The sequence below is a fragment of the Brachyhypopomus gauderio genome, chromosome 3 (assembly GCF_052324685.1).
Source record: "Brachyhypopomus gauderio isolate BG-103 chromosome 3, BGAUD_0.2, whole genome shotgun sequence".
Taxonomy (NCBI): Eukaryota; Metazoa; Chordata; class Actinopteri; order Gymnotiformes; family Hypopomidae; genus Brachyhypopomus; species Brachyhypopomus gauderio.
Genome location: NC_135213.1, coordinates 14,574,307 through 14,697,390, shown reverse-complemented (window position 1 = coordinate 14,697,390; position 123,084 = coordinate 14,574,307). Strand labels below are relative to the sequence as shown.

Sequence of the window (123,084 nt, the reverse complement as noted above, 5' to 3'; positions counted from 1 at the left end):
ATACACACACCTCACACACACACATCTCATACACAAACCTCACAGACATGCCTCACATACACACACCTCACACACACATCTCATACACAAACCTCACAGACACCCAAACAAACACCCCTCACAGACACACCTTACACACACACACACACACACACACACACACACACACACACACCACAGACAACCCCGACGGACATACCTCACACACACATCACAGACACCCCTAACACACACACCTCACATACACACCTCACAGACACACACCTCACAGACATACCTCACACCTCACAGACACACACCTCAAACACACACCTCACACACACACCTCACAGGCATAGACAATTAGATCCTGCCTTGCGATATGGGACTTTGCTACCTGCACCCCTCCAGTGGAAAGCAAGTTGAAGCATATCTACTGCATCCCAGACAGATTACATGCTAGCAATAAAACTATTTATGCTGTGGGTGATATTCCCTCATAAAAATCTCTCATGGGCAATAAACATTTATGGTTCATTTATTCAAACAGTAATTCTGTGATGAATTGTTGGACTTATATAGTATGTGGTTATATAGTATGTGGTTATATAGTGGAAAATGGATGTTTGTTTCAGCTGTATGTCCATGGTGGAAGGACTGCATGTCCAGTGTTTTTAAGGTGTCTTCTCCACATCACCTGTAGAGTAGCCTGGGGTGCCTCTGTCCTGTCTGCAGAAGTGATGGTGGGAAGTTAAAGGTTCAGGATTATTTCATTAGGTGTGGGGTGAGTCACAGGGGGCCTGGTTAAGGGTTAGTTGGAGGGTTAGGGTTAGGGTTTGTTGGAGGGTTAGGGTTAGGGTTAGTTGGAGGGTTAGGGTTAGGGTTTGTTGGAAGGTTAGGGTTAGTGTCAGGCATCTCAGCATTCAAAACTAAAATATCCATGTGTTCTCATTTACACAGAGCTCCGTCCAGCATTCTCACACAAACACACCAAACATTAGAATGTTGCTGTTTATTAGACAGTGCTGGATCATGTGATTTGGGCTTCAAACCAAAGCCCTAAATAACCAAAGAGAGATCTTCAAGAAATTGAAGAGTGCCTCACTTTTCTTAGTTTTGGTTCTGTGCTACAGCACACTGGGTTTGGAATGAAAGTATAATTATTTACTTCACTATCAGTAGACACTTTATACACAAATCAGCTATTTCAGGGGACCAAAACTAACGGGAGAGATTCCAATCTTTAAGGAAACCAAGTGTACATTTAGTTACACGTGTTACATGCATGACCGTATTACCAGAGTAGAGGAAACCAGAAAGTGTGGAGAATGTCCTCATCATCTAAAGCATACCACCTCACTGTGAAACATCATTGCATAAGTATGGTGTGGAACTGGTTAATTTGTGTTTATTGTGGATGTGACTGAGGATAGCATTTAAGTTTAACAGAAGTTTCAGTTTAACAATCATACCTTTATCATCCGACCAAATGTCTCAAAAGGTGCAGCAGAAAATGACCCTAAGCCTAATATTTAAGCAACGTCCTTGCTGAAAAGCAGTGTGTTCTTGATGGCAGAAGTCAGAGTTACACTGACCCCCTAATGAAGGAGTCCTTACTGAAGCCCTTACTGAAGCCCTTACAACACCATAAGGCAAAAGAGCCACAAAACAAGTTTTTAAAAGGTTGTGTGTTTCAGGCCTAGCAGGGAGACACTGGCGTAGTTACCCTGTATCTCGTGAGGTCTGTGGGTGTTTTTATGGTAGTCTTTGATATATTTCTGCTGAAATCCTGAATAGTGGTTTTGGTTCTTTAGGGCAGTAATCCTGCACAGATATGGAATGTATGAATACAATAGTGATACAGACGCCTTGCATGGTCAATCCTTTTAGGACCTATTTCTTAGCTGTTTCTAAGTTGTTGTTGGCAGTCAGGTCAGGATAATATTCAACAACAAACAATAACAGGATGTCAGGATCTCTGTAAATCATTAATGAGGTGAACTATTTCTAGATCCTGAAGAAGGAGGGGGAAGGGGAGAGAGTCAGCAGGATAAGGCAGATACATCTCCAGGGCTCTCTGAAGGCTATCAGTTAATCAAAAGAAGGTCCGCCCTCACTGCAGATGAGACATGTACTCACAGCACCTCATTCCTGAAGGTGTGTGTGTGTGTGTGTGTGTGTGTGTGTGTGTGTGTGTGTGTGTGTGTGTGTGTGTGTGTGTGTGTGTGTGTGTGTGTGTGTGTGTGTGTGTGTGTGTGTGTGAACATTGAAAAGTGTTGGAGCAGATTTTTTCATAACAAAGAATGTTAGAATCAGATTTCCAAAGATCCTATGATTTTCTCACTATAGTAGAGTGTAATATACATCATATATTGTTTTCATGTATGGTGTCTACAACTGTCTTCTCAGGGAAGACCTCTGAAATAAAACCACACCCCCTGACTATTCTACCCCATGTCTTCACAGTCCTTGGTCTGGAGTGGAGGTTTAGCAAGAGAAAGTTCTTCAAGCTTCTTTTGCAATGGCAAAATATCTGCTTCCCTTTCTCAGGTCAAGGAAACACGGTTGCAGTGTATAGAACCCCATGAGTGCCCAGCACAGGCGTTCCCCAGACAGGAGCATGTTCACGTACATGAGGATACATGGTTCAGGAAGTCATGCTGCTGCTCTGCTTGTTATGACAGTGTCCCACAACTGATAACAGTGGGAGGCCAGACTGACTTCTGAAGGGGTGTCATCACAGTGCTGTAAAATACTGAACAGCTGTGAAGTGCAGCTTTCTCACTCACAGACACAAACACACACACAAACACACACACACACACACACACACACACACACTAAAGATGAGAGGAAAATTAGACCTTCTCTCACGGAGAGCGTGGAAACACCCTCTTGCACAAGTCTGAATAACTGAATACAAATATGTTAAGACACGATGGGTTTCTAAGATGAGAGATGTTATATAATACCGTCACAACTAACATTACTGTTCATTTGATTAATGATTGACTGCATGGTACTGCAAACCTTTGAAGTTCAGTGGCTCAATTGCTGTTGTAACTGTGTGAACTGTGTTCAGTCAGCCTAGATATTTTAAGTCAGGTGCAGTTAATGGCAGAGGCTTCATAATGTCTGCTGAAGATTTACTGCAGATGGGAGACACTCATTACCAACCCAATTGCACAAGATGTAAAATGTCTTTAAAGAATTTAAACACAATCAGTAACTCATGGTTATCTTGAAGTTTAGAGGGGAAATGAGAGTGTTTTAGCTGTTTCTCAAGTTTCAATTGGCAAACAGCTATAACAGTACAAAATAGAGATATGTCCTAATAGAATCATCCTCTATTAGACAGAATGCGATTACACTTTGACCGTTTGTTGGAATTAATAAAGGGAGAATTCACTTTAATGTAATGTGCTCAACGGGTTCATCTGAGCACCGCATTACAGTCGATTTCATTTTATTTAGTGAACAGACACTCTGAACCTGAACAGACACTCTGAAATCTAATGACTAATATGGTATTAATTCTATCTTGCTGGTATTCCTGTTGCATTGCTTAGCCAATCAGAGAAACATCAAACATCTGGAATTGAGATTTTAGCAGAGTCTCTTGAGTAGAGTCTCTCAATGTTCCAGTGAAATCAAACATCTGCATAGCCATATGTCAGGAGTGAGTGTGTTTTGCTCAGTTCTGAGAAAGGGATAAGGAATAAATGAAAAATATCAGACACAGACACTATTTTCAGATCTGCACCAAGCAGTGGTTTGTTAATGCATTAAATTTGGTGTATTAGAGGACTGGAATTTGTGTAGTTACCAGTCTAAGGATCGTGAGCCATTATGACAATAAAAGTGAACTATGAGCTATTCTAGTAGCTACCTAAATGTATTGGTGTACTAAATGTACTACACATACTGACAGAACCAGCTTTTGCCACTATGTTGAGCAAACAGTTCTCTCTGCCTTTCTGTGATTAATATGTATTTCACTGTCGGGTCACATGTCATTTGTCTAAGATCATTTCCTCCTGTTTACACCATTGGGCTCATTATCCAAAGTGCTGCTTGTTTTGCTGTAACAGTAGAAACCCAGCAGTAGAGCTTCAAGAGATCCTTCAGCCTCCTGCATGTGGACTATGCCGTTAAAATCTAGGTCGTTATGGTAGTTGTGCTGGTGTGGGCCCGTGAAGCAGAAGAGAGCTGTTTGACGCACACCCTACCGGCAGACGAGAGCCGTGTGCATCGGTGTGCAGGACCACGGAGGAGATCTGCGCACAGCTTCTAACCACAAGCCCCTATCTCCCCCAGCAAACGCCCTCCCAGCCTGCAAGCACAGCCTCGCTACCGCTGCACGAAAGGGAAGTCCAAACCCCACGAGTATCTGTGCGGCGGCTTTACAAAAATATTTGCATTTCACAAGCCTAGAGGCAGGCGGCTGGCTCCAGACTGATGGAGTGGAACAGTAACGGTCTCCTCCTGCTCTGCGGAGCTCTCACAGCGAGCTGCAATTACTCACCGAGCAAGCGCTGGCTCAGCCAGCCGAGACGCAGCTCGCTGGCACGTCCCCGCGCTGCTCGAGAGGAAGGACACCACGCCATTGCTCTCATCCTGCTCTCCTTCTCTGATTATGCTGAGAGCGTTTGTAGACAGACTCACGCGCAGTCCGCTAAATTACACTGATAGTATCGCTGCTCTTTCGAAATAACGTAGAGACTAGCAGCAGATGCATGAAAGCTTGAGTGGTTTTTAACTTTTCCAGAAGTTTGAACCTAGATCGTTTCAGTGCTTCACGGCTCAGGACGGAGGTAACAAGAGATGTAGAGGGATAGGTATACTCTCTAACAACTGACCCAGGCTGTCTACCGTGTCAAGCAACACTACACTGTCAGAGATCCTGAGTCAATGTTACACTACACTACCAGAGATCCTGAGTCAATGTTACACTACACTACCAGAGATCCTGAGTCAATGTTACACTACACTACCAGATATCCTGAGTCAATGTTACACTACACTACCAGAGATCCTGAGTCAATGTTACACTACACTGCCAGAGATCCTGAGTCAATGTTACACTACACTACCAGAGATCCTGAGTCAATGTTACACTACACTACCAGAGATCCTGAGTCAATGTTACACTACACTACCAGAGATCCTGAGTCAATGTTACACTACACTACCAGAGATCCTGAGTCAATGTTACACTACACTGCCAGAGATCCTGAGTCAATGTTACACTACACTACCAGAGATCCTGAGTCCACATGGCACTACACTGTCAGAAAGATCCTGAGTTGAGTCCTGTGATTAGCAACCTCATTACACATATAAGCACAACACTGTTTATTTGAAGACCTTTAACCCCAGAACCCCCCATTAGTGAGGGGAGGTCATGCTGGGGGCTCCAGTGAGGGTCATACTGTCATCATGTCAGTGAATGAGTGTGCCACATACAGCCCCATGAAACTACTCAGAATACCACGGAGTCAAACCCAGCCTAGCAGCAGCCAAAGAGGTCAAATGCAAAACTCATTCATCACTGATTAGTCACAGCAAAATGTTTTTTTTTTGCTTTGTTTTGTTTTCTTAAAAATTTTTCCTTGTTTACTTATAGTTTTCAACTAACACGTAAGGCATAATGAAAAAAAAACAATGTAAATAAAAAAAACAGCTTCTCAGCTTCAAAAGTTGTGAAAAGTTCCCCTTCAGGAAATATGCCTGCCCTGTGTTCATGTACCCATAGTGACTAAAGACAAGTCGGCTGGAGTTTTCCTCATGGGGGAGGGAATGAGGGCGGGGGTGTAGGGCGGGGGCGAAGGGCGGGGGCGGAGGGTGGGCTGTAGCAGGAGAACACCGCTCTCAAAGAGTCCAAAAGAGACATCTGCAATCTGTCGCCTCTAGCAAATTTGCCCCTTCGACCCTCTTTTCAAACCAGAGCCACTGCCAACGAGGGGATAAAAAACCTGACCATGAATTGTCAGCGCTTGGCAGCCTGTACATTCATGGTCCCCCTGTGTCTTTTGTACTTGCTCTCCAAAAGATTTCTTTTTCCTTTTCTCCCTGAGGCTTAACCGCTCTCCTTCCCCTTTCTCTGGCTCTGAGCAAGAGCCCGGAGGAGTCACGGGGCCTTTAATGAACTGCATGACAAAACTGTCATTTACATTTCCAGTGAATGCGTCCCCATTCGAATTAAGATCTCCAGTAGCTGGTTTCTAATGTCCTTTATACAGATGAAATTCACAGGCTGCAGTTGGTTTAGCTATAATGCTCTAAAAGACTGGAGGAATTTTCAACAAAACATTGTGGGCTCACTGACCTTTTATGTTGCATGGTAACAGTAAATATTAGTTACTAAAGCAATATATATGTCATTAAATGTAATAAAATTCAATTCGATTTTATTTCAGTAACACTTTTTCAATTATACATTGGTGCAAAGTTGCAGTAGTAAATAAGGATTAAAAGAGTAGACTTTAAAAGTTTAAGCCCTACAATAACAAAACTATCAGCTTTTTTGGTCAAGTTAAAGGTCAATCTTAAACAGATTACAAGGTGCCTAGTAGATGTCTGAGAGGACAGCTCCTATTTTAACCAGTCTTCCAGACGGAAGGCTTTGCCCTGTCTTCTGCCTCTGACTGGGCCAGACACACCAGTGGTCAGAAGTAACAGCAGTGTGCCAGTTGGCTATTCCAGCCCTTTGGCACTAGAACCTCATGGGATTGCCTAAGAATGCCCTGCTGGCTGTCATGACGACAGACGTGAGAGTATTTACAGCCTGTTTTCTCGTGCCTTGCGTCCCAGTTCCTGCTGCTCCTCACAGCACAGGGAGCTGCAGCGGGGGTGGAGAGGGTGGAGGGGGTGGAGAGGGTGGAGGAGGTGGAGGGGGTGGAGGGGGTGGAGAGGGTGGAGGGGGGTGGAGGGGGGTGGAGGGGGTGGAGAGGGTGGAGGGGGGTGGACGGGGGTGGAGGGGGGTGGACGGGGGTGGAGAGGGTGGAGAGGGTGGAGAGGGTGGAGGGGTGGAGAGGGTGGAGGGGGGTGGAGGGGGGTGGAGGGGTGGAGAGGGTGGAGGGGGTGGAGGGGGGTGGAGAGGGTGGAGAGGGTGGAGAGGGTGGAGAGGGTGGAGGGGGTGGAGGGGTGGAGGGGGTGGAGGGGGGTGGAGGGGGGTGGAGAGGGTGGAGAGGGTGGAGGGGGTGGAGGGGGGTGGAGGGGGGTGGAGGGGGTGGAGAGGGTGGAGGGGGTGGAGGGGGGTGGAGGGGGGTGGAGGGGGTGGAGAGGGTGGAGGGGGTGGAGGGGGGTGGAGGGGGGTGGAGAGGGTGGAGAGGGTGGAGGGGGTGGAGGGGGTGGAGGGGGTGGAGAGGGTGGAGGGGGTGGAGGGGGTGGAGGGGGGTGGAGGGGGGTGGAGGGGGTGGAGAGGGTGGAGGGGGTGGAGGGGGGTGGAGGGGGGTGGAGAGGGTGGAGAGGGTGGAGGGGGTGGAGAGGGGTGGAGGGGGGTGCTCTGTGGTTTTGTGGAGGCCTTATTGTGGTCAGTATTCCGGCTTCGTTTTTCCTCTCGGCTGCTCTGTCTACGTCGTGAATCTCAATGGTAGTTTATGGGGACTGGGCAGGCAGGAGGTGCATGTGTGGGTTTGTTTGAGTCTTTACAGGGCCCATCTGGCCAGGTCCGCCACCCAATACAGCACCAGAGCAACCTAAAATAAATTCAGCACGAGGGCATTAAATCTGAAACAGGTCTGTGCCTGACATAGCATTGCTATGAACGAACAAACACCGAAGGCTGTCGTGTTTGTCTAGCCAATCTTACTACTTACAGAGGTTCCCAGTGCCTGGGTACACGTAACAATATCTCAAACCTCTAAGCCATGCTCTTGTAAACCTTAAAACCAGTTTCCCAGGTTAGCGTGCCCTAACATGCAATTGATGTGCGTGGTTTTACCGCCCGCCCTGTCAAGGCCTCAACACCTTCAGCTGATGCACTGAGAGCACACACCTTTCAGTCTGCATGCAACTGCCTCCATGTCACACTTACATAATGGAGACCTTGTTGTGTGATGTTTGAAACATCCATCTTCTAGCAGATGTGAAGCTATAACACATTTAGAATCAGAAAAAAAGAAATGCTGACATGTGAAACCTCCAGTACCTTGTGAGGGGAAAAAATGACGGCTTTGGGCTTGTGCCGTTTCACAGAAAATTCTGATCAAGTTCATGTGGAAGTTGAAGTGTACTTTAACAATTATGGTGAAAAATATTAAAGTGTCAGTCAGACTGGCCTTTCATTGACGGCACTTAATTCAAAATATGGTCCAAAAATGACTTTTGAAGTTGACCAAACTTTCCAACTTTTGAACAGTACGCAAGGTATCTATGTGTGTGTGTGTGTGTGTGTGTGTGTGTGTGTGTATGTGTGTGTATGTGTGTCTCTGTGTGTGTGTGTGTGTGTGTGTGTGTGTGTGTGTGTTTGTGTGTGTGTCTGTCTACCTAAAAGGTTCCATAGGGGCCGTGTAAAGTGGATGAAAAGTTTGTCTGAGTAGGATCAGCTTCAAATCTCAGAGGGGAACCCCACTCACCAGAACCTTCACATGTAATGGACTTCATTAGATTATACATGGAACCAAGACAATGGATCTCAGAGCTCATTTAATGACAACGAAGCACAAGAAACCTCAGTTTCTTCTCCAGCAGGAACAAGAGGCCAACGTACAAAGACTTTGCTTGGGAATTAACTTCAATCTCAACATTGTATAACTAACTGTACTAAACGAGGTTTCAGGTGTCATCCTTGACCAGGCACTCAGTGGACTGTCGAGTTCAAGCCAGTGTCACGCTAAACAACAACACGGGGTGCAGCCTAGCAGCAGCTGAGAGCGGCTGGAATGGGGCAGGCACACGTCCCGCACGCAGACGGAGCTTCACAGCTGATTGTGGAGTAGTGGCATGCCCACGCCTGTCTGAAACAGCCACCTTCTCTTCTAACAGCTGAGACCACCTCCCCTCCAAAATAAACTCCATCCCCTACCTCTCAGGGTTAAAAGAGTGAACGTGTATGTGGGTGGAGGGGGGGGGGGGGGGGGGTTGAGAGGGGAGTTGCAATTGGTTTACTCATAAGTAATGGGTGATCTGCTCAATCAAAAGAGGCCCTGTGTGCATGTGCTTGGGTGTGTGTGTGTGTGTGTGTGTGTGTGTGTGTGTGTGTGTGTGTGTGTGTGTGTGTGTGTGTGTGTGTGTGAGTAACTTTATTTTCTCAGATAATGTGTCACTTCTGTGATTACCCTGAAATATGTGTCTGTGTGACATTCACTTGAACTTGTGTCCAGAGTAGCACACAAGCAGGGTGGGCTTGGTATTTAGTGGCAAGGCAGGGTGTGGTGTGAGGTGTCAGCTGTGATATGCTGAAATGGACACACACACAACACAACACATCATACCAACCTGGATTGAAATGGACACACACACACAACACAACACTTTATACCAGCCTGGGTTCAAATGAACACACACACAACACATTATACCAGTCTAGGTTTAGACAGACACACACACACACACACACACACAAAACACAACATATTATACCAGTCTAGGTTTAAACACACACACACACACACACACACACACACACACACACACACACACACACACACACACACACAACACAACACAACACATTATACCAGCCTGTTATACCAGCCTGGGTTCAAACAGACACACACACACATCACATTATACCAGCCTGGGTTCAAATGGACACTCGACGTAGCATTCCAGAACTCTAGCCAAGCATGTAGCAAGTGCAAGGTCAAGACCCATGTAGCAGAAGATTACAACCAATGGGAGCACTGTTCAGCTCCTCAAAGAGGCAAGTCTCAAAATGCTTCTGTCAGTACTATAATGACTCTTTGGAACTTTATGCGAAAGGTACACACAGACATGAACTTCAAATATGAAGTTGAGGCCTGTGGGGTGAATACAGTCCTTGATTAAGAACCTCTTTACTTTGGGTTCTCCCAAGTTGGAGATAAAGGTGCATTCTGGGAATAATGATCCAGAGGAATGCAGCCCTAACCCCTTCATACACCATTCACTCCTCCACTGGAGCTCCCAAAGCTCTTTTGATGTCCAGTCTAATTCAGACTTAACAGCTGCACAGCTCTGATGAAAGCCCCTTGCTTTCTTTTTGGGAGAGAGAGAAAAGAGAGTCTGATAGAAATCCTGGCAGGAAGAGTCTGAATGCAGGTCTGCCTACATTGCCTACTGAATGATTAATGCTTAATGAATGAGGGATGGATTGGCACACTTACACAATGCATGTGAGAGACTGATTTACTTTCTAAAGAGTTCTTTAGCACACTTGCGTCATTATTGTGTAGGTAGATGAAAGTAGGTGAAGCTATTTTTTGACCTCATATAACATTAGTGTGAGTGAAGTAAATGGGTGGACTTCACCCATGTGTGTGTCCGCTGGCGCTGTAAGGTTCCCTTTGAGGCAGTTATTATTTAGCATACTTTCATACTGAGCGATTTGCTCCTCCTATGACCCCGCTTACCACACCTCTGCTCTGAGCCCTGTTACATAACTAATGTCCAGTCCAGTCAAATATCGCCCCTCCCTTAACCTCATGTTAAAGCACACCCACAACAACACCACCCCCCCCCCCCCTCCCCACACACACACACACACACACACACACACAAACAATGAGCTGTAAAATATTTCTTTTGGATAACTTGGCAGGAGATTAGGCAGGCCCTGGGTCAGAACCTGCCCCCCCCCCCTCCCTAACCGCTCCACCCTTGCCTGGGTTCTCGATGTGGGTCGTTTTAAGAGGTCTGGACTTCATCCTCCACTCCCCCCATATCCGGTGCTGACGGCAGGCACGCCGTTCCAAGGCCATAAACCTTTTCCACTCTGCCTCCATTTTTGGCCTTAGCTAGTTAGATACATAACAGAGCAAGGAACTATGTCTTGGAGAGAAAAGCAAAGGTTGGCGTTTAAGGGAAAGCTGTAAACATTTAACATTGTAACATACACAGAGGGCATTACTGTAAGTTGGAGGATAATGTAATAGCAAATCCAGATGGCTAACCTTTGACATGTTGCATCACTTGCATTGTTTTAGTAGTTTTAAGTTTGCCTAGGGGGTGCGTCGCTGAGCACGGTTTTTAATTCATAATACAGAGGCACACCACTCTGCTTTCTCTGTTTATATCCCTCAGTGCTTTTTTGAAAGATACACAGTTTGTAAGAATTAGGGTCAGTAATTACGTCTCATTCCTGGGAAGGCTGGAGGCTCCGTGAGCCTGAGTGTTTGACATTTTAAAGTGCTGATACTTCTCCCTTTCGTTCCCCTGCAGCATGTATCCAGTGGCGGCTGCTAGATCTCCAGAGTGGTTTGTGCGTCATCAGCAGGTTATTAAATCCCATTCTGAAATAATATTTATGAGAGGAGGCGTTTATATGGCCTGCAGCATCAGAGACAGGGAAGGGAACTGGAGGCAGCGCAGGTCAGAGGGGAGATCTTTCTTCAGATGGAACACATCTGGAGTGAAGATTCTCCTCCACTTAGCCGACTGCCTAAACTTCAGGCTATGCTAGACAGAATAGTTTCCAGGGTGTTCATCTTAGTTTTTTTTTTTTTGACTGTTTTCTTTTACTTATTTTGCTGAATAGATTTTCACACAAGCAATGAGGACTAGACTGCACACAGTAAAAAACTTTGTGGATGTTCAAAAGTCCAAAAGGTTGTAGCCAGAATCCTAAGTACAGGAGTGTACACATGAAACAGAACGTCTAAAATGAAAGATCAGCTGTTACAGGCGCTGTTCACCGCAGCCTCCCAGATGCCCTCGCCAGATGCGCCCAAAAATAACTTAGAATTTACAAAAGCAGAAAGGGAAACAGATCGTCACAGATGGGACAAGTTATCACAGTTTACAATATTTGATTACACCTCCACAACTCCTCTCCAAACAAGTCAGGAGTGATTTTTCACAGAGGGGAATATGAGTAACACACTCAACATGTGCTTTATTTATGAGCCCAAGGGATCCATCGTGTGGAAACTATTTTCCTGCTAGAGTTTGGCCAGCTCTGGGACAGGGTCTGGGCATTTGGGAAGTTCCAGGCTAGTCTTAGAATAATCCCAGATCGGACTTGGAACTTCTATGATCATAATATCATAATAATGGTCAATATATATATATATATATATATATATATATAAATTATTAATTATTCGCGGTGGTCATGGATTAGTGTGCAATAGTAACCTATAGTAACATTTAGCTCCACAGGGATGGGCAGCTCATGTCCAAGCAGAGGGAGGTGCTGGTGAATTTGTTCACACAGAATCATCCCTGCCCACCATATTTTGATGCTTAACACCAAAGCTTTAGGGGCCAGGTTGCTCTTTTCCCATTGGCTCATGTGTTTGATATTGATCAATGGGAGCCATCTCCATGCCCTGCTGCCCAATGAGAGAGAGAAAGGGAGTTTGGTGGGTAAGAGGTGTTTCCTGGGTCAGGCTCCCGGTCGCAGGGACAGTTCATGGTCGGGTGTAACAAAGTGTGGAATCTGAAGCGGTGAGAGGGTGAGGGGGTGAGAGGGTGAGGGGGTGAGGGGGTGGGGTCAGAGTGAACTCTACCGATAGCAGCTAGTAGGTTGTCAGGGTGAGTCCTCCCGCAGTCTGAGCATGACAAACAGAGAGTTGCTGGCCCCATCTCTCTCGCCTCGGACCAGGCCAAGAAAACACGCTGTAGACTTCACCGCTGCAGCGCACAAATCAGTCCAATTTTGAAGAGAGTGCATAAACATTAAACCAGGGCAACAGAACACAACAGGAAAAGGCCAAATTCTGCAGTGATATTCCAGCACCTAATTCTAGTCTTGCAGTAAACACACCGTGGCCTTGGAGAGATGAAGGAGCTTGGACAAGAATGAAGCATAAATATAACTGTGAAAGGCTTCAGTAATGTAAGACGAATTCCTAAAACCATTTTGTGTGTGTGTGTGTGTGTGTGTATGTGTGTGTGTGTGATCAGTTTTTCCCTGTTCTGACATATATGAAGCAATTGCTTCATGAGCTAAATCAGGTACACTGTGTTTTATGTGAAAACAATACATCAACAACAACACAAGAAGACTTCCAGATCAGCTGGCCACCACTATCTGTCTCTGCCAACAGCACGTTCATGAATGACTAACAGGTTACTAGTTTATACAGAAAACACCAGTCTGTAGTGACAACAGAAAGTTCTAAAAAACATGTAAGGTTAAGCCAGGTCCCTGAAGTGCTGTATTTCAGCCATATTCAGGAGTGCTATATTCCTGTCTTATCAAGGTCTGGTCCACTTGAACCATGGGTAGTGGAAGTGATGTGTGTTACCTTCTATCAACCAGTCACCAGTGTCATTACTTGATGATGTTGTTAACATACACCATATTTTGCTGTAATACAGTTGTGCAGTTCTTTAGTGTAATACCAGTGAGATACCAAAAGTTCATTATCCCAGTAATACTTGAGTAGACGTCATACTTTTGTAGCTAGCACTGCCACAAACCTGTCCTCAAGTCTTCAGCCTCGCCCCCTACCACAAACCTGTCCCCAAGTCTCCAGCCCCGCCCCTACCATAACCTGTCCCCAAGTCTCCAGCCCCGCCCCCTACCACAAACCTGTCCCCAAGTCTCCAGCCCCGCCCCCACAAACCTGTCCCCAAGTCTTCAGCCCCGCCCCTACCACAAACCTGTCCCCAAGTCTCCAGCCCCGCCCCTACCACAAACCTGTCCCCAAGTCTTCAGCCCCGCCCCCTACCACAAACCTGTCCCCAAGTCTCCAGCCCCGCCCCCATAGACCTATCCCCAGTCCTCTGTCACTCCTCCTTTCCAGAAAAATCTCCAAACTTGTACGCTCATGATCAACAACCTTGAACCTTGTTAACATCATGCCAGTCTTACCCATTTCACTCAACTAATCAGAGGCCTTTTTCTATTGTCATGTAATGAAAGAACAGTCATTTTTATACGCCCTTTGGGTCTGCGTCTGCCAGGTAGATCGCTAGGCCGGCCATTGATGGGTTACTGGCGGTAATGATGAAGTGGGAAACAGGATCATTATAAGCATGTAGAGTAGGTCAGTGTGTTCTTTCTCAAGCACCGCTCAGGAAGATGCGAATGTTTGGTCATTCCTGCTCAGATAATCCACTACAGCTCTTACATATTCTCCTCTTCATCATTGAGACTAATAATACACACAAACAGCCCTACCACAGAGAGACACACATCATAGCTCACAGACGTCCCCATGCAGGCACACACACACACACACACACACACACACACACACACACACACAGCTGAAGCATCAATACACAAAGAAAGCCTAAGAGATGGAGGAGTGCGGCTCCCACAAAGCCCCCAGAACAGAGCTGTGATTCATCCTCTTATCGGCTTCCAGGGGCCCATGAATGGGCTGCCTTCAGAGGAGCAGGGATTCTGGGTAATCCGACTCACCACAGTTTATCTCTGGGGTTGGGGGCAATGCGGACTCAGGAGACACAGGGCTCGGAGGATGGGGTCACGCACAGTATCCGTGCTCTTTGGGGAAGCTGGCCTTGCCAGGGCTGACAGCTGTGAATGAAACTGTGTGATGTAACCCCACTGGGCTGCAGATGTTTTTAGACACAGGAAGCAGCTAAGGCAGAGGGGAGGGAGCTGACCCTTCACCCACTGCCCCATGGCCGACCAGGTGGACCAACCCAGGTCCCCGCTGAGGAATCAGGACCAGCGCAGCCATCAGCGGCAGGATCACTTCCTCTCACTGGGCTAATCTCTCAACACATGGGGGAAATATAGGAAACTGGTCACAACATTGCAGTTAAGTCAACAACTTCGCCTCCACGTGGTCCTCTACCTCCAAGAGCGAGGGCCATCTTTAGACTCTTCAACCTCCCAGAGAAAGAAGGCCTACCTCTTCCTCTAAATATGCTCCACAGCGCAGACAAGAGAGGAGAAGGAGAGATGACACGTGAGGGATGGAAAGTTGGAATGTCATGAGGTGAACCTTTCCCTTCTCTCTGAAGAGGGCAGTAACAGGTCCTGTCGGCTTTGTTGGGAAGAGCTCAGGAAAGAGGAAGGAAACCTATGGATAAATGAGACATTAGACAGAGAGAGAAACAAAGAGAGAGAGAGAGAACGAGCTTTTTCCACAAGAGCATGGACCCCTGCTCATAACATCAACTTTTTCCTTGCACTTTGATCACACTAGGGACACGACCCGTAAAAGTAGGAAGCTCAGGCCTTTGAAAACAAAAGTAGGCTCGAGTCTGAATGTATTGAGTCTAAAAGGATTGAGTCTAAAAGGACTGAGTCTGAATGGACTGAGTCTGAATGTGACTTCACAAACTTCACATTGGCTCCTGCACTGTACCTATTTTACCTGACTTCCACAGCTAATAAACAGTTTCTCCTCACAACTCTGGTGAGGTGGATGGGTTCAAACTGTCCAGTTTAAGTCAGTGCACTGTTGAGGAATGTGCCTGGTTAGTATGCATAAATCTGCAATAACTCTACTGATTTTTTTTACTTCTGAGGTATAATGGTTTGATATTCTATTTAATTTAAGTTAATATACGTGCCTCACAAGGAAGGTGTAGGGTTTTGTAAAGATTACTGATGGATTTTCACTGCCTGGTACTATAACCTCTCTTCACTCACTCTTAATGGATTTGCATCAGTCAAAATGATGGAACACACCAGCAGTCATAGGTTTCTGTATAAGTCACTTTTAAACTCAGGAATGTGTGGGTCCAGATTATTTCCAGATGTGGAAGGGCTTTTTCAAAGTGGAACTGGCATTGCTCATAAATTAGGTCTGCTTTACAGGGGTTGTAATGGGTATAGGTTATCACTTTGATTTGATCCAGTCAATGCAGACAATATGTTCTCTCAGTGCCACATGTTCTGAAATCTCACTACTGGGCTGGGCCTTGGGAAGGCTTCAGCGTGTCAGTCTCAGGTTTCCATCCTCATCACATACAGTACAGAACTCTATAGTAGCCAACTTTAATAAACTGGCTCTGTGGCATTATCTGAACTTGGTAATGAGTTACTTAGCCACTGAAGGGAGTATTTTCTATAGTAATATAAGTAATACTGAGTCCTTTGTTCTCTAGAGGTTGGGCAATGAGACAGAGGGTGGAGTTGGGTTGATGAAGATACCACACGCATGTCTGATCATCAGCCCACTGATTATTTGAATATGTTCGTGAGGGGTGGTGGATAACTGAAAGAGAGAAAGAGAGAGAGAGAGAGAGAGAGAGAGAGAGAGAGAGAGAGAGAGTAGCAGAGAATCAAAACATAAGATTTGCAAATGTCTCAAACAGAGGCAAACAGGAGTCCCTAAAATCTACATATTTTGTATATAGCCTAGACAAACATATGAACAAATGTTTATTTAGCAAAAATAAAATCAAAATATAACAAAATATTATGTATTTTTTATATTTTTAAAAGCAAACCAAGAGAAAAAATAAGAATTAGAATTATAGTCAGAACAAAATGAGGCTGTTTTTCATTTAGTCAAGTATTCCCATGAACAGAGTACATTTTGACTGTCAAACTTCACAAACTTGATCTTAGACGAACACATATGACCAATAGACCATACTGTGCTATTTCATACAGCATAATAATTTTAGGAAGCATTATTTTACTATTCCAAATTGCCATGGGATCTCTGCATGAGAGCATCTGGTAATCTCTGTGATAACCATTAGAGAAAGGCCTCTTCTCTCTCTCTCTCTCTCTCTCTCTCTCTCTCTCTCTCTCTCTCTCTCTCTCTCTCTCTCTCTCTCTCTCTCTCTCTCCCTCTCTCTCTCTCTCTCTCTCTCTCTCTCTCTCTCCCTCCCTTCGTTTCCTGTCTCAGGTGAGGCTGTGACCTCTGTGTTGGCAGTCAGTGTGCTGTATTTGGCAGAGTGGGGTGGCTGTCGAGTTCCCAGTGCTCAGATAACACACAGCTCCGGAACGTTCCATAGCGGGGCGCCTGCTTTGTCGGGGTTATAATGATTGTGGGGCTGATGGGCCGCAGCACCGAAGCCCCCGATGAGACGGGGCAGCAGCGAGAGGAGTGGGGCAGGTTCTGTGGCTACTGCCCCAATCCCCCCCCTAGCAGCAGACAGGCACTCCTCCACTCCCTCTCTGATCTGGCCGATTGTGTCGACGGCCAGGCCATGACCATGGAGAGGTATGCAGGAACAAAGCAGCCATGGGCAAGCAAACTGAAATGGCTCATGAAGATGTAGTGATTGTTGTTCTTTTTCTGTAATCAATGATATCTCCAGTGGCATGTGGAGCTGGTATACTGTTCCAAGTCCTGGGAATAAATGTCTTTTGTGCACATTTTTATGTAGAGAGCTCTTAACTATCATCATGAAATAATTAACATGGAGTTCCATGTGGTTTGGCATGATAATGACTCAAGTTTGTTTTTTAGTGTTGCACCTTGGTGACATGTGAGCACCCCCTAGTGGTCCTGAACAAAGAGTCTCGTATGTATGTATTCCAACATTAAGCAGCATTTACTGGAAGTTGGATGATTATTGTGGGTGAATAACTCATCCACATACACATCCATGGCTCTTTTCCCTATTAATCACACCACTTTCTCCAAAAATAAATGATCCTCCTTAACTTTTATTAGAGCAAGCTCTCGTAACATTTTATTTGAAGTGTGAGGAGTGCTTTCACTGCAGAACTCCTTAAATATTTGGAGAACTTACTGTACCCTAGACTTGGCCTAAGTTACCCTCCTCTTATTTCTGCTCAAATATTTATCTGTCATCCAAACAGCTTGCAAGTGTGATCAGCTCTGAAGATCAAGTGTAACGGACTTAAAGCCTGAATGTGCCAATTCCATGGCAGCATCAGCTCAATATTCCTGAGGAACTACATCACAGACTGGGGTTCAGGCTCTGATTAACCACCATACCTTAAAGCTCCAAGCCTGAGCCAGCACTTTGAGTGGGGGGGGGGCTTATTCAGGGGGCTTCACAGCTCTCTCAGAGAGGTTCTGTCCACGCTGCCACCCAGGGCCCGGCAGGTTAGACATGGCCGGCGGCGTGCGCTTTTGCTAAAACAAACGGCAGTGGGCCGGTGTTTGCACAGCCTCACGGCGCTCCCTCCCACAGCTCGCCTCCCTGACCCGCGTCTCGCATTTCTCCGGCTGCTCGCTGGGCTGCGGCTGCGTCTCAAAGCAAGGAGAACCATTCGCGATTATTTAGGCTAGTTTTCTTTCTGCAGGGGGCATGGGGTAAGCATGTGCGTCTTTGCTCAGAATCAGGTTATACTTGTTACGAAAAATGATAGGAAAAGTCACGTTAAGTTTAGGCTGAACCGTGTCCGTCTGGGCCCTGGCCATATGTGTGTATTTGTTGAAGGCTCGAAATTCGTATGTTGTATAAACTCGTTCAGACTGTGACACGACCATGCCACTGGGAACAGGGTGAGCTACAGATGTAACAGATAGCAATGAAACTAATTTAAAGAGTGTTGACTGATGTGGAAAATTCCTGTTTTTTCTTAAAGATAGCTGATTCATTTCAGTCTGTCTGGGCAATTGCCAAACTCCGCAGAGTAAATAAAGCCCTCCAGTAGATCTCACTATCAGCATAATCCCAGAAAGCATGGGAAGAAGGAACACATTTCAGCACATTTTGGGCTCAGGCCAAACCATGCAAAATAAATAAGAACCTTTTTACCACCAGCCAGATCTCCAGCGTCAGCGAGGGAAGAGAGGCAGCCTCTGCCCTTCGGAGGTTTGCGGGGGGCTGGCACGTACCTGTACAGGTACTGAGGCGATGGAGAAGAACTTGTTGCGTATAATGCCGCAGTTGCACCTGAGAATTCTTATCCAGGTCTTGTTTTTTTATTCCAATTTTATTCATGTACTTTTTACTGCAATTACTTTTTTGCCTGAGTTGAATTTACAGTAATTTCACCTACATGAAATCTTTACTGAAGTGAGTCAGTTCAATGAGGGATGCAAGTAAAATGTCAACAGCCTAAAGTAACACGTGTAAAACATTTCTCATTACTGTACATATCTTCAGGCTGTATCTGGCTGCTGTTACAATACTATCAATACAATGTGTTCTTAAAATTCTTTGAAACGTCTGGCTATGTTCATATATTTTCCAGTGTCATGCACTCACACCCATGGTGAGGTTTTAGAACAGCTTCTAATAATACTTTATGTAATATCTAATCATTATTTTTTAATATTTGCTTAATCTATGCATAATTGTTACAATGCAAATACATGACTAACAACATGACTACTATATTGGCTTCAATGTTCACTTGAAATTAACATGGATTTAGGAATATCCAATCAGAGGCACTGCAGGGCTTTAATACTAATTACAAAACATCTGGCAGTATAAACACAGCATTCAAAACCTCACAAAAAATGTGCACCTTGTTAATAAACAATCTTCGGGTAGGTGTTGGTAAATATTTGAGTTACTTGCTTTTGCGTACACCTTTACAGAAAGGTCCAGCAGTCTCTTACCCCGACCCAGAGCCAGGTTCTCGCTCTGCCACATTACACCACCTCACGCACCACTCTTCTTTCACCCCTGCCTGTTCTTTTCTACCCCTCTCCTAAAATCCTTCCTGTTGTTTTCAATCAGTACATTTGGAGACACAATGGTGCCCATATGCCTTTGAACCAAAATATTCTGGACAGACAATAGTCTCCTAATGTTGCTCACAAAAGGAGACACTCATTCCTAAGATTTCCTTTGTGTGGTAATGTTTGTAGTACAAACCATGGGCCAGGGGGCAACATCTTTTATCTTTTCTTTCTACATTTGTTCCAACACAAATGCATCATTATGGACACATCATTACATTTATTCCTTTTTTGTATTTTCATGGATTCCAATGTCATGATCTTCATAGCAATGCAATATTCATCAGTGAGAGCATGAGGTGTTTTCCATCAAGCAGGATTATACCAAAACCAGCAACCCCCCCAAAACTGGAAAACAACAACTCAGTGACAAAGGCCAAACATAAGTGAAAATCATGTGGATTATTATGAAAAAAACATGTTTTTGGGAACAATTTCAAAATATATCTTAGTTTTTACTACCCAACCAAACATACCCAACCCAAATCTTACCAAACTTTCACAGAATTCTGTATAGGAAACATCTTTTTTGATTCCAACATTTTTGAGTTTTGGATTGGGTTTGACACAACCAACCTTAAATATAAACCAGAGGGTGTGGACAACTGAAAAATCTTTAAATTAATATTTAGTCTTTATTACCTGTCATGTTACATGTACATTATAAATGGCTTTGAATCCATTAAATGTCACCTCAGTATTCAAGCTCAAGCTCTATGTATAAAGAATCAATGACAATGTGATTAAAAGCAAACACATACATAGAGCATGGCAATTTCAACAGGCAAGTTCAAATATCTAAATTCACAGATCATCTTGTAAAAAGGAGTGAGGAGGTGTAATGAGGAGGTTTGGTCATGAGTGATGCTTGATAACAGTAGTAATCCATGTTATGCCTATGGATGTACAGAGGAAAGAGTTGTCATCAGTGGTTTGACACAAAGGGAAGACATTTGGGTATGATGGGGGTCTATGTGTAGTCATGTGAAGACACAAAGCATATTCTTTTCAGAATCGAATGGGAATGTTCCCAGTAACTCAGGAGAAAGAAACAGAACCTGCTCAAGATTCATGGGGCTCCCTGGACCTGTGACAGTGGTCCATGTAACTTCCAAATATCCATCATGACTAAGCACTTTCTTTTTACCAAGCCCAGAACTCCCTACTCCAGAGAGGGAAATTTCTTCTTCTTTTTATTTTTTGAGGGAAGAGAAACGCTTACATTACTTTGTCCAAGTGGAGATATAAATTACATGTGTGAGCACGTATGGGCTCGGTGGCCTCAGGCTGACATGGGGCCCTTACTGCTCATCAGTGAATGGAAAAGGCAGGATTGGGCAAGAAGGACTCTTGGAAATAAAGCGTGTGCAGTGAGAGAGGCCATAAAAGACAAACAGAGGGTTTTAAGCTGTTTCATCACATGTTTCATACTGGAACATGTCCTCTGATATTTCCTGTTATATCATATGATGACATTACTTGTTTGTTAATATGCTGCAGCTATGGAGATGGTAGATATACAGTTCTGTGAATTTGTCGTTTGTGCTCACGATATCTGTGGGATTTCCAATGTCTCATCATTGTCTCATTCTTTTTTTTTTTTACATATAATGGATACAAAAAATAGACAGATCAGAGACAACCATCTTTATTTTCATTATGAATGTCTATTTGAGAACCAATTCTTAGAGCCAGACTTTCTAACTATGAGAACATTGCACTGCCACACCCAATAAGATGAACAATATTTACCATTGCTCTCTAACAATAAACTCGGCTAGCCCTGGGGCCCAAATCGCACCGCTTCAAGGATTCCTGACTGGGGCTTTGGATGAACATATGTTATACTATATACAGACTTTTTTCTTCTTGGCTTACATATGAGCAGCTTTACTGTGATTTTTCATTGATGTTCCCTTGTGTAAGATATATTTCATCGGTGAATGTGACAAGCACAACAGAAAGTATGTCCATTTCTGGAAATGTCATCAAGGCAGTTGTAAAATGCACAGTAATGCCTAGTGTACAGTTTTATGTTTATCTGCATGTTTGTATGGGTTTGTGCCATGCAAATAGTTATATAACTGTTTCCCATGGGAAACTCTGGACCATTAAAACTGTTAGTCTACCACTCTACCTCTACATCTAAAATATTAGTCCATCTATTTTCACTGGGTGAAACTGCACTGTTAAGACAGCAATGCATCTTCATGGTGTTGGTTTGTAATGGGATATGGTATAAGTACATGCTATAGCTTACATTTGTCTTACTCACTGTGAATTCTAAATAACAACATACACTTCTCCATATCTCCATAACCACCATCTTACACAATAGCAACTGAGAATAAATTGAGAGTAAGGGCAATCGGCAGTATATAAAGAGAAAGAATAAGGCAGTTCAACAGTCAAAAGTATGTGCATTAACTGCTAGACACTGAAGTAATTTACTGGCACATAGTCAGTGATGAGGGCGTAACAGACATCTGTAAGGCTGCTTTAGCTCAACAGAGATCCAAGATCCCTTCTTCTTCCCACTGGGATTCGACTGATCTATCCAGAGTATGGAGACCATTACACCAGCCATCTGAGGCCAGCTGTGGTGAAAAACGTTTGACATCTACCATGATGTCTGGTGTGATGTCATTAGCAGTCCTTAGAACTGTACAATATCAGCTTGAAGGCCTGTTGGCCTACAACCTCCAGCTGAGCACAAGCACTCTTAGGAGAAGATTGGAAGCTCAAGGCAGGCCATTAAAAAAGTGCAAATTCATCTTTAAAATGTTCTCAGTTTTTGGGACTGGCATTTTATGCTCTCAACACTGTACTGGGGCATGATCATAGTTGTTTCATGTCCTGAGACAGACTGTGATCTCCCTGAAAATGTAGGTAAGGAATTTTTTACATAATGTATTTGTGAGACCTTTTAGAAGATTGTAGAGTGTCCTCTGGTAAACCAATGAATAGGTGGCCAGAGGTCCTTACATGCTTGGCCGTGATCATAGCAAAGAGGGAGACGAGCGTCTCTTGGGGGGAGATATCAGCACATGATACTCCACTCCTCAAGCATCCCGTGTTTATACATCTGTGCTCCGTCTTGACGGCCTTGCACTCCTGGGCCTTTGTTGTCACGGAAGAAGGCGGCAAATATGGGATGCTTGTGTAATCTTCTCCTGGAGATTAAAAGAGAGCGAGACAAGGAGGGATGGCTCTTCCGGCCTAATCTGAAGCACCGTTCTCCCGGTGACTCATGCCAAAGTCAATATTTATGGAGCGCAGCTGATGAAAAGAAGATGCAGGGGTGTGTCCAAGTGGAAGACCAGGAGTCACTTGATCCTCATTCAGACTGTCATCCTCATACGGGGGGAGCACGGTTGTCACAGGCAAGGTATACGTGTTTATCCGTTTACGCTGAACTCTGGGCCGTGACTATACACGCTCACCGGCGTGTCTGTCCAATCCACACCAGACTTGCCTGGCTGAGTGAACGGCGATGAATGAAAAAACAAACTAAGCTAAGGGAGGGAAAGTTTTAGGACATGCAACGACAGAACAGTGCAAGAGCTCCGCATCTGGCATCTGCTCTACCTTTCCCCCCTTCCACTTGTATTTCCAAGTAGTATGTTTCCATTACTACCTATGAAAAATAAATTGCGACCTGGGAATCGTTGGTCAGCCAAGATATCTGCAGTGCAGAAGCATCACTCTTACTTTTCCGTATGCTGCTCCAGTCTTTATGTCCTAGTAGACGTTTTCAGATTTTTAAGAATGGAAACTCAGTGGTTATGAATGTTGCATGAACTTCTTTAGACAAACACTACTGTCTCCTGACTTCGTATCGGCCCGTTTTGTAAGTGACTGACGGGGTCGGAGTCAAAGGTACGTCTCCTTGGATGTGAAAGTTAAAAGAAACAGAATAGAAATAAGAATAAGTCATCTCAGAATTTGTGGTTGCTCATATGACCAACATTTAGTCACAGCTCAAAATGTGTACTATGGACATATGACCCTTGTGACTGCTCACTCATACCTCTAAAATTATCCCTAATTGCAGGCCGTACTGGGAGAAAAGACAGAAATGACGTCCAGTCATGGCCACAGCCTTGCAGCTATTCATCCTTTAGTCTACAGAGTGCCAGGAACAGCATGTCGTCCATAGGAGCTACGGGTCCGTGGCTCAGGGAGGACCCGTGTGGATCCAGTCTCCACGACCACAGAAACCACAGCCTTCAGGAACATCACCCCATTCACACGCTCTCCGTCTGGCCTCAACCGGCGGGCCCCAGAGAGCTGCGTAGCCATCAACTTACTCGGAGGAAAAATAGGACAGGGTGATCATCAGACCTCCGCAGCACAGCGGTGTTGAGGTTCGTAAATGGCTGAAATCAAGTATGCATATACATGTGCTTTCACCTACTTGAAGCGTTCGTCTCATTCGTATGTGAGGAAGAGAACAAATGTGGGCTGAGTGAGCATGGAGGCACATCTCCACATGGTGACATGGTTGATTGTGCTTTAACGAGCATGTCACGGGTCACGGCACAGAAGACATTAATGGTGTTTGAGATGAGAGTCTGCAAAGATGACAGTCAGCTGGACTGTGTTACCACTAAATATGAAGCCAGGCATCAAGTTCCACGAGCGTGAATGTGGGTGTGGTCTCCTCAGCAGTCCGCTGTGAGAGGAAAACAGAGAGAGAGAGAGAGATGACATTATTTTTCAACTGTGCTTGAAACGTGCCCCTAGAGACGCTATTCATATACACAGCACACACAATTACACACTCTTCTGAACGCCAATGATTTCATCATCTGTAATTGTGTTAAACACATATATAGAAAGCCCAAACCTTGGTTCGAGGTCATTCTGAGTCTGACCTACGAACTAACTTTCACTCCATGTGAGCCCAAATGGTAAAATATTCAGGTTTTAGGTATTCAGGTGCGTAGATCTTGTTTCAGTTCTGAAAGACACGCACATTACTTAGGGATCTGTTGGATGCAGGTCATTTTGGCTGTTTATAAGTATGTAGGAGAGAGAGCCGGTGGAAAACTGAGAGCAGGGAGTAGTGATTATGATGATTATGATACCATGTCAGTACTGTCATGCAGAAGAACTCAAACGTACAGCTGTATAATCCACTCGGCTTCACGTTTCAGCACGCAGGTCTCCAGACTATTGCATTACTGGTATAAGTTATAAGGCCATGTGAAGGAGGGCATGTGGTAAAACTGTTTTATTTATATCATGTTGTCATTTATCTTAGACAGAATTGGGGCACAGATTGAGAATTTTTGAGAAATCTTGTAAAAGGATGACGTAAAACCCTGAGAGATCCCATCATGCTTCAGTTTTCAGAATACAATCCAAAAATGTGATGATTGGAAACTTTTTGAGGATGTGTTCAAATGTGCACAAATGACGTTTGGTCATGTTCTCACCACTAACTGAAGATTATGGGACCCCACTTACAGACAAAAAGGTTAGTTATGAACACTGCCGATGTTTTAACAATCACACATCCCATAGTATTTGTTGTCATTCTATAATAAACTAAAACCAGATGTCGCCTCTGGGGTATGAGCAGAGATATTAAATATACTTTCAGTAGACACAAACACTGCTAGTACAGGCCTTCAGGATGTAAATCTACATTCATCAGTACAACCATAAATCAGTGAACAAGTCACATTATTAACTCCATCTTGCACACAAACATGCATGTGCACACACACACACACACACACACACACACACACACAAACACACACACACTTGCCAGTGAATGTTTAAGGATTGAGGAGTGTGTGGAGTGGAACATGGAACAGTCCTGAACGATGTCTCAGTGGAGAAGATGGAGAACAGAATGTCTCAGGAACGAGCTGTCCGAACAGCTGGGGGAGATTTTGTTGAAGCCAGACAAAAAGAAACTAAATGAAAAGATTGGTGTGCATTTCCAAAGTTCTGCGGCACAGAGTCAGAAAGCACAAAACAAACACAGTGTGAACAACACAACGGAACTCAAAATTCTCCGTAGTTGTAAAGCACAGGGCCAGACACTGGCGCATAAGACCTAAAGTGGTTTGCTTAAGATAATAGTTGTGTCTTTGTTCCTTTGTATGATGGTAAAGGATTGAAATTACCAAGTGGGACTAATTGTTGACAGCTCAGTGCATGTGTTTCTGAGCTCCTAATAAGTTATGCCTTAAGTCAGAGTGTGGCTGGGGTCATCTAGTCCTTTATGAGCACATTGTTGCAGTGGTTCACACATTTAGAGAGACGACAAATCCCTGTGCTCATAATAGAGACTTAACATGAACAAAAGCCCCCTCAGCCTCAGGCCGGTCATGACACAAAGGAAGGAGTGGCTGATAAGAAAGCGTAAAAATATTGGCAAAGTAAAGCACTTGGAGCGAAGGCAGAGCTCAGGACATAGAACGGCACGGAGCATGCGGATAAGAAACCCGCGCGTGAAACCTCTAGCCTCAGATCCCGGGCGAAGGTTTAACACGATCACATCTGTAGTGAGCGCGGACGCTAGCTCGTCGGCGCCTGCAGCGAGCCTCCTGGTCCCCGCGTGGCGTTAAAAGCGAGCGGCAGAGAGACGCAGCGAGGAGCCTCTTGGGTCGGATCCTGTCTGCACTTGTACACCAGATGCGCTCTGCCTCAGCTCAGGAATGTGTTTGTGAGAGCAGTTTAACCACTGACCCACCCAACCATTACCACAGAAATCTGATCCCTTCAATCCACTCAACCTCCCCCTCAATGTGCGTGTGTGTGTGTGTGTGTGTGTGTGTGTGTGTGTGTGTGTGTGTGTGTGATCCCTGCTTACTCATTTCATTTCCTCTATCTTCATTCTTCTTTATCTACTTTTTCTTTCCCTTTCCTCTAAGCTTTGTTTTGCTCTGAACGCCACTAAAAAATATGTGGTTTCAAACTTAATGTCAGACACACATTCATGCTGACTGTACTTCAGTGGTACCCATAAACTGTGTCAGAGCAATAAAATAAATCTTGACATAACTTACAGAGGATCATTCGAATCACAATAATTTTGTTGTTGCCAAACATTCTATTTTAATTTGTTCTCTCTTTATTTCTTTTATGAACCCATAGAGTTTCAGAGTATGACAGTGTCTTAGTATTCTGCCTATAAAAAAATAAAGATTACAAGATAATCAATGGCTGAAACATTTCTCAACTGAACATATGGTTTCCTCCCCCGAGGCTGCTCTGGACTTGTTGCTGTGTTGACTTAAGACAGGGTGACAATGAAAGAAAAATATTCATTAAGAGTCTTTTCTTTTCTAATGATTTTCTAATGATTATCTCAAATCAAATCTTAATGTACTCATAGCAGAAGGAAAATTCCTTAATTCTCTTTATGTGAAATTGTTGAGTTTTCCACATTTAAGAAAAATGTTCAATGTCTTCCCTTGTTTGTTTCAGAAAGTGCTAGGGGTAACATTGTTCTGTGCTTGAAGATTATCTTCATCATGTTCCAATGAATACTTTCTCATTGAAACTCAGGAGGTATTTTCATTAAACACTTAACAAGACAGTTTCTTCACTGCTAACACAGAAGACTGTATTTGAATTCAGTTCTAACATCATAGGTAGCTCCTCCCTCACCACTCCAACTACTCCAACCTCTTTTCTCCTGGCCTTTCTCATTTCCTTTAAGTGATGCTTGATGCCATAGTCCTATTTGGCTGTTGAAAACCAAACAGCTCAGGAATGTCAGCAAAAGACCCCAAACTCTCACAAACTGGGATGCCAGATTTAGGTGTTGTTGGGCAGAGGATAATGGCAAAAGCAATTAACCCAGGACTCCTAAAGTTTACAGCATACTTTGCTTATAGAGGGAGAGATATGATTGCTAGTCAATTACAAATAAGCAGGACAATTTGTATATTAAAGTGCTTAGAACATAACTGGAGCTTTTGCAAAGGAGGTTCAATGGGTGAACAGGAAGAAGAAAAACAGTTGTATTTATCTGATTCCCAGGTAGATATATTAAAATTAAAAACTTTATCACAAAGGATTCTAGCACTGTCCAACACATTGGTGTAGTCCAGTACAATCTTTACTGGTTCTGGCCTATAGGGCCTTACAAGACTGTTACTTAGAGCCACCCATGTATTTGTTGTTATTTTCAGTTGTTCTTGTTAACACTGAGAAATGGCGCAGTAACTTCTTCACTAATTCTTCTTTCCCTTTCCTTCAGCAGCAGCGTGTTAACTCTGGTGGGTGGCTTCATGGATATGTGTAGGAGTGCAAATGTTTGTGTGCATGCATGTGTGTTTATGCACATAAGGAATCTTTCAGAAGATTGTAAGTATTCCCTGAGGGTATTAGGCTGGTTGTCCAAGAGATCTGATTAAAACTGTCACTCTGATTCAAGTCATTATTATATTCTAGTGAAGTTCTATCAAAGGCAAAGGCACAATCAGGAGTCAAACGAAAAATTTAAAGTGGAAAAATCCATCCGTACTAATTATAGTTATACACCGTGGTCAAGGACATAAAACACATCCCGTATGATGCACAAGGCATGTTACTGTTCTAACAGCGGGGTTTTATGAGCACGGTCCTCTATGTCGTGGGACATTGCACCACGGTAAAAACGGACTGCTTTCGCAACCGAAAGTGATGCAATACTGACCTCAAGCGTCTACAGAATTTATGACATAGCGAAAATGTCGAAGTTATATTGCCTTATTATGAATAATGGGTTTCAGTAAATTCTGTTTGCTAAAATATTATAGCATTTTGCACGTCGTGGTGGTCAATGACCCTTCCCCTGTAAATGCTAATGAATTATATGGAAAAATATATAGATGTGTTTAACAGTATATAAAGAGAGAATATCCATGTTGAAATCATATATAGATAGATAGATAGATAGATAGATAGATAGAAGTTTATTTAATCCCGGTGGGAAATTCACATATTCACATATGAGGATACTGTCGCGGTAATGGTATAGTACAGAATAGCTGTTTTCATTTGTTGACAGATGATAGTGTAATACACTGTAAGGGTACTGTACGGATACGTGCAAAACACTGCTCCAGGTGAGGCTCGAACTCACAACCTCGGCATTGCTCTGCAACGTACTGTCATATAAGTACCGCGCGCTAACCGATTGCGCCACTGGAGCTCAGTAGCGCGCGTTCCCTAAATCAGCTTATAAATGTGAAAGCAGAACGCTTCGGTATAATTGAATGATTTAAGTGCAGTTAAAACCTAAGAAAATGAGATGAATGTAAATTTCTATTTTAGTAATTATTTTAAGATCTAAAGTGGAGGTTCCATCCATGATTTATTACCATGATGATGCATAAATACTCAGCTTTCACAAGGGAATTAGTGTGTGTATTTGAATACATTGTTTGAATAAATGAAATATATTCAAACAATATTTGGTTGGCATATATAATAATACTCGTTTGTGGTATGCTACATACCACTATATGTTACACACTTGAAGAAATCAGGCTATGAAGAAATAATTTGAAGGAATTAAAATGGGCTGCTCTTGTAAACCAGCTTCTGTGGTCATAACGAAGGTCTTGACGGTTTTAACGGTCTGTATGTTTGTGCTGCACCCTCGTAATGCAGCACCAAACACCTTCGGTGGCTAAACGTTTCTAGACGTGACGTTTGGTACTTTAAATGTTACTTTTACTAGTAAAAGTTTACAACTAAGAAGTTGTCTTGATGTCGTAAGCGAAACAATTATTTGAGTAATGAAGGCGCTGCATAGAGGCGTGGCTAGGCAACTGCCTTGGGCCTCTCCCACTGCAGCCCACTGTAGGGGCCCCCTGACTAGCTAACTTATTTCTCGCATATTAATGTTGATGGGCCCCTAGCTAAATTCGCCTTGAGCCCCCAAATTGCTAAGTCCGCCACTGCCTATAGTTTTATATCTTACTTTTATGATAGAATTTATTTATTATTATTTTTTTTTTGTTGCGTGATTAAACCTTCGCAGTTCCCCCTTGACACACCACTTTTTTCCACTAACGTAATGACAAAATGCCACAAACACTTGTCAGCATTGTTATCAACAAGTAAACAAAACTTTACTTGTTGAGATTTAGTTAGCCGACTAATTCTGCCGTTTTTGGCCAATCTTTTTTTTGTCCACTACTGTGGACCTCCTGCAAGGCTCCGTGGTAGCTGGCCAACATCTGCCCCTTGAACCTCTCGAAGGCTGGTGTCCATCTTGACCTGATCTGAGCAGCTGACTGAGCAGCAAGGAGACCTGGTCCCCAAGACCAACATGAGAAATCCTTATTTGTTTGTGAGTTGTAAACAGAAATAGTATTTGTTTTGATAATAATTAATACCACTTTTGCAAATGTTTCTTTTAATATTTCTCCACTATTGTACAATTTAGATTAGACAAAAACACACCTGAGTTGATGTTTTGTGTCTGCCAAAGCTGTTGATAACATACGTTATTGTGTGAGTCTGCGTAATCATCCCGCTCTCATTCATTAGTTGAAAACAGATGGTTAATACTGTTCATTTTACTGAACCGATTTAGCATTTTATAAGAATGACTTGATAGCTAAATTATATATTTTGCTGTCTTTTAAGAGGAGAATAGTTTTACATTTTTCTATAGAGAGCAGGTCACATGAGATGAAAACTAAATTGCGAACCAGTTTATGCGCCATGGAGCAGGTTCTTGCCAAGCTTGCCATGTTTAAAATACTTAGTATATAATCTCTGAAACACCCCGGCCACTAGGGGTCAGTATAAAAGGTATTTCATAACGTAAAGAAGAATCATTAGATAAAAGGCATCACACGAAATCACCAATATGGACTAGTAAAATGTTCCCTATTTACTGTTGTACGTTTGTTGAATAACAGTGACTGAAGAACTTGGACATTATGAGCCTAGTGTTGTACAGTAACTTACAACTTCAGTTTTTTTTAATTCAGCATATTTCACTTAACACATGTGACATACAAGGAAACACAACGTAAATGTATGAAGCATAAAAATTAAAAGTAAATAAACAGCGAATCATCATGACTGCCACATGCGGTTTCAACAGTCTTGAGTCTATATTACAGTGACTCCTTTTTTTATATTTGAGTGTTTTTGTCAGTTTGAATGCCTGGGGGAACGTAAGCATTACATTTGTGGCCAAAGTGCAAAGATTTCAGTGTCATTATTGGTTGTCATATTTTGCTAACTTACATTTTCTCTGTAAAGCGACATATATCTTGATGTACTTACATCAAAAAGTCATTTCAATTACATGAACAATTCACTGTAATTCATAATAGACTAAAAGCATTTTTGGACTACACCTGCCACTGAACAATTGTGTTATAATAATTTCTGGCCAATCAGGTCACTTCAATATTTATATGTGTAGTAGACACATACATTATATAGACCTCCACTGATCATTAGAGTCCAAAAATTTTATATTGCCAGATGTACAAAATAAGATCATAATTAACTGTATCAAATTGGTGGGGTCTTCAACAGATAAGAGTATTTCTTAAACTGGAGGGTGACCAGTACATTTTGAGGGGGCCATGCTATATATATATATATATATATATATATATATATATATATATATATATATATATATATATATATATATATATATATATATATATATATATTACTGTTATCCAGCAATTTCTGGAACAACAAGCTTTCACTTCTCTCAAACATATTTTAAAACAGTTCACAAACCTGTATTGTCATTATACTCACAGATAAGAGGAAAGGGGGCTCCAGTGCAAATAACAAAAAAGCACACAAATACTTTTCAGAAAAGTCACGCAAGAGTGGTCATTATGAGAAAGAAGAGATTTGAATACGATGCTGACATTTAACGTGGCCACGTCATTACAGGACCCTGTTAACTCAGTCCATATGGCCAGAAAGTATTAAGTTATCAAATATAACAGTGTTCAGAGCTTATACAAGTTGCCAGAGTAAAGCTTATCTGAGATTTAGTGAGCACTAAGTGTGCTCTAAGTGAGGGTGTGTGGTGGCATTGTGGGTAGTGTGATGTAACTACACATTTCTCTGTATTTTAGGATTGTTTCTGTGGCCCAACAAAGAGCAAAGACTCTAGAGGAGCTATCGGTGGTGGGAGTGGCCAACATTGTAGGGTTAGGGACAGATTTCAGAGAGAAAGACAAGGGGGCTGGCAGCTGAAACAAGATGATCCAATGTCAGTCATGAATAACGATGGGGCCTCGCATCCGTAGACTAGGGTGAGGGGTCACGAGAACGGGCCCCTGTGCAGGCCCCTGGGAAACCCTGCGCAGGTTGATCTGCTCACATGGCTGCCTACAGGCTCTTCTTAGCTGGGAGCGGGAGAGCAGCCTCCTGGCTTTCCTGTGACCAGAAGAGAAAGACCTCATGACTGCTCACTCAACCATGTGACATCTGCCTAGAACAGTGGTGAAGGCTGAAATGATAGTCAACGAACTGCAGCAGAAAGCAGAAATTGATTCAGAGATCATAGAGGTTTTGAAAGCATCATTCAACAATTGTTCCATCTCATCTAGGGAATACAGGACACATAGAAGAAGCATTCATGTCCCCAGATCACCAAATCATAACCTTAAAAACACTGTCAATGCCACTTACTGATCACTATCATAATTACCTCCTAATTAACAATATTTCCTTATGGGGTTAAGATTATTCATGTCATTGCCTTTCAAGAAGCCCATCTAATATGTTATATATTTGAATAAGGAGTATCTAGATATTTCTGGACCCTTATGGCAGCTTAGGGAAAACAAAAAACATATAAATCTTTCTTAGTGTAAATGGCATGTTGTTATTGAATTACTGCAAGCTAATGTTGGCATTATCATGACGTGAAACATTTGTGTCTGTCTAAACCACAGAAAACTTCATTATCAACTAGAAGTACCCTCCCCTGAGAGAAACCTACATCGTCTTGTAGAGTATTCAAGGACCAAAACATAGGTACATGCATGCACCCACAGAGACAGACACACACACACACACACACACGCTCTACTTGCAGAGCCAAGAAAGCGAGACCAGAAGAATCACAGATGATACAGAGGTTCATGAGCACAAGGTGAAAACATCCACTAAAATATGTCCCTGTCCAGCAAAATGTTGCACAACAATGTACTTCTCCCTCTGGTAAACATACTTCTAAAAGGGAAGAAACCAGTTCTGTGTTATCCGTTATCATGGGGGAGTGATGGGCTCTTTGTACAGTGCCTTCTTAAGTGCTTGTGAACATTAAACTTGATAATATGAGTCAGTGAGGCCAGATTATATAAATAGAATTTAATAGTGGTCCAAGTCTATAATCACAATAATCAGGCTAATGGGCAAATGCATTGGTCTTACGTTCATGTAAAATGTATGAGGCACGTAGGAGCCACTCACCTCTGATTAGATCTAATGAAGCAACCATGATCTGGGCTCCATACACCAAATCTAACAGCAGATTATAGTAGGAGCTGACTGTCTCTCTGAGCACTTACCTTGTAAAATACACTGAATAGATACAAGCACATGTATGTATATTTGAGATGCAGGAGATGTAACTGCAATTTGGTCAGGATGGGGAGTAAACTTGAGAGTTGTTGGGTGTGAAACCATGTGTGTCACATACATATGCATATGCACGCGCACACACACACACACACACACACACACACACACACACACACACACACACACACACACACACACACACACACACACACACACACACACACACACACACCACATAAACATCACCAATTACACACATCCATGACAGTTAGAAGACAGCCCACATCACTCTTCACAGTGCCTTCCTTCAAATCCCTGTTTATGTTGGAAAGGGGAGGTGGAAAGTGTGATTTCTCTACGCCAGATTATCTTAGTCTGTTTTGCCGTGTGATTATGTAAAACAGTGCCGGGCCCAGCCTCACACCCTCGTCCATCCCAGCCCCTCTGAGCCCAGTTACAGGCTAATCTGTCACAGCGGGCACTCTAAATTTATCCCTGGCATCCGCTCCAGTTTGGGGAAGGAGGGTGAGCCAAGGAGCATCAGTCATGGCTCATCTGGACGTGGCACTAATGGAGAAGCCTTTTCCTCTGACCTTCTCCCAATGCCAGCTCTCCCTGGGCTTCCGTTCCTCTTTGCTCAGCATCGAAAGAAAAGTAGCAGACATTTTTTTTTTACCAGATAACTTAAAGAATCCTATGGCATAGTATATTATTTTGAGTTTTAACAGCCATCGTTAAGAGCGCCGACAGTCTGGTGTGGCTTATGATGAGTCCAACATCTCCGTTCAATATGTAACGTCTCTGCACCGCGGACAGACTCCACAGGTAAGCTGGTGAAGTGTGTGATATATGCATGTGTGTGTTAGTGTGGAGGGAATAGTGGGACAGGGTCTTACCATGAGCAGGAGTCTAAAGACTGCAGCACTGAAATGAAACAAGCAGCCAGTCAATCATAGGAAGTCACAAACACACTGTGACTGACGATGTACCTGGGCATTAAGACGCTTCCTGCGTATAGCTGCGCATAGCCACCCCTGATCCCCACAAAGATCACTTATCTCTGTTACTTGGCAGTCTGGTTAATTTTACTTTGCTTCTGATTTCCAAATAATAACTTAGGTTTTTTTTTTTTTTAGTTCATTAATCTTCTAGAAGCCGACTACACATCTAGGCATTCTTTAGAGTACTTTAGAGCAGATGACTTCATGCTGAAAAATTACCATTCAAACGTGGAAACTGAGGCCACAGAACATATTTGGTAAGAAACGTGCCATTAAGATCTGAAGCATTTTATCCTTCCAGAATGCATCTGCGCTGACAGGGAATTAACAACAGCTGGCTAATCAGAAAACCTTATTTACATATTACAGGGAAAAACAACAAATTGGGAATTCTAAGTGAAGACTACAGAGAGAATATCACCCACCCTCCTAACCCAGGCTAATTGTGGATCTTCTAGTATTGGTCTCATTAAGGTCCCTTCAAGTCATTCCAGTATTTGTCCACTAAATTTTTTACTTTTTTTTATTAATCACTCGCAGGTTACCTGTGGAGTCTTGCACAGCACATCTCTACGGTAAAAGTACATCTCTACGGTACAACCTCTAAATGTAAGCGATCTCCTATGACATCCTGTAGTCACTTCCTGTTAAGAGATTCCAAAATAATAAACATAGTGTTCTTCTCACGCAGCCATCATGAGCCTATTCATTAACTAAGCCAACCAACATATTTATGCTGTTAATTACAGGAACTTACAGCTTGTGTAATTTGAAATTGGCTGACATTTCCCAGTTTGACCACCTTTGAGTCAGACTGCTTTGGCTGACCGCCCGGTACAGGGTGTGACCAATCTTGTAATTACACTGGTGCGGTCCGTGCCATTTGAATCTGTCACTGGCCGTAAACTGAAGGCTGAGTCAGTATGTGGGAAAATAAATTAGACATCTCATGCCAAGTGAATCAATAATCACCACCGATGCCAATCAAAGAGCAAAAGCGGATTTTGTCATTTTCTGACATGATGTGTGTTGCTTTCCTTCTGAAAGAGAAGTCAGGCTTTTAGTAAGCGTCTAATTTGCTTCTCCACGTGGGTTAGGATGCGGGGGGCGGGGGGCGGGGCTGGGGGGGGGACTCTTCGTTCCTTTGTGCATCGCTCTGAAGCAGAACTCAATCCCTCTGCAGCAGCACACGCCTGACTGCATCGGAAGGCACGCGGGGAGATGCCACCTCGGACGCTCGTTAGGCGTACCTGGTCTCCCGGGTTACAAGGAAGAAGCTGTCGTCGGGCGCATCGATCCAGTTGGGCCGCCTCTTGCGCAGCATCATGCTGCCGCTGCGTGGGGCGGGGCCGGCCACATTCCGCCCGTTGTGCTGCGGAGAGGGCGGGGCAGGGGGGAGAGGGCGGGGCAGGGGGAGAGGGGCGGGGCAGGGGGGAGAGCGGAGGCAAAGGAGCAGAGGCAAGAGGGGAGAGACTCAGCATAGACAGAGTTTCTGCTGTGCTGTTACATTTCCCCTAGGAAGACACTGTGTGGCTGCTCTGAGAGGGGAAAATGGCTGGTGTGTGTGTTCACACATCTTATTTCGGGGATGAACACCTGGGCCCTTCGGGCCGGAGAAGAAGGAAGTGGTCGCTTGGCTGGCAGCTCATTTGAATTTCATGTTATGCTGTTAAAACAGATTATCATTTCTCTCCACCTCATTAAACCTCAATCCCACTTCAAAATCTCAGGACAATAGTATGGGAAACGTTACTTACTACAATGGGCCCCACAATGTGACCTTGATTTTCTGTAATGTAAGAAAGAAAGGAATATATATATATATATATATATATATATATAAATAGTGCTTTATTATTAATTTCATGCATGCGTTTTTGCCATTTCGTGTGTCTGCATGTGTGTTTTTGCATGTTCACCTTGTCCTGATGCGTTCCCTCTCCTCTCAGTGGACTCCACCCTGCTGTGGTGGTGGTAGCTTCGTTTTCCCAGCATGCCGAGGGGCCCGTGGCTAGGCAGGGAGGAGAGGAGGCGGCGTGGGGGCTGGACCTGCAGGCCAGGCGTACGATGAGAGCGCTGCACATGGGCTGCCGGACGAGACTCTGCAACAGCACAATATGAACTATGACCTCTGGGTTCCAGCCTACCAGCCAATAGAGCAAAACATTGCAAAGTATATGTGCTAGTGGAGATGTGGCGTTTGATTGGCTCACCCAGGTACTGCAGAACACTGGTCAGCGTGCTCCTCTGACAGGGTTTTGGCTTTGCTGATCGGCCTGCCACACCTTCTGACGCTCGAATCATATCTGCACATCAACCGGCAGCATTGGACACACAGAGATAGCGCCAGATCAATATGTAGCAGCAAGCAAGAGGGGGACTCTCATGGACACACACACACACACATGCACACACACAAACACACACACACACACCCCTTCTCACTGAGTTGGTCAGCCTAAGCAATGTCCCTGGGAAACAGAACACTGTGTAAGTATTTGGCTGATAGACTGTTTACAAGTACCAGGCAGGATGTTTCTTCAGGCAGGTTTCTAGGTTTGGTATTTATTTCATCCTGAAATTCAACACATTGAACCGACAATCACACGGCTATTAAAATCCCTGTCTGGCCAATTTCAGCTCATTATAAAATTCATTAAAACATCAGGTTTGCTGAGACTGGTGCAAGATTCTCCAAGATTACTGCTTCCATTACCTTGGAGAGCACAAACTTGATTTAAGATGTTCTGAAATGGAGTTCAACATTTCCTTCTCCAACAACGCTGAAGTGACCAGACTGAAGGTGATTGGTGTGAGTACCCAAACCTAAACTTGGGAGGTAAATTCTGATTGATTCATTGACCAGCATAATAATTCTTCCAATAGCATCTATATTTAACACTTCCACAAATATAGTTTACTTTTTGGTTCAGTTGCCCTCTTTTATGTATTTTATTTATTCTTGTATGCTTTTGTTACTATATATTATGTGATTGCATATGAAATTAACATGCTTATGCATGAGAACTTAAGCACTGGGTTCTTAAAAAGAACCTTGTGCAATTATTTTAGCAGGAATGTTGTCTTTATAGGGCAACATGCCGATGGGTATGCACCAAACTAGCCGTCATGTCAAATGAGGTTGGCTGGAGGAAAGTCGAACATGAAGTTGCATTCACAGCAGCGTGTATGAGTGAGATGCGTTTGATGGGTGTGTGCACATCCACACTCACACGTCGTGAGGACGAAGGAGCGACGCAACACGCGTGATGAGAGCACAAACGCAACAGAACGCCGGGAGCCAGCCGCGCAGAGCTCATGCTGCCGGCGGAGGCGGGACTTCATACGACTCTCGCTCCACCCAGCCTATCGGTGCGAGTGTGGCACAGTGATGGACAGGTACACAAGACACATGAAACTACAAGGACTCAGATAGGATGGTTTCAGCCATGGTTTTATTTCTGCATTTGATTGCCCACAGGACATTAACACCAAGAAAACAAAGATAGGATAGAAAAGAAGAGGTCTCAGGAGCATGCCTTATAGGCCCCATGCCTTATAGTATGAAGATGCCAGAAGGTGGTCTTCTCATGGGCGGAGCATACAAACATGCGTCTGGGGAGGGTGGAGACAGGAGTGGAATGGAAGCATAGAATGGAAGTTCGCATATGACAGCACAAAGCAAGACTGGGTGGGGAAGCTTAATGCAAGGCATTGTGGGAGAGGTTTGCAAGGTCCTGCCAGCTTTTGCAATGCCTTCCCTGCTGAGGGAAATCATCCTCTAAGAGACGCCATCCGGAGCTCTAGGCTCACAGAAAGATGGAAAGTGGTTGTATCTAAAAACCCAAAGCTGATCACGTTCCCCATTTCATTTATTACCTTTTTTAAAGCAGGTTACATGACCACAAGATATTCTGAATGAGTATTGACTTATTCTATGTTCATGAAATTCCCTTATTATAAATTGAATAATCCTTCAGCATTATATGCCGTCCTCAAAAAATATTGCTTTTTCAAAGGCCAACACCTACAAATCAGTGAACTCTGGGTCTTTAGAGAGCTGTCAAAAAGTTCACTTCATTGGCCATTTGAGAGCCCCTGTTGGGAGGCGCAATATAAAATTTGATTGTTTCTCAATGGTCATTTGAACTTCAAAAAAAGTTTTAATTTGCTGGTCTAGTCAGTGTTTTACCAGAGGTCTAAATGTGCATCATTACTCTTCTATCAGAGTGCAGCTCTAACAGATCACTGCCAAAAATGTTATTACTATCACCATCAAACCTCCCTGCTTTTACGAGGCTATTTGTTAAATGAGGCTTTTAGCTCACAGTCAAAACCTCCCTAGGAACTCTAAAGACGTTAGGAGCCATCACGCTCTTACAGCAACACTACATAGAATTCTGAAGCATTCTTTGTTCACATAGTAAAAGCAAAAATTAGATCTCCAACATTTTTTTACATCTTTCGTTCAATGAGGTTTTACTTTGAAAATCATTTTGCAAACCCTTCTGATCTGTACCAGATTAGTTTAGAAGCATCACAGTCGTATTCGCACACACCTCTCACTCTTCAGCCTGAGAGAAGCAAGACACTCCAGTCAGGAGGTGATTCACAATCTAATTACAAAAGAAGCACAACAGTCTCACTGCACGACTCTCTACGTGAGTCGATTGCTGCATAAAATCAATTCAATCGGCCCAAACTTTTCAGCTGTCTCACATCTCCCTTGGAGAACCAAAGATTGGGCCGGTTTTCTGTTCACCTGCCTGCTACAAACCCATTTCCCATGGCCCGGCACCCTCGGGGAAATTCCATCATCACAGAGAACTAAAGATGTGATGCTGTTCTAACAGTCCCCATCTTTATCATGGGGTGCTAGCAGCAAAAACAGCTCCAGGAAGCTTTAGGCCTGATCCAGGTGCAGTCACTGACCATCATTTAAAGCTGTCACAAAAATAATTACATTTGTTCATGAATCATGTTGGCTTGAACCCAGTGCTATTGTTTTTGCTATGGCTTGAAGGCAAGAACCACCCGACAAGGCACCCTTTAATGTGCTGCTGTAATAAATCACTATAATTAAATATTTTTAATTTCACAAGGTTCCAAGTCCAGAGAGTTTTCTAGGTAAGTTTACATGGTCTTGGATGCAGTTTACATTTGAAGTAGATCATTCTGGACGTTTTGCAAAAAGAAAAAAAAAACTAAACAAACGACAATGCTGGTTTAAATCTAATATTCTTGTTACTCCAACAGTTTTCGAACAGTATCCATGTATGATTTACACCATCATACAGCCTAGCATGAACAGAGCCAGGCCAGTGAAACTACAGAACACTGCACTCTTCCTTTCATTGATCTTTGGGTGTAAATGCTTAGTAAGATATGAAATAATTCAGTGAGATTACAGTCAAAGCAGATTGATGGTCAACGCATCAAGTTATGTTTATCTAGTGCACACAAAAATATTGCAGCCCTGAAGGAACTGGGCTTGTTTTCTCTTCCACCTACTGTCCCAGACGCTCCTGTTGCATGCACTGATTGTATGTTTAAATGAGCTTTCTACAGGGGTTTATGTCCCTCGTCAAGAGAGGGGAAGACGGTCTCCACGCTGTTTAAAAGTCCTCACTTCTATTGCATGGACACTCACACACACTGGCACATTCACACACCACCTTTCTTTCACTCTTCCACACACCTCAGTCGAGAAAAACCCAGACACTATACATGGACAAAGTAACTTACTGATAGATGTTGATTCTAATTAGCAACAACTTAAATCTACTGGCGAGAGGCTGAATCTGTTAATGGCGCAGGACAAGGGAAAGGTCGCAAATTCAGTTCCATGTTTTCACTGTGTCTTTATCCTATGTTCTCATTATTCTAAGATATGCCTTAAGACAAATTTTAGTTAATCAGCTCGAGATTCAGCATTGATATCATGCAGAAACATGCCCTCAACAAAATGAGTCCTGGGTATGGCCTTTGTAATGAAATGAGCAAGCAACGGTGAAATGAATCCTCCACTCTAAAAGAGGGGGGTGGGGTGGGGGGGGGGGGGGGGTGAACCAACAGGAGACACAAAAATAGAAAAACTTATTACTCACAGTGAGAATTAAGTACATCATTATGGGGTGTGCAAAATATAGTTTCTTGTAGGCAAAATAGATTTAAAGGTCTATCGGTAAATGTAGCTTCAGAGTTTACTTACTGACACTATGTGCATTTCCAAGATCAACTACAATCTGTAGGTTGTAGGTCAGGCTGGGGGAGCAGAGGAGAATTGCTCTGTTCTCCCTCATGGGATCAAATAATCTCTCATTCTGTGATGCACTGAACATGTTTGTGTTTCATTTACCAAAAATGACATCACAACATTGGGGAACCAAAGAAAAGAAAGGAAAAAATTAAAAGAGAAGCTGAACTGAAAAGATAATTAAACAACCCAAAATGATGGAGGACAGGCAGTCTTTATTGGAAATGGGATTGGGGGCATACAAAAAATGAAATAATATAATAATATAATAACAATAATAAAAACAGTCAAAGACAAGATGGAAGGGAGGAATGGCAGCGAGATGTAGAGAGGTGGGTATGGGGGGCGGAGCAGACAGGGTGCCGTGTGTGTGTGTGTGTGTGTGTGTGTGTGTGTGTGTGTGTACGTGCAAGGGAGAGAAACAGAGAGGCTGAAGTTAGGAATTTAAAGAGCTCTTACACTCCGCCTTTATGGCGCCACAGTTAATGGGCACAAAGGGCCGGCGCGCGGCCCGGCGCAGCCTGATGAGGTCACGGCACATGTGACGCGCCAGCTTGGTGAGGCGTGTGGCCTGCAGCAGGAAGGCCTGCTTGGTCTTCATGGAGGACTTGGGGCTTCCGCTGTTCCTCATGGGCACCATGTGGGAGGACTGGCGCAGGCTGTGGGCGCGCGAGTGGAGCTCCTGCACCGCAACCAGGAGGATGGAGGCCACGCCAGGTGGGGAGCAGACGGAAGAGCAGAAAACAGAGGTGACGGAGGGTGGATAGAGGGAGAGAGAGAGAGAGAGAGAGAGAGGGAGAGAACAAAGAAAATGCAGTCAGGAGCATAGCAGCTGGTGTGATTCGCAAAGTCTGCATAAGTACGCCTACCGTTTGTAACTTGCCTACCTAAGTAGATCATCATCTAAAAAGATCATCATCAGCACTTTGAACAGTCACTACAATGAGAAGAGTGCGTTTATTCTGAGGTGCTCTTCTTCATGCCCCTAATGTCATCCCACCACACAGGAATGGTACGACACCTCGGGTCAGCCAGTTCAGTGACTCTTTTAAGGTTTAAGATGTACGGTTACCTCGTGGACAAGATTTCAGAATGCAGATGAAACTGCAATTCCACCTACTACTGGGTGCTACTTCTAATTTTGTTTTTGTTCCTTACAACAGTGGCTGTCAGCAATTTTGTGTTCAGAAACTTAACACAAACACAGGATGGAGTTCATGACCCCCTCCAACTGCAATGCCCTAAATTACAAGAGTTTATTTATAGTGTGTGTGTGTGTGTGTGTGTGTGTGTGTGTGTGTGTGTGGTGGGGGACTATGGAGTGGGGCTCAAAGGAGGAGCTTACATTTGGAGTAGGGCTCAAAGGAGGAGCTTACGTTTGGAGTGGGACTCAGGGGAGGAGCTTACATTTGGAATGGGGCTCGGGGGAGGAGCTTACATTTGGAGTGGGGCTCAGGGGAGGAGCTTACATTTGGAATGGGGCTCGGGGGAGGAGCTTACGTTTGGAGTGGGGCTCAGGGGAGGAGCTTACGTTTGGAGTGGGGCTCAGGGGAGGAGCTTACATTTGGAATGGGGCTCGGGGGAGGAGCTTACGTTTGGAGTGGGGCTCGGGGGAGGAGCTTACGCTTGGAGTGGGGCTCGGGGGAGGAGCTTACGCTTGGAGTGGGGCTCGGGGGAGGAGCTTATGCTTGGAGTGGGGCTCGGGGGAGGAGCTTATGCTTGGAGTGGGGCTCGGGGGAGGAGCTTACGTTTGGAGTGGGGCTCGGGGAGGAGCTTACGTTTGGAGTGGGGCTCAGGGGAGGAGCTTACTTTTGGAGTGGGGCTCAGGGGAGGAGCTTACTTTTGGAGTGGATCTCGAGGGAGGAGCTTACATTTGGAGTGGGGCTCGGGGGAGGAGCTTATGTTTGGAGTGGATCTCGAGGGAGGAGCTTACATTTGGAGTGGGGCTCAGGGGAGGAGCTTATGTTTGGAGTGGGGCTCAGGGGAGGAGCTTACATTTAGAGTGGGGCTCGGGGGAGGAGCTTACGTTTGGAGTGGATCTCGAGGGAGGAGCTTACATTTGGAGTGGGGCTCGGGGGCGTCTTCTCCTCCGCTCCCTCAGCTCTGCTCGGCATCTTCAGGCCGCCATATTTCTTCCAGTACATCCAGCAGGAGACGCACAAACGGCACTGCATGTTGGGGGGACCCCACGAGTACCACTGGGGAGACTGTATGGCTGCCAAGGCATAAGGGACAAGGAGAGTGTCACCCTCACAGCTCCAACAATTTGCTTAAACTTCACATCATTGAAAACCTAGAAGCGTCTGTAAAATAACAGCCTAAGGTTACAAAAACTAGCACACCCTTCATTACTGTTACTTTTACACTGCAACAAGTGATTAATGAAGAATTTTTAAAAACAGACACACACATTCACATATGACTACACCAAGACATGGCCCGAATCAGCCGGGGACTCTTTGAGACCCTCTGAAGGATAATCAAAGGTGTAAGAGTGATGGATTCAATTTTGAAACTGTTGAAATCCCTCTGCTGCTGAACCCGGGGTTCATCCCTAATGGTCATTATTGATCCGTTCAAATGCTGAGTGGCTGTATGGATCACCCTGCGCTGGCTCAGCTGGGAAACGAATGAGCGGCTCTCTCCACTGACTGAAGGACACAACTGGCAAATGCACAAAGAGCAGACGTGTTGGAAGAGAACTGTCTGCAGTTCTGCTGCCTGTAATTAACACAAGGAGTCTCCCCACGTGGGATAACAGCATCCTCTGCCAGATTCTGGAGGGACATGCCCACAATCCTTTTGACTTTTTGCATCAAATGGTGAAGTACTCACCGAAACAGCTCTCGCACGCGCGGCCCCCACCGGCGGTGTGGAAGGCCCCCGGGCCGGCCGCGCCGTTCACCGTGGCCATCTTCCCGTTGCTGACGGAGATCTGGTTAGGGTTGGGCTTGTTACTGCCGAGTAAAAACACACGGAAGGAACGGCATCAGGCCCGATGAGGCTTTGGGGTTGAAGCGGTTAAGGAAGCAGGAGGAAAGAGGCGGTGGCACTCACTAGGTGGGGATGTACACCTGCTTCAGCTTGCTCTCCGCTTCAGCTGCCTTCAGACGCTTCTGAATCACACAAACGCAGCATTCAGCGGCCGGGCGGGCGACCGGACAGGGAGGCAAAAATCACCACGCGCAACACCGTCGATCCCTCTCCACACACCCACGCTCACCTGCTGGACGTATCTGTCCGTGGTTTTCCACATGTAGTAATACTCGATAATGCTAGTCAGGGACTTCCACGGGAGCTGAAACAGAGCAGGGAGAAGGCATGTGGGGTGAGCGCCGTGGCCGGCAGCCGGACGGTGACCTCCGCGCGACCTTGACCTGGCTAGCATCTTCCCGCGCTCTCCTGCAGTGCTGCGTAGTAACCGAGGCGTGCTGGAAAACAGCCTTTCTTTGAGCTGTGTTTATTCCAAGCAGGGCGCAGTGGGCCTTGCAGACAGACATGCATGTTTATTCATGAACACCTGCTTTCCACAGACGCCCGGTTGAGGAGCGCTAAAAACGGTCACAAACGCCCTAATGTATTGTGCTTGGAGCCCACACAAATGACACCCAGCTCCAGGCCAGAGAGGAGAGGGCAGGACAGTACCAAGTGCCCACTGAAGACAGATGGGGCGGCACTGAACATCACTGCCCATTTGGCTTCGTAAAAGTTCTGCGTGTCAGCACCATGGCTTTGAGGGGAAAATGAGGGGAAGATAAGAAAAAAAAAGAGCTCAGAGCGGTCAGAACCGCGTGGTTCTCCACCTGAGGGTGTCAGAGAGCAGGACCCCTCTGCCCCTTAAAGAACACCCACCACAACTTCCTCTTCTGACCTTCTGACCACATATCCACCTCTGTGTTCCACTGCAGTGATGCTACAGGTTCCCTCTAGAAGTTTTATCCATGCAGGTTAAGCTACACTCACAGCTGTTCTTCAGAGGCATAAAGCAAAGACAGAAAGAGGGGGGAGGGGGGGGGGGGGGTTTAAAAGGTTGTCTCACGCTCCTCTCATGTCTCATGCACGCAGAAGGTCAGCCTCACTGGATTTTCCTTTGAACAACACACATCCTTCTGATCCGCACTACTCCAGAGGACCAGGACTAGTGCGTGTGCCTACATAATCATTCACTCATCAACACGCACCAGACCCTGTCACTTGTACTCACCCGCACGTGACTAAGTGCTTTTCTCTCTGGGTTCCTCTGGTTGCAGATCAGACATGTATTCTCACCCACAGCTCTAACAGCAAGACAGAGTTGCCCCTCACGCTCCCACCTTGTCTCCTCTTCACCTCCCTGCTGGCTCACAACTCCCCCATCTCACTCCTCTCCTCCCCGTTCCCCCTCCACAGTCCTCCATCATCGTAGCTTTCTCTTGGTCCTGCTGGCGTTTCAGTGATTGTGAGTGAGGCCGGCTCTCGCCCATATGCACGAGCGCGAGACTCGTACTCACAAAGTCTTGCCGGATGTCGTTGAAGTCCTTCCCGTATTTCTCCAGCGCCTCCTCGAAGAGGTTGGCCTCCGAGGAGCTCCACTCCTCCATCTCATCCCTGCAGAGCACGGGGCCCCCCTGTGGCACCAAGACGCTCAGCGCACTCGACAGGTCGTAGCCGTGCCGGTGCAGTGTGTCCATGGCGTGGAACTGAACAGGCATGGGGGGGGAGAGAGGGAGAGAGAGAGAGTTAACAGGGTTTGGGGGAGCGGCCGTGCTGCCGTGGGGGGGGTGGGGGGTGATGATGAGTCTCATACCAGCGTGATGTCCCGCGATGCTGCTGCTGCGCTCATGTGGAGGCTGGGCTGCCTGACGGAGCTGCTGCAGTCCAGGGCCCGAGCGAAGGTGCCTACCGCCCTGCACACATCACCACCAGAGGTGGGTAGAGTATTCAACAATTTTACTCAAGTAAAAGTACAGTTATTGAACCAAATGTTACTCAGGTAAAAGTATGCATCCCAAAAATTTACTTGAGTAAAAGTAAAAAAGTACTTTGATTAAAAGCTACTCAAGTAGTGAGTAAATGCATGAGTACTGTCTCGTGTCAGTAAATTACAAAAAAATAAAATAATTTATTATAAATAAATATTATATATATAAATTATTTATTATAAATAATGTATTTTAGTTTGTTCCTAATTATTAGGCCTGTGTAACTTTAATGTGTTCCGTAAAGGCACTAACTGATGAGACTGTCAGCCAATACGTGTAGCTACAACTTGACCCCAACTGAATCAATTTGTAGCAGACTTAATCATCATATATTGCTAGTGTGTACACTCACAAAGTTTGAACTGGTTTTAAGTATTGCACTGCGTTACATTTAATAATTACATCATACAAACGTTATGCCTCAGAGATATAGCATTACACAAAATTATACATACATCAAACTTATCGCATCGTGTTTCCTCATATTTGATGTTGAGTTCTTGTAGGCTGAAATGTCCACACGTTTGCAGACACAATTGGCAGCGCCAAGGTTGCAAACTCTCACGCATTGAGCGCGAGACACACGCATTTGACCGTCTTCACACGCTTACACGCCATACATCCGATTTCTCACGCCAAAAAAAATCTAGTTTATTTATATCTGATCCACATATATGACTCAATGAGTTACTAGTTCGCTCTGGCGCCAACCACTGACTATCGATCGCGATATAATACTTAATTTGTGTCCATTTTACACCCCCCCCCCCCCCCCCCCCCCCCCCCCCGTCAACAATTTACATTCACCACCCAAATCCCCACCCCCGTTTAAATCTCACTTGAAAAGTGATCTTGAAAACTTGGCAACCCTGCAGCGCATTATATAACTGTCCTTTTACACGTTTGTAATGTAAACATTGGCTGTATGTGAGGTCAGGGATGCTCGGGAGGTTTTTCTGTCACTTTTTTGCTACGGTGGAGAAAGTTTGCGTATGTGATCACGTGATTGACCGGCTTCATTTGATTGGTCACTCGTACTCGGGTGACGAGACGTTGGTCAGTCTTCTCCATTGACTGTACAGTCAATGGTCTTCTCACTGAAAAGACGAATTATTTACAAAACGAAAGTAACGGTAGCGTGCGGCACAAATCCGATTGTAACGGAGTAAAAGTCGCGTTTTTCTCACCACATATTTACTCAAGTAAAAGTAGAAGTCTTTCATATTAAAACTACTCCTACGAGTACATTTTTGTCCAAAAATCTACTTGAGTAAATGTAACGCGTTCCTACCCACATCTGATCACCACCACCACCATCATCATGTTCCCTCTCCAAAAGTCCTACGTAAATCATCTCCAGCAATGTATTCCCACTTCTCATCAGCATGAGAGTTTAGGAAAAAACCTATAAATTATTATGTGACCACAGTCCAAGAAATTACTTGCATTTATAAAGTAAATGCAATTTATATGTTGTACTTCACAAATCCTGTAATGTCTATGTAGCTGAAATATATGACTAGTCGTGCTATCGTTAATTGCTCCAGTACAGAAATGTAGTAAGCCATGACCCGATATTAACAGTTTCAACTTCAAATTGACGAAAGGCCAAGATGAGCCCTAAATGTTCATACACACCGAGCCACCACGAGGAACTGGTCTATCTGCTTGTTGGTAAGCGGACATTCGGGGTCCCAGATCTTCACCTCCATCTTGGACTGGTCCCGGTCATCAGCTTCTCCTGATCACAAGAGAAAGAAGTTACGGGTTCTGCAACTTTTCAGAGAAAACAACAGGAACAGAGAAAAGATTGCTGCTTTTGTAATACAAGGTTTTGTTACTTTTATTCAAATGACTTCTAGAATTAGTCCAGTGTGAAGTGCAGTTCGCTGGCGAGGTGCAAGTGAAGCTTCAATCAGTACAAGGACTGATGCAACACCTTCGAACACCTGGTTAACGACCAAGAGGCGTGGTGGACGGCCCTTAGAGTGGGAGAGAGACGCGCTTGGCGTGGGCCTGAGAGCAGTGCATGCTGGGAGGAGGCGGAGCCTCAGCGGGGAAGCAGGCGTGCACCCCACGAGCTGGTGAGCTGATTATGTCCTGTTCAAAAGTGTTGTGGGTGTGCGGGACCGCCATCCACAGGAAACCCGGACAAGCAAGTCGGACCTGATGGTCCTGCGGGTAGCTATAGCAACAGGGCCAATGCACTAATCAGGGATGACGCGCTGCTAGGTAATGAAGTTAAAGTACTCTGGTTTGTGGACGTGGACATCATCATAACAGTCATCACCTTCATCACAGTCATCATGATGTTCAGTAAGATAAGCTCATCACTGACACTCTGTGTGACCAGAATGGACATCACTGCAAACCGAAGCCTTTCCACACCAAACTCTTTCAAAACATGTCTTCTTTTCACAGTCTTCAATTTCTTTCAGTAAAACAGTTACCCTTAACAACTAGCCTCCTTCCAACAAAAAATAGACACATTTCTGGACATTCTGCATGTTGTGGTCACACTCAGCAGAGCACCAACTGGCCTATAAAACAGCACTGTCAGATCTAACAGACGTCTAACTCAATCCACAGCACAACACGTCCATCTCTCTCCTATTTCCCCCTCATATAAACAAAACCACCACACATACGCGCGTACTCTGTGCCGAGTGCCAAGAGCTTTAAAGTAGAAGCACTAGGGCGTGGAGTCAAGACAATCATTTTTGGTAGCAGCCTCCATTTCCAGGCAATGACCTGCTGAAACAGAGTCATTTCTATGGCGTTGGCTCTCCCATTTGGGGAAAGGCAGTGTTTCAAGTATAAGTCAGCCAGTTTCTTCTAGCAAATCAAATAAGCCCGACAGCATTGAGGTGAGATTTGCCGTTGCCTTACATGTGTGCGGGCCTCACTGTGGGCCTCAAGAACACAGGGAACCTGGGGGTCCACTGCCATCTGATCACAAGGAGTCCATGTGCATCTGATCGTAAGGAGTCCACAAGTCTGTCTCCATCTGATCAAGAGGAGTTCAAGGAACTGTCTCCATCTGATAATGAGGAGTGTGTTTCCATCTGACCACAAGGAGTTCACACATCTGTCTCCATCTGATTACATGCAGTCCACATGTGTCTCCATCTGATTACGTGTAGTTCATGTGTGTCTCCATCTGATCACGTGTAGTGCACGTGTGTGTCTCCATCTGATCACAAGTAGTCCACGTGTGTCTTCATCTGATCACGAGTAGTCCACGTGTATGTCTCCATCTGATCACGAGTAGTCCACGTGTGTCTCCATCTGATCACAAGTAGTCCACGTGTGTCTCCATCTGATCACAAGTAGTCCACGTGTGTCTCCATCTGATCACAAGTAGTCCACGTGTGTCTCCATCTGATCACAAGTAGTCAACGTGTGTCTCCATCTGATCACAAGTAGTCAACGTGTGTCTCCATCTGATCACAAATAGTCAACGTGTGTCTCCATCTGATCACAAATAGTCAACGTGTGTCTCCATCTGATCACGAGTAGTCCACGTGTGTCTCCATCTGATCACGAGTAGTGCACATGTGTCTCCATCTGATTACAAGTAGTCCACGTGTGTGTTTCCATCTGATCATGAGTAATCCACGTGTATGTCTCCATCTGATCACAAGTAGTCAACGTGTGTCTCCATCTGATCACAAGTAGTCAACGTGTGTCTCCATCTGATCACAAGTAGTCAACGTGTGTCTCCATCTGATCACAAATAGTCAACATGTGTCTCCATCTGATCACGAGTAGTCCACGTGTGTCTCCATCTGATCACGAGTAGTGCACATGTGTCTCCATCTGATCACGAGTAGTCCACGTGTGTCTCCATCTGATCACGAGTAGTGCACATGTGTCTCCATCTGATTACAAGTAGTCCACGTGTGTGTTTCCATCTGATCATGAGTAATCCACGTGTATGTCTCCATCTGATCACAAGTAGTAAACATGTGTGTCTCCATCTGATCATGAGTAGTCCATGTGTCTGTCTCCATCTGATTACGTGTAGTGCACATGTCTCCATCTGATCACGAGTAGTCCACGTGTCTCCATCTGATCACGAGTAGTCCACGTGAGTCTCCATCTGATCCCGAGGCAAGCAGTAACAGTTTCGAGATATAGACAGCCGTAAACGTTGGCTACAGATGGGGATGGCATCGAGTTGCAGTGTAAGGTAATAATGGTGAAATAAAAAGCAGACAGCCAGTACACAAATAAAGAGCATTCTGATGTCTATGATGTTATCTGCAACATTAATTACAGCCTCGCAATTAAGGACACCAGCTCATTAGATAATCATCTTACTGCCATTTATATTGGTGATGCATTGCGATTTATTTAAGAGATGCTTGATTAGAATACTTATAATAGCTGGGGTGGAAAACACAGCATGTTGCTCATTAAATTGTGTGCTATATGCTGCTTTAGTGATCCTTTTGCCACTAATGTCAGGGGAGCACACACACCAGAGAGGACACATTCGGGTATTAAGCACATGGGATTTCTTAAATCAGATACTGTCAATTTGTATGCAAAAATGCCGGGGGCAGCTGGAGTTGTTCAAATCTTTGAAAAGGGTAAATATAATCAGAGGGGGAAAAAAACGAAAACCTGTATGCATTTAGAGCAGGGCGGTGAAGACACAGTAAACTGTCAGCAATTTCACACTTGGCTGACTGTCACTGCTGTTACTGTAATCTACCCTGTTCCTTTTGCCATGCACCAGTGACGACAAATCAAACTTCTCGTGACATTTTGCAGTAAGCACACGCCATCACCGCCCTCAATCACTCAAACAGTGCCAATGCAAAAGTTCCGTTAGACAAACCTAAAGGCATGAAGGACTTTTACCTTGATAAAGAAAAACAATGAGTTAAGGCTTAACTTAAAAACAGAATAATTGTATAATTAATAAATAATAAGTATAATCATTTATTCAAGAAAGTGATAAACAGACAGCTGTCTAAGTTAACAAAAATGTTCAGTAACAGGTAAATACACTATATTGCCAAAAGTGACATCCCATTCCTAATCCATAGGGTTCAAAATTGGTCCACCCTTTGCAGCTAGAACAGCTTCAACTCTTGTTTTAGTGTTTTATGGGGATTTTTGACTATTCTTCCAGTAGCGCATTTGTGTGGTCGCATGTTGGACGAGAAGGCCTGGCTCTCAGTCTCCACTCTAATTCATCCCAAAGGTGTTTTATTGGGTTGAGGTCAGGACTCTGTGCAGGCCAGTCAAGTTCATCCACAACAGACTCTGCCAAACATGTCTTTATGGACTTTGCTCTGTGCACTAGTGCACAGTCATGTTGGAAGAAGAAGGGGCCAGCTCCAAACTGTTCCCACAAAGTTGGGAGCATGAAATTGTCCAAAATGTCTTGGTATGCTGAAGCATTCAGAGTTCCTTTCACTGGAACTAAGGGTCCAAGACCAGCTCCTGAAAAACAACCCCACACCATAATCCCCCCTCCACCAAACTTTACACTTGGCACAATGCAGTCAGACAAGTACCATTCTCCTGGCAACCACCAAACCCAGACTTGTCCATCAGATTACCAGATGGAGAAGCGCGATTCATCACTCCAGAGAACACACCTCCACTGCTCTAGAGTCCAGTGGCGGCATGCTTTACACCACAGCATCAGATGCTTTGCATTGTACTTGGTGATGTATGGCTTGGATGCAGCTGTTTGACTATGGAAACCCATTCCATGAAGCTCTCTGCACACTGTTCTTGAGCTAATCTGAAGACCACATGAAGTTTGTATGTCTGTAGTGACTCTGCAGAAAGTTGGTGACCTCTTCACACTATGCGCTTCAGCATCCACTGAACCTGCTCCATCAGTTTACGTGGCCCACAACTTCCTGGCTGAGTTGCTTTTGTTCCCAAACACTTCTATTTTCTTATAATACAGCTGATAGTTGACTGTGGAATATTTAGGAGTGAGGAAAGTTCACGACTGGATTTGTTGCACAGGTGGCACCTTATCACAGTTCCACGCTGGAGCTCACTGAGCTCCCATTCTTTCACAGATGTTTGTAAAACATGATGTTTACTTTTATGCACCTGTAGCCATGGAAGTGATTGGAACACCCGATTCTGATCATTTGAATGGGTGAGCGAATACTTTTGGCAAGTGTATATAGATTTCTCTCTCTCACTGCTACCGCCCCCCACCCCCCCTCCCCCTCCTCAACTGCACGTTCTGCTCACCTTCCTGTAGCATCTCGGGGACGTCTGCCTGAAAGCGTGGGCCTACCCGGATCTCCCCCTTGTCTGCCAGCAGGGTCTTCTGTGTGGGGTCATACACCAGCGAGTAGAAAAAGGTGTCCTGGTGGGGGGGGGGGGGGGGGGGGTCAGGAGCTGCTGTATAGCTGCTGGTCTGATTTGCAAACTCTGCACAAGCACGCCTACCTCATTCAGCCTATGAAAAACAGAGACCCGGGCTTCTTTTTTTAAATACATGTGAAAATCCAAATGGGAAGAGACAGAACTGTGTACCTCTTTGTCCAGATAGGAGAGCACAGACTCGGTCTCATTCAGGAGGGCCACGCTGCACTTTCCCCTGTGGAAGCAAGAGCAGCACGCAGCAGCGTTTAGAACCGGGGCGGAGGGGAGGGGCAGCTACACAGGGCGGAGGGGAGGGGCAGTTACACAGGGCGGAGGGGAGGGGCAGCTACACGGGGCGGAGGGGAGGGGCAGCTACATGGGGCGGAGGGGAGGGGCAGCTACACGGGGCGGAGGGGAGGGGCGGCTACACGGGGCGGAGGGGAGGGGCGGCTACACGGGGCGGAGGGGAGGGGCGGCTACACGGGGCGGAGGGGAGGGGCGGCTACATGGGGCGGAGGGGAGGGGCAGCTACACGGACCGGAGGGGAGGGGCAGCTACACGGGGCGGAGGGGAGGGGCGGCTACATGGGGCGGAGGGGAGGGGCAGCTACACGGGGCGGAGGGGAGGGGCAGCTACACGGGGCGGAGGGGAGGGGCAGCTACACGGACCGGAGGGGAGGGGCAGTTACACGGGGCGGAGGGGAGGGGCGGCTACACGGGGCGGAGGGGAGGGGCGGCTACATGGGGCGGAGGGGAGGGGCAGTTACACGGACCGGAGGGGAGTGGCGGTTACACGGACCGGAGGGGAGTGGCGGTTACACGGACCGGAGGGGAGGAGCAGCTACACGGACCGGAGGGGAGGGGCAGTTACACGGGGCGGAGGGGAGGGGCAGTTACACGGGGCGGAGGGGAGGGGCGGCTACACGGGGCGGAGGGGAGGGGCGGCTACATGGGGCGGAGGGGAGGGGCAGTTACACGGACCGGAGGGGAGTGGCGGTTACACGGACCGGAGGGGAGTGGCGGTTACACGGACCGGAGGGGAGGAGCAGCTACACGGACCGGAGGGGAGGGGCAGTTACACGGGGCGGAGGGGAGGGGCAGTTACACGGGGCGGAGGGGAGGGGCAGCTACACGGGGCGGAGGGGAGGGCCTGGTAACCCTGGCGCTGTCCGCCCCCTCACCCCCACGCTGCTCTCTACATGCTGACCGTGCGTGCTGACCACAGGCAGAGTGCTAGAGTAAGGGTTCGTGCACGTGTGTTTACCTGATGTGAGTAGCAGGGAGTGATTCGTACTGGCGGGAGAGAAAGAGCTCTCTGTGTCGGAGCTGGTGTTTCTGTTTCTCACTGAGCTCTGCCTCCAAGGGGCACTCCTTCTCTTCCTCCAGGTCTTCTGCACACACACGTGCACGTGCACATGAGCGTGCACGGACACATACGCAGTCACTCATTACTAAACGTTAAGAGCAACACTGTCCTCATAGCACACATAACATTAGTCACCATTAGATGTACACACACCAAATCCAATATACACACAAATCACATAATCACTTACAGACTGTGATATAAAACTGTATAAGCCCATAAAATAATCATTCAAAAGAGTCTTGAAGCCTACCAATTATAGAACAAAGTAGCATTTTTAAAGAGAATAGGTTAATAAGTCTAAAATACTCTGTATGATATTTCATCAGACTCAACAATACCAGATAAGCAGCCATGCAAAGCAGATAAGTTCACCAATAAAAACTGGTTGCTTAAAGAAATTTATGGAAATTATAGAATTTTTTTTTTTATTAAATTTCTTTTTTTTTAATGTTGCTGAGAAACTGCTTTAAAGTGCCCATACAGACTCTGCCTTACTTCACGTAATTACACAAACAAGAAGAAAAGCAAGTAGGCTAGTGATCAAACATCTGCACGACTCCATCAATCAACCTGATAGTGTGCAAACACACCAAGAAAGGTTATTAGCCCGAGTCATTTAGTGTGGTAGCATAATGTAGAAATTTCATTATGCTTTCAGATGTAATTAATGTTTACCACAAACAGAACCAATAATACCATTTATCAAGATCAAAACCGATATTTCCCAGGATAGCTAAAAATTCCATCAATAAAGTCTACATCCAAAAAATAATAATAAAAATCTTCAGGAAAGCAGACAAATGACACACCACAAAGCAATGCTGAAGACTGCAACGTACAGTTAGTTATCAGCACCAGTTTGGTGGAGGTCCCGAGGCCCCTGAGACATGGATCAGAAAACCCTGTCAAATAATTACGTCTAGATTAACAGCTCTCTATGAGAACAAAGAGTCCCCGCTGAAGCACAGACTCTCAACACAGGTCGCCACTACAGCACAGTACACACACACACACACACGATATATGCAAACATGATCCTATACTGTTAGAAATGCCACAGTGAACGGCAGAACCTTTGGACTTGAGGAGGCTCACAGACAAGCCCATGTTCCTCCCCCCCTGACAGGAACAGCAAACACACACACACACACACACACACACACACACACACACACACACACACACACCATCACCACTCACTTGCATGCTTGTCTGCCAGCTGGATGAGGCTCTGTGAGATGTCTCTTCTCCTGTAGAAGCACACCACCTTCGCCTCCACATTGCCACTCGCTGTCTGAAAGCAGCAAGAGATGGGGTCACCGTGGGGCCAACACCTCAGGCCTAAACACACACACACACACACACACACGCTCCCGTACCCAGCATGTGCCTCTCAACTGCACAGAGCTGAAGGCGGCAAATTACTGGACCTGGAGACCGCTGCGAACAAAAGAACCAGAACACGACAGGAAGCCGGCATGTTCTGACCCGGGCACGGGCGGAAACACGCATCACTCAGACAGGATTGAAGCTGCGCTCCTTAGTGGAAAAAATGTGATAAAATATATAATAAAACATTAATAAAAGTGAACATAAAGGAACTGAACAACCCTAACCGATCACACATTCACTAATAAAAGTGAGCTAGTATCCTGTACTGTCTGCTGTGGCAGCAAGCTTTGCACAGCAAACCGCATGGGTTTCCCCTTGAACTCGTCAGCCCAAAGTGTAATGAAGAAGATTTATTTTACAACGGTCAGATGGCAGAAATTTTAGACCCAATCGTTGCTCTGTTAAGCCGATCCTCTCTCACTCTTAAGAAAGGTGTGCCATGTATAAACCAGTGACTGCTCAGAGTTTGGGTGAGTCATGTGGTTTAGAGACAGAGGAAGAAGCCAGTCTGCTCTCATACAGCTGTGGAAGCTGAGGCCAAATACAGTGTTTCTAGGCAAACAAGGTCATTTACTTAAAAAAAGAAATCATAAGATTGACTTCACACCGTTTTGTGACTATGCTGCTTCTTGTCGGATAATCAAAGTCCTTCCCATCTTGAAAAGACAAACTGTGACTTTGGCGATTAAAACCGAGACAGTTATAATACTGTCAAAGACTGCTGTCGTTTGTCTGGATGCAAGATTTTGCCCTAACCAAACAGCAGTCGCTTTACACCCATTAGACAAGTGACTCCGTAGCTTTGACAGACATGGCAAAAGATAAAGAGCACGTTAAGTGGATGTGGACACACTAAGGATAAGAGTACGACTTACACACGTAAACACTATATGCTCTGGCAATGACGTAACCAGACAAAGATCAGTGGAGGTTCTGTGTACGCCAGGCTGTGCCTCAGTCTATTAATACGGAGAGTACACTGTAAAATTGTAGTTTCTGCTAAGCTTCATGTTCGGCACTGGACAACTAATGTTCGTCAACAGCACTGAACAGCCACTATAAATCAACAGCATATTAAGGAATGTCTCAGGAAATTTCATGTCATCATAACCATGTGTTCATACAAATTTCATATCATAATGTTACAGGCAAATTAATAATATTTGCAGAATATGTCTGCTGGCTCTGCTCACTGTCCAGAAAACTGGGCAGCATAACATCCTCCGCTGACACTGTGTGTTCTTAAAGGTGGATTCAGTGAGAGTGGAGCAGTAAGAATACCCAACAATCACCACGGCTAGTTGGGTTTTAGCTCATGTATGTACGTATACATGTGGTCTCAGCACAGTCTTCCGGGTATTCATGGGAAATTGTTCTTTTTACACTGCACGTGTACAAAATGTAAGTTTGCTTTTTAAGAAGTGGACGAAAATGTCACTTAGCAACAAAAATACAGACCAAAAACAGAGGTTGTTCCACACGCCCAAGGCAGTGGATGTCACACCGAAGAGATGGGATAATGAGATCTATTAAAAGGTCAAACCTACTTACATGCTACAATAAAACGGGTTCTACAGAACTAATGGGCGTGTGATTTTTTTTAATATATATAAGCAAAAATCAAACTGAATTAAACTGCGCACATACAGCTACAGAGGAGGCATGTGTGTAGCAAGTAACCTTTCTGTTTCCACGGGAACGACGGTTTTAACACCTGGCACCATATATCATATTACAGGCATTTCTGAAACGAATGCAAATGCTCAAACAAACATGTCCAGTATTTCTCATTTGAAAAGTAACAATCATTTCAACAACTTCTGTTTTCCTACATGTTGACATGTCTTTTGTGCACCTTAAGAACACAAGAGACTCAAAACCTGGAAATCTGTTAAGGGACTAACACTGGTCACTTGGGTCAAACAAAAGTTTTTGTCTTAACACTTACATTTTCAGCAAAATGCTTCCAGTGTTCACTTGTAAAATGTACTGAAGGTGTTCTGAGAATCACTGCAAGACACCAATACCACTAATTTATCTAATTAAGGACAGGTTCATTACTAACAACTGACCAGTCTCTGAAATATATCATACATACAACATTACTATTTAATATTCTCTCCATCTATTTCTCAATCACAGGCTTATGATATAAAGACATTCTGGTCATTTGCCATCTAGTGAGGATTCCTGATTTCTGTCTTGCTTCATCAACTCCACTTCACTTCCAAAAATGATACTAGAATCCATCTGTCCCACCCCACACAACTGTACCTTATTCAGTTCCTCTATTCTCCGGATCAGATAAGGATTGCTTGAAGAATTCTCGAAAAATACATAATCTGCAACAAAAAAAAATGTGTTTTGTTTTGTATTGGGGTTAAACATCAGTCCAAAAAGTAGAATTGCAACCTTCAGTATTCCTTGACAGCATTAAGATGCACAAGAAAAGGCATACACAAACACACTGTTGTCACAACTTTTCACATACACTGACAGATGAACTACATCTAAAACAAGTTTAGAACAAGTTTCTTAGATTGCAGCTGGATGCAGGACAGGGATCAGGACTAAGTCCACACAGCGCAATCGTTGGTCAGGTGCACCGACATTAAGACAGGCGAGCTGATACTGTTGTTGACTGTGTTTCGCCAGTACTAATATACTGTTAGCGATGTCGCCTCCCGTGTGATTCATTTCCCATTATTTCATCAATATTTGTTTTAAACATTTTTAAAGAGTCATTTAACATCACAAGACTACCTTGATATTCGACTTTAAATGACCTAAAGACCATACATTCCGACACACTGTGGTAAAATGAAAGTGTTGCGAGAGTCAGACAGTATCTATTTTAAGACGTAAGGAAGAAGCTCGCATGTATTGTAAGAGTTTCACACACAAACATGAGTCTAATCAAAACCCCGTTCATCACATCTCAGTGATCCGAGGACTGTGCTGCGATTTCGCCTCCACGGCTCAGCGACGCCATGAAACAATGTCGGGCACCCTGGCAGCGCTAGTCCACTCCGGAGACGGCTAATTACACTCAATGATGCCACACCGAACCAAACCAAGACCCTACACCACTCTAAACTCGCCATTTGTAAAGAGTATTGGTCAAATGTGGCCATGTCAGTCCGCGTTACCGTTGAAAGAAATTCAGTTGTGGTAAAATGGGGGGTGAAAAAAAACAAAAAAAAATCAATGTGGTTGCACGGTGGTTGCTGTTAGCGACACGGTGGCTGCAGCATGCTAGCTGGCTAGCGCCGGAGCCGCTACTAACGCATACGTGCCGGGAGACGAACGGTCGCAGAGGGACATATCGGCTTAAAAACCCCCCACACGGGCCACCTCGGCCGCACCTACACCCAGGAGGACCGTTCAGATACGGGTGTGGATGGTCAGCGGACGGTGTGTTTACGGCTAGCGGGCTAGCTACACGGCTAGTGTTGCTATCTGAGTTTAGAGGCCTGACCCACATCAGAATCCCAAATATTCTCAATCCACGTTGCCGACCGCTTTCAAGAGCTCCCTACACCCGTCCGGTTCTTTGTAAAAAATATTCACTTATTCGTATTCGGCTAAAATAAAACTTCTCTTTCAAAAGTCAGTGTTCGTGATCGTGTTTTGGCTAACGTTAATTCAAAAATATAGACTGACATACCTCCGACCCGGTACATGTTGGCCGCCATTTCTGCCCTCCCGGAGTGTAAAAAAACACCTAACCATAAACTAACAAAAAGATGATAAATAAGTAAATAAATGTTTATGTCTTGTAACCAAAAAAATAATATAGAGTGTTGTAGGAGAGGGGGTAAATCATGAGATGAGCGGGAGAATTCTTTGTTTTTAGTTGTTTTTTTTTTTTTGCTTGTCCCCCCCTTTTTTGGGTTGAGGAGCTCCCCCTCTCAAGATTCACAGTACAATACAGTAACTCAGGCGAAAGAAGACTCGGATCAGCCCAGTGTACCGCTTCCTGATGAGGGTGGAGAAACGTGCACAGGGCGGGGGATGGAGGAGGAGGATAAGCTCAAGCCTGCTACTCCACTCTGATCAAACCTCATACAGAAATGAGCACGTTTGGAACAATACTGAACGACTCGCAAAGTGTGACTATACAGTTATAATCATAAAGTTCCTGAAAACTACACCCTGCCCAGACGTCTAGATCCGTTTGTCAAATTTGCATGTCTGTTTTAGAGAAACGTTTTAAAAAATCTAACAACTAATTATTATTGTTTGTTTTGTTTTAAATGAAAATTGATATAACCTGGAGAGGGAAAAACTAACGGTCTGAATTCCGCAGAAATCATGAATCTCACCAGGACCATCCCTACCATATCGGAATAGACAACTTAAAATTATATTACCTTAATAAACATATTTAAAGAAAAGAAAACAAATATACAAATGTTGAAACATGTAATGAATTTATCGGTACCAAACGCCTGGAAATGTATCGAGTGCGTAAAGCTGTGCGCAAGAAGAATCAAGGGTTGGCGGTGTGACATCACGCATGAACTACCCGTGTGACATCACTGGATGAACTTCCCTCTGAAGGCTGGAGTTCGGGTAGGAAGACGCACCAGAAACGCACCCGCTGGGTCTCCTGCATGACGCGCGCTCGCGCTCCGCCTGGAGAATCCACGCGCCTACTCCACAGTAGTGTGCGTCTGAAGCGCGCTCAGCTGCTCAGGAGCACGCAACTGTGCCACACTTTTCATCATCTGCAATAAGTGGGGCTTTACAATGATTTGCAAAAAAAATATCTTTTTGCATATTTTCCGCTTTTTACCCAAATAGGTGAGGTCGTCCTATTTCAACATGAAGTTTGGGAAAAATATATGTATCCTAAATGTTGGTGGCACAAAATATGCTTTCACGAGGGAGGTTATTAAGGATTTTCCTCTCCGAAGGGTGAGTAGACTGCACAACTGTTCGTCCGAGAAGGAAGTCCTGGAGGTGTGCGATGACTATGACCGGGAGAGGAACGAGTTTTTCTTCGACAGGCACTCCGAGGCTTTTGTTTTTATTATGCTTTATGTGCGATCTGGAAAGCTTAGGTTCGTGCCGCAAATGTGCGAGCTTTCTTTCTATAATGAAATGATTTACTGGGGTTTGGAGAGCTCACACCTGGAATTTTGTTGCCAGCGGCGACTTGACGATAGGATGTCCGACACATACACGTACTTTTCAGACGAGGATATTAAAGCGGAGGAAGAGTCCAGGGGCGAGGAAGAACAAGAGAATGGCTCCTCTACTGACAGAGGCAGCACAGGTTGGCTGGAGAGGGTGCGGAGGACTTTTGAGGAGCCTGCATCTTCGGTTGCAGCGCAGATCCTTGCTTCAGTGTCAGTGATTTTTGTGATAATTTCTATGGTGTTACTTTGTGCAAGTACTCTGCCGGACTGGGATACAGCAAAAAACAATACAGTCGAAGAGCACAGGTAAAACGCATATTTTCTGATTCAATAAGTTTTGGGAGTCTGATTTATGTTGAAAACTAGGCACTTCCTCATTTCATGATATGTTTTATGGCAAATCATAACTAAATGCAATTTAAAAGGAATCTCTCTCTCTCTCTCTCTCTCTCTCTCTCTCTTTCTCTCTCTCTCGTTGTCTCTCTGCTCTCCGTTGTATGATGCATTTACTGTCTCGTCTCTTGTGCCACACTGTGTCGAAGTATTCTGTTTTTTCGTATAGATACACCTTCTCTCCTGTTCACAGTCAAGGTGTCAATCAATAAATAACGATTTTGTACCCAATTATTTGCATTCCGAAAAATTCAAGCATACGCATAATACAGGTCCAAGAAAGTGCGCATCAAATATGCTATAAAGTTTAGCCTAAATCTACACTAAACTAATTCTTTGCTCATCAGTATCAATTTGAGTATCATTATCAATCTGCATCAATATCGATCAATCAGTATCGAGGGAACCAGAAGTTGTAGTCTACATCACAATACCAGACTAATTCATGCTAATCAGTAACAGTTTTTAATCAGTAAAAATCATTTGAAATGACACTATAGTCACACAAACGAAACAAAGGCAAGAAAAAATTACAGGGTATATATTACATTTAGAATAATTTAGCATACACAGCAGAGCATTTATGGCTCAAACTATTCTTCTCTACACTAAATGTAGTCGATTATACTGGAGGCTAAATGTAATCGATTATATTCAAGACTAAATGTTGTCGATTATACTCGAGACTAAATACAGTCCATGAAAAATTATAACAACAATGTGCAACTTTTGACCGTAAAATCAAAAACTTTTGCTCATTTGTGTGACGGTGTGCCTACAAAAAAGAAACACAAAAACAAGTCTTAGTTAACTTTTACAATCTGTAAAACGTTACCCAAAAATCTTTCGAGGGAATCTGTGAAGGTAATTGTCACAAATAAACATTGAATAAATAGAATAAATAGTACAATCCTGTGTCTTAAGTCACACCCATAGTCCTCTTTCATTACAAAAGACAACCAGGACTTGATATAAATATTGTAAACAATTCACATTATAATATACTGTAATATCAATAAGCATGGATTGAAAAATTGCTAGTTTATATGATAAAAAAGTAATGAATTAAAAATGCACCTGTTTGGGTTAATAGGATCAGTCTGTCATTAACACAACAAACAATTTAAAATCAAAATCTTCCCAAATTGATGAGCAAAAAATTGCGATAAACATTCATGACTTTTACTTCGACATAACATATTGGGTGTATCTCAATTCAGGGGCTGCAGCCCACGAAGTGTGCATTTGTAGGCCGGTTACGTCACTGCACCGCGACGAGGCTGTCCCAATTCGTGGGCTCCTTCTTATGCGGCCGACGAATGTAGCCTTCAAAACCCCGAAAACGAAGGATGCATCTGAGTATCCTTCGCGCCCCCCGATATCCCAGGATTCATTGCTCTATGAACAATAAACAGGCGGAGTCTAGTGTACGGGCCGAAGAATTCGTTTTTAAATGTCAGTATTTTTTGAATATGGACATTTATACTGCAATGAGATGCTAAATAACATGCCAGTTATTAATGATATTGCAGGTAAACCTGTGCTTTGAGTATTTACTAAAGAGGAACGTTTATAAAAATACATTGAATTTTGTTATGAAGTTATACTTCCCGCCAAACATGTGAATACATGTTCAACGCATTTTCTTTTAGGCATTTGTGGGTGACAGCTCACTAACACATATGTAACGTATGTAACGGGGCAGAGCGTGGTCACGCAAACATACGTCTTGCGAAAACTAGACTGTTTCATTTAACAGCCGTGAGATGCAGCCTACCCTGCCTTCGAAGTGTGTGGCCTCCGTGGGCTGTGGTCTACGCGGTCTACGTAGGCTGCAGCCCCTGAATTGAGATGCAGCCATTGACTAATATAGAATGATGGTGTCAGGGCACGCATGTTGCTGCTGATATGGATTTTCAGTGTTCATGCCTTTACTTACATTCACATTTACACTGCTTCACTTTGCATTCACATTTACACTGCTTCACTTCAAATTCACATTTACACTGCTTCAGTTCACATTTACATTTACACTGCTTCACTTCGCATTCACATTTACACTGCTTCACTTCAAATTCACATTTACACTGCTTCACTTCGAATTCACATTTACACTGATTCACTTCGCATTCACATTTACACTGCTTCACTTCACATTCACGTTTACACTGCTTCACTTCACTTTTAATTTTGCTTTAACTTTTACTTTAAATTGTGATTATACTGTTGGATTTCCCCACTGTTTACAATTACTAGATCAAAATTCAGTTTGACTCCAACATTACCTTCAAATAATAACATATACATTTTGAGTACAAAAAGCATCTACTGTTCCACATTCACATCACATTTTTTCTTCACATCCTGTTATGCAAATGAATGAACAACCTGATACATTGAAATGCTCAAATGTTCTTTTTGTTTATGTCTATGCAATGTCTACGAGATGCGTGATAAATGGTTTCAGCATCTCCATACTACAAATAAACTCACACAGAAAGCCTAAGTATTACCTTCTCCAGATGTTTACACCACGGTGTTCCCAGTCTATAGTGACCAGAACGTTTCCTTTTTCTGCAAGTGTCTCTGGAAGCATGTGTGTGTCCTGTGTGTGTCCTTGTGCTTATATCCTGTGTGTGTTTGATTCCATTTCTTTCCTTATCACAGAGGTCAGATATGTGTCATTGTATATATATGAGGAGCTAAAGGGTGATGTTAGGTGCTCTGAGGTTTGTATATATATGAGGAGCTAAAGGGTGATGTTAGGTGCTCTGAGGTTTCTAATGCATGCTCAACTGCCAAAAATGCCAGAGTGAACGAGGTCCCCTAGAAATTCTTCACATTTTCTTTTCACTGACTGGAAAATCAACTGAAATCTACAAATATATGTTGCACAAATTGTAATGTCATCATGAATCTGGCATTTTGCTTTTGTTATTTTATTTTTTATTTTTAAACAGAAAAGCATGCCATAATGTTACAGAAATGTTATTCAATACATCAGAGAAAATATATATTTTTAAAGAGATATACTACACACTAGAAACAGAAAACGTTTGAAGCTCTTAGTTGAGATGTAGCACTTTGATTTGTTATGTCATGTGCTCACTCAAAAGTGGTGAAGTGTGTTTCTGACCCTCTGGCATTTGTGAGTGGACAGAACAATGCTCAGATGAATATACTGTCATACTTCACACTGTGCGGCTAGGTGTTACTCTCTCTTCAGTACACCACACCCCCTGCTGCTGAGGTCCTTTGTTCTGGCTTTGCTCTATAGCATATGTCCATAGAGCAACCATTACAAACATTCAGTTTGAAAGTCTGGAATGCCAGAGGAACAATATGCTGCAAATTAAGACTAAAAATGTATGACTTGGTCTGTATGAAGGTCTCCAAGCTCCAAGATCCCAATACAATCCTCGAGCAGCATCGAGGTTTCTTTTCTGAATAGCTGGCTAAGATCCACAGACTATCAAACAACAATTTACACCACTTGCATGAGACCATTTAAACTTCTAACAGCATGGTCATATTCTGCATGACGCAAATGTATATAAACGATGCGCATAAACACGTCATTTTAGAGATAAGCATTGAACTACCTGTATAAGAACGTGCAACAACGCAGCAGGCTTAGCTGTCTATATATACATCATTTGTGTGTGATCACAGATGTGCGGCCTCTCTCTCTCTCCCTCCCAGGATCATTGAAGCGGTTTGTATCGGCTGGTTCACCGCCGAGTGCATATTACGCTTTGTCGTCTCGCGGGACAAGTGCGAGTTTGTGCGCCGGCCCCTGAACATCATCGATCTGCTGGCCATCACGCCGTACTACGTGTCCATGGGCATGACGGCGCTGACCGGGGAGAGTCCGCAGCTGCAGCGGGCCGGCGTCACGCTGCGCGTGCTGCGCATGATGCGTATCTTCTGGCTCATCAAGCTGGCGCGTCACTTCCTGGGCCTGCAGACGCTGGGGCTGACGCTGCGTCGCTGCTACCGCGAGATGGTCATGCTGCTGGTGTTCGTCTGCGTGGCCATGGCCATCTTCAGCGCCCTGGCCCAGCTCCTGGAGCACGGGCTGGACCTCGAGACCAGCAACGAGGACTACGCCAGCATCCCGGCGGCCTGTTGGTGGGTTATTATCTCCATGACGACCGTCGGCTATGGAGACATGTATCCCATCACCGTGCCGGGGCGCGTGCTGGGTGGTGTGTGTGTCGTGAGTGGCATTGTGCTCCTGGCTCTTCCAATTACCTTTATCTACCACAGCTTTGTGCAGTGCTACCACGAACTCAAATTCCGCTCAGCACGCTGCGTGCGAAGTCTCTCCGCTGAGTTTCTCAACTGACTGTTAGTCATTGATTTCTCTACAGCCCTACTCTGTTACCCATTACCTGGTCTCTTCTCTTCTGTGCCTTTATATAAAAAATCTCGAAGAGCCTCATGAATAACCTATAGTGAATAAGGAACACTGCTGCTTTGGCTGAGAAAATGGTTACTTGCAAATGCAGCATCTCTTTGAAGTTTCAAACATAACAAGTACCTCTGAAAGCTGGGATGCAAACATGCAGACTTCTTCTCTACCGTGGAGACAACTGAAGCAAAATGTGATCAATCCTACAGCAAGAAAGCACACAAAAATAATCTCAATCCAAAGGAACTATACACAAGGCACGTTCGCATTATAACCCCATGTCAACGAGAACGCCAATGAAACTGCTCCAAAGAAAAGGACAACCAGCCGGCACCAGATGGCATGGCTGCCTATGAGGGGTTGTCTGGCAACACTCCTGGGTCTTGACAGTCCTCCAGACCATTAGTTGGCTTTTCCTCAAATGCCCTGGACTGGCCTTACATGCAGAAACACTCTGTTCCCATGGAGAGATTTCTCCAGCTCATTAGATCATTAGTTCAGTTCAATTTGGCTTTGAAAGCCCTCCAGATATGAAGGGCAGAAGCGAGAGGGGGAGGTCTAACAGGATAGGCAGAGATCTGGAAGACAAATATTTGAAGAGACACACAGGGATGTAAGTGGAAAGACATTAAAATTGCAGACGGGCAAAAGCCAGATGAAGGCAACACGGTGTTAGGTATTTATCCGATTATATGACTAAATATTTCTATGAAAGCAAAATGCAGCTGTCCAACTGAAAGTGAAGTTGTTACCAGCAAGGTGGTGATGTTAACATGGTTGACATCCCTAAGTCTCAGAAACAAACATCAGCTGTGTAGCTACAAAGGGATGGAGCTGCCACCTGCCTGTATCTCAGTCTAGGAATATGACTGTGTGAACCAAGAGGTGTTAACTAAATTGATTAGCAAACACCTCACCCACACACTCAACAGTAGGAGGGCTGACACTCCTCCTCCCCCTTCACTGTAAGCACAACAAGCACAAAATCAAGTCGCTCTCCTTCCCTCGATGGGCTCCTCACGTGTCCTGTGGCTTATGGATTTTGAATGCCATACGCCTACATATTCATTAGTGCGGGCCAAGATGATGATGATTGGAAGCTACTTTTTTTGGGAGGGGGGCAGTTGAAGTAGTAAACAATTAAAATGTTCATTCTAAAGACTACATCTGTAGATTTGTTTACTTGATCATTTGAAATGCTTTTTGAGAAGAAAGTCTGTGAATGAGTGCCTCTATAAATGTAACACTACCTAAAAAACAATAGCGTTTTTGACTCTCATACCGACCTTAATGATTTCTGTATGTCATTGCTTGGTAGATGACCTAACTGAATGTACATTTTTTTATTATTATTAAACAAAATGATAGAAAAGGCCAAAAAGCCTGATCACACATAGGAATGGCATGGTTACGTTTAATTAAGCATTCCCACAACATCCCACTTTATAAAAAAAATTATATACTGCTTTGTAAACTGTGAAGTTGTAAGTATTGTGTAATTAAATGCTTTCTGTGTCTTGTAGTAGATAATCAAAGGGTAAGATCAAATTACGCTTTTGTTATGTGGAAAAATGTATCATCTACCAAAACATTTGTAAAGATATTTTATATTCAGCATACATTTTTGGCAGGCTTTATTGCAGAAATATTCAGACATGATGGTAATAAAGTGATGCTTTTGCGTACATGCGTAATGGATGTAATTTTCCACACTATTAACTTTAAAGAGTTCTTTCCTCCAAAGACTTAATAATTTGTAAGATTCTGGTTGTTTGTGTTTTTAGTGGCAATTTACATATCTTCAAACTATTTACTCATAAGTGGCATTAACTCAACAAACAAACACACACACACACACACACACACACACACACACACACACACAAATAATTAGATATTCATTAGATATGATTAATTAATTAGATAAGCTTTCCTTGATCCCATTTGATGCAATACATAATATATTGTACAGTACATACGTGCTTATCATACTACTTTTCATAATTTACAAAACATGGACATATAAATACATCTAATACATATAATGTAGCATTATAATATGATTATGGCAACTTTAGGCTATCATAAACTATGAGTTAATATACATGTAAAAAATAAGCCTATTATTTTTCTTATTCATTTTTATATTTTATATTTTAAACATGTAGCATAAAGCTGTGAGCATACTGTTTACAACTGTAACTCACGGAATATATATTTTCCTAATTATTTCCTAAAGATCATAAGTTGGGCATCTGCATTGTTCAAAGAAAAAGAGAAGGTTCCGCACTCATTACATAAAACAAGCACCGTGTTAATCCAAGATCTTAAAGAAACATTAGAAATGACATTAGAAATCTCGAGTGAAAATTACTTTCCTTGCCACCTTCATCAAAACCGTGCAGCCCCAGAACAGAGGGGACACGTGAGGTCGCATGAACACCCGGAAATACGTTTGAGTGACGTCATGTGTGCGCGACGGTCTCTCTAGCGAAAGAAAACGCCGGCTGGGTGGACAGAGCGCGTACCTTCGCCTTTCAGCTGATAAAATGCATTACAGATTAAACGGATTCACGCAGAGATTGACGGGATCTCCTCTTTCATCGGCATATAACCCTCAGGTATTTTCTTTTTGAAAAAGAACATACAGGTTAAAAAGATATTTTAATTGACTGAAATGACCTTCGTTTTGGCTAACGTTAGTAGTTAGCTTAGCCGAACGTAGCTAACAGCTAACAGTGTATAAAAAATCAAATATTTTGGCCATTTACCTTGATGTCTTAATCTTCTGTTCATTGTGTTACTTTTGTGTCATTCTCAAAATCCTTGTATTTTATCGACTCCGAAGAAAATAAAACTTTGTACTTTGTATATCAGGAAGTGTGCTCATTTATAAATGCCAGTCTAATGACACTCCCGAGTTTATCTTGGCATATGAGAACATTTGTGTAATTTACACATGCCTGACTTTCACCTAAACTTGTTATAGGGTTTGAGACCAGGTATACCCTCTGAAGCCCCTACAATGATCTTTGCGACCCCAGCCAAACTGGTTTCTGAGCCGGGTGCTTCTCTGGAGTACATGGGTGCAAACAAGGTTCCAGACTTCCAGAGAATATTTCAAGTATGTATATTTGAGGCTACTGAATACGAGGGCACATGTGCATGTTTTGTTCGGAACAGACTTTTGATCAAGTGTTCTCAATTTTCCAGTCTTCAGATGGGATTCCAGTACATCTGAAGCGGGGCGTTCCTGACCGGCTCCTTTACAGAACCACCATGGCCCTAACAATCGGAGGCGCTCTCTACTGCCTGGTAGCACTCTACATAGCGGCACAACCCAAGAATAAGTGAACAGTACCCAGCCTCTCCTCCCGTCATCAGTATTTATGAACTTTCCATGGACAACAGTGCATTACCATGAAATATATTGGTCACTGGTGAGAATGGGAAGGACTGCCAGCCTAATGTCTGACATCACTCAATGTCAACTATGCTGTTTTCTGGTCAGAGACTCTTTATCACAATAAAGAGAGAAATGTTTGTTTTTTTTCTGTGCTGCATCATTAACAATTGAATAATGTAAAATGTTCACTGCAGACTTTGAGTTGATTTTGATTCATTCAGTATGAGAGCATTTAAATTCTGTTCATATACCATGGTTGCAGACCCCGTCTAGGTTTAAGTCGGAAGTTAAGTGCCTGACAGTCATTCATACGGTCTTTTTAAGACTGAGATTGCAGATGGTTCTAACAAGTATGGAGGGGTCTGTGTCAGGTCTATTTTTACTGCAGTGTTGATTGACTGCATTGTAATACTGTTGTGTCTTGCTTGCCGCCATGGTGGTGTTGAATTTGGAGGGTTCATTAATGGCAAAAGCTGGATCTACAGCAGGGGATTCCTCTGGGCCACAGAAGAGAACAACGGATTATATGCCAGGCTAACACACTTATAGACATTACTGTACATGCTTCTGTCATGTTACATTATGGTAGCATTTTACGCTGATGACTAAATTCGGTGTGCTTTACTTCTCATTAAGGTGGTGTTCTACATTTCCTCCCATAAAACATTTTTTGAGTTGTACAAAAATATGAGGGATTTCAAATTGTATTTTCAAAAATATTAAATTTGAGGGAAATTTGCAAAGTTGTCTTCTCTCTCTTCTCACTCCCTGTTTTTCTCATTTTTTAATGACAAATGTTTGAGTCCTTAATTCTGTTTGTTCCCAACATAAAATTTAGTACCAGATACTGATTCCATAGGAATGCCTATTAATGGTATTGTTTGGGCATTTTAAAGGATGGGAAACACCTCTGAGATTGTGCCATTGTATGCCGTGTTTATTCCTACACAGCATACAAAAGATGTATGCTTTTGACTAAGCCTCTAAATCTACTTCTCTCGTTCACATGGCAACGAGTTTAAAACATGATTGCAAAAATGACTCTTGTGACAAACAAAACCCTTTTCCAATCTGCTTCTTTTTCCAACCGAAACTAGCAAGCTCTGCTTGGTTTACTACTGATGACAACTGGGAAGCATTGTTCCTCTGTGTCTTACTTTCATAAATTTCTTTGCAGTCAAAGGTAATGATACAATATGAGACCGACATTGTGTCACTGTTAGTTGCTATTTGATAGGCTGTCACAGCACAAAGAAAGGCAAGACAGTCTATGACAATGAGAGGCAGTGATTCATTTGGTATGGGTTGACATCTATGGTAATGAAAGACCATTTCTCCCAAACCCTCAGACAGAATCATCACCAACCGAAATGATCCATCACACCATACTCAAATGCTCCACTCTAACCAGCAGTGCACACAGACGTGCCGTGTGCACTGACAGCCTAACAAAGGAAACGCCAGTCAGCTGAAGGCTGTGTCTAGAATAGGTACCGTGATGGTTAAATGTGTCTGTAAACACTTTGCAAGACTGTGTGGTTTCAGTAATGGTTAATGGTTTGAGGGTGGAATGACTGGCTTCATTCCTTGACGATCAATGTGTGTCTTCCTGAGTTCAACCTGAGACAACTCTTGTAGTTATGGCAACATGATGAGTCGTTCCAGGTATGCAGTTTTTCCAGAAACTTGTTAATACAAATGCAATACATTACATGGCCGAAGACAGACATAGATTAATCTGCAGACTGCTGCTTATTGTTATCATTGCCTATATATAATAGCTTGTGTGGGGGAGGAAATTGATGTATTGCTAATTATTTGCTGTGCACAGGAAGCCTTCTGGGTCTCCTTTTCCTACCCGGTTTGTTTCTGCTACACGTTCTCACCACCAGTGAGTGTGTGTGTGAGGGAGAGAAGATCTGTATAAAGATGTCTGTAAAAATTATGGCTTTTCATGCTGGCTCTCATCAAATTGGTGGTTTTCACTCCTCATTATCATAAATCATTCTGGACCTTTGTGGCGCAGACTCGGGGATATGTTCTACCTGACCCCCCCACTCCCAACCCCCCCACTGACATGCCATTACTGACCATTGCAGCCTGGTTCAAATGGAACTTGGAATTCATCGACAAAGCTAAGGATGGACGAGTGGATGAGGATCAGCAGGGGAAGAGCAGACATTGCGGGGGAGAGGTGAGGTGGGAGTGTGTGTGAATGGTGTGAGACCCCCAGCCTGTGGATCTCAGAGGGAGGAGAGCCATCACTCTTCTCCATCTGTAGTCCTGCTGCTCTCTTGGCTTCCACTAGTTTGCTCTCACTCTCCTATGTGTGTGTGTGTGTGTGTGTGTGTGTGTGTGTGTGTGTGTGTGTGTGTGTGTGTGTGTGAGTGTGAGTGTTTGTGTGTGAGTGTTTGTGTGATTTTCAGCGCGTTCTTTAAGTGACCTCTCCGCATATTTTCTGCTGCTAATCTTGAGTAGTTGTGAATCTAGTAGGCTGTCTAGTAGGTAGTTCCCTCTGATTCATTCCAATACTTCCACAAGATGGACCCCGGTGAGGACCCCGATCCAAGATGGACCCCGGTGACGCCCGTCTGCGCTGACCACTGCTGGATTACTTGGCACTGCAGCCTCTGTGTGAGTAGAAAGAAACAAGGAGCTCAGTCATGATGATCTTGTGAAACTACAGGGTTACTTTGGTGACATTAAAAAAAAACAAACTTCAGTGGCTTTCTTCATATGCTATTAAATAAGTGACTTATGATCACAACAAAATAAGCAACAGATAAATATCATCACTTGATGTAGAGTCCAACTCTACATGCAATCACAGACAATAACAATGATTTGATTGCTTAACATTTCATCAATCATACCCCATTCTGTGCTCTTCTGCAGACAGTGTGTGTCTCCATAATCTCATTTATCTGCTTCATGAACACATTCCCCTCCCTTTCACATGATAAACTCTCCTACTCAGGAGCAGAGGTATTATACACCTGTAACACAGCAACATAGCCACCTTCCTTTAATTTACTGTGGCACAGTGAAGAGCTACCCGAGAGTCTGTTAACTGTTAATTGAAAGCGTACTTTTCAAATCAATTCAATTAAAATGTGTTTGAATAGTGCTTTTTACAGCACATATCAAAAAGCAGTTTTACAGGAATAATTTATACAGTGAATTCAGGTTAAGGCCCCTCGTGAGCACACCAAGGTAAACATGAGGAAGAACTAGGAGGACCAAGGGTTAGAGAGGAAGCATGTTCTTCTCTGATCAATGCTTGATGGCAAACTAACAACAAATGAGTTCAATTGCTTTTCTTGTCTTTATATTAATAATTAGCCCTTGTCCTCATCTATCTTTGATATTTTTCATTCACAGTAGTGGCATCTGAAACATAAATGTGAGATGCGCAAGCGTTTTTGCTATATAAAGTCCAAGCACATAATGTAGATCAATACAAAATTGCTAGAAACCACATGGGAAGTGGCTTTTCTCTATAAACCAGAGACCTCCTGTTGTTAAGCAAATCAACAGAGACCAAGTGGGACCCCCTACTGAGATAATACTTTGATACAAGGTTTCAACAAAAAAGAAGAACACAAAAGAAAGGGTAAAAGGAACAAGGTGTTCTTTACTTTAAATATCCTCTTTTATAGTGCCATAATACCATAGGAAAACCTTGGACATTTCTCAGCAGCATGGCTTTGTCAAAGCTTTCCAAAATGAAAAACTTAAAGGTTCCTATCCAGCACACAAATTACAAAAGTAACTTTACACTGACACAATATTTTGAAAGTTATCACTGAATTCCAGTTCAAGTTCACCATAAATGAAAGTCAGAAGAAGAAGCCCTTGCAACACAAGTCAGCGAATAGTCTTGATGCTCCGTGAAAGCATCCGTCTCTTATTCACGCCACACTAGATGCATCACTAGTGCATTATGAAGGAAAGGCGTTCAGAAATGGCCCTCGTGAGCTCATATCCACACAGTTATCCGGACGCATTGCTGCAGCACTGATCATGGCTCCAAGCCACACCAACTGTTCTACAGACAGACACCCACTTCCACACGGCAGGCCAGGGCCTTCAGAGGTCGATCTACAAACACTCCCTGTAAATCCCTTGCAAGATCCCAGCAGCCTAACCTCTGCGTTGTGTGACTGTCGCAACATTGGCTGCTCTATAGGACCATAGTTGCGGAAGGCTGTCGCATGGGTCCATGTCAACTGCTTCTCGGGTCCGGCGGTGATCCGTGAAACCGACACGAGTGAGGGAGGAGCCATCTGCCTCTTCACAAGCAGAGCCAGCTCCGGGTGTGTGTGCTCGGGATGAAATAACAAAAACAGGATTACCTTCTTAGCTACTTCCACTCCACAGAGACATTCACTGCATCCAAGACTGTTGAACTCATCAGCTGTAAGTGTTTTATGTGACATGCACTCAGTCTCACAGGGGCTTGGATAGAGCTACGGAATGTTAATTATTTTGGATTTCGACTTTTCCTCAAAGGAAGCACTGATAAATGGAAGTGCAGACTTGGAATTTTTTATTTTTAAGTATTTCTTTCCATGCAACAAAAAATAAGTACATTGTAAAGAGTCTCACCCCACGTTAGGGCAACTACACATCTAAAATTCACAGTGCAATTGTTAGTTATTAGACAGGTGAGTTCTGATATTGTCATTTGCACAGATGACTAAACTTGCGTATGGTCGTTGCTTTTGAAATGTAATGTTGTTATTCACACCCAGGACCATTAGCCAATGAAAGTAAAGCAGGCAATCTGGGTGAGGTTGCTGAGTTAGAATCAATCAGTGCATTCAGAGAAAAAGATCAAATCCAAGCCATGCCAACATCTATGCTTTGTTCATTTGCATCATTTGACATACTGATGATTACAGGTTTGAAAATCAAGAAAAAGTGGTGTTGAAAGCTGATGTTTTATACACCTTGATTACTGTTGATTTCTATTTTACATTTGTTTGTGATACTATAATAATCCTTTTTTTACTTTTTTGAAAATGCCTCTTAGCTGTTACTTGATTCCAGGCCTCAGTGTTGAGCCTTTTGGAGGTGTGCCTGAATTCAGAACAGACCACAGGAGGTTCCTACGTCATGACCCCTCAGAAGAGCTTGTAGTGTTGTAGCGTTGAGTACAAAATGAGTGGGTGGGGCCCTATGTAAAACTTTAATAACCTGACACAGGATATCTGTCATATTTAATATTATATATCCACTGTATAATTACAATTGCAACATTACTCCTTTATGTTTAGAAAAAAACAGAAATATAAGTTTTCTCATATATTTAAATTGTTTTTCAATTGTTTTAAATGTTGTTATTGGATCACACATGTAATCACATGTATTTATGTGTCTAATCTGCATTAAGCTGACGTGTTGATGAGAGGAGAAGCTAAAAGTAGGAACTGCCAGCTGCAGCAAAGCATCTCCTCTGTGTGTGTGTGTGTGTGTGTGTGTGTGTGTGTGTGTGTGTGTGTGTGTGTGTGTGTGTGTATGTGTGTGAGAATGATATAAATTCTAAACGGCTCATCTGGTGTAAATACTTTACATTCGAGCGTTCTGCACTTCATCTGCCCAGAGGCACTGAGGCACTGTTTTGGCCTAAAGAGCGTTAGTTTGCAGGCTGCCTCTCCTCCTGCCAGGCCCTTATTGAATAAAGGTCACTGAGGGGCTTCCATGTGCAAGACCAGCATGCGCACGGGAGCTTAGCTCCAGGAAATGAGAGGGTCGCTGCCTCTCTGGAGAGTTATCAGAGTGCATTGCTACCATTTGTAAAGGACCTAATAAATATTATCTATCCACCACATAAAGCTGCAGCGTTTATGGACAAATGGAGGAGCAGCCATGAACTGAGCTTCCCTGCTAAGATATTTTTTTCAGAAGATATTTAAGAAATAAATGAAAAGCAAACCTCTCATAATTATATGTAAACACATTTAATAAGTCATTAAATCAAATAGGATTGTTACGGATACACCACAAAACATAAGCAGCAGCAGAAATTAGGAAGGAGTCAGCAGCAATTAGCACTCCTTCATTTAGTATTTATAGCCATATAAAGCAGGAAAATGTGTAATCAAATAACTGGCCGTCGATGTGCACTCTCACTGAAGGGCTTTAAATGAAGCGCTGACTAATGACCGTACACTTATCCTTAACTGAAAAACAGAAAATCCCAAGTGTCTCCAGGTGAAAAACAACCTTGCTTTCCCCTCCTTTCCACAGCGGTATTGATTTTTTTTTTGTGCGACAACTAGTTTTATTTGATCTCAGTTTGTGGTTTTTTCCCTGAGTGGGCAGTAAACAGCTCACCAAACACCTGGACGAACACCTCGTCTTACAAATTGTGTGCACAGGAGAGACTTTGCTGTCTTTTGTAACTTAATATTTCAGGGTAGATCAAATTTGAGAATATTTCAAGCTGCTGGCCCCCCACCGAACTCTCGTTCCACTGTATCGGTTGCACAGAGCAGAAGGCAAGATGGCAGTGGAAAGGCAGGGCAGTTCATGTGCCTGTGCAATAAATCACTCTGGAGAGAAACTGTGATAGGAAGGAAGGTGTTGGTGCAGGTTTCTGATTCACCAGACACATGATGAAACCTCAGATAAGAGTGGAGTTTTTTAGCTTCCCATACTAGTCTCATCTTGAGGACTCAAGGAAAGTCAGAGAAAGCGGGAGGGGAGGCACAGAGACACAAGGCGAGAGAGAGAGAGAGAGAGAGAGAGAGAGCGAGAGAGACAGTACTAACCACAAGCTCATTCCATGTAATCTTGATCCATCAAGAGAAGGCTTTCCTTTATCATAACACATCTATCTGCTCCCGCCTGTCACTCTGTCCAGTGAGGCTGGAATATTGACTCTAACTGCTTAGTACATTCTCATCAGAAAGATGAAAAGCACACTATGCAGTGTGATTGTCCCCGAGCCACAAGTCATTCTGGTCTGTTTGAACACTAATTGAACCTCTCCGGTTGCTTTCAGCAGTGGCCTCCACTATCAAGAACGCGCTCAGATGGAACAGAATGGTTACATCATGGGCAGAAAGGCTTTATGGCTAATGAACACAGTTGTGTGGAGTGGTCAATACACACTCCTCCCAAAGGTACCCAATGTGAACAGCTCACTGGAGTGTCTGAGACAGAATTAATTTTCCTCTTAGTGTACTTAATCAATGCAGGCTTTGGAAGTTGCCAATTTCAATGACAAGGAGTGAAAGTGGCCAGATTTTCAATTAAAACAAATCAGCACTATAATCGTTATTGTTTCATTAATATTCTTTCCATGTCTTGAAATACCCTGTTTGTTGTCAAATGGCAGACACTGACTCAGAAGAAGCCACTTACTGCTCTATAACAAAAAATTCTATTTCCAAAGTTGTGAAGGAAAAGGCAGCTAAAATACTTCTGAAGTATAATTTACAGTTATTTCTCGTGGCCTTTTCATGATGTGCTGTGCTTTCAGGTGGGGGCCACTGTAAGGCTCTTCAGCTCCACGCTGTGTTGCACTTCAGAGCGGGTGGATGGTCACGCTCTTGCTTTGTTTTTCTCTTTTAGATCATCAGGCAACAAAGGACATATGCACTTTCTCTAAATACCTCAACAAACCTGAGAGCCACTTTTCATTATTCAGCTCCGATGAATTCTTGGAAAAGACGTCTAATATTATGATATAAAAGGTTTTGGGGTTTTTTTTTTGTTAAATTCTGTTGTGAATGTCAGTAACATCAGCTGTTATCAGTAAAGGCGACAAAAGCCTTTGGCATTAGCGAGTGAGCTGTGCAAAGACGGCAAGGGTGGCCATTAGAGTGGGCTACTTCATGACTGGAGCCCCGGAGAGAGGAGAAGGAAGTGTGATTACAGCTCTGATTAGATCTGCCGCTTTATGTTTCCTGTGACCTGCTTTCGGGAGATCCTCACCAGTACGACACACAACACAGTCGGGGTGTGTCGTGTGTTCAGTCGGGGACTGTGTTCATGCAGACTGGCAAAGTGAGATTGCTGATTAAACTACAGTAGATTACATTTCCATTTCCATTCACAGCATTTAGCAGATGCTCTTGTCCAGAGCAACTTGAATGTTTTACATTCAAAATGTATCCTTATTCTAGCATAAATTAGTACAACAGGAATAATTACAATGAAAAAGATCAGTTAAAGTAAGTTTCTCTTTTAATTTAAGTGCATATTTTAGTGCTTAGTAAAGAGATGAGTCTTCATTTAAAATGAGCTAGTGTATGAGCTGTTTGGACAGCCAGGGGAAGTTCACTCCACCACCTGGATGCCCAAAGCTGTCTTGATGCATGTCTTCCTTTGATCTCGATGGAAGGATGTTCCATTTGTGCCATCTCAGAGCCTCAAAGGGAGCGTGGTGCAGAACCGGACCTGACAGGTGCCTTTAGGTAGGAGCGAGCTGGTCCGGTTTTTTGTAGTGATCCTCAAAGTTTTAAATATGATGTGTACAGACAGAGTGCATATGGTAGGTGCACAGCAAAGGTGTGACGTGGGACACGTGTAGGAGGTTAAAAACAAGGGAAGCAGCTGCAGGTTTGCTGCAGGAATTAAACACCCGAGTGGCTTTCATGGGGAGAGACGTCTGCAATTTCCTGATGTGGTAGATGAGGAAACTGCACAGCTGAGTGAGGTTAAATATGTTAGAAGGGAATGGCTGCTCTCTGGAGCGACCCCCATGCTTCTGTGCCTTGTATTACCCCAAGCTTGTATGTTTTGTATTACCCCAAGCTTGTATGTCTTATATTACCCCAAGCTTGTGTGCTTTGTCAGATGGAATGATCTGCGATTTCTCCATTGATCACAAGGTAGTGACATGGTCACGCATCTCCAGGGACAATGAGCACATCAGCCCTGCTGGGATTTAGTTTCAAGTGATGCTCTAACATCCATGATGTTGTGTCTCACCTAGCTCGCTGAGATCCGAACAGTAACCTGAGTGGGGGATGGAGAGAAAATGAGTTGAGTGTCAGCATAGTATGAGCACGAGAAACCATTTGAGGAAATGACTTCACTGAGAAAGCTGATATAAATGGAAAATAGTAGACAACCAAGCACTGAATCTAGTGGGATGCGAGTGTGTGGATGACCTGATGGTGGAAGTGTATTATTTGGTTTTTCTGAATATCACAGGGCTAAACATACACATGGGTCCATGACAAAGGCTAAGTCTTATTTTCAAAAGTCTCAGGTACATTCTGATGCATAGAAAAATGAGATGGAACATGATATTAAATTAACTGCACCCATACCATTAAAAATTTTAATTAATCTTTATATTTTTGTGTAGTTTTGTATGACCCCTAGCAAATGTATGTTCATGTACACTATTACATGTATATTTTGCATATGCATTTGATGGTGCATACAATGTTGTTAATGAATAAAAAACAACAACCTATGGTTGCCCTCCACGTCACCTGATACAACCAGACGGTTGTTTGACACTGCAAATAGCAGAGTATAATCTACAAGTAATTAAAGCATCTTTCCAGAAGGAGACAGCATACACACCAAAAAAAAAAACAAAGAATGGTGCTATATCACAGGCACCACAGAAGAAACAAACCACAAAACAGATGGATGTAATGAGTTCTCAGCATCACACATTCAAGTTGATGATACAGACCAACCACGTAGACTCGGAATGCTCAGAATGCTTTAGAAGGTTCAGACATGTGGCTTTATACCAAGCAAACCACAGCACAGCATGATTCTGCTGTCTGGTCTGTTTCCCTCTTGGGTGTCGCCTTCTGTGGTTGTCCAGTCTCCAGTCTTTGGGATTAGAAAAAATATCCCATTTATTGTAATGCCTTATGTCTGCTGTGACATAAGCTCTTAAGCAATAAGCAATGTAAGCAGTTACATCCTGTTGGCTGTTGGCCAATGTGCCTGAACATGGTCTTCACGTGTGAGCACAAACACACACACACACATTTATGGTGGTAGAAAACAATAAGGTTAAAAAACAATAGGGCTCCCGCACTACGTGCTTGAATACAAATAATGCTGTGTATGCTGTGTTTGATCTAACTATCCTAAACCATGTCTGTGTCTAGAGAGTTTGTGTTGTTCAGCTGTTGGCTTAATCAGTATGGCTGTCAGTACAGCACAGCAATCACTAATCACCCATTACTTCTCCAAAGGGCCTTTCTGACATGATATAGCATGAGTGAGAGAGAGTTGGGGGAGTGGGGTAGTGGTAGAGAGATTGAAAGAGAGAGAGCGAGTGTCACGTGCGGCTACGCCCCCTCTCCTAGCTGTCACTCTGGGTTCCCTCGTGTCTGTGTTCTTGCCCGTTTGTCCCGCCCTGCTCGTTAGTTTTATGAATCCCTCGTTTGTTACCACGCCCCTGTGTCATTGTCATCACCTGTCCCTAGTTTAGTTCTGTGTATAAAAGCCCCTGAGTCTCCCTTGTCCTTTGTCCGGTATTTTGAATTTATGTGTGATCGTGTCTATCCCACCGCTGTTCTCTGTGCCTGACCGTTTTCGTGTTTCTCCTGTTTCCCGTGCCCCTGTCTTGTGATGCCTGTCTTCGCCTGCTATTCTGACTGCCCTCCCGTTATGGACCCTGCCTGGCTTTCTGACGACGAGTATGGTATTCCCTTTAATAAATCTCGCTCCTCTCAGCGATTGTGTCCGTCTCCTCGCTCCGTGGCGCAAGCTACGTTACATAATACCGGACCAATCAAGGACACAGCGAGAGAGCGAGACTCTGGTGAGTTCAAACACTGTGAATGGATGTCGGCTGGTTTAATCCGGGTCGACTCTCCGGTATTTCAGTGCGAACAAACTAGAGACAGGAATACCCCTGGCGCTGCGGGTACAAGGAAGTCTCGTCGCCGACCAAAGAAAGCGCAGTCTCTTTCTACTGGCTTTCGCGACGAGACTCCATCTGAGCGCTGTGTGTCTGCCCGGTCTTGCGAACACGACAGGGAGAAACCTCCTGTCGTGCGAGCAGCGGGCAGACGGTCTGAGCGCACAGACAAGTTTTCGCTTAACCCTCGGTTGACTCTCTCTGACCACCGTGAGCTCCCGGCGCCTCAAGGGAGGCGGAGCCGCAGCAGAGAGAGCAACCGAGGAGCTTGTGTGTCTGTGTGTTCTGCCAGGCTCACCCAGGACCCTGAGGAGGAGGACCCACCGCCTCTGACCCTGCCGGCTACTCCACATGACAACCCCAAGTATTTTTTGGGGGGGAGTACGAGCCACGTCAGTATGGCGGTCCCGCCCCCCGATGACGTCAGTATGGCGGTCACGCCCCCCGATGACGTCAGTATGGCGGTCACGCCCCCCGATGACGTCAGTATGGCGGTCACGCCCCCCGATGACGTCAGTATGGCGGTCACGCCCCCCGATGACGTCAGTATGGCGGTCACGCCCCCCGATGACGTCAGTATGGCGGTCACGCCCCCCGATGACGTCAGCATGGCGGTTCCGCCCCCTGAGGACGTCAGCCCGGTGGTTCCGCCCCCTGAGGACGTCAGCCCGGTGGTTCCGCCCCCTGAGGACGTCAGCCCGGTGGTTCCGCCCCCTGAGGACGTCAGCCCGGTGGTTCCGCCCCCTGAGGACGTCAGCCCGGTGGTTCCGCCCCCTGAGGACGTCAGCCCGGTGGTTCCGCCCCCTGAGGACGTCAGCCCGGTGGTTCCGCCCCCCGAGGACGTCAGCCCGGTGGTTCCGCCCCCCGAGGGTGTCTCTTCCACGCCGGTTCCTGTCCCCGCGACCCTGGAGGGGTCGTCCACGCCGGTTCCTGTCCCCGCTGCCCGTCAGCAGTCCACGCCGGTTCCTGTCCCCGCGACCCTGGAGGGGTCGTCCACGCCGGTTCCTGTCCCCGCTGCCCGTCAGCAGTCCACGCCGGTTCCTGTCCCCGCGACCCTGGAGGGGTCGTCCACGCCGGTTCCTGTCCCCGCTGCCCGTCAGCAGTCCACGCCAGTTCCTGTCCCCGCGACCCTGGAGGGGTCGTCCACGCCGGTTCCTGTCCCCGCTGCCCGTCAGCAGTCCACGCCGGTTCCTGTCCCCGCGACCCTGGAGGGGTTGTCCACGCCGGTTCCTGTCCCCGCTGCCCGTCAGCAGTCCACGCCGGTTCCTGTCCCCGCGACCCTGGAGAGGTCGTCCACGCCGGTTCCTGTCCCCGCGACCATGGAGAGGTCGTCCACGCCGGTTCCTGTCCCCGCGACCCTGGAGAGGTCGTCCACGCCGGCTCCCGTTCCCGCTGCCCGCCAGCGGACCCTGCCTGTCCCCGCTGCCCGCCAGCGGACCCTGCCTGTCCCCGCTGCCCGCCAGCGGACCCTGCCTGTCCCCGCTGCCCGCCAGCGGACCCTGCCTGTCCCCGCTGCCCGCCAGCGGACCCTGCCTGTCCCCGCTGCCTGTCTGCCGGCTCCAGTTCCCGCTGCCTGTCTGCCGGCTCCTGTTCCCGCTGCCTGCCGCCCGGCCGCACCTGTCGCCCCAGAGACTGTGCTGCCCCCTGTTGGGCATGGACTTGGTGTTCCCCCTGCTCCGCCCTTTGCCTCCTATGTTCCGTTGCCCGTGTTCCCCTTGCTCCCTGGTCCCATCCCTGGTTTTGTTTTGGTCCCTGTCCCCGTGGTTGTGTCTGTCAAGGTCTGTGTTCCTGTTCCCGTGTCTGTTCCCTGTGGTGTCGTCTCTGTCCCTGTCCCCATGTCTGTTCCCCAAGTTGTCACCCACCTTGTGCCTGTGCCTGTCTCCGTTGTTCATGGTGTCTTTGCCTCTGTGTTTGCCTCCGCCTTGTCCCCTGGCCCCACTCCCGTGTCTGTCCCCGGTCCTGTACTGTCCGGCCCTGCTCCTTGCCCTGTCCGGTCTCCATGTGCCCCGTGTACCGCCATGCCCCAGCCCAGCTCCTGGCCCGTCTCTGGTCCCCCTGTCCCTGCCGTGCCCCGGTCTCCGTGCCCTGCTTTCCCCTGGTCTGTTCCTCCGGTCCGTCCCGTGTCTGCTGTCCCTGTCCCTCGCCGTGTTCCGTGGTTCCCTGTCTTGTCCTAGTCTGGTTCCCTGTCCTGTCTGCCCTTGCGTGCCCCGGAGTGGCACGCTTTGAGGGGGGGTTCTGTCACGTGCGGCTACGCCCCCTCTCCTAGCTGTCACTCTGGGTTCCCTCGTGTCTGTGTTCTTGCCCGTTTGTCCCGCCCTGCTCGTTAGTTTTATGAATCCCTCGTTTGTTACCACGCCCCTGTGTCATTGTCATCACCTGTCCCTAGTTTAGTTCTGTGTATAAAAGCCCCTGAGTCTCCCTTGTCCTTTGTCCGGTATTTTGAATTTATGTGTGATCGTGTCTATCCCACCGCTGTTCTCTGTGCCTGACCGTTTTCGTGTTTCTCCTGTTTCCCGTGCCCCTGTCTTGTGATGCCTGTCTTCGCCTGCTATTCTGACTGCCCTCCCGTTATGGACCCTGCCTGGCTTTCTGACGACGAGTATGGTATTCCCTTTAATAAATCTCGCTCCTCTCAGCGATTGTGTCCGTCTCCTCGCTCCGTGGCGCAAGCTACGTTACAGCGAGAGACATTTCGCATATTGAAAGAGAGAATAAATGGTTGTTGGTGGTTGCTAGAACTCTATAAATCATAACATGGCCCCTGAAGTGTAAAGAAAGCTGGAAAACTGTACCACGCATTAGTGATTAACTATTTAAAGAGTACTGGCACTATATGAACCATGTATTGAAGCATCATTGTATTGCCTGTATTATTCAGAGGCACATACAGTCTGTATGGCACACAGGACAATGTACAGAGACTGCACGTTCTGTTTCTAACATCATTTTCAATATATCATATAACTCAGTGTGTTGGGTTTCGGCGGCACGCACAAGCTAGTGCAAAAAGGCCTTTTACGTTGTTATGATACAGAATGAGAGCCATTTCCTTTGGTTTGAAATTTAACCTGTGGACGACGATGACTGTGTAATAGAAAGATAACATGCAGCGTTACTGTAGAAACTACAGCGCTGGCCAGTCTGAAAGGCTCCATAATGGCCCTTAAGCCTACAGATCCAGCTAAGAGCCTCATGATTCTCCCACTCACAGCAGTCTCAGAAGCTCATCCTTCAGGAAAGAAAAAACGACCGGGAACACTGATCACAACGCCACCGTTAAGTCACGCTTGGACAAGGATTTATTAAGAAGCTTTAGTTGCTGCTGTCTCCACAGAGAAATTAAAAACCAGTACAAGACAGTAACCCAGGACGGCATCCTGGTTATTACTATGTGGTTGAGTCGCACAAAAATAATTGATATTCGCTGTAACAAATATCACAATGTGATTAACGAACCTGTTGTCACATCACTGCACGAGATGCACATCTAGTGCAACACAAGCCTGTCACTTCAGTGCTTCTGACGTTTGGTGTGGTTTAGAGGATGCCTGAGACTCTTCCGTAAGATCTCCACGTCTGCCCGGCCACGGGTGTGAACAATGGTCTGAGGCTAAACTTAATGCTCTCAATAAAACATGACTCCATATTTCACACCGAGATAAAAAATTCATGGTCCTGCCCTCATAAGGCCTGCTGGGCGCGGTTCGCAGCGCTGCTCTAATATTAAAATCGCCTCTCGTTGGGCAGGCGCGGCTGCAGGGGGCGACTCAGTGACGCAGCTCCACCTCGCGCCGCTCACTCACGGTGATGCATTAATGCAGCTGTCTGCAAATTACAGCGGCAACCACAAAAAAAGCCCTGCGTTATTGTAGCCACAGAAGCACAGTTCCTGCACGGCTCCCGTAAGGCCGCGCTCAGTAAAAAACAGCCCGCTGCAGGAAATAGCCTACCACAACTGTTTCACCCGTGCAATGGAAGAGCTACTTCTTAAGAGACAACATACGATTGTACAGAACACGCATGATGTCATATGATGTTGTGCACACCTCAAACGTTAATGAATATGACGACCAAGACGGCAATATTGTATATAGGCAACTGCTACATATAACAGCTGGCAATTAAATATATTTGATATTTGATATTATATTTCGATATTTGTCTCTATTGTGGTGTATCACAGCAACCAGGGACGTGATCTCAGTTATACAATCTCAGTGACCAAAGCTTTGATTTTTATTTTGTCAGCAAAAAAGTGTTCATAAATTGATTACGTTATTATGTCATAATGACTATGCTAACACTGTTTACTGATTTGTTCATTTACAAATATTGCACAAATCTGGCATCTAGGTCAACAGTAAGCTTGTGACCAATTCTGTCCAGTGCTTTAAAAGTCTACATCCATTTACAAGGTGTAACGAGACCCCAGGGTAGAGATAATCATACATTATTATAGAGCATACAGTAATGGAGTGAAAGGTTTTCTGAGAAGCAGACTGCATTTGGTAGATTTGCAGCCATGCCTTTGCAGTGAAATTGAGAAAATATTCTATAGTTGTATTACTGGAAACTGCATGTAATACAGGGTAATTTGTATGTGGAACACATAGCTAGATTCTGGTGTTATTTCAAGTTTGATTAGAGTTGCATTTGTTGTGTATTTTGTATTTGCTTTTTCTCAGTCTTACGTGATGGGTTATTATAGACTGGCACTGTGCACAGACAACCTGGTCAGTTAGATCAACACATTCAGTTGGAACCCTTCTCCGGTTATTTTATGTACAAACCAGTCTGACCAATCAGATCTGACAGGCTTGTCACAACACACAGCTGAAAAGACATGTCAAAAAAGTGCAGTACAATCCATCTGACATTTCACTCTTCCTTTTGTCACTCTGACTTTCTCTCAGACTCTCTCTCTCTCTCTCTCTCTCTCTCTCTCTCTCTCTCTCTCTCTCTCTCTCTCTCTCTCTCTCTCCCCATCTGTGCGTCCTCATCAATATCCATGCTAGTGGCAAATAAAACCTTGGGTGTACGCAGGACAGTTGTGCCGGCACATGTGCACCAGCGAGCACACCGAGCTCGTCTCTTGCATAAAGGTCACGTGGCACTCAGCGAGGGGCTCTGGGTCCCCCAGAGTCCTCACCTCTCACCCGCTGTCTTTGTCCTCAACAAGTGTCAGGGGAAAAAATGGATGACACACAAAGTGGTTGCTGGGGGTGGGATGTGGTGGGGGGGGGGGGGGGGGGGGGACAAAGGGAATGCAATTATAATGAAGAGCAGGGAGGATGGAGAACAGGCGGATCAGAGATGACGCAAGTACAAACAGAGAGGGGAAGCTTGCGAATCTGAGATGAGAATGAGCTGACACTAGATTCCTGGGCCTCAGGCGACCAATTACATTCCCCAGAAGAGCAAAGGCCATGTTTCAGTGATGCATACATTATTGATCAGTACTTAAACTTACCACACATTGCTCAGTCTGTGTTCAGCACCCTGTGCCTCACAGGTCTTTTCCTGCAGTATGGAGTCTTACCCAGGGAGGTCTCTGATTCAGCAGCAGAAGAACCCTGAGCCACAGATATTGGGGATCTGTTGTGGTGCTTGGTCATTTGATCCATATCAAAGATGTTCTTATCATAACAAATGCTAGAGGATTATTTTATAGTGATGCAAGATTTACAAAACCTTGTGAGGCGTTAAGACCCACAGCACTGCACCCTTAATCAACAGCGCCACCTCTTGAATGCTACTGCAACTGCTTTACACTCAAAGCTTGTACATAATTAGATTTACAATGTCTATTTTAACAGGACATCACTCCAAAAGTACATATTAAACTAATCAACTAATTAAAAATGTAATTGTCATGAGTCATGATAAAACACTGACATTACTTATTTTCAATACGCACCTGCCTACAATTTCAGACTTATATTTGTACCTGTTAAGGCAATTTATTTTTGTATGAGCTTGTGTGTGTGTGTGTGTGTGTGTACTTGGAGATAATTATGACTTTCATTACCATTTGGTTATTGTCAGGACTAGACTTGACCATGTTGTTAATTAATCCAAGCATGTTTTGCATTAAGTAATTTAAAGAAACCCTTAATGAGCAGTATATAAAACTACTGCAGCCATATATGTTAGAGAATATGACCAATCAAGAAAGAATAAATATGTGCATGCAAACATTGTTCTGGATCAGCGATTGGCAGTTGAACCAAATCTACATAGAGGATAAATCTGTGGTTCTTCATATACTGCACATTCAAAATAAAATTAAAAAATTGAACATCATTTAAAATGATGCTTAAAATTGTCATTTAACTCATTTGGGTTTAGATTCAAGCTGCATGACCCCAAATCTTACTATGTAGAACCTTCATGTGTACCCAGAGCCTGAAAATGTGTCCTGAACATCCAGAATGATTTATATTGTTGAATATTCAAAGTGCTGTTTGATATTTAGTCTATGTGTATGGTTTCTGCTAACTATACGCAACATAGTTTAGAGGAATTGTACAGAAAAATGCCCTGAACTAAATGAACATGTTCATGGTTGTATGTTAGGTCTGCTGGATACAAATGTAAGGGACCTGCGTGGGTGATTTTACCATGTGTACCTAAAAGGATCTCAGATCAATAATAAGCACACCTATACAGCTCTTTCTTTTAATTTTATTTCTTTTTTAATAAGTCTTTGCAATAATCCCTGGTGCATTCCATAGAAAATGAAATGAGGGTTTAAAAATAAAATGAGTGATCAGAAATATCAGCGCTGGGATTACGCATGACTGCTATACTGCCACAAGAGGGCGGCATAATGTAATCTAACAGATTTACCCTCATCATTTACACATATGTCTCTGAAATACAAATAAGAAACATTTGCAGAAAAGGCTTTCATTACTATAAAAAAGTGATCATTTAAGATGAATAAATCATATAAACAGGCAACCTACTGGAAGGGATTTATAGGTAAATTGTAATAATTTTAAATGTATTTACTGATCTACCTGTTTGTTTTCTCACTGACAAAAATAATACCATTCTGTTGATTACGGCTTCCAAATTCTTCTAGTTCTCAAATAGCATCTTAATGAAATCAGATCTGAACCGGTGGCCCAGTCACATGTTTAATGAATTGACATATAGTAAAAACAGTACAGAAAACACTTTGTAGCTTAGTAACAAAATGTATTTTTTTAATTAATGACTTCATAATATTGTTTGTTTGATTATTAGTGCACACAACATAGCCATCAAGTCTTAAAAAACTGTAATCACTGCCTTATTTTTTATTTTATGGAAGTAACTTGTGGAATAGAATGCCATCAAAATATGTGATTACTATAAATAAATATAAATGCAAAGTTTCAAGTTCATATTGTACTCTGAAAAACATACTTATGGCATAATCTGTACACTAACATACATGTTCATTGTAAATGGCTGGTCCTAAAATGAATTATACATACAACAACGAAATCAGTTATTTCCTTTTAAAAGCATTTTGCTTATTAAATTGGTTATTTTTAGTTAATGAAAAGAGAAAATATTATAAGCTCTATAAAGTCAAGAATTAAAATGAAGATCTACTAAAATATAGATTAAGTTTGACCATTAAATAGCTTATAGTTTTGATTGTACATATATGAATTTGGGTCCATTTTGCCCAAATTCATAAAATAATAATATAAGGAGGCAATTCCCATAGTGCAAAAAGTTCAAAAAGCCAGATGAAAAGATTGAAGAATTGCTGAATGCAAAGCATGTCAGTTTAAACACAAACCACTAAAGAAATGACCTGGTTCGTTATGCACGAAAGTTACATAAATGTTAAATAAATGGAATACGGTGAACGGTGTGCAACACGTAGCTTACCAATAACCTATTGGGCATTTTAAGGAAAAAGTACCTAACTGAGTCCGTTACATCAAATATGATTATATAAGCTTAATATTTCGCATATTGGAGATATTAACAATAAATTCATTATAGTATTTGCAAAGATGAACTTCCATGTAAAAATCTATGTTCAAAAAAATGGGTGCGTCTGCAGCAGACACTTCTACGCCTGCGCGCGGACGAACACGCACACGCACGCGCGAAATCATACTAACACACACACACACACACACACGCACACACGCACACACACACACACACACACACACACACAAGGTATGAGGTAATTGTTTGGTCATGTGACTCCTGCAGTAGCTGTCAAAAGTGATACAGCAGCGCATCCCTGGCCAGCCTACCCACTTCCAGCTGATTGGACTGCCATCAGGTGTTAGGGTTCATCGACAAATTTCAAAAACGGAGGCCTCGAAAATACTGAAGAACAGCCACAACGCAACACACATTACAACCTTCACCGGAACATAAACCTCCACCACACTATAAAGATAGCTCTAATTAACACTGAAACAAAATTTGCGCTAAAGAAGACGCTGTATTTAACCACACTGTGTTGATTAGACCGGAGAGATTAATTCAAAAATCATGTTCCTGTCTGTTTTTTTGTCTCTGTCACAGAGCCCTGCTAAGGTTATTGCTTTAAATATGTTAACAAATTGTTTTTATTTTATTTTACGGTTGGTGTGTTCTTGTCGACTGGCGACAACTACATAACTGACATGCAGTTGAATAGCCTACAAAAGGCTGATCAAGTTGTCCTTGAAAGTGAAATTAACAAATTGCAAAGGCAGAAGGATCTGGGTTCGTTTTAGGGAAAGAACAGAGGTATTTCCATAGTCGATATATATATATATATATATATATATATATATATATATATATATATATATATATATATATATATATATATATATTCCTTATCGAAAACTTGTAGCTTCACCGAGAAATAAGTCGGTCCGTCTGCCCAGATGTTTACGCGAGTACGTTCAACACACAAAAAACAACAACTGAACTTTTGACTTGAGCCCTTGATCCCCAGATCTTACCCCGCCTATGTCGCGAGCCAGCTCGTGCAGCTCAAGAGTCAGAGGAGGTGAGACTGGCTTCAGAAAGTAGCAAAAGTGGGACAATAGACGAGGAACCGAGGAGCGGCTCGCAGGGCAGGGGCGACGGACAAAGGGACGAAAGGTGTCTAGTCGGAGACAGTTAGAACTTCACCGGGTTGACGGACAAGCGTGTCTGCGTTCAAAGAAGGAAAAACCTACCCAATGCCAAATTTGGGAGCCGGGGAGGAGAAATGGTCTTCCAGCTCCGAGCGGGGCGCTGGTGACGCCCGAACAGGGTCGGACGTTCAAGCAAGAGAAATCTAGCGGCTGAAAATGATCTCGTGTGTGTCATGGCAAACGGGACCGGCGCGATCATGTTGAAATGCGTGGTCGTCGGTGACGGCGCCGTCGGGAAAACTTGTCTGTTGATGAGTTACGCGAACGACGCCTTCCCCGAGGAATATGTGCCCACCGTCTTTGATCATTACGCAGGTAAATCGCTGATTGCACCAGTTTCTGTACTGATCCGTGTTAAAAGCATGTATTTGCGAACAGACTAGTGCTTGAATATAACTAGTGCTTGAAATGTTTGTCATTTCCACGTCTAATGAAGAAATCAGTTTCTAAGTGGCATCGTGGCTTTCAATTTCTTGTCCTTCCTCTGATCAAAACCACCTGTCGGCTCCGGGGAAGACAACTGCTGTGTTTAGTCATCCTGCTCCACACACACAAGCGCTCTCATCATCTAGCTGCTCTTTTATTATGTTAGAATTTGAATATTATATGCTTTTGTAAAATAGCCGTCTTTGTTATTTGATTTGCAGTGAGCGTGACGGTTGGGGGAAAGCAGTATCTTCTTGGGCTGTATGACACTGCCGGTCAGGTAGGGATCAAATCCGTGTCTCTGACTTGTGCCTGTTTCATTAATCGCAATAATAGGCGAACATGTTCACCTGCACTCATCACTGGAGGGATCAGGCAACTTAAGCTTCCAAATATAGCTCAGTCACTTCCTCACTCAACAGGTGACTGGTGTTCAGAGTAAGAGGACTTCGTTTAAATAGTCTGTCAAATGATTTTCAACATGAGCAGTACATGTCTAACCTTTTCCCTGATGTCACATCACATTTGGACTTCCCAGGTGTAACTGAAATCATGTTATTTGAACACAAGCCTGCAATTTGTGAAGCTTATTCAATTCAGTCATGTTTAACCTCCTGAGGCCCAGGGCAGAGCAAAATTATTTCATGTGAGGATGCTGTGACTTGTAAGGTTAAAGAAGTGTATGTGGAAAAACAAGTCTGCGCTTTTAAATGGGATTTTATTCTGTAAGTCGGGGAAGTTGACAAGCTTGGTGCCTCTTACAGAAAAGTGCAATAGTGCAACCATATGATCCAGAATGAGGATGTGATGGTGCTTATCAGGTCTGTGGATTACTCAGCAGTGTAGAGTGTGTATGTGCTCGAGAGGAAGTCTGTCTTTGTATTCTGGAAAGGTCACTAGCTTCTGAGAATTGAATCTCATTGGGTCTGAAATTCTTAACGAGGAGGCCTGTGGCGTGCGGACGGAGGTGGGTCGGCTGTTCCGAGCCGGGAGTGTGCCGGAGGCAGAGCTCTGTGGCCGACCCTCGTCTCCAGGGCGAGGTGGAGCGTCGGATCTGACATGGCTGCCTCTTTCCATTCTGAGCACTTTTAAAGAGCGCTCGAGATGAAGGAATGAAAAAAGTGAGGTGGGGGAGGGGTCAGGAAGGGCCAAACGCTGGGATTAAGTTTCAAAGCAGTTGAAGCTGAAAAGCTGCTTCCCATCTGCCTCCTCCAGCACCACTGCGCCCCACAGCTGGGTCCAGTTAAAACTACACAGGCGCTGCGATTGATCAGATGATCGCGACGGCTTATTTGGGCAAGGAGAGGACGGGAGGGTTCTGCATTCCACACCAAGGCGGTCTAGAAGCGAACAAATGGGAGTTTGAGATCGGAATGAGTTTGTCTCCTAATTATCAATAGCTGTTTTACATTCATGATACAGTGCGAGAACCTTATTCACAGCTGCTGCTCGAGGAGAGATCACAGGAGCCAGAGGATTTGGATTTAGGTGTGTGAGACTTTGCCTCGGTCCAGGGAGACTTCACCGCACACACCCACACTTCAACTTCCCTTCTAGTCTCTTTGAACTGGTCCTAACGTAGCTTACTCCACGGCACTGGACAAATATATTGCACAATGACGCTTTGAGATGTTTAGCTGAGAGTTTCCAAGTTTACATTTTGGTTGCCAAACACTTCCTATTTTTTTGAACCATCAAAAGCGGTGTGGAGTGAAGGTATGGTGTCCTGGAAGGTAGTGAGCTATGTTTGAAAGGAAGAACAATTTAGTATCTTCATATAAACCCAGTGAGTCCTTTGTTTTAGTTCCAGTGTGTGTGTCTGTAATTCCACTTTCTGATTATGTTCTTCATGAAAGCACTGCTGTGTTGTTCGAAAGCCTCTGTTGTGGCATCAGACTTCAGCTTCCTTCCTTGGGAGTTTAGCAGTGTTGAAAGTTGAGACGATTGTATTCTCCACTCCCTCTTTTGTGTACAAGTGTCTCTGTGCCTCTCAGCTTGTGGGTATAATGACTGAGTAAAAGGATGATGGACAGACTGTGCCATCTCTGCACTACAATCTGGTAATTAAATAAATAAATAAAAACTCACAGGAGCATCAGACAAAGCTGACCTTCTCTGGTAGAACTCTGCACTGCTGCATAGAACTGCTGAACACTGCCATGGATCCAGAAAGAAAAAAAGAATGGATGGTTAGCCGAGGGCATGTACCAGTAGCCGAGGGCAGGTAACAGTAATGTTCCTGCCATTGACCAGGTTATACAGGCGAAAATGTCACTTCTCCTGCTTGTTGGCAGTTGACTTCACAAACCCCATTGTGGGTTTTGACATGTGGAGTGGTTCAGCAATCTGGGAAATGAGAATGACGGGCTCATATATTTCTCTCTCCCTCTCCCTCCCTCTCCCTCTCTCTCCCTCTCCATCTTGTCCAGAGAATCAGGAGGCAAGTGAGCTCCACGGATATTGTACTAAAGCTTGTACGGTCCTTGTACTGTACTGCATTCCCGATGCCCATTTCTCCCTCTTTCCCCATTCCTCTCTGTTATACGAGAGGCTCAGGTCCTCAGAGAAAACCCTTGTTACCAGATGCAAATAACACATTGCTGTGATTGCAGGCTCTCCCACCCTGGAAGACCTGCATAGCTTCTGGTGCTGTGACCTCTTTGAAATAGGCAGAGAAGGCTGACAGTCAAGAGTGTAGATGCTGAAGTAGCCTGTAGAGGATTTGGGTATTATCTCTTCCTTTTTGCTCACTCACCATGATGCTCTATTGGCAACAGTCATGAATTCCTACAGGGACGGAATTCTATTTTGAGTTTGTGGAAGGAGGAACAGTTATTAATTTTGATCACATTTTCTCTATATCGCACGCACAAATGTGCTTTTCCATGTCATAAACCATTACCCAGTGGAGCCAGAGCAGAGGAAGCCGAGTAGATCTTTTAACAGCTCCCAGATGTTTTTGGCACAGGCCCATGGCATGTAACCCCAGGTACTGAAGACCAGGAGCTCCATGATGTGGCGTCCACCCTCAGTCCCATGTAGTCAGAGGAGGCAGGTAGAGCTTTGGCAGTGAGGAGCTTCACTGCTGTGAGTGTGAGTGTGTGCATGTGTGCATGAGACACGCACAGCAAGCTTCAGTTAACCTGCTTCGGTTGAGTAAATACAGGCATGAATTATTCTCTTTGGATGAGAATGCAAAGTAGCACCCCCCCCCCCCCCCCCGCCATCGCCACCTTGTCTCCGCTGGTAACAGTCTCCATAGCAGTGAGGCTTCTGCCTTCACTCTTACCTGTTTGCGTTAGGGATGTAAACATTGCAGCCTTGTGTTCACCTGCACGAGAGACCAGGCCCATTCAGTAATTAAAACCCTTGTGCCAGATTGACCCGTTCACCGCTCCATGGCAAGTGCCAGATCTACTGCAGTGTGCCCAAACAGGTGGACGAGAAAAACCTAAGTTTCTTCAGGGGGTCAACCATCTGGTCAGCTAGAGCCCAGGATGTAGAGTCATGGCCTGCTGTGAGCACCCCTGCATGCATTCACACACATTTGCTATCCTGTAATTGGGGGGCTTGAGCAAACCAGAATACCGGGGGCGGTGGCCCTTGAGATGAATGTTTCATAGGCCCAGCAGTGGAAGAACCACTCAGCCTCCCTCCGCCTGTCTCCCAGTCTCCGTCAGCAGGAATCACACACAAGCACTGCACGAGCTTTGCAGATGGCAGTCTGATCTAAAAGACAACGATAGTGATGGGAGGGGCTGCCTCGTGTGTGTGTGTGTGTGTGTGTGTGTGTGTGTGTGTGTGTGTGTGTGCGCAGATGCACATGTGCGAGGAAACGAGCTGATCTCTGAGGAGCAGTAGAGAGCAGGCCTCCCACCACAGACAACGCACTCTAACTAATCCGGAACACGCATTCTGTTCCAAGCCCGTATCAGACATCTCCGTGGGCGCGCGCGTGTGTGTGTATCTTGTGAGGGAGTCTGTTTAGAAGACGCAGAGAGCACTGGATGACTGTACATGGTACAGGAACGCCTGTATGCGCCTGTGTGGGTTTTTTTTTTTTTTCTTACAATTGACGGCATTGTCGCCCGGCGCGTACTCCACTGCAAGAAGGCGGCAGAGAGGTCTAGTGTGGGCTGAGCAGAGAGAGGGTTGCCTGCCGTGAGCTGCAGCACTTCACGGTAATGCCGGAGACACACAGGGCTGTTTCCATGTTCACTGCATTAAACTGCTCTCTCTCTTAGTTCCAATCCATTTCCCTCAGCTCTTAAAAGAGCTGGGTGGGCGCGCGCGCACACACACACATACACCGCATACTCACAAATGTGTACTCACAAACACACAGGATACACACGCACGCCTGTATGCGGCCTCCTATTAAATCTCTCATACTTCATTATTAACGAGATCCAGATCGTTGCCACTGGTAACCAATCACTGGGCGTGTCCATAGGAGCGAAGTGCCAATCTAATATCCTATTAAATGGTGCACTGTGCACATCTGCATGTGAATATATGCTTAAACTTGGTTGTTGATGAGCGATATGGGTGGGTGGGTGGGTGGTTGAGTGACGTGTTGGCTTATTCCACTTTCCAGCAGGGCAGAGGGCAGCTGTAAGTAACCCTCCACTCTTCCTCCCTCCCTGCAGAATGTTTCAACAGGCCAAAGGAAAGGTTGAGGGGTGTATTTATAACGCCGCCAGCCCACAAGGACAACATACACAAACGCATAATGTGCAACATGCTCACTGGGAGGCCTAGCACTGGGTCCAAGCTGGTTTGTCACCCTGACGGGCAGCTCTCCTCACGGAGGTGCAGGAGTGTGTGTGCCTGCTACTCTACCTGGGCTTTTCTGTGACCTTTGCCGACGTGATTGGGTGAGCTGGCATCGGTGGGCGGTCCCGGTATTGGATTTGCCGTGGTAGCCTCGGTGCCGCCGGTCCACGGGGACGCACGGATGAGGTCACGGTGCCTCGCTTTGGACGCGGTGAAGGACGGCGCCTCTCAAATAAGGGAGCGTGGCAGTGAGGAGAGGGAGGATGTTGACTGCCGGGAGCTCGAGTGTGACTCATTCGTCTCCGAGTGCCGGCGATGAGGTTGTGCCTGGTGTGCGATGACGCACGCGCGTGTGCACAGGCTGTGCGGAGTCTCGGCGCTGGTAAAGAGGCTCTGTCTGAAGGACTCTCGCCCGTGCGCCTTTTGGGCTCCCTCACTCGGGACCGGGGCAGACGACCGGCTGCCGCTGGTGACACGTTTATACGCCGGCGCCTGCGTGGCCAGAGATGCGCTCTCGCACTTCAGACGCCCACGCTTGAAATAAGAACCATGAATGAGCGATATCACTCACACGCAGACGCAGACATGAAAAGCTGGTCTCCCAAAAATACCAGTCACATGTGCCCTGTAAATCCAGGCTTATCTGTTGTAGTGTGTCTGGTTTCTGGTTTCCAGAGGACACAGTGCTCTCCCACTCTTGCAGCAGCCTGTCAAGAGGGTATGGGGTAGATGGGAGAAATGTAAGTGAATATCGTACAGACATTTGGGTTGTAAATCTTCATGTAAATGAAATTATATTCTGATGGGTCATCAGAGCTACTGTAAGTCCAGGCAAACTTCTGTGGTAATTAACGTATCGCTGTTAAGCATTTTGCCTAAATTATTCATTAGAATGAATTTCCGCTGTTGGGGAACCCAGTTTTAATTCTTTCCTGTTTTTAATACATTAGAGAAGGAAATGGCTACTATTGCCTCAAAACCCAGCCGATAACCTTTATATAACCTCACCTGCTAATCTGCCCAGCGCCTGGATCAGGATTTTTGGATGTAAATGCATATCTGCGCTCTCTCTCTACAGGAGGACTATGATCGCCTCCGACCCCTGTCTTACCCCATGACGGACGTCTTCCTCATTTGCTTCTCCGTCGTGAACCCAGCCAGCTTCCAGAACGTGAGGGAAGAGTGGGTGCCAGAGCTGCAGGAATATGCTCCCAACGTGCCCTACCTGCTCATTGGTACACAGGTACTGCCCTCAGACTTTAGCCCTCAGAGCTTTGGTGCCCGGGCACCACAAACCTCACAGCGGTTCTCTCCATCCCGGTCTTTGATGACCACAAGCAATGACCGTGCTCAAGTCTAGTACTGCAGAGATTAGTACCAGCACTAATATAACGCAAATGAATCAAGGCAGCATGGTAGCTTGATAGATCTCCAGGACTGGAGCTGGGAAATTTCATTGCACACTATTGCAATGGCCCAATCCAAAGATCACTCTTCAAGGTGCTCTCCATACAAATTAGGATTATAGAGATTAGAAATGATCCTTTTTAGTTTGCTACAATGTGCAGTGCAGTTCAGCGATGGACATTCTGCCAAACGTCTTAAGAAGCTCCATCCATTTGGCCAGATGTTGAAAAATGACCTTCATTTACCATCTCTATAGAGAGGGACCTGTTCACTTGATAATTGATGGAACTTGATGAGCAGTGGCCCAGTAAATGAATGCAGATTAATGGTGACGCTGATGGCCCTAGTGGTGCCTGTTGGTAATGAAGAGTCATCCAGCACGTGACCACCGCTGTTTTGAGCTCGAAGCCAGTGACGTAGCCAACTATGTTAGAAGGTGGATGAAGGATAAGGGATCTTGTTCCCGTCACTGAATGTTGATTTTTCGCTGATAGTGTCACTGAGCCAAAGTTGTAACTACAAAGGGCAATGGAACAATTTAGCTACATTTTCTCCACTGATGGGCCAAAATTACATTAGGCAACTTTTGTTTTGTGAAGAAGAGTCATGTAGACCCTGGGTGCAGGCATCAGTGCACACGCTTGTCATTAACCCTGGTCTTGTCGGGGCATGTTTACCACTGTGTCTGTGGCTCCAGTCTTAATCGGGACCATCCGTGTGATGAATACAGATGTACAAGTAATACACAGAAGGTGAGTGTGGAGTGAATCCAAGATCCAGATATCACACCCGTGCGTTTTTATTAATCCGAGTATTGAACCGCTAAATTATCACCATCAATAGTATTGAGCTATCGAGACAGATGCACACCGAGGGGAAAGATCCTCCCTCTGCAGCAGTACAGTGGATTCATACATTGATTTCTTTGTTGTCGTAGATTTCATTTTGAATGGACAAAGATGGCAGTTTTTGTCCAATCTACACTCAATAAAGCATTACAACGCTAAAATATATTAGAAGATTTTGCAGGAATGTTTATTTAAAATTCTAAATCTGTCATACTGAAGAATTCAGGCCCTTTATTGTTGCTCTCCAGACTGAGACCATATACGTTATGATTGCTGTAATCAGCTCTAGCAGTTGGCGTTTTGCAATACTGAACTGATTGGACATAGTTTAGAAACACAACTGGTCGCACGGTTCAGATTGCATGTCAAGAAAAAATAACCAAGCCATGAAGTTCAAAGAACTCGGTAGACCTCTGCAATAAATCTGTGGTGAGGCATAGATCTCACGAGGGTTTAAAACCATTTCTGAAGCTTCCCAGGAGAACAGTGGCCTTCATAATTGTGAAATGGGAGAAATTCAGAACCACAATTACTTGTGGTTTTTCTGGACAAATCAAGTAATTGCACAAGAAGGGCCTTGGTTGGGGAGATGATCAAGAACCCAAGAGTTATTCTAACAGAGCTTCACAAGTCCTCCACAGACATGGGAGAACCTGTAAAACTGATGACCACCCCAGCAGCCCTCATTCTCTCAGACCTTTATGGTAGAGAGGATAGACTGAAGCCACTCTTGAATAAAAGACATATGACGGCCCACTTGGAAGCTTCCGAATACCTTTTAAAGGACTCTGAGAATGAGAAGAAGTATTCTCCGGTCTAATGTTGCAAAAATTCAACTCCTTAGGCAGAACTCTGAGCACTGTCTGGCTCTACTCATCACCTGGCTAATACTACAGCTACAGGGAAGCATGGTGGTGATAGCATGTAGTGGGGACGCTCTCAGCAGCAGGGACAAGGGGGTCAAAATTGAGGGAAGGAAGTCTTTAAGAAGAAAACCTGCTCCAGAGTCCAAACAAATTGGGGCGACAGTTCATCCTGCATCACAACACTAACCCAAAGTATTCTGCCAAGACAGTTCTGGAGTGTCCTCAGGTCTAGTCTGTGACTGACTTTTTTGTTTGTTTGTTTATGTAGTGCCAGATATCTTATTTCCCTTACCCTTTACCTGTAACGTGTACCCGAGTTTCTAGAAAGGATGCGGGTAAATGTAGTATTATTTGTGGGGAAACCTGAGAAAGGCAGTTCAGACACCTCAGATCCACCCTAACGGAGCTTGAGAGGACGTGCCAGGAGAAAAGGGCTAACCTGCCCAAATCCAGGTGCGCAGAGCTTGTACAGACCTATCCAAGAAGACTCAAAGCTGTGATTGCTGCCAAAACGGGCTTCCACAAAAGCTGAAGTAAGGGTCTGAATACTTATGGAAATGAGATATTTTAGTTTTTGATTTTTAATAGATTTCCTTTGTGTCTGCATGTAATTATGCTGTGTAATTATGGATTACTGGGTAATCCTCAGACAATGGACAAAAATGGCAATTTTGTCCAGTTAAAATTTGTCTACATAGTGTACAAAAAAATGAAAGGGTCTGAATACATTTTAAATCTGCTGCATGTTCAGACCACGTATTCACGAATGCAAACGTCTGAGCAGAAACTACTAAAAAGTCATGTTCGCGTTTGCTTCAACATGATTTTGTGATTGAAATAAAATCCTAGGTGCAGCAGCAACGCAGCTGGGACTCGGATTAAGCAGTGGGGGAATTTTAATAGGAAACAGGGATGTATGAAGACACAGAGACCCTCCCAGTCAACTGTAATGGAGCTTTTTAGGTGAAAGGGGAGTGTGCGTAGACAAATGCCAGCATCTGGTCTTGGCTCAGATTTCCTGGAGCCTTCTGCTGTGAAAACGAGCCCCAACAGTCCCGTCCACCTTCGTCAGAATTAAGACACAAGGAGCAAGTGCTCAGACAGTTTATCACTCCTGCTGCGTATGTGACAAGTCTTGGACTTTATGTGGGGACAAAAATGCTTTAAAAACCTGAAGCTGGAAACCTTTTCTTCTTTGTGTGTGGTTCTGCTTCTCCTCTCTCACACTGCAGATTGATCTGAGGGACGACCCGAAGACCATCACCAAGCTAAATGACGTGAAGGAGAAGCCCATTGTGACGGAGCAGGGACAGAAGCTGGCGAAGGAGGTGAGGAGATCACCACACTGATGCTCAAACGAAAGCCCCGACACAGGAAGCGGCACGTCTTAACGTGGTTCTCGGTGAAAGTGTAAAACGTGTGTAACGTGTTTTCACATCTTCACGTTCACCTTCGCTTCTCTTCCGGTAACGAATATGACCACGGAGGCAAATCTTAAGTTTTGCTGAATATGCGAGGTAAAAATGTCCGCAATGCCCCAATGTCATTTTGAATTCTAACCGCTGTGTGTATGCGTAGATTGGGGCCTGCTGTTACGTGGAGTGCTCGGCGCTGACGCAGAAAGGCTTGAAGACGGTTTTCGATGAGGCCATTATCGCTATTCTGGCCCCTAAGAAAGGCGTGCTGAAACGTCGGCTCGGCCCACGCTGCATCAACTGCTGCCTGCTGACGTGAGGCCACCTGCTGCCGGCCGTTCAGGGGCGACTCTAGGCGCGAAGGCAAGAACACACCCCCCCCCCTCCCCCACCCATGGAGGAAGGGACATTTTAAAGACCCAACTGACAACAAGAGTGCTAACTGTTCATACACTGATGACAAAAACATCGGAAACACTTTCTGGAGTGGGGAAGGAGACGTACGAAACCACTGTTCCACTGATGAGAAAACACGAGACAATGAGACTCGCTCTGGCGTAAGCTGTGGGAGGCGGTGAGAAACTACAGGTGAAGAGGCAGCAAACAACAGCAACAAGTTACCTACAGGAAAACTGAACAAATGACACTGATCCTCAAAACACAGAAGCACAGAAAATAGAAGGTTTACATGGAGTGGCGAAGCATGGCGGAACTGTCCCACTAACTGAGAACAACTCCAGTGTATGTTTTGGTCTGCTTCTGTAGGCATGCGAGAGAATCCAGACAGCACAAAGACGGCAGACATTTACAGAAGTAAAACTTTATTTGGCTCTAAAAAGGGAAACCACATCTTGCAAGTCGGGCTTGCAAAATGCTTGTCTTTCACAAAATTCTTCTGGTTACTACTGGCTTTTCAATCCCTTATTTACCAGAAAGACACAAGGAACGATCGAATGTACACTGCACTACAAGTATACAAGAAGCAGATAATTTAACACCATAGGAAAACGGACGTTTCTATTGCTGCATTTGACATCGGAGGATTCAGGGCAAGCATGTAAAATGTGAACTGATGCAGATGCGTTTTTTTGACCATCGCAGCCCTCAGATGCCCGTCCAAAACTTGGGGCTGTGCCTGCAAGTTCCTGTCTTTCACTTGAGCTTATAGGTGAGCTGCTTTCGATGCCACCGTATCCAGAGAGGGGCGGCCAGGAGCCCCATCACAAAACCTCCAGTTGCCCCCAGGGAACAGGAAATGGGCCACGCCTAGAGGGAGGAGCCACAGAAATATGAAAACAGCAGTGACCAGTCTGCCCCATCGGTACTACAGAAGCATAATTAATGGCTGCAATGAACAAGATCACTGTGCTGTTTCAATGGTCAATATTTGTACTTAAAGCTTTAACCTGCTTTGTGTGTGTGTGTGTGTGTGTGTGTGTGTGTGTGTGTGTGTGCATTTTTGAGGCTTTGCCTTTTGGCAATTTATTTTGCATTTTCAAACTTTATTAAGGAAACAAACAAAAAAGATGACTTTACGAATTAGTTGCTATTTTAAATGAATTTGTTGCATGGTACATGCAAATGGTGATGAGTGTTTTTTGCAGCTTTTTAGCATCTACCTAATTTGTAAGAAATAAAAAATATATAAAATTATGGATATTATGGAGTAAACACCTAGTCTGTTGCAAGTGGGAATCTAAATGAAGTTTAGCAAATGGTGCAGATTATTTTCTTAAAGTAAATGGTTGCCACAACTTTTTAAGCTCAGTGAACATTAATACTTGTGTACATTTTGTTGGATGACTTGCCTCAAAATGATCATTACTAAATATAAAGTTGGTTTTCAAAAAGGTTGTCTACTCTTACTTTTACTGTTCATGCTGACCTCTGAATGTGAGAAGAAAAAACCCATACTAGGCCTTTTTGTGTCAGATAAGTGTAAAAAAAAAAAGTTGTGTTGTGAGGAATTTGGTTGAATCACTGCTCATGATCTAATCATTGCTCATGTTGGTGACATTCTGGCATTTGTGAGCTTCACTGAATCTGTTATGGACTGACAATTAAATATTGCTGGCAAAAAGATTCTCTACATCATCCTCTCATGAAAAAAGAAAAATGTGTCTGACCTGCTCTTTCTGGATCTTGGTTAGGATTGTGTCTGTCATAGCTTTACCATTAAAGGGAAACTAATATTCTATACTAAACAGAAAAACGATCTACCCAGAATTCTGCATTTTGATTTTACTGGTGTTCAGTGTGTGACACATTTGCCACCACATGTCACATAAAGGAACCCCCTAGTTGAGCTTTTGCCTTCTGCTCAATATTCTTTCCTCTTGCTCCCCCTTTAGGGGATGAATTCTCTTTCTGCTTTCTAAAGCACATAACATTTACCATGTAGCCACCCTCAAAAAAAAGAAAGAGAAAAAAAAAGCCATCAGCGAGATTGATTTTTCAGTTATCTCTGAGCTGTGTTAGTGACATGGGCTCCATTACAGCAGGGTGTCACAGCATTGAGAACAGTGGTGGCACAAGTCCAGAGATGCTCCACCATGGAAACTCCTCATTAAAGCCTTCTTCTTCGCTCTAATGAGAACCTGCTCCTTTCCAGCCTAGCTGCACGCACTACCGTTTCTCTCGGGGTCTGTGTGCGAGCCCCATATCTGTGCCTTAGTGTAGACATTTGCAGTCCGTGTGAGAAAACTCACGAGAGACTTGAGTGTGACATTTTGAGGGCAGGGTGAGGGGCAAACGCCAGCCCCTTCTCTGATGCACGTCTCTGGGCTATGCAGCAGTAACTCAAGCTGCAGTGCAGGCCTTCCGTGCGTTGAGAGCTCTTTAGTTTTTCATGATCGCCGTTTCCTTCCTAACAAAAACATCCCTCTGGCAGCCATAAACTGAACGGTGTCCAGTGGCATTTTGCTACTGCTGACTGTGGTTTCTCTATTTTCACTACTGGGATTTTGCATTATGCACTGTGGCTAAATCACTCTGAAACTTGAGATTGATGATGTACTGCGTATACTACTGATGTACCAAATGTTGTACAGGACAAAGTTATACACAAAAAAAGGTAAACAGCCATTTACCTGGCCTAAACATATGAGCCTGGCACATGGGAGTTTTGTATTTCAAATGGTATTTGAGAATGAATTCAGCCACGAGGTTTTTGGGGCGGTGTGTACACAACCATGCTCGGACTAATTGGCAGAACCAGAGTACGGTGAAGTAAACAGAGAATATGTGAAATAACTTTACAGACAACATACACAAAATGGGTCAACATGAGCATGAGATACTGAGTTGAGTAAGGTACACTATATAGAAATATCCATCTGGTCCAGATAGTTTTGAAGGTTGCTATGCCCAAGTTTCTTCAAGAAAATATTTCCAAGTCTCACAGAAATATTTGCTATGTTTCTTTCTAAGGTTCCCTTCCTCTGTATATGAGGCTCAGCCATAGACCAGAATTGAGGCTTCATATTCTGCTACAGCAAAACTGAAAAATCTTGAATTTTCCATACTGTGAAACACTCGGCACAATTAACATTTCTTGTATATTCCACACTGTGAAACACTCAGCACAATAAACATTTCTTGACACTGTCTAGTCACTGTTCTTTTTTGTTGTTGTTTTAGGACAGCTGCACTGCTATCGGTTCAACATGTACAACCACAATTTAATCCACATATGCTGTTTCTGGACACAGACTTCTAGTATATGTTCTTTAGTGATAATCCATGCTTTTATCCTAGGAGGCACACTAATCCAGCATATATGATGTCCATTGCTACTGAAATGATCTGTAGTGTCCGTCAGTACTGACCTGCCAGGGTCTGTCCCAGTCCAGGGGAATGGGGAAAGCTCCGACCCAGGCTCCAACTACGCTGCAGCCACTAGTGATCTGAAGTGACGTGTCCCACACGGACATGGCTCTGCAACAGACTCGCATTATTTACTCAGTACTATACAATATGCAGTTGTGTGTTTATTAGTTACAAATGTTTTAGATATGTACATTCATGCATGTGTTGAAAAGCCATTGGGAAATTTGCAATAAATCACTAGGGGTAGCTACCCTTTCTCTCACCAGCTCACAGGAAGTGAGCAGCTAAGTCTGACTAATTTACAAAAAAAGGGTTCCAAAAAATGTGTTCTACTTTTTCCAAATCATTTGACTGTGAAAATACTTCTTAATATGCATTATGACCCTAGTTTAATTACCGTAAGGTTCCATTCTTTGTGCACAGTTCAACATCGCCATCTAGTGGCTCAGAGCTATAAAAAGTGCTGACAAGTTGTTTAAGGAAAATGTTAACACAATTCTAAAAACAATTCAGGTGTGTTTGAAAGGTGACTCCTCAGGTGGTCAAGGCAATACTATCAGAGTATAAACGTCAGTGTGACAGGTGTGAATGTGTCTAGCACTCACCCGTCCCTACTGAAAACGCGAATCCAAGCCTGTACATTCGGCCCCAGGATACATAAGCACCTCAGTGTGGTGAGAGTGGAAAGCAGAATAGCCAAAGAGAATGTCTCCAGAGCTGACCTGCACAGTGACAAAAACAGTATATTGAAACACACACATATGCATGTTTATATATGTATATATGTACATGTATATGCTTTACATATAAAATTTGAAAATGTAAATACATAAAAAAAACAGACCCACAAACTATTTTGACTTTTGTACAAAACTTTCAGTCACTATTCATTTAAACAAGAAATTGTCATCGTCTGATGCAGAAAATTCATCGCTGGCCACCTGCCATGCACACACCACCTTATTTACACATAATACTCACTCTAGCAGAGGTGCTCCATACAATACTACCACCGTGTGGAAGAAGAGGCAGGACAGCATAAAGTACACACAGGATCTGATCAGTCTAGATAACTGACAAACAGACAAAAGACAAGAAATATATTATTTGATCCATACAAAATCAAATAGTTTTATGTATTTTATTTTTTTGAAGATGAATGTCTGTACCTTATAGCCTAACGTGTTCTTCTTTGTTGGTGGACTAATGCCAAGAAGCCAAAACACAGTGATGTTGACCACAGCAACAGAGCCAGCAACAGAGTACAGCCAGACCAAGTGGGTCCCACACACAGAGAAGTTATCTACAAACACCACTGGGACCACCGTGGCCATGAAGATGGACGCAGCTATAAGGGCATGAGCTGAGCCCATGCCTCTGATCTCCACCTCCCACATTATCCTGCCGTTACTGCTGTTTCCTATGCATTAAATTAAGACATTACATTAATTGTTAAACTTTATTTAGTCTTTTAAAAAATAAATCTCAAGGCATCTAACCTACTAGCTAGCTAGGTTCATTAATTACGCTGCAATTCCGAGATTTGAATAATAAAAAGGACACAATGCATTGGAAATAAATAATAAAAAGTTCACATTTTACAGATTAAAAACAAAATAGCCACTGCACACAAACGATAACTGTACACAGAGGTCACTACTTGAGATGCAAAGTCTGATAGCTAGCAATATCTAGGAAGCTTCTGGTCTACACAACATCGTTTGCTTTACCTACCAAACGAAGATGGATTGCCAGAACTAATAAAACAACACCAAAAAAACTAAATATTAAACTCCATTATTTAACAATACAAAGGCACCATACGCATGTAGCTACCTAACGTTAATCTTGACGTCCATTAGTTCAGTGTACCAGGAAGTATATTCAGTGACAGCGTAAATCAAATCAAATAAACCAAAATAAAAGACATCCACACTGTCGTTGCTGCAAGTGTAAAGCAGGAATACATTTCTTCTTAAATAGAAAAAACATGTTTCAGTGAGTCTTCGCTAGTTTCTGCTTCTATAACATGATTTATAGAATGTATCTGTTATATATATTTTATTAACACTGAAAACAAGTTATTGTAGTTATGGAGGATAAACGCTGCTCAAAAAGGTGATCTACTGTGTGTTGGGTGGGACTTTTATTTTAAATGTTTTAACCAGTTGTGTTTTCTAGGTTCACAACCATAACAGGTTACTTGATAGTGTTGTGACATTTGAAGAGATACACAACAATGGTTTGTGACAAATGTGAGTATGTAATTGATGATTTATTTGAAGTTATACACTATAATGTTAGTTTAAGTTTTACTCCGTTTATTTATTTGTTGATATTTGGTTATAACTGTTTACTGGGAGGTACCGTTCTGTGTAACGTGGCTCGCTAGCTAACGTTAGCTTGCTCGCTAGTTAGCCGTAAATATAGCTAGCGAGGAATACTGTAAGTTTAAAAGGACAACAGGCGTTTTGATATTAGTGACCGTTTGGTTAGCTACCTAAATAACTGGATTGTTTGGTATTTTAATCCGTTAACTAGCCAACTAAACAGCTATTAAAATGTGCCGTATTGACCCAGAACCTGTAAGGTTTACTTTGGTGTCCAATTGAAGCGCAGCAGTTTCTGTCCATTCTGTTCAGTCTAGCAGCACAGAGGCACTCGAGTGATTCACTAGAGTGATGTACTAGACTAGAGTGATGTACTAGACTAGAGTGATGTACTAGAGTGAGGCACTAGATTAGAGTGATTCACTAGAGTGAGGCACTATAACGGTAATAACGTGGAAAGGCATCGACATCTCGAGTGACGTTGGCATATGGCCTCGCTACCTTGTGTACCGGTGACAGTGGCACATGCCAGTGTTGTGAAGTGGTGTGTGGAGGGGACAGCAAGGAGGGTGTGGGAGAGTGTGTCATAGCATTCGGGGTGATTCATAAGGAATAGAGCTGATGCGGAGCATCCTGAGATTAGCTACCGATGGTCGTAAATGTTACTTGATAAAAATCTTATTTTGCAACATAAAGTACAAAACGGAACCAGAAAGGTCGTGCAGTCCTTCAGATAGAACTTAAGAGTGCTGAATCATACCACTTTGAGCCTTAAGAAGCAGTTTGTTGTAGATGCAAGAAGTACGAATGCTTCCAACCATCTCTCCCAGTGTTCTACCAGAGTGGTTGATTACACGTTGGAATCTTCCCCTCAACAGGTGAGAAGAAACTTGGCCGCGTTATCACACCTGATACTTGGAAAGATGGAGCCAGAAATACAACAGGTGTATATATACATTTTTATATATTTTAATATCAACATCTACAAACAGTCAGGAGTGATTATAACAAGTTTATACACTGTGTGATTATGTGATTGCACCAGCCTGTTCATTTACATTGGAAAGTGACTCCCAAACACAAAAGAATCCAGATTTTGACAATGCAATGATCAGTCATCTATAATAAATCTCATCATGTTCTTTACAGAGAGTGGTGGACGGAAGCTCAATGAAAATAAAATGCTGACATCTAAAAAGGGCAGGTATGGTTATTTAGTACTCTACGTATGAAATGAACCTTGCTTTGCTTTTGTTGTTCAATTGAACGTAATACTGAAATTACGACATGTCAATATCTGTACCAGGTTTGATCCCTACGGAAAGTCAGGGTTTGCTACGTGTAGAATATGCAAAAGTTCTGTTCATCAGCCCGGATCACACTACTGCCAGGGCTGTGCTTACAAGAAAGGTAGGCGGAGTTACAGAGCAACATGTCAGTGGTGCCAAGCTTTCTTGGTTGTCAGCTTTGATTTTGTTTGCAGAATGCTTTGCATACTGAATAGTGTTTTTCTTTTGTTATCTATTTTGTCAGGCATCTGTGCTATGTGCGGGAAGAAAGTCCTTGATACCAAGAATTACAAGCAGACTTCAGTGTGATTAATACCTTGTTGGCTGAATCTAGGGATGGACGCATGAAACTGATTTGCTGTCTTCAACTCAACAACTCCATTTGGTTTAATTCCCCAACCTTGCATTCAGTTGGTTAATGTAATGGAGTTTAGAGGGGTTCTCACTAATTGTCATGTGTGTTGCAGTTCAGCACAATGATACAGTAGCTCATATATCAATGCAGATCATATTTTGATGGCATGTCTCCCTCAATAGGCAACTTTAAAGCAATATAGAGGCTTGTACTGTTTGTATAAAATTAGATGCCTTTTCAAGAGAACTAGTGAGAGGGCTTGTTCCACCTATAATTAATATTTTAAATGAAACTTCAACCTTTTTATTTAATTTGTAAATATGGTATTACTCAACCGTACTCTGTCTTTCTGAAACAAACATATAATCACACAGCAACTACAAGGAACCTTTTAGTAGCAAGTCTTCATTGCCAATATCTCTTGTGACATGTTCAGCCTAAGGTCCCAATTTTGACCTTTGAAATTTCATCTGTTCGCCAAAGTGGAATGTTCTTTATTCATGGCACACTCTGAACATTGTATTTTTTCCCCTGTAATGTAACTCTGTAATGTAATTTTGTTTAGTTCTAGAATGTTTATTGTATAATACCAGTATTTATACTGATAATGCATTGTTTGTTATTTTGGGTTTCTTCTGATTTGATGCCTGTGAATATGCATTTTTATCCTAATTAAAATGGGAGAAAATAAAAAGTTATTTATCTTTCACATGACAATACAGTATGAAAGACAAATTATTTTAAATAACACCTTGCTGTATGGTTTCAACAGTATAGTATTTGTAAATTTCTCTCCAGGTGCCTGAAGGTCACAAAGTTGACATATCTAGCCATCCCAATTCAGAAATACCTTTCAAATATGCAACAGCAAGAATCTACTACATACACTGTACATATTTAAACCAGAAATCAGAAGTTCAATCAGAGGACAGCATAGAGGAGAGTACTATGATACTGACCATTATACTTTGCATGTTCATTATGTCTTAATCATTTTTGGTAAAAGGATATGAGAGAAGATGTATTGTTGTCTCAAGGTACAAGGATCTTTATTCAGATGCTGGTTTCATAGCTTATACATAAACCCTTATATTGCTTCATAATCATTCACACTCATGCACCACTTATCAGTGTCCAATGATGCTGGTTCTGTGTATCTTTACAAATCCACATAGATAAAAAGCATTCAGGAATGCATGATACTCAAGTCAATAAAATATTTTAAGCTCCTATATGAGACCGATAATAGTTAATTTGTCAGGATTTAAGGCAACTGTGAATACTTTGTGTGTCAAATGCATTGATGACTGTATTAGATTATGTTATAAAACTATTAGATAGTAAGAATAAATATTAGCAAACCAAGCTCTTTGTAAGCTCTTTCTATGAAGCCGTTCTAATTTGACCAGTAATAGTCAGCAGTAAGGTTGGAGTAAGGTTAATGGGGAATCAGTAGATACCCTTGAGGTGAGCTGTGGGCAGTAAATCTGCTACTCACAGATGGACTGATCTACATCTCTGTCTCTAATAATCTGATAGCACCATATCAAATTCAAACCATACTGATTATTCAGTAACGTATACTACAGACGTGCTGCTCAGAGCACAAGGGGCTCAAATAGTGAAGAGGCAACACTATGGTCTCTTGATCAGGGTCATGAACTCCTCCCGGGTCTTTGGGTCTTCCCTGAACACCCCCAACATCACACTGGTCACGGTGCAACTGTTCATCTTCTGGACCCCACGCATGACCATGCACATGTGACTGCAACGAAACAAACACAGGCGGCCAGGTGAACACGTGCAAACACAATTTTTTGCACACCGACACAGTGAAGAGCATGAGGTAGTGCGGGAGTAAAGGCAGAGACGCTGTGATCGCTGTGGGGTGATCTGAACTATGTGTTGTTGATATGCCACTGTGTGTTTTTGTGTTGTGTGTTTTTGGGACACTCACGCCGCCTCTATCACTACTGCGACTCCTGCTGGCTGCAAGGCCTCAGAGATCGCCACGGCGATTTGCTTTGTCAGGCGCTCTTGTACTGAAAAAAATAATGTCACTGAAACCATTAAGAAGATATCAAGGAAAATAGAACATGTTAAAAAACATTGTTTTTTATGACTGAGACATGCTGACTGAACATGCAGGTACAGTCAAATTATTCACAGGGATGATTACCTTGAAGTCTGCGACTATAAACTTCCACAATCCTGCAGAGCAATAATATTGTATTAGGAGATTAAATATATCCCACAGATTCACCAAACCTATTATTAATTAATAAGAAGTCTTAGCCTAAACATTATTCCTCTGAAATATACCAGAATAAATACCCTCTATATTACAGCTAGAACATTTACAGCAGAGCAACTTGCAACTTGACACTATATTTCCTCAGAAATCAAACCCATACTCTTCCTGTAGCTAGCACGTTGCTCCTCTACTCCTAGATATTATTCAGGAAAACTACAGTGAATTAGCCTGCAGTAACTACCAATCCTAAGACCATTATATTTCTGGGAAAATATGAAGCCATTTATGTCCTTAATTAAAGTTTTGTAGTTCTGTGTCACAGTGCTGCTCCTCCCCATGTTCGGTTTTGTTTTCATCCATCTTATCTTATCTGCACGTTCTTTGCCTGTAACAGTCTTTGTCCATTATGACCACATTTGTACCTCCACATAAATATGTAGCAATCATTGCAGTAATTTTTACCCTTTAAAGTACACTAAAGATCAGTATTTTATTAAATATAGGCAAGTGCTTGGGGCTATGTGATATATGTTTAATGGACACCGAAGGTCTGGAGCTGAGTGCTTGTTTATTTGGACTGGCTATATACTACCAATGAAGAGTCAAAAGAGTGCCTTGCTAAACACGGTGAGAGTGGGTCCCCAGTGACGGATGGAGGGGTGGGGGGAGGGGTGGGTTCCTCAGCACCAAAAGTGAGTCAGCTGGGAGGTTTTCAGGATGGTAGGATACAGATGGATCACTAACATGGCCCTTCAATTGCTTTTACTCTAATATTACACATCATGTGTGTGTGTGTGTGTGTGTGTGTGTGTGTGTGTGTGTGTGTGTGTGTGTGTGTGTGTGTGTGTGTGTGTACTCACCTGGCAAGCTTACTAAGCCCAACCACTTTTTTATTTGGAAGATATCCTATGTGAACCTGAGGGGACAGAGAACATGTAAGCATGTCGATTGATCACATCTGCTTTGTGAGGTCTTGTCTTGACCCTGACTCACTCAAAAAGACAGTTTCTTTAAAAAGCTACAATTATTCTCTCTCTGGGGTTTGTTTAAGATTGGTCTAAGCTCATCTGTTGGCTGTTGTTTACCTTGCCAAAGAATGGAACTAGGTGATGCTCACAAAGAGAGAACATGTCGATATCTTTCACTATAACCAGTTCGTCATGGTCTTCGTCAAAGATGGCTTCGTTGAGGATATCTGCAGACAGAATTGGAGCATTGCTGTAGTTACAGCAGTTGTATTCAGTGTGGCATGGTTTTAATGTCCACATAAAGAGCATGCTATAGGAACCCTGTAAGCACATCCTACAGACTAGAGAGTTAAAGAGTGAATGTACAGAAAAATAAGGGGTAAAAACAAACAAAAAACAGCTTCTATTCGGGGTAAAGGCAGGTGAGTTCTGTGAAAAGTTGTGCGTTTTCAAAATTCAGAGATAACAGCGCAATATTCATTATCCTTGTAAAGTGTCAAAGGTAGGAAGTTAAGAGCATATTAGCTGTCTTGAAATGTTCCGTTAGTTAAATAAACACAAAGGACAGCAAAGATCTTAAACTTGACCGGTACTTTTAATCGCTATACCGCTCTAAAGCGCGCACCCTGCATGAAATACACCAATGCGTAAAATGCGCGTTCTTTGGATACATAACGAGACGTTTTGTCAGTGACATTTAAACATTAACATGAAGTAACATTTGCGTGGCTGAACCGAAACAGAGCACTTAAAGTCTTGTAGAAAGGACTTACCGTATACTGTTTCATGGTACCCCTTTGTAAGAAACTGCATAGCCTTGGCAGCCCGCCGAGGGGTTCGGAGTAGACCCGGTCGGTTAGTGTTCTCGCCCAAACCGCGAAGTACTGTCGTGTATGCCGCCTCTATGTCCGCCAAGCGCACTTCGTCCTCGTCCTCCTTTTTCGAGGTTTCGTTGTTGTGTTTGACTTTTTTAGGCTCCACTGAGAAGCCGTTGCGGCAGAGGTACTCTGTAACTATTTTACTGTTACACATTTCCGCGGCGTTCTGGTAAGCCATTTATCGTGCCTAGGTTATGAATTGTATGTATTAAATAAAACAACTTGATACTAACCGAACTAATCTTAGTAGTTAATCTTAGTTCCACCTGTTGGCTAGTACCCCCAATCCCCGACTGACTATCTTTCTGAACTGCGCTCTATTTATACGGCTTCGTGGATTTGCTGGCGTCGCCGATCACGCAGAAGGGAGTAAGTGACAACGTCAAGGATCAGTGTCTTGATCTGATTCACTTTACAATTCTTGTAAAGATAACGCATGCATTAATACCATAAAGTCACATTAAAATCGATTAGATTGCATGGTTTAGTGTTGCTAATTGTGCCTAGCGATTATTTAATGTATAGTATTTGTTTGGTCTGCAAGTTCCATTATTAACATTTGGTAATACAGTGTATTCTCGTCATTACATTAACCTCCGTACTAAACATTTGGAATGGTAGCACAGTCTCTTAGCATAGCATAAGCACCTGCAGATTTGGAATATTTATTATTTTTTGCTTTCCTTGCTCTTTGTAGATATGATCCACTTGTGTCACCCTCCCCTATCATCCTATTGTTTCTTTAGGTGTGTAAATACAAGAGTGAAAAGTGTGTGTACATTATCGTCTTCTAGGTATGAACTAACAAAGCATTTTAAACTAAAACATGGACAAAAGTGAAAACCGTTCAGCACCTGCCCGTGAACATTTAAATTGTGGATTCATCGATTGAGCCACATATACTGCAGGCAGAGTTCACATATGTCCGGAGACACTTTAAGGGAGTTGTGAGGATGTGTGGCTGTTTAATCAGCTATGAATTTGTCATGTTGTAGTGGTCAGAGGCTGATGTGTAAGTGAATGTGTTAATTCTTAAGTAACCTTTGCACCCCTTGGTGTTAAATTCAGGCCTCAACTGTAATGAGTGTTGGGCAGGTTTCATGTTAATTCCTTTCAGTGTATAAGCCAACAGCAGGACTTTGGTTCTAAGCTACCATTTTCATTTAGAGGGATAATTGCCAGTTCTTGGATAGATTTCCCCTATACATATAGCCTACATGTATACATACATACACACTTACACTCACTTATTAGGTACACCTATCCAACTACTCATTAACGCAATGGTTGGTGGTACCAGATGGGCTGGTCTGAGTATTTCAGAAACTGCTGATCTACAGGGATTTTCACGCACAACCATCTCTAGGGTTTACATCTCTAGGGTCCGAAAAAGAGAAAATATCCAGTGAGCGGCAGTTCTGTGGGTGCAAATGCCTTGTTGATGCCACAGGTCAGAGGAGAATGGCCAGACTGGTTCGAGCTCATAGAACGGCAACAGTAACTCAAATACCCAGTCGTTACAACTGAGGCATGCAGAAGAGCATCTCTGAAAGCACAACACTTCGAACCTTGAGGCAGAAGACACTCCAGGTGCATCTCCTATCAGCTATGAACAGAAAATTGAGGCTACAATTCGCACAGGCTCACCAGAATTGGACAATAGAAGATTGGAAAAACGTTGCCTGGTCTGATGAGTCTCAATTTCTGCTGCGACATTCGGATAGTGTAAGAATTTGGTGTCAACAACATGAAAGTATGGATCCATCCTGCCTTGTATAAACGGTTCAGGTTTGTGGTGGTGGTGCAATGGTGTGGGGGAAATATTCATGGCACACTTTGGGCCCATTAGTACCAATTGAGCATCGTGTCAACACCACAGCCTACCTGAGTATTGTTGCTGACCATGTCCATCACTTTATGACCACAGTGTACCCATCTTCTGATGGTTACTTCCAGCAGGAAAACGTGCCATGTCATGAAGAGCGAATCATCTCAGACTGGTTTCTTGAACATGATGATGAGTTCACTGTACTCAAATGGTCTCCACAGTCACCAGATCTCAATCCAACAGAGCACCTTTGGCATGTGGTGGAACGGGAAAATGTATTTTTGATATTTTTCTCTTGCAGTCATTCATAGTTGAACTAAAACACTGTGAAAGAAGTTACAATGTTCAAACTTTCATCTCTAACAAGGTAAGCACTTTGAATATTAAAAACATTGTGGAATTTAAGCTCAGTTGTGATGGGCATGGGAGCAGAAAAAAACAAACAGGGAAGCGATAATGAATAAAACCCATGGCATAATCCAAATAAAGGCCACAATAACTAACAGTCAACTAGCACAAACACAAGATATATATAGACAGACAAACGACGCTCGGGTGCCATGCCCATCTGAGGGACGAATACGACGTTCAGGGAAGCTCATCATCGAGTGGACTACTCTACCCAACCAAGGATTCCTGGGGTGAGCCTCCACCTCTCAGGGGGGCTCTTTAAGACCAGGGCTCTGCTCACCCCACAACATCAGGGGGCTCCTGCCTACTTAGGAGATCCCTCAAGGTCCAGGAATCCTGCATTCCACCTCCGGGGAGAAACACCTGCACCTAAAATACACACACACATTAATTGTCAAACACACAATACATTCATACACATAACCTGGCTTAATAATACTACATACACCTTGATCCAGTGGGCGAGGCAATCGAAATCACATTATAATCCCTTTAATGCTGGTAACATTTTCAGAAACTGATGTTCACCAACGGGTTCCACCATGAACTGCGCTGCTCTTCCATTCTGGTGCCAATAACTGCTGCACCATTTAAAGTGGAATGCGAAAACTGGAACTAGACCCTGTTATGATTTCTTCTGGAATCATCTCTAGATGTAGATCAAGATCATCATGACTCTAGATCTGAAACCTTATGAGCAGCAAACCACTTTTCATATAAAAGAGCTTTTCCCCTTGCAAACTCTACATAAGAGAGTTCAGTCTTTTTAGATTCTCTAAACCTCTGTGTATGCTTCAGGGACAAGTTCATATATGTATGTATAATGGCAGTTTTCACAGCTTCATACTCCACACTGTAACGTATCATTCTGCCCCCTCTGTCAATCGCTTCTTCTCCTTTGGTGTTTTCCATTCCTGTGCTTTCCCCGTACCACTCCCTCCCTTCTTAGTCATTTGGTACACCTCAGTCTTGTTCCCTTATGTAGTTAAACATATATTTAAACTCCTTACTTTTCCATAGTCCTTGTCGGGCTTTGCGTTTGCTAACACCTGTGTTCCATGTTGCTTTGTAGGCGTGACTCCGTTATTTGTTATTTATTCTCATCTCTGTTCTAGTTTAATGATCTCTCCTCCCCCTGGTTATTCTCTTTAGCTCCCTTGTTTATTCTTAGGTGTTCCCTAGTGTGAGTTTACTTTGTGTTATGCTCATATTTGAAATCCCTGTGAGTATATACGTTCATCAGTTTGTCTTTTCTGTTATGTTTAATCGTTAAGGGGTCTCTTATGGTTCTGTTTAGTGAGTCGTGTACTTTGTATTAGTTTCATTATCTCCATAGATGTCCAAGTGTTGTAGTCTACTGCTATCGTTTATTATTCAGTGTTTTCCCTTGGTTAGATCTGTTGCTGAAGACATACGCTGGTTAGTGTTTGTTTCCTCTGTTTCAGCAATATGCCCAGATGTTCAGGCAAACGCGCTTCTAGTTTGTTTTTAGGATACATTGCACTTTGTTCTCCTCCTGACATCACTGTTTCGTGTAGTGTGAATAATCCCCACATTTGTGCCCCTCTCACATTGTCTGAGTGTGACTCAATACACACACTTTCAGACAATGACAATGATGAGCACACTTCTTGAGCTTTTCCAGTTAACTTGCATTGAAGCAACAATGTCCAAAACTCCTTAGGCCACTTCAATGAAACAGCAATATGTTCAAACATTTTCAATATATTTTCGTATGACCGTTTTTTTGTAACAGTTGATAATCGTATTTGAGTCCTGTACCTGTTTTTTTTTTTTTTTTGCATAGACATACCTTTAGCATAATGAAGCATAATTAATGTTTATCTAGTTTGGACTGTAAATAATGCTTGTGTCAGTTTATGCTGTGTGATTGTCATGTGATGCCTTTAAACAAGGAGATTGAGATTAGCTGTGATTAGCTCCTTTGAAATGTATGGGTTATGTATAAGGATTGCATAAACCCAACAAGTTCATTAAATGTTAATTAATTATTTTTATTAATTTTATTATTATTAACAATTAATTGTTTTTATTAATTAACAATTATTTAATAATGTGTGATTAACATAATGAAAAAACCAATCCATAGTGTGAAAAAATAGCTAGTATTCAGAATGTAGGTGTATGGTCCATAACTAAAGTAAAGAACACAAGGACCAGCTATATTTCTGAAGGTTATGATCTGTTTATTTACACATCCTGCTAGCTCTAAAATAGCTCTTTATTATAAAATAGCAAATTGCGTCAACATGTTGCATAATTTTTCCCCTTTTTGGGGCTGTATCCAAGGCTATTGTGAACCCTCAAAGGGAGGCCTGAGGTGGAGGGGAGAACAGAACCCATTAGTTCCATATCCCTTTAGTAAGACTTACTGCTTAAACCGCTTCCCTTTTTTTGTGCCCGATTACTGCGATGGAAAGTGAATGAAGGAGAGTGTGCCATGTGAGCAGAGAAGGTGCACTGATGCTATCTGTGCTTGGGACGAGCAGGGTCTGGCTTTTGCAGGGCTGTAGCACTCCTGTGACGTGGCTAGGGAGGGTTGTGGCCTTCTGCTCTCGATCAGGCCTGACAGCAACAGTGGATGACAGGGTCGTGATATGAGACCACAGCATGAATCACGGCAGCCAGGAGCCCGGTAGAGATCAGAGCCATGTTGCCATGGAGACTAGATGACCAATTTGCAAACCCTAAGGCATGTGTGTGGTTTGTGATCCATGTGCTTGAACATTTGAATGTCCCATGACGAAAGCTACAAAGATACCATAAATCCTTCACAACATTGGGGGCATTTTTCATAAAGTACTGAGTGTTTTAGATGCTTTGACTCAATGAGGCAAATGTAATACTGCTATAATCAAGCCTGTGTGCTTATGGTTCATGACAAAGTTCTCTGATCACATGACCACTACCATCTTACTTCTTAAACAAAGGAGCTTTTTCCAGGGCAAAACAAATTACGCTAATAATCAGATTACAGGTATGTATTGGCAATCAAATATATATTCTTCTATGTAGGACATAGAGCGCATTACAAGCTCAGAAGGATTAAAGGATCAGCTTCCTCAATCTGTACATCAGTGCACAACATGTGCTTGCTTCACAGAACATTTATTTTTCACTCGTCAGGGAGATCATTGTCTTGCTGAAGAACATGCAGTCATTCCCCCAGTCTTCTATATTCTTTAAGACAGCGCAAAAGTCTGCAATTATTTCAAATTATATTGTCACTGTGGCAAGAAAAATCATCGGATGCTTAATAAAAATGCCTCTGATTGGTCAGTTTTGTCTTAGAAGTTCATCCATCTGTGTCACGTTGTGGGGGGCCCCCTGCCGGTCGCCCCCGTTTACAGCGGCAGCGGTCCTGTTTTTGGTCACGTGATGTTCGTCCCTCAGGTGGGCGGGACCCGTGATCCGTCTCACCTGAGGGTCGTTTGTTCGTCTATATATGTCTTGTCTTTGTACCAGTTGACTGCTGGTTATTATTTCCTTCATTTGGAACAATGCACGGGTTTTTGGTTTGTACACTTTCTATTAAACCATCCTATTTCCCTGAGACTTGACGTGATCGCTTCCTTTTTAAGTTGCTCACCCCTGCCATCACAATCTGTTACATTATCATGAGGCAGAGAAACAAGAAAGGAAGAAAAAATCTTTGATCTCCTGCCTAAAACAGCATTTGAACAAAAATAACATTTTATATACATTTTCTACTGTTTTCCTAAACCACTACTGATTGTTTATAAAAAATAATTCTGTTGTCATGTATTGGAGTTAATATTGAGGTGTTAGCCCCTTGAGACTGACTGGGCTCATCTCATATACCTGAACAGAGGGCCGGATGATTGCCCTAATTATAGCAATTAACTATCATGGCTTTACCACTTGTGGTTTGGTCTCTGTGATGCATTTTTGCTGAAGATCAAACAAAAATGAGAAGAAATGTTGTCATAAGCGATGTTAGGTTGCTAAGCAAGGTGCTGCTAAAGAAGGAGCTTTAGCAGATTTGTGGCCCATATGTATTGTGTTTATCAGTCTGAGGTAACTGCATTTGGCTAAAACCAGTGAATCTGTCTATGTATGTCTGTCTTTGGATATGTTTGGAGCTTGTATGTGAATGTAATGAAACAGGTGGCATGAGTGCCAAATGTGGTGAAGATCAGTTTAGGAGTTCTGCTGTTTTGTGGAAAATGCAGATACAGACTGAAATTGTGTCCAGTCTCGGGAGGCAAAAGCATGCATGAGCTCAAATCAGTTTGAAGCAGCTATTGTAAGGCCCCCTACTGGTCAGAGTACACTAAACTTGACAGATGCCAATATAAATCCACACCAAAATACCGCATGCCAGCTTTGGTTAGGTTTGTGCTAAAGGCTGAGGATCTATTTCTCATTTCGTGAACCATGCATGCACAATGAAAATGTGTAGTGTATTTTTTTTGTGTGATTTATTGTTTCTTTTGTTAGCTTTTAAAAATGGACTCCCCTTAGCCGTATAAACCAACATTTGAGAAGTCTATAGAAACAACTGAATCAACAAAAGGATGTCCATAGCCTTTAGCCTTTGGGCCCCAAACTCCAACTCCTGGACCTTGAGTAGTCCTGCCCCCAGCCTTGATTAGTCCCACCCCCGACCTTGAATAGTCCTGCCCGCAAACCCAGATCCCATACAGCTGTCTGTATGCTCCATACTATCCCCATGTTACAGACATGCTCTGTCTGTACTTACTGCTGACTATTTTTGTTGCTCCAGAGTTTATGTCTTTGCTACTGCTGTGCCAAGACTACGGACAGCTTACCAAAAGATCTTCAGTGACCGCTTTAAATACAAGCTCAAAATGCCTTTATTAACTGGGGAATAGTTTGTCTTGTCTCAGGACTGGGTTTAGTTGTGTAAATATGCTTTTATCTGTAAATGAGATCAGTGCATGGAGAATTGATGGTATCCAATTATTATAATGCACTATATAAATAAAATGTACCTCGTCTAAAAGAGCAAGCTGTTATGTTCAACATTCAATTATGGACAAAAGGAAAAAAATCTGCACGTTTTGTATTAAATGTTTAAGTCTTTTATGCCTATGTATGTTTTGGTAGACTTGCAGGTTATGCATTTTCATATATTATCCATTGAGATTTCCCACTGTACTTAGGAATCACATGCTCTTCTAAAAGCACACCAGATCACAGAATTTTTTACAAAGCTGACCTGTTAATTTTTTATCCAAAATTTAATAAAATTTATGGATAAATTTATCCATATACTTTAATGAGTTGGATATGCTTGAATGATCACCTGACTATGATTACCATATGGGTATGTTAAGATGTTTTTCTCTATAATTAATTATCACTTGGTATATAAAATGTATTTTCTTGATATCTTTAAAATATTGAATATAGAAATTGCATAGAAAAAATGTTGTAATGATATTAGTGTGCCATCAAAAGAAAATAGATTATCTCATCCAAGCAAAACCAGTGCAATGTGAAAAATTCCACAGCGAGACTGAAAAATCTCACTCCCAATTGCTATATTTGTACAATTATCGCAATTAGAAGTGAGTTTATTGAGCTGTTCAGACAGGAGCTCATTGGAGATAGGCTAAACTGACTTTGCTTATTCACATAACTGTGAATAACCTATATCTTTATACATACCTTTAAGTTATGTATTTACATTGTTTACCAAGGGGAACAAACATTTACTTAATTTTGCTCATGAACAGTGTTGGGAACGTTACTTTAAAAAAGTAATTAGTTATAGTTACTCACTACTTGTTCAAAAAAGTAACTGAGTTAGTAACTGAATTACTCTATAATAAAAGTAACTCGTTACCAGGGAAAGTAACTATTTGCGTTACAGTTAAAAAAAGGTTATATGCCAATTAATTAAGTTTTTTTTAAGCAGTTGAAATGAGTAGATCAGAAAATTGTTTAACTTTTGATATTTATTGCACATCCACAGACCAGTGCAGGATAAAATCCTTTAAAATCCTAAATCTTTGGGGGAAAAAAAGCAAAAGTAAACAGTTACACTATATAAAGTGCATTTACATCTATGAAATTAAATTAAATTCTCTCAACCTGAGACAACTGGTTTGTTTACAACAGAAGTAAACTTAACAATAAAACCTCTATTCCTAATTAAATAAATCAAATACCCAGTCTGGTAGACATTCAGGAACTTCAAGTATTTTCTTAAATAATGTTTATATCGCCTTGAAAGTTCTAGTTTTCTTCGGCTTGCAACTGACGCCATTTCGGCCTCTTCTCCGTTTGTGTCGTGTCACTCGCGTGCTTCGGCGCGCGTGTAAAAACACTGGCTCTGATTGGCTATCATAACGCTGCCTTAGCCAATCGCTTACTGACTTGTTAAGTTAAACAGGTGTTACACCGAGAACTGTGACCTATCGGGATCTGTTACTCCTCACTAGCCTGGGCAGCGGTCCGCTCGCATTAGTATATCAATATGTAGTAACGCACCACTTTTAATGACCAGTAACGTCAACGGCGTTGTAACAACAGGAAAAGTAACTAATTATATTATCCCGTTACTGACAAAATGACTACGTTACCTAACGCCGTTATTTTTAACGGCGTTATTCGCAACACTGCTCATGAATACACTGTGTGCAGAATTATTAGGCAAGTGAGTATTTTGACCGTATTGTCATTATTAGGCATATTTTGTAACTCCAAGTTGAATAAACTTGAATGCTTAACCCTCCTATTATGTTAGATGGCGTAGACAGTTCCTAGTGTCTCGGGTCAACACGGAACTCATAGCTAACTTAGTATGTGTTTAAATCCATGTAACCACAGTTTTCAATTTCAGGGTTTCATTTTTTTGGCTCCATACACTTTTTATCTCACAATATTCCATTCGTTTTCATTTTAACAAATGATTTAAATTCACTAAAGTGAATTTCCTATAGTAAAGAAAAGGGTTACTGATATTATATTATTTGAGTCATTATTTGAGTCTAATAAACTGTTATCAGAGCCAGGGTTGCAACTACATACTTTCTGAGGTGTATGCCAACATACTATCGGCGCCCCCCACACTCCACCCCCCACCCCCCACCAACTCGGCAAATAATTTTCTGGCATCGATTTGGCGCCCCCTCTAGTGCAGCGCCCCTATGCGTCGCATACGCTGCATACCCCCTTTTTGCGCCACTGGTCAGAGCACACTGTCCAAAAATTGCTTGTTTTCATTTTTAACTCATTATTATATATAGTGATATCTGTGCTGTTACAGGTCAACTGTGATCCATATAGATAGAACAAAGGCAAAAAGTCCTTTTCATAAAATCTTGAACTTTATTTTTACACTATCAAGTGCAAGTTTGAAAATTTAACTATAGATTGAACCCTGTAAAACCAGAACAACAAGCAGAACAATGACCATAACAATGCCCAGAACAATGACCAGAACAAGCAGAACAATGACCAGAACAATGACCATAATGCCCAGAACAATGACCAGAACAACAAGCAGAACAATGCCCAGAACAATGACCATAACAATGCCCAGAACAATGACCAGAAGAACAAGCAGAACAATGACCATAACAATGCCCATAACAATGACCAGAACAAGCAGAACAATTACTAGAACAATGCCCAGAACAATGACCAGAGCAACGACCAGAACAATGACCAGTACAACAACCATAACAATAACCAGAATAATGACCAGAACAACAAGCAGAACAATGACCATAACAATGCCCAGAACAATGACCAGAACAATGACCAGAACAATGACCAGAATAATGACCATAACAATGCCCAGAACAATACCCAGAACAATGACCAGAACAATGACCATAACAATGCCCAGAACAATGACCATAACAATGCCCAGAACAACGACCATAACAATTGTTTGTGTGTAAACTATAAACATCGAAAAACTAAATTTTGTATGTGTGCATGTGTGTGTATGTATGTATCAATATTCTGCAGGAAAGTTTGTGTTACAGATGGAGAAGGCTAGGGTAGTGTGTGTGTGTGTGTGTGTGTGTGTGTGTGTGTGTGTGTGTGTGTGTGTGTGTGTGTGTGTGTGTACGTATGTATCAATATTCTGCGGGAAAGTTTGTATTCCAGACAGAGAGGGCTAGAGTAGGGTGTGTGTGTGTATGTGTGTGTGTGTGTGTGGTAGGTGTATGTGTGTGGGTATATGTGTGTGGTGTGTGTGGGTGTATGTGTGTGGGAGTGTGGATTGGTGTGTGTGTGGGTGGGTGGTTGGGTGTGTGTGGGGATTTGTGTGTGAGTGTGTGTGTGTGTGTGTGTGTGTGTGTGTGTGTGTGTGTGTGTGTGTGTGTGTGTGTGTGTGGATTGGTGTGTGTGTGGGTGGGTGGTTGTGTGTGTGTGGGGGTTTGTGTGTGTGTGAGTGTGTGTGTGTGTGTGTGTGTGTGTGTGTGTGTGTGTGTGTGTGTGTGTGTGTGTGTGTAGGTGTGTGTGTGTGTGTATGTACGTATGTATCAATATTCTGTGGGAAAGTTTGTATTCCAGACGGAGAGGGCTAGGGTAGGGTGTGTGTGTGTGTGTGTGTGTGTTTGTGTGTGTGTGTGTGTGGGAGTGTGGATTAGTGTGTGTGTGGGTGGGTGGTTGGGTGTGTGTGGAGGTTTGTGAGTGTGTGTGTGTGTGTGTGTGTGTGTGTGTGTGTGTGTGTGTGTGTGTGTGTGTGTGTGTGTGTGTGTACATATGTATCAATATTCTGTGGGAAAGTTTGTATTCCAGACAGAGAGGGCTAGGGTAGGGTGTGTGTGTGTATGTGTGTGTGTGTGTGTGTGTGTGTGTGTGTGTGTGTGTGTGTGTGTGTGTGTGTGTGTGGTAGGTGTATGTGTGTGGGTATATGTGTGGGGTGTGTGTGGGTGTATGTGTGTGGGAGTGTGGATTGGTGTGTGTGTGGGTGGGTGGTTGGGTGTGTGTGGGGGTTTGTGTGTGTGTGTGTGTGTGTGCGTATGTATCAATATTCTGTGGGAAAGTTTGTATTCCAGACGGAGAGGGCTAGGGTTGGTGTGTGTGTGTGTGTGTGTGTGTGTGTGTGTGTGTGTGTGTGTGTGTGTGTGTGTGGGTGTGTGTGTGTGGGAGTGTGGATTGGTGTGTGTGTGGGTGGGTGGTTGTGTGTGTGTAGGGGTTTGTGTGTGTGTGAGTGTGTGTGTGTGTGTGTGTGTGTGTGTGTGTGTGTGTGTGTGTGTGTGTGTGTGTGTGTGTGTGTGTGTGTGTGTACGTATGTATCAATATTCTGTGGGAAAGTTTGTATTCCAGACGGAGAGGGCTATGGTAGGGTGTGTGTGTGTGTGTGTGTGTGTGTAATGAGGGAGGGTGTGGCCTAAGGAGATCAACACCCTATTTCAAGGTGGGTGCACAATTATTAGGCAGCTTTTTTTCTTTAGGCAAAATTGGCCAAAAAAGATATTGGGGTGTGGTCACAGAACCATCAAACGTTTTGTTGCAATTAGTCAACAGGGTTGCAAGAAACGTGTTGAGAATAAAAAGACATAAATTAACTGCCATGGGTTTGAGAAGAATCAAGAGTGAAGCTACCAGGAACCCATTATCTTTGAGTTCTGTCATATTCCAGAACTGCAATCTTCCTACCAAGAAGTACAAGAATGTTCAGTGCTCAAACCCGGCTGAAGGCTGAAACCTGACCACCACTGAACAAGACACATAAGCTGAAGTGTCTAGACTGGTCCAAGAAATATCTGAAGACAGATTTTTCTAAGGTTTTATGGACTAATGAAATGAGTGACTCTTGACGGACCAGATGGATGGGCCCATGGCTGGATCAGTAATGGGCGCAGAGCTCCACTTTGAGTCAGATGCCAACAAGGTGGAGGTGGGGTACTGGTATGGGCTGGTATCATTTAAGATGAGCTGGTCAGCCCTATTCGGGTTGAAGATGGGCTCAAAATCAACTCCCAAGCCTACTGCCAGTTTTTAGAAGACACTTTCTTTAAGCAGTGGTACAGGAAGAAGTCTGCATCTTTCAAAAAGACAATGATCTTTATGCAGGACAATGTTCCAGCACATGCATCCTAGTACACCTCTGCATAGCTAGCCAGTAAAGGCATTAACCCATCTGTGCAGTTAGAACACACACACACACACACACACACACACACACACACACACACACACTAGTGATTACTAGGGGGCTGTGGATCACACGTGCCCAGAACGGTGGGCAGCCCTACCCCGGCGGAGCAGTTGGGGTTAGGTGCCTTGCTCAAGGGCACCTCAGTCATGGCCTCAGGTCTGGGAATCGAACCAACGACCCTCCGGTCACAAGACCAGTTCCCTACCACCAGGCCATGACTGCCTGTATATATAATCCTTGATAATAGTTTGATATATCAGAAATGCTTAATGAAAGGATTTGAGTTGATTGTTTATAATTCTCACTTGAACAGATGAAAATAAAAGTGACATTTGAAAATGTGTGTATCATTTAGCTGCATAATAATTCTGCACACTAATAGTTGCCTGATAATTGTGCACATACAGGTATTCTCCAAAGAAAGACCAAAATTCACTTTTACTTTCTGAAACATTCATGTTTGAAGTTTATTGACATTTTGAATTAACTGGGCACTGTAGTTGGTGATTAATTAAAATAATCCTCAAAAAAATAAGACTTATAAAAAGACCTAATAATTGTGCATACAACGTGTCTAGATGTGAAGGTGGTGAGTAGTCATGTGGATTTAAAGTGAGAATTAAGAGAACAGGCTGCTTTTTCACACAGTGGACACCCCTGTCTCGTGATTAGGTAGAGGGAAAGGTAGGCTATAGCCTACAGCATACACAGACATGCTCATCTCATGAGTGGGAATCTCACAGTGGTCTCCTGTGAGATCACAGATTCATCACAGCTTTTCTGACCACTTACCTGTTATCATGTTAATATAATTCCTTTGGGGAAAAAGAAAGAAACAGACAGGAAGAAAGACTCAAGATTTTGAGTGCCCAATGTTCCATACACAGAATCACACTGACCCCTTCTGGTCTACCTACGGTATAGAACCACAGTCATATGACAGCTACGAGCTTTGACGACAGGAACACGTATCAACGGCGGGCAGCTAATCAAAATCAGGCTCCAATGACATAATTCCAAGTAATTTTTCAGAAGTTAGTTGCATTAGTTGTATAGTTTGAGCGTTAAATATAGGGACTTGTTTTGACTTTTGGGGTAGCTCACATTTTATTGAACAATACGGTGTATTGGTCATAGCTTCATACTTTTAATAAAAAACATACTTCCT

At 43.7% G+C, this 123,084-nt stretch overlaps 7 protein-coding genes, 2 long non-coding RNA genes and 1 other non-coding gene across 18 annotated transcripts; 6 read left to right on the top strand and 4 right to left on the bottom strand.

Annotated features, from left to right (window-relative positions):
- The first annotated feature begins 18,089 nt into the window (after positions 1 to 18,089).
- LOC143509746 (uncharacterized) lies at positions 18,090 to 26,737 on the top strand. The gene is made up of 3 exons (XR_013129761.1): positions 18,090 to 18,293; positions 18,748 to 18,897; positions 23,731 to 26,737. It is a non-coding gene; the product is annotated as an uncharacterized LOC143509746 (long non-coding RNA).
- A 2,008-nt stretch (positions 26,738 to 28,745) lies between these two features.
- Positions 28,746 to 28,839, bottom strand: trnai-uau (transfer RNA isoleucine (anticodon UAU)). Its single transcript has 2 exons — positions 28,802 to 28,839; positions 28,746 to 28,781 (listed from the first exon to the last, which is right to left on the bottom strand). It is a non-coding gene; the product is annotated as a tRNA-Ile (tRNA).
- Positions 28,840 to 31,363: 2,524 nt separating this feature from the next.
- Positions 31,364 to 58,612, bottom strand: mta3 (metastasis associated 1 family, member 3). Of its 6 annotated transcripts, XM_076999716.1 has the most exons (20): positions 58,212 to 58,608; positions 56,819 to 56,886; positions 54,353 to 54,446; positions 53,048 to 53,174; positions 51,956 to 52,019; positions 51,668 to 51,785; positions 47,072 to 47,174; positions 45,259 to 45,358; positions 44,963 to 45,151; positions 43,696 to 43,770; positions 43,530 to 43,588; positions 43,308 to 43,429; positions 42,530 to 42,687; positions 40,932 to 41,154; positions 36,430 to 36,522; positions 36,136 to 36,318; positions 35,974 to 36,005; positions 35,467 to 35,588; positions 34,112 to 34,139; positions 31,364 to 32,063 (listed from the first exon to the last, which is right to left on the bottom strand). In XM_076999716.1, exons 1-20 carry the CDS (start codon positions 58,237 to 58,239, stop codon positions 32,016 to 32,018), a joined length of 2,034 nt encoding a protein of 677 aa, XP_076855831.1. In that variant the 5' UTR covers positions 58,240 to 58,608; the 3' UTR covers positions 31,364 to 32,015. The 6 variants fall into 6 exon arrangements, 5 of the variants coding, with proteins under 5 accessions (XP_076855831.1, XP_076855829.1, XP_076855830.1 ...); XM_076999714.1 differs by lacking the exon at positions 34,112 to 34,139 and having other exon boundaries at positions 31,365 to 32,063; positions 58,212 to 58,612; XM_076999715.1 differs by lacking the exon at positions 31,364 to 32,063 and having other exon boundaries at positions 33,969 to 34,139; positions 58,212 to 58,611.
- Positions 33,620 to 35,587, top strand: LOC143510400 (uncharacterized). Of its 2 annotated transcripts, XR_013129969.1 has the most exons (4): positions 33,620 to 34,040; positions 34,352 to 34,473; positions 34,586 to 34,825; positions 35,400 to 35,587. It is a non-coding gene; the product is annotated as an uncharacterized LOC143510400 (long non-coding RNA). The 2 variants fall into 2 exon arrangements; XR_013129970.1 differs by lacking the exon at positions 34,352 to 34,473 and having other exon boundaries at positions 34,757 to 34,825.
- Positions 58,613 to 59,145: 533 nt separating the features above from the next.
- On the top strand, positions 59,146 to 66,180 carry kcng3 (potassium voltage-gated channel, subfamily G, member 3). Of its 2 annotated transcripts, none has more exons than XM_076999711.1 (2): positions 59,146 to 59,994; positions 63,784 to 66,180. In XM_076999711.1, the coding sequence occupies exons 1-2, from the start codon at positions 59,372 to 59,374 to the stop codon at positions 64,427 to 64,429; spliced, it is 1,269 nt and encodes a 422-aa protein (XP_076855826.1). In that variant the 5' UTR covers positions 59,146 to 59,371; the 3' UTR covers positions 64,430 to 66,180. The 2 variants fall into 2 exon arrangements, with proteins under 2 accessions (XP_076855826.1, XP_076855828.1); XM_076999713.1 differs by having other exon boundaries at positions 63,754 to 66,180.
- A 770-nt stretch (positions 66,181 to 66,950) lies between these two features.
- Positions 66,951 to 68,043, top strand: cox7a2l (cytochrome c oxidase subunit 7A2 like). The gene is made up of 3 exons (XM_076999710.1): positions 66,951 to 67,116; positions 67,485 to 67,619; positions 67,709 to 68,043. Exons 1-3 carry the CDS (start codon positions 67,045 to 67,047, stop codon positions 67,847 to 67,849), a joined length of 348 nt encoding a protein of 115 aa, XP_076855825.1. The 5' UTR covers positions 66,951 to 67,044; the 3' UTR covers positions 67,850 to 68,043.
- Positions 68,044 to 87,719: 19,676 nt separating this feature from the next.
- On the top strand, positions 87,720 to 98,034 carry rhoq (ras homolog family member Q). The gene is made up of 5 exons (XM_076999708.1): positions 87,720 to 88,220; positions 88,553 to 88,611; positions 94,186 to 94,350; positions 97,461 to 97,556; positions 97,807 to 98,034. The coding sequence occupies exons 1-5, from the start codon at positions 88,079 to 88,081 to the stop codon at positions 97,960 to 97,962; spliced, it is 618 nt and encodes a 205-aa protein (XP_076855823.1). The 5' UTR covers positions 87,720 to 88,078; the 3' UTR covers positions 97,963 to 98,034.
- Positions 98,035 to 98,443: 409 nt separating this feature from the next.
- On the bottom strand, positions 98,444 to 103,375 carry pigf (phosphatidylinositol glycan anchor biosynthesis, class F). 2 transcript variants are annotated; one of them, XM_076999707.1, is made up of 6 exons: positions 103,308 to 103,375; positions 102,641 to 102,891; positions 102,453 to 102,544; positions 102,077 to 102,193; positions 101,471 to 101,579; positions 98,444 to 98,909 (listed from the first exon to the last, which is right to left on the bottom strand). In XM_076999707.1, exons 2-6 carry the CDS (start codon positions 102,866 to 102,868, stop codon positions 98,796 to 98,798), a joined length of 660 nt encoding a protein of 219 aa, XP_076855822.1. In that variant the 5' UTR covers positions 102,869 to 102,891; positions 103,308 to 103,375; the 3' UTR covers positions 98,444 to 98,795. The 2 variants fall into 2 exon arrangements, with proteins under 2 accessions (XP_076855822.1, XP_076855821.1); XM_076999706.1 differs by having other exon boundaries at positions 103,206 to 103,358.
- Positions 103,376 to 103,646: 271 nt separating this feature from the next.
- On the top strand, positions 103,647 to 106,162 carry cript (cysteine-rich PDZ-binding protein). The gene is made up of 5 exons (XM_076999709.1): positions 103,647 to 103,726; positions 104,680 to 104,745; positions 104,951 to 105,005; positions 105,108 to 105,211; positions 105,335 to 106,162. The coding sequence occupies exons 1-5, from the start codon at positions 103,711 to 103,713 to the stop codon at positions 105,397 to 105,399; spliced, it is 306 nt and encodes a 101-aa protein (XP_076855824.1). The 5' UTR covers positions 103,647 to 103,710; the 3' UTR covers positions 105,400 to 106,162.
- Positions 106,163 to 106,482: 320 nt separating this feature from the next.
- Positions 106,483 to 109,822, bottom strand: gch2 (GTP cyclohydrolase 2). The gene is made up of 6 exons (XM_076999705.1): positions 109,441 to 109,822; positions 108,785 to 108,894; positions 108,560 to 108,615; positions 107,625 to 107,656; positions 107,403 to 107,487; positions 106,483 to 107,210 (listed from the first exon to the last, which is right to left on the bottom strand). Exons 1-6 carry the CDS (start codon positions 109,721 to 109,723, stop codon positions 107,081 to 107,083), a joined length of 696 nt encoding a protein of 231 aa, XP_076855820.1. The 5' UTR covers positions 109,724 to 109,822; the 3' UTR covers positions 106,483 to 107,080.
- Positions 109,823 to 123,084: the final 13,262 nt, after the last annotated feature.

Coding starts and splice junctions, on each gene's coding strand:
- mta3 (XM_076999714.1), bottom strand. CDS start 58,239: ATGGCGGCCAACATGTACCGGGTCGGAG. Junction 53,175..54,352: donor GCTGGCAGACAAGCATGCAA/GTGAGTGGTGAT, acceptor GTGTGTGTGCAG/AAGACCTGGAGGAAGAGAAG. Junction 41,155..42,529: donor CCCCGAGCCCCACTCCAAAT/GTAAGCTCCTCC, acceptor GTTGCGGTGCAG/GAGCTCCACTCGCGCGCCCA.
- kcng3 (XM_076999713.1), top strand. CDS start 59,372: ATGAAGTTTGGGAAAAATATATGTATCCTAAATGTTGGTGGCACAAAA. Junction 59,995..63,753: donor AATACAGTCGAAGAGCACAG/GTAAAACGCATA, acceptor GTGTGATCACAG/ATGTGCGGCCTCTCTCTCTC.
- cox7a2l (XM_076999710.1), top strand. CDS start 67,045: ATGCATTACAGATTAAACGGATTCACGCAGAGATTGACGGGATCTCCT. Junction 67,117..67,484: donor CATCGGCATATAACCCTCAG/GTATTTTCTTTT, acceptor AACTTGTTATAG/GGTTTGAGACCAGGTATACC. Junction 67,620..67,708: donor ACTTCCAGAGAATATTTCAA/GTATGTATATTT, acceptor TCAATTTTCCAG/TCTTCAGATGGGATTCCAGT.
- rhoq (XM_076999708.1), top strand. CDS start 88,079: ATGGCAAACGGGACCGGCGCGATCATGTTGAAATGCGTGGTCGTCGGT. Junction 88,221..88,552: donor CGTCTTTGATCATTACGCAG/GTAAATCGCTGA, acceptor TTTGATTTGCAG/TGAGCGTGACGGTTGGGGGA. Junction 97,557..97,806: donor GACAGAAGCTGGCGAAGGAG/GTGAGGAGATCA, acceptor GTGTATGCGTAG/ATTGGGGCCTGCTGTTACGT.
- pigf (XM_076999707.1), bottom strand. CDS start 102,868: ATGTGGGAGGTGGAGATCAGAGGCATGGGCTCAGCTCATGCCCTTATA. Junction 102,194..102,452: donor TATGGAGCACCTCTGCTAGA/GTGAGTATTATG, acceptor GTCACTGTGCAG/GTCAGCTCTGGAGACATTCT. Junction 101,580..102,076: donor CGCGTTTTCAGTAGGGACGG/GTGAGTGCTAGA, acceptor AGTCTGTTGCAG/AGCCATGTCCGTGTGGGACA.
- cript (XM_076999709.1), top strand. Junction 104,746..104,950: donor TGGAGCCAGAAATACAACAG/GTGTATATATAC, acceptor TGTTCTTTACAG/AGAGTGGTGGACGGAAGCTC. Junction 105,212..105,334: donor GGGCTGTGCTTACAAGAAAG/GTAGGCGGAGTT, acceptor CTATTTTGTCAG/GCATCTGTGCTATGTGCGGG.
- gch2 (XM_076999705.1), bottom strand. CDS start 109,723: ATGGCTTACCAGAACGCCGCGGAAATGTGTAACAGTAAAATAGTTACA. Junction 108,616..108,784: donor TAGTTCCATTCTTTGGCAAG/GTAAACAACAGC, acceptor CTGTCCCCTCAG/GTTCACATAGGATATCTTCC. Junction 107,657..108,559: donor GGGCTTAGTAAGCTTGCCAG/GTGAGTACACAC, acceptor ATTGCTCTGCAG/GATTGTGGAAGTTTATAGTC.